Source organism: Serinus canaria, chromosome 3, assembly GCF_022539315.1.
Source record: "Serinus canaria isolate serCan28SL12 chromosome 3, serCan2020, whole genome shotgun sequence".
Classification (NCBI taxonomy): Eukaryota; Metazoa; Chordata; class Aves; order Passeriformes; family Fringillidae; genus Serinus; species Serinus canaria.
The window spans coordinates 72,913,125-73,041,094 of NC_066316.1; the positions used below are offsets into that span (position 1 = coordinate 72,913,125).

General features: G+C 39.7%; 5 protein-coding genes across 17 annotated transcripts; 4 read left to right on the forward strand and 1 right to left on the reverse strand.

Annotated features, from left to right (window-relative positions):
- The first annotated feature begins 5,123 nt into the window (after positions 1–5,123).
- Positions 5,124–23,633, forward strand: CCNC (cyclin C). Of its 3 annotated transcripts, none has more exons than XM_050972233.1 (12): positions 5,124–5,140; positions 6,637–6,743; positions 10,263–10,347; positions 10,593–10,662; positions 12,135–12,186; positions 14,778–14,833; positions 16,077–16,112; positions 17,522–17,613; positions 18,762–18,829; positions 19,110–19,189; positions 21,123–21,241; positions 21,898–23,633. In XM_050972233.1, the coding sequence occupies exons 4-12, from the start codon at positions 10,624–10,626 to the stop codon at positions 21,950–21,952; spliced, it is 597 nt and encodes a 198-aa protein (XP_050828190.1). In that variant the 5' UTR covers positions 5,124–5,140; positions 6,637–6,743; positions 10,263–10,347; positions 10,593–10,623; the 3' UTR covers positions 21,953–23,633. The 3 variants fall into 3 exon arrangements, with proteins under 3 accessions (XP_050828190.1, XP_030091517.1, XP_009091585.1); XM_009093337.4 differs by lacking the exon at positions 5,124–5,140 and adding an exon at positions 5,600–5,728; XM_030235657.2 differs by lacking the exon at positions 10,263–10,347 and having other exon boundaries at positions 5,125–5,140.
- Positions 23,634–25,179: 1,546 nt separating this feature from the next.
- Positions 25,180–27,918, reverse strand: TSTD3 (thiosulfate sulfurtransferase like domain containing 3). The gene is made up of 3 exons (XM_030236366.2): positions 27,336–27,918; positions 26,959–27,118; positions 25,180–25,597 (listed from the first exon to the last, which is right to left on the reverse strand). The coding sequence occupies exons 1-3, from the start codon at positions 27,712–27,714 to the stop codon at positions 25,534–25,536; spliced, it is 603 nt and encodes a 200-aa protein (XP_030092226.2). The 5' UTR covers positions 27,715–27,918; the 3' UTR covers positions 25,180–25,533.
- A 1,961-nt stretch (positions 27,919–29,879) lies between these two features.
- Positions 29,880–78,031, forward strand: USP45 (ubiquitin specific peptidase 45). Of its 7 annotated transcripts, none has more exons than XM_050972626.1 (18): positions 29,880–30,031; positions 38,125–38,234; positions 40,315–40,484; positions 42,004–42,107; positions 42,494–42,594; positions 51,113–51,258; positions 52,504–52,599; positions 54,701–54,831; positions 63,351–63,438; positions 66,772–66,853; positions 67,832–67,923; positions 69,913–69,969; positions 71,044–71,187; positions 72,471–73,137; positions 74,828–74,925; positions 75,304–75,390; positions 75,826–75,979; positions 76,919–78,031. In XM_050972626.1, exons 2-18 carry the CDS (start codon positions 38,135–38,137, stop codon positions 77,050–77,052), a joined length of 2,451 nt encoding a protein of 816 aa, XP_050828583.1. In that variant the 5' UTR covers positions 29,880–30,031; positions 38,125–38,134; the 3' UTR covers positions 77,053–78,031. The 7 variants fall into 7 exon arrangements, 4 of the variants coding, with proteins under 4 accessions (XP_050828583.1, XP_030092224.2, XP_050828585.1 ...); XM_030236364.2 differs by lacking the exon at positions 29,880–30,031 and adding an exon at positions 30,527–30,700; XR_007777165.1 differs by lacking the exons at positions 29,880–30,031; positions 72,471–73,137; positions 74,828–74,925; ... (1 more) ...; positions 75,826–75,979; positions 76,919–78,031 and adding an exon at positions 30,527–30,700 and having other exon boundaries at positions 69,141–69,969; positions 71,044–71,135.
- A 6,011-nt stretch (positions 78,032–84,042) lies between these two features.
- PNISR (PNN interacting serine and arginine rich protein) lies at positions 84,043–110,491 on the forward strand. Of its 2 annotated transcripts, XM_030236365.2 has the most exons (12): positions 84,043–84,190; positions 96,336–96,454; positions 97,670–97,855; positions 99,627–99,853; positions 101,554–101,740; positions 102,008–102,198; positions 102,810–102,947; positions 103,980–104,079; positions 104,787–104,840; positions 106,125–106,295; positions 107,822–108,923; positions 109,162–110,491. In XM_030236365.2, exons 2-12 carry the CDS (start codon positions 96,367–96,369, stop codon positions 109,190–109,192), a joined length of 2,475 nt encoding a protein of 824 aa, XP_030092225.1. In that variant the 5' UTR covers positions 84,043–84,190; positions 96,336–96,366; the 3' UTR covers positions 109,193–110,491. The 2 variants fall into 2 exon arrangements, with proteins under 2 accessions (XP_030092225.1, XP_050828586.1); XM_050972629.1 differs by lacking the exon at positions 96,336–96,454 and having other exon boundaries at positions 84,068–84,190.
- Positions 110,492–113,257: 2,766 nt separating this feature from the next.
- Positions 113,258–120,791, forward strand: COQ3 (coenzyme Q3, methyltransferase). Of its 4 annotated transcripts, none has more exons than XM_030236229.2 (7): positions 113,258–113,356; positions 114,275–114,398; positions 114,771–114,923; positions 115,079–115,178; positions 116,743–116,985; positions 118,169–118,328; positions 119,737–120,791. In XM_030236229.2, the coding sequence occupies exons 1-7, from the start codon at positions 113,281–113,283 to the stop codon at positions 119,943–119,945; spliced, it is 1,065 nt and encodes a 354-aa protein (XP_030092089.2). In that variant the 5' UTR covers positions 113,258–113,280; the 3' UTR covers positions 119,946–120,791. The 4 variants fall into 4 exon arrangements, with proteins under 4 accessions (XP_030092089.2, XP_030092090.1, XP_050828587.1 ...); XM_030236230.2 differs by having other exon boundaries at positions 113,260–113,356; positions 114,301–114,398; XM_050972630.1 differs by having other exon boundaries at positions 113,266–113,356; positions 114,305–114,398.
- Positions 120,792–127,970: the final 7,179 nt, after the last annotated feature.

The following is a 127,970-nucleotide window of genomic DNA, read 5'->3' on the forward strand; positions in this document are numbered from 1 at the left end:
CAAGTCCTTGATCAGTTCTGGGCCCTTCATTACAAGAAGGACATTGAGGTGTTGGGGTTTGTTCAGAGAAGGGCAACAGAGCTGGTGAAGGATCTAGAGGGTAAATCATGAGGAGAGGTTGATGCTCAGCCTGGAAAAAAAGGAGGTTTAGGAGAGACCTTCTCACTCTTTACAGCTGCCTGAAAGGTGGTAAAAGTAAGGTGGGGGTTGGTCTCTTCTCCCAGGCAACTATTGACATGATAAAGGGCAATGGCCTCAAGCTGCTCTAGGAGAGGTTGAGGTTGGACATCAAAAAGTATTTCTTAATTGAAAGGGTGGTTAAGCATTGGAACAGACTGCCCAGGGAAGTGGTGGAGCCATCATCTCTGGAACTGTTCAAAAAACCACTGGATGTGGCAGTTTGTGCTACGGTTTTGTTGACATGGTGGTGTTTGGTCAAAGGTTGGACTAAATGATCTCGGAGGTCTTTTCCAATCTTAATGATTCAATGAAAAGCTGTTTAGGGTGCAGAGAGGCACCCAGGGATGCGGGTAGGATAGAGAGGTCTCGTGTCCTGGCTGCAGAGCAGATGTGGTCAGACTCCTGACTTCTCAGGAAGCCTTTAATTATCCATAACTGCTTAATGCTTGCTTAACTGAATGTTTGGGAAGAGGTGAGAGAGGGGCAAACTCTCCTTGTGAGGTGCAGGCTACTTAAGAGACCCTCAGTCCACTATTCATGTCCCAGCACAGATTCCCAATGGAGTGACCCTGGCAAATTGGTCTTTCCCAGAGGCAAAGCCCTCCCTGATGGAACACATGTCCCATGTGAATGGGTGGCTGGCCTGCAGGTTGATCTGTGTGACTCCTAGGGTTTGAAGGACAGCCTGAGTAACCATCCCAGCCTGGGCAGGGTGAGCTGCTCAGGATCCAGACCCACAGGCTACTCCCTGCATGGAAAGCCTGAGCCATAGGAGTGAAGGATGCATTTCAAACTGACCAGAGGAGGAAAAAAAATCAAAACAACACAACATTGATATGATACTCCATCCTGCGTATATATAAACTCCTGCTGCATGTTTTACTGAGAGAAGGAGGAGTTAAATGCCAGTGTTTGTGACCCAGAAAGGAAAACCCTTTGAAATAACATGTGGAAATGCTGATTTTTAAAAATTATTTTAAGCAAAGGTCAGTAGGAGGCAGCTGAACCATCTATCCTCATCAAGAGGTTCTCACAACAGAGCTGATGGTTTTAATTACACTTCTGTCCCTTGTTATTTATCGTCATGCTGTAAACCAAACCCTCATTATTCTAAAGTCTTTCCCCCATCTAATGAAATTATCCTGAATCTCTTTGACATAAAATATTAAATGGTTGCTTCTGCAGGAGTCTGCTTTTTGTGTGGAAGTGGAAGTGTCTGTGATGGTGCTTCAAATAAAAAATTCTCCCATATACACCTCTTTCCCCTGACATTGTCATTCAAAATAACAGGATCCTTATGTTCAGATACATGCATTACTGAGCAGCTGAACTTTTATTTCATATGTATAAATATTATTTGTGGCTACTTGCTGCTGGTTTGACACATGAAGTCACATCCAGGGTCACCACTCCTCCAATCCACCTCGCATGTTGCAAAATATAGCCTAAAAGACCACCATTATTGGGGAAAATATCGGACAACTGTCACATTACCTAACTTAGTGAAATCATAACAAAGGCTTCCATTAGAAGTGACATAACATAAGCTGGAAGGGGTTTTCAATTCCACTTACACTTCTTTTCCCTTTTCCTTCCCTGAAATGTCTCACATTCTCAGCATGTTTGGTGGAAGCTTGATTAAAGTCAGTAAATCTGGTTTTGTACCACTCATTCATTTCCTGAGGGGATATTAAACAGCAGAGGGCAAACAAGAATGCTTATTGTCAGATCTGTGAAAAGATATGTACTATTTTCAGTTATTAGATGAATATGTAAACATGTGAGAAACCTGAGAGTATCAGCAAAGACTGTTTTTGTGTGCATCCAAGAGAAAGAGATAAAGAAAATATTGTATTTCCAGTTGTGGGGGAGGACCCACGAAAAAAAACTGACCATGTATTAGCCTATTTATCATGCTATTTATAAGATGTGGATTGGAAGAAACATATTTGGGGGGAAAAAAAATCTATCCAACTATCCTGTGTATATTTATATCTAGCAACGGACTACTAAGTATATTCAATATGTTTGTGATGGTTTTTATTAGGGGGGCAGAGGGGGAAGAGATGAGCAAGAGCTGACAGATAATTTCATCTCACAAATATGACAAAGTATAATTTTACCTGCAGGTTCTTGGCTGCGATTTTTTCATCCTATATCTGGATGTCCCTCAGAGCAGCAGCCAGGTCTGAGGCTGAGCAGGAGACAGACATCAGCACACACGGCAGCACTGAGCATCTGTTTCATGAAATCTTCGTTTGCTTGTTTTGACACACACGCACACAGAGGACATGGTAAATAAAGCAATCCTCCACACAGCTCCTGGAAAAGAAAGGTTCAAAAGCAATGTCAAGGGGAAAAAGCTCTGTCCTGTCTGCCCCTGCCATGCCCCTGCCCAAGAAAGCATCTCCCAGCTGGGCCTTCAGGGAGATGGAGTCATGGAGTCATAGTAGCATCCACACATGGCCATCAGCCCTCCTGCACTGTGGGTCCCCACCAGCTGCTGGCCTCCTGGCCTGGCAGTAGGCATCCCAGGCAGTGTCATGGCCCAGTCTAGAGGAACCTTTGCCTTTTTGCTCAAGGGGTGCTGCAGGGCTGAGAAGGACCCCCCAAAGCACTGGTAGGCCCCTGGGTGCCATTCTGCAGGGAGGATCTCCAGCATGGCAGTGTCCCACTGCAGGGCAACATGTACCCCAAGGAGTCTTTGTTTGTCTTTTTTTTTTGGTCTGAGGAGCAGGGAGAGTTTCCCTCTCCATAGCTCTGGTACTGGTGTGGTCTGCTGCAGTGCTGTGAAATGGGGTCATGCAATATGAGGTCTGTCCTTCTGGGAGAGAGACAGTCTGGGAGTGGAGCTGGCAAGAGTCTGCAGAGCCAAGTGCTCCCATTCCAGCAGTATTAGACAGCCACGGTGGTGCCAGTTACAGGGCCAGCAGAGCTGTTTCCCATGCTCAGTGTGGAGTGCAGCAATGGCATGTATCAGAGCTATGGTAAATATCCTGCCCAGTCTCTATTAATTATTTCCTGCCATTCTGCAGTGTAAAATCATAGAATTGTTGAAGTTGGAAAAGATCTTTGAGATCATCAAGTCAACCCAGCATTGCCAAGTCCACCACCAAACCATGTCTCCAAGTGCCACATCTCCCTATCTTTTAAGTACCTCTAGAGACCGTAAGTTCACCACTTCCCTGGGAAGCCTGTTCCAACACTTGACAACCCTTTTGGTAAAAAAAGTTTATCTAAAAATTCCCTGCTGCAACTTGAGGCTATTTCCTCTTGTCCTATCACTTGTTTGTTGGGAGAAGAAACAGCCACCACCTTGCTACAACCTCCTTTCAGGGAACTGTAGAGTGATAAGGTCTTCCCTGAGCCTCCTTTGCCCTGGCAAAACAACTCCAGCTCCCTCAGCTGTTCCTCATAAGACCTGTGCTCTAGACTCTTCACCAGCTTCGTTGCTCTTCTTAGGATAAGTTGCAGCACCTCAGTGTCCCAGAACGGGACACAGCACTTGAGGTGCACCCTCTCCAGTGCTGAGGGATCATCACTGCCCTGGTCCTACTGGCCACACTGTTTCTGATATAGGCCAGGATGCCATCAGCCTTCTTGTCCACTGGGGCACAGAGATGTCTCATATTCTTCCAGCTGTGGAGAAGCACAAACCACCAACATGAGGGAACAAAACACAGGTACTAAATCAGAGCAAGAGCAAGGCAGGGCTCAGGCAGAGAAAGATGGAGAAAAAAAAGGAGATGCTCACTTGATGTGATAACCACATGAGATCTGCTGCTTTTTGGTGGCTTAAGTACGTTCAGTGAGGCAATCACAAGCTTTTCTGTTATACAGCAGCCTATGATTCCTTGGTGCTGGGCTATTTGCTGGCAATTTGGTTCACCTCTTTGTGATGTCGACACAGCAAAGTAAATTCCTTTTCCCTTTTCCCATACCCTGCAAAGTCTGGATATTTTTTGGAAAAAGGTGTCAGGTCAGAGAGCCCTCACAGAGTCCCCACAAACCCAGCCTGTGGTTTCCATGGTGTCTCCTTGCACCGAGAAAGGAAGGGTAAAGGCTTCGCAAAATATTTTTTTCTCTACCTCCTTTCTCCACCTTCCTATGTATAAACAGGGTCGGAAACCTAGAGTCTCTCTGGCATGCCAGAACAGCGTCTCATTCTGCCAGCAAAGGCATTTAGAAACACCACTGGCTCCATCTGTCCTGGTTCCAGCTAGAACAGGCTTAATTTCTGCTGTAGCCATGAGGGTCAGGACCAGGACCTAGAGGTTATTCTATGCCACCTCATGCCATTTTCCAGGGACAAGGCAGGAAAAAGGCTGGCTTGCAGGCTGGGATAGCACTGCAGAGGGAGTGGTTTGGCATTGATGGGGGTTTCCACAGAGTGAGAGACAACTTTTGTTTTCTTGTAAACTCTGCCATTAGTGCTGTTGCTGTTACAGTTAATTTCTTATCTCATTGCTGTTTCCAGTAAATTGTTCTTCTCTCAGTCCATGATCTTTACCTTTTGTGCCTCCAGTTCTGCTCTCCAGCCACCCAAGGGGGAGGACAAGGGGACAGGGAAGTGTGCGAGTCATGTGAGGTCTGGAGTAGTTTCCGTGTGAACATGACACTTGAGAATATAATTTTTAAACCATGACACCATTTTACCCTATGCATCTTCCCTCTCTGCTTCATAGTTCCTAAACAGAACCTAAATTTCCCTTTAACTTGCCTGTTCCCAAGTTTTAAAGTGCATGATATCGATACATCTCAATATGTGTGTTGATACATCTCAGATCCCACAAAGAAGCTGAGAGCCACCACAGGAAAGAGCACGGAAAGAAAGCAGGCCCATGTACTTCCTGTTTGTAATTTAAATCTATAATTATTAAGTAAATATCTCTAGAGGCTCTCTCTGATGAGAAAAATTCCAGCAATTTGAGCAAGCTGAGCCGTGAAAACTTGGGAACAGGTAAGTTCAAGGGAAATTTAGGTGAGGTGGAGACAGCACAAGACAAGTAAGCTCTGGATCTTCCTGGCTGCTTACAGTAGGGACCTAATTGGGAGAAGCAGCCAGTTTTGCACTGACAGAAGGCAGGTTTGGACTGGAAATAGGGATGAAATTCTTTCCATGTGAGGGTGGTGAGGCACTGAACAGGTTGCGCAGAGCAGCTGTGGCTGCCCCATCCCGGGCGGTGTTCAAGGCCGTGTTGGACGGTGCGCTAAGCAACCTGGCCTAGTGGAAGGTGTCCCTGCACACGGCGGGGGCTGGACCGGGTGGTTCGGAAGGCGCCTCCCTGCGGGCCCATCCCGCTCCGTGTCCCTGTGCCAGCCAGCGGGGCTGCGGGGGCCGGCGGGGCGGGCGGAACCCGCGCGCGGGGGAACGCTTGGCAGTGCCGCGTGTTGCCGGCCGGCGGCGGCGGCTGCCGCCTCCTCCTTCCTGCTGCCGGCGCGGGGGCGGCGGCGCTGTGGCGGCGGGGCCGGGGCATCGCGGGCCCGGGCGCCTCCTCCCCGCTCCGCTCCTTCCCATGGCCGGGAACTTCTGGCAGAGCTCTCACTAGTGGGTGCCGCGGCCGCGGGGCGTGGGGCGCGGGTTCTGCGGGCCGCCGCCGCGCTCTGTCCATTCATTGCCGGGCCGGGCTGCGGGCACGGCGCTGAGGGGAGGCCCGGGAGCGCCGGGCGGGCGGCGGGGCCTGCTCGCAGCGGGACCCTGGCGGGAGCTGGGCTGGGGTGCGGGAGCAGCCCGGGCCGGCCCCGCTCAGCCGCCGCTCGGGAAGCGTTTGGGCGCTCCGGGACAGGAGTCGCGTCCCGGTGTGGGTGCCCGCGGCAGCCCGGGCTCCAGCGGCGGAGTGCGGGAGCTCGGGTCCCTGACACGCCTGTCCCCGGCGGTGGGGCAGCCGGGCCTCGGCTTGGGGTGGACGTCAGGAAGTGTGATTGATACTGGAACGGACTGCCCGGGAAGGCGGTGAAGTCACCGTCCCTGGAGGTGTTTCAGGAAGATTGGACGTGGCACTCTGTGTAGTTGACGGGGTGGTGTTCGGTCATGGGTTGGACTGGTCTCAGAGGTCTTTTCCGACCTGATTGATTCTGTGATTCTGCCCCGAAACACTTCATGCTGAGCGCGTGGTCAAGGGTTGAATGGTGCCCGTAATGAAATGGCTGCAACATAAACCTTGTTAGTGACTCTCAGGGTCTAAGATCTGTACAGCCAGCTCAGTTTGCTACTGGTAGAGGCTAATCTCAGCCCCTGGTAGTTCATGTTTTGTTGTTTGGTTTTTGGTTTTTTGTTGCTTTGGTTTCAGTTGTCTGACTTTAAAAAATCCTGAAGAACAGTTGCTTGAGAAGATTGTTTGTGGCTTTGTTAGAGGCCACAAGCTCTTTATCCCTGAGCCTTAATTCACAGTCTGTACAGGAGATACGGTATAATGTTGATAAAAGAGTTGCTGAAATTATTTTCCATTCCTCTAGCTTACAATGGATTTTGGATAAACAAGATCTATTGAAAGAACGCCAGAAAGACTTGAAATTTCTGACTGAAGAAGAATATTGGAAGCTACAGATATTTTTTACTAATGGTAAAGCTTTTTTTTTATTTCTGCCATAAAATCTGTGCGATGTGCCATGTCTAAATGGAGGTTTGAATTGCTTAGAGATTGTAATGTTTTCATTTTTGCGTTACATATACTTTCACAGCCTATTTTAACAAAGATGTGGAATATAAATAATTTGTTACTTGTACTAACACAATTCTAGGAGACCTTGCCGGCTAATTAGCTGCATATATGACATTTTAACCTGTGATAGGATGAAACAGTAAATTTTCTTATTTTCAAGAGGTTCTTATCAAAACATAAAAGGAGGAGAAGCAAGCAGAAACTTCTAAGCTAATGTATTAAAGGCTCAATGTCAAGCATTAGTACTCAGCCTGGGCTTTTGGGGAGCTCTTAGGGTGGGGTAAGTATTTTAGGTGATCTGTGCTGTCCTGTTAAACAGCAGTTTGGAATCTTGTTGTGTTCACTTAGATTCTCTGAAACCTGCAACACAGCCCCTGTTTTGTCTTCTGACTGATTTCCCAGTACCAGGTGGCTCTCAAATTGTCAACAAGTTTCTGAGAGCTGTTGGCAGGCAGCCTGTTCTCCCAAAGAATTTGGGACTTGTGTGTGAAGTTGTCTAAGATTTACTTGATCTTGCAAAGCATTTAGCTATCCATATGAATGGCCACACCTGAGTATATCAGATTACAAAGACACTTAACATTTTCTCTGTGCAATTGTTCAATAGTTTAAAAAATCTCCTTACGCAAAGCATATTGCTAAGTAGTAACTTGTTTGCAAGCAGCTGTTTATATATTTTTTTGCAGCAGTCCTTTAAAGTATAGAATGCTTATTTATTTCAGCTATCTGGCCAGACTTGTGACAGAGAAGTGAAGTGATTTTCCCAGAGCCACTGGAAGATCTTATGTCATTGCTGGAATGGTATCTGTGAAAGATACCATTGCTTCTCTCTTAGCTCAGTTATTTTTGTAACAATTGCATATGCTGTAAACATGATCACTATGGATACCTCTGTGTTATGGCTTATAGGGCATCAGGAAATCAAGCTAGCAATGATTTACCCATTTGATCCATTCCTGAAATTTCTTGAGCTTAAAACCAAGTGTCATAACTTCATAGTACAAAAAGAGACAAAAGGGGGGTTACGGATATTTCTAAAGCTGTATTTCTATGCTAATTTTCACTAGTATTAATTTGAACTGTGAAATATGCTTTTTAAATGTTTCACTTCATTGTTTTTCTTGGGTAAACAAAGCTTTACAAAGTAAACAAGTTAGTTTGTTAGTTATGGTTTGTGGTTCCCAGGGTTCTTTTCCTTGGCACTGCTCGCCTCCCCTGAAGGCAGGTGACTGACTGGGGGCAGCTGGAGAGCAGCTCTGCCAGTATCTCCCCTGTGCCTGTTCAAATACAGCCTACTCTGCAGGAGTGAGTGGTGCTGGGCTTTCTGCCCCTCTCTAGCAAAGAGGGCAGGACAGTGCAGGACAGAGGGCAGGGCTGCTCTGTGCTCAGGCAGAGCTTGCTGTGTTCAAACCCTCGATGTGCTGTATCCTTGCCTTCCTCTGAACAGACACCCTGCTTTGGGTCCCCCCTTGTCTCCCATCTGCACTACCTGAGAGCAGATGAGGCTTGGCCCCAGCATGTCACATTCAGTGTGTGTCAGCCCAGGAGATGGTTGTTCCCTGAAGCAATTAAAATCTGCATGGAGAGGGGCAATTTCCTGCTGCTTTCTCATTGGAAAACAAGTACAGTAGATCACTAACTGATTGTATGGCTCCCTGCAGCTATGAAGAGAAGGAAAAAGATCATCTTCTAAAGTAGTTTGAAAAAATAAACTGATGTTGATTTCTCTGTTTGGATCACCAATCCTTAACTGGTTTTGGTTGAGAAGTGTATTAGTTGTTTTCCCTTTTTGGTTTTGGGCAGAAGCAGTAATGTATGTTAGAGGCTACTAAAAATACTCAAATTTAAAACAATCTTTATTAAAAAAACCCAAACTACTGAAACTGCTTACTTTCTAAGCATACAAGAATAAATGATCTGATCTTATAGTTTCTTTTCAAATTTTAATATTTTCATATAGTAAAATAAATACAAGCATTGGACTTTTTCCCAGCATATACAAGCTTCCATTTCATTAAGTCTCTCTAGGCTCTTGTCCATTTTTTTCTTCTAAACCACACTTGATTTTTCTATGACAGCAGATGGCCTAACCATTCCTGAAAATCCCATGGGAGTATGAGACATATTTGGAGAATTCTGTTTAGCCTAATACTTGAATTTTTCTGATGCCCTAGTAGTGGGACAGCTTTTTAGCCCCCTGGTCAAATTAAAGGCAAAAATTCTTCCCAAGCTCCCAAGATATGCTGATCAAATGTTTAATATTTGTACAGGCATTGCATACTGGGTTTAACACCCTTTTTAGAAGTATTGCTTGTCCTACTGTCACTGTGAAACCTAGTCCCAGTTTGGTATTCTTCTCTAGAAAAAGAATGATATGACACAGGCAGGGATTTAGTGTTGCTTTGGGCCTTGCCAGTGGGTGACAGACGTGTACCCTGGCTGTTTGCAGAGGATATGTGATAACAGCATGGGCAAAAAACTCTCTACTTGAGTGTTTAAGTAGAGACTAAGAATTTAGTGGTGATTGACAACAGAAATGTTTGCTTTTCCTACCAATGATCACTGTCTTGGTCTTGCTGTACATATTTTAAGTATCTACTTAAGTGTATTTTAAAATACTGTTTTTGACATTTCTCATGAGGGAGGAAAAAAAGAAGAGGGAGTCTTCAAGAGCCGAGCAGTTCTCAGAATAATGGCAGTGCAGAAGCATGGGAAAAATAACAAGTAACAACCTTATGTTTCACTGTGCCATTCTTTACATCCAACTCCTGCTCTTAATCCCAGCTTAATGCATCTAATTTGCTTGGCACCTTTCCTTTGCCTGGGAGGCCAAACAAGAGCTACCTGCACAGATGACACCAGGGTTGTTTCTTGGCCAACTGGCAGAGGACCACTGTGATGGAGCAGCTGACTGCATCCTCTGGTCTCCCACCCCCTCTCCCTAGACTAAATATGTCATTTTTTTAACACCTGCTTCCTCAGCCAAATTTAATGACCGTGGTTGTGTTGGCAGTTGTACATGTTTGAAAAAATACCATGCATTTTGTGTGGCACTGAAGAGCTGAGGATTTATATTTCCTGTGTCTGAATTTGTTTTGCTCTAGAATGGAATACCTGAGCTTTACCCTTCTGAGATTTGCATTGTCATCTTCTTAAAGGTCATACTCACTTTGTACACAATGAAGTCAAAGTTCCTTTTCCTTTTTGAAGGTGTCCCCAAGCTTCAGGAGGCAGCGGTTCTTCACCTGCAGGTCTGTAGGTTTACAGCAGCGTGTTGTCTCTCTAGAGCAACAGAGGGAGAAGACTGTGGTGCTGCTCCTTAGAATCCCCAGCACTAGCTGTGTTTTGAGACCCTTTGCTACTTGGTGTCAAATTGTTTAAAAAAAACTCAACTCAAGCTTTTGTTCATTTTTTTTTAAGTTATCCAGGCTTTAGGTGAACATCTTAAATTAAGACAACAAGTTATTGCCACTGCTACAGTCTACTTCAAGAGATTCTATGCCAGGTAGGACTGTTTACTATGATGGTACAAGAATAAAACATTTGCTAGGCACATTTTGGTAGCCCTTTAAAAATGCAGTTCTGTATTAAAAACAGTGCCACTTTTGTTTTCTGAATGGTGTAAAGCTTTTATGCTTTAATAAAGTTAACTTAAGCTTTGCTTTTTCAAAAGGAAGTGTGGTGCTCTTAATAGATTAATCGTTCTACATGTATGAAACAACATATTATAATTTTGTTGTAACATTTCAGATATTCCCTAAAAAGTATAGATCCAGTATTAATGGCTCCTACGTGTGTGTTTTTGGCATCCAAAGTAGAGGTATGAAGTATTACAATTTTTTAATGTAACATTATGTGATGTATGAGAGAAAGAAAACTTTTAGGACTTTCAAATTTTTTGTCTTTCTTCATGCTTTGGGGGTTGAAACCTTCTCTTTTTTGCATAGATTTCTACAGCATTTAAGAAAAGGAGACAGAGAAGGCCTTCAAAATTTGTCTGAATTAGTAACCCTGAAGTGCCTCTGAAAATTGAAAAAAATATTTTAAATAGCTGTTTCACTGTCACACAGTGTTTAAATATTTACATACACTGTATCTTAAATTGTATATATCTTAAGCAGTGTCTCCTTTCTGGTGTGTTTCTCCTTATTTATGTTTACTCAAACTTTAAAACATAATTGGAATTTTTTTCCTAATTATCTTGTTCTGTTTCATATAGCAAGGGATCCTCAGAGTTTACCACACTTTCATTACTTGGATTAAAAGTATGTTGTAGCTCATGCTCTGTCCTTGAGAATTTATCATAAGGAACTGATGATTCATTAGGGGTTGTGGTGAGAGGGCTCCATGCCTCCACCATTGGTACTCCCCTTTGAATGTGGCCAAGAGTTAGCATCAGCTGGGTGCTGCTGTTTAGTCCTCTGTAATGCAGCAAGTTTACAGCTGTTTGAGAAATGTCTGTGTAATGGAAAAAAGTCAAATTGGCCACTTTATTGTATTCAGCACTAAGGAGTTTTACAGAAGGAGCTCAAGTACTTAATGGATGGTAGAAACATCCACTACTAAACTAGTGGTGACATGTGATACTGTTGTCTGTACAAGTACTGTGACACTCTTCAGTGTTTGGAAGGCATCAAGGAAGAAAGAGAGTGTTGGAGAGAGTGCTTTTCTACCAGCCTGTTAAATGAGCATTTAAGCAGGCACAGACGTAAAGTGTATATATGTAGATGTACCTTAAATTAGAAGTCTGTGTAGCCTTCCTTCCTGTGTAGCCTTCCTAAAGCTTCTGCAGCTTTAGCACTATTGATTCAGCTATGGACCTCTCTGGAAGAGCACTCTATACAGAGAATTTTCTGATTGCTGACTGTCTCAGCACAGGAGCTAAGACTTTACAAAAACATAACTAAAAAGGGTAGATAATGGCAGGTTTCTAAAGACAGTTTTCTCTCCAAATGGGATAAGGAAAAAAATAACCTCCTTGAAGCCCTCTTCTCAATTTTATAAAAAGAATGTTAGCCAGCTGAGCTTTTGGTGCTTTTGTACCTTTCATAAATCTTTACTGTTCCTCACAAACAACCAAGAAAGTAATCAATGAAATAACTCCTAGGTAGAGTTTAGCCCTGTTTACCTTAAGGGAAAAAAAAAAACAAAAAGGGGGTGGGGGAAAAACCAAACACTACAATACTGCAAAAGGAAGCCCAATTTAGTAAGAAGCCATTATTTTAATTTGATTATAGTGTGAGTGTATGGTGTTTCAGGTGGTTCACCTCATTTACCTTTCTTTTTCTTCAGGAATTTGGTGTTGTTTCAAATACAAGGTTGATTTCTGCTGCTACTTCTGTATGTAAGTATCAGTAATTATCATTACACTCTAATTAAGTATCTCTGTAGGGAGATCAGTTGTTTTCTTTGCTTTTTTTAAAAGATAGCTTTTTATCAAATCATGGAGGACTTAAAGAGCCAGTTAAAACCATTTAGAATAAATAGCTTGTGTTTCCAAATACAGAGACAGAAGGGTCCATTCTGTATTAGTTTTGGTTGATTATGGTTGGAACTTATGCCAAGCATAAGTGAAAACAAAGTCATAAAATAAAACTATTGAAATTTATAAACAACTTCGAGTAGTAAATTGAATTCTGAACCACCCAAAGATAGAATTGGAAATTTACAGCTTTGCCTGTTTAGTAAAAGGTATGGCTCTGTGAAAATACCCCGTTTTAAGAATTTTTGGTAGGCTGTATACCTTCAGATTTTTTAAAATTCTTTTTTCTCCATCATAAAATTAGTCTTTGCGCATGGTATTTATTTCTAAAAACATATTTTTTGAACAGTTGTTCATAATAAATCCAATAAAATTACACTGTAATTACTCAATTCTCTATCTTTCCCTCTTGTATTTGTATTTCCCAGTTCATGTAACTTACATGTCATCCATCAAATTCTTGAAGTGATGTCTTCCTTAGCTGAATGCTGTTATCTGACCCAGAAGGTCCAGCTGCTCTCAGTGGGCAATTCCTGGCTGTGCTCTTCCAAATGTAGGTCAGCCGTTGAGGGGACAGGTGACTGGCTGCATCTGCAGCCTCCAGATGCAGAGAGTGTATCAGTCCATGGGGCTGGCCGTGTGACAGTTCTGCCACCAGGAACTGAAACACATCTTTGGTGCCAGCATGACCAAGACCAGTACTGGGTTTAGCACTGAGAGTTGCTATTTTTACATCAGAAGCATCATTGTGTGGAAGTTTTGATGCGTGAGACGGTTAGATGGGTTTTGGTAAACACACAACAGCTGATTTTACTTGGACATCTAGTTATTGGCTGTGCTGCTTCTCAGAATTCCAGTCTCAGGACCCTATAGAAGATTTTCCTCACGGCTCTTCCTTCAGACCTAGAAGTCCTGTCAGCCCTGATAAGTGCTGTGCATTTCATGGAAGTGGGGACAGGCAACAGGCTTTCTCCAAGCATTTACTCTTTTATTCTACCTGCTCTTCCTTTACCAGAGTTGCTTCAGTAGCACACAGCAGTTTTTGGGAGGTCTTAATACCAAAGGCAAGAAAAGATGAGGCAAAACAAGTAAAAGTGAAAACAAGCTATCAAAAGGGGTAACTAATGTAATAGTGGCTGGTTTAAGAGGTTTGCTTGCTTTTAGCTCAGTAGCAACATGAAGTTAATAACACTTGCTTCCTTTGTAAGGAAGATGATCTTACCCTGGTTTTCAACAACCTCTTCAAAAGGTTTTTCTTGTGTTAACACATCTCACTAAAACAACAGCTTCCGTGTAGTGGTTGTGTCTGCAGCTTGCTTTGTGGGAAAAATGCTTTTTCTCCCTATCTTCTTTCTCAAATTGGTATTTTTTTTACCATGTACATCTTCAGTTTGCATACATCTTGAGAAACTCTATTATTAATTCTTCTCTTTCTTGAAGTGATTAAAATTTCTAACCAGTAGCCCAGTCTTGGTGTCCTACAGCAAATTTTCTAGCAAAGTTCACCCTAGGCCTAAATGGTGAATTCTTTGGTCCAGAGGTCTGATGCTGTCTTTTCTTTGAACTGAATGTCATACTGATTTTCTGGAAGTAGTATTGATATTATCATTTAATAATATACTGTCTGTCATTAATATAAGGAATATTGTCTACTTCCAGGATGTTAAATGTTACATGTTTTCCTTGGATGACAATGACTTAAAATAGCTTTTTAAATGTTTTATGTGTACAAAAGTCAAATCCAGATCTTCAAGTGTTCTTGTTTTTCTTCAGCATTCTAACTTTTGTTTTGCTTTGTTCAGCATTTCAAACATGAAATCACTCTGGTTTTGCATATTAGTGTGCTTCTTACCAGTGCACTAACTGTACTCATTCTCCTTGTAAAATACACAAAGATTAATTAAATATCTCAACTGGAGATAATACTTACAGTATGGACCTGCAAGAAGTCTAGATGAGCTCTCTTACCCTGCCCTTGGGCTTGCTTTTCTAAGACTTCATTAGTTCCTTTAAAATCTTCCATGTTGAAGGATCAAACCTATGTAAAAATTCCAACATGAAAATTCCATTTGGATTTAGTGTTTTTACTGAGATCCTGAGCATCAGCAGCTGGAGAGCTCTGTGAATGATAACTCATGGGAAGTTAGCTATCCCTGATCTAATTGGTGGATAACCAGAAGACTTAGTAGTGTCCAAAGCAGCAGTCAAATGTCTGGCTGAGTATCTGTGCAAATCTGGGTTTCAGGTGTATTTCTCTTTCCTTTTCAGGACCTTAATTCTTGTAACTTACCTCTTCTCTTTGAAATACAAGCCTTTTGTACTGAAAGCCACAAACTGAAAGTTGTGCTGCCACGTAGTTTTGAAGGGCTATATACAGATGAATGAATAAAAAGGGAAAGAAGTAAAAGTATTAGTTACGTTATTTTTAACATACTTTTTTCTGTTTACTGTAGTGAAAACTAGGTTTTCATATGCCTTTCCAAAGGAGTTTCCTTATAGGATGAACCATGTAAGTATGCTATTTGAAATACAACTTGATCAAATAAATAATTGTTATCAGGAAATTCTTTCTTTTAAATACTAAGAAAGAAATATTTTCCTACTCATATGTCAGGTATGTTCATGATTAGTTTTGTATAGAATATTGGGAAAGTTACTTTTAAAAATAATAAAAATCTTACATAAACTCCTTTCCTTTGATGTGGTAGGGTGACTGAAATGGTAGTTTTTTTATAGCATGATGAGAAAAGAGATTTAGATTTTTTGAATGTTCTTGGTTACAAATACAGTGCTCCAGGGAAAGTAAATGGCCTTTGCACCTGGAATGCTTCCAAGCTTGCACACATGAGCAGTTGGCTTACAGAAAGCAGGGTTTTTTTTGCCTGTAAAATTTAATGGCTCTTGAAAAATAGTTTTTAATTAGTACTTTAAAATTTACCAGTGATTTTGAAGGTATTCTCAGCCACAATACTGAGAAGATTTGTAGTTTTTCTTTAAACCAATTTTGACCTGTGCTGTAGAATTTTGAAAGCTAAACATCTAAATAGTTTTAGGTTGGCTGTAACAAATACTATTTTTGTTGGTTTGCTTTTTACCCAATCTAGAAAGCAAAATGATACATCAGAATGTAAAATCCCTAAGATCTTACCATGAAACTGCACTGCTATTTTATAGATAAAGGCAAATGGAAATACATTTTGGAGTACTGCTTTCGTATAGTCAAAGAAGTCCAGTATTTTCCTTCATGTCATCAATACATCACCTTCTGTATTGAGATTGAGAGCTGATTTAATTGCTACAATTGCACAGAAAATTTCATATGAAATTAAATCTGAAAATGTTTTGAAACGCTATTTGACAAGTTAGTGAGCTGATGAAGATGCTCTAATTTTACAAAAGAACTTCTCTATTGCTGTGAAGTTTTTATGCACTGGGAACAATTTGCTGCTACCAGGTGTCGAAAGAAATCAGGCAAATGCTGCCAATGAAGCAGTCTTTCATAGCAAACTTGATGCAAAATATTTAACTTGTTTGTTACTATGACTGGAGTGGAGTTATAGTAGTGATAAGGCAATACCAAATAATAGTTTCATTTTTGTTTGGTTTTGTAGTTTCAGATAAAATGCATTTAGGACTGTTGGGAATAGTTGTTGAGAATTCCTGTGCATTTGTGATGTTAAACTGTGTGTCAGTTAATTCTTTCTGCTAGCTGAAACATACTGCTTATTAACTGTGATTTTGCTTCTTTACAGATACTAGAATGTGAATTCTATCTCTTAGAATTAATGGTAGGTTGGGTTTTTTGGTGGAACTCCTTTTGTTTTTGTGGGAGAGGTAGCTGTATCTAAGTCCTGATGCAGAGACTGGGATGTCAGTGTCTTTTTTTCCCTAGATGAATGGCCAGTTAAGACCATGAAGAGTTGTATTCTTACTATGCCCTCTTCTTTTTGCCTAGAAGAATCTGAGGCTACACATACGTGTTCTAGCAGAAGGTGTGGGTACTATCCCATTCAGGCTAGTCTATAACAACCTAATAATGAACCTTCTAGGAAGTGAGATGTGGGTTAGAATCCTCTGAGAAACCGAATTCAGGCCTCCCATTTTCTGAGATGGTGCTGTAACTATTAGGCTGTTGGATGAAAGGAGCACAGTGGGACATTTTCTTCCAGACCTTTTCAAAGAAAAGAACCATACCTGATTTTTGTAAGAGTAGCTATCCCATTGCTGTATTTGATAGCTGAAAGGAGGCAACCCAGGCTTCTTACAGGGCTTGGACAAAGTAGTGCCTGATTTCTGCATATGGCTTGGACTTGGATGGGTTAAGCACTGAACTCTAGTACTACTGTACTAGAGTAGTTCTCCTCCAATGCAGAGAAAAGTAGTGAGAAACCAGGAAGCAGCTTAGTGACTTAGACAGCAGATAGGGGAATACGTTTTGGGAACTGAACACGGAGGAGATCAGATCAAAGCTTTTCTTTGTACCTACAAGTAATTTTAATACAGGTTTTCAATTCCTGTTTAGATTTAGTCCTTGATACCTCTGCTATACATGGCAGTAACTCTTGAGTTTTGTTTACAGGAGTTTTAGCATAAGCAGTTGCATTTACAAGAAGTTATGTTTTGGGGATTCACTTATTTTTCCAGTATGCTATGCAGTATTTAGTGTGTGCAGTAATGGTGTTTCACGTAAGTGTTCAGCACATGTAACTTAATGTGGCTTTTCCCTGTAGTATCCACACATTTGGCTGCTTTTAGCAAGGGGATTATTCCTTCTTGTTTACCTGGACCTGAAATCAGGGGATTTGAGAGCAGTGGAATTTTTCTTTTCTTTCTTTCCAAACCAGCATCAATTATTTTGGCATACTCTCCATGTATGGTATTTAGTAGCAGACTGTTTTCTGGCAGCGTTTTGTATTTCCAAGTGGGAATTACGGGTTTGTAAGCAAATGAGGTTTCAGTGTGCTGCAGATGTGACTCTCTGTGTCTCTTAGGGACAGGACATTGACAGACTGGCAACTGTGCTGTGTAATGGTATTCTAGAGAGAGCACTGCCCTCATTAGAGCAGGGCTAGGTGTTAAGATGCTATTAAAAAAAATATAAATCAGTAATTGACTTGTAAACCTAATGTTTTAACACGAACTGACAACATGCTCTGAATTGAAATCTAACTTCTGTCCCAATGACATTTTTTTCTAGGACTGCTGTTTGATAGTATATCATCCTTATAGACCTTTGCTCCAATATGTGCAAGATATGGGCCAAGAAGACATGCTGCTACCTCTCGCATGGTAATGAAGACAATGGAAATAGTTCCTCCTTTCATCAAGAAAGCAAATGTTTAACAGTTATGCTTCAAAAGTAGTTAAGCTTTTGCTGAACCAAGCAGGCTTAGCCATATTTGAATAGAAAGGGTGTCCTAGTTAACCTATGCAGGTATATGTCCCTGAATTAACTTTTTCTGTCTTTAGCCCTGTAATGATTTTACTTTGCAGTGGTCTAATTTTTATTTTGTTAGACTAGCTCTAATGGCACAGTTTCAGCTTTACTGAATGGTGACTATGAGTAGAGGAAGTTCCTTTCTGTCAACATTGTCATGGGAGGTTTGTAGCCGCATTTCTCTTCACAGGGAAAAGCAGGGCACAACTTCCCAGGGATATTTCTGGGATTCACATTCTCTCAACTTCAGAGAAAGAAAAAACAATTCTTATCTCAATTGCTGCTCCTCTTGTTGTTCACAAGTGGAATGCATTGTGGAAGATTGTTTACCTGAAGAGAATTGGTAATTGGATTCTGGTATGAGTGTTTTGATTCATTTACCAATTGAATCCATGTGTGTCAGGGCTGTCAGCTGACAGTCACGAGATTCTGGGCAGTTGAGTTGGGTGAGTGCTTGTGCAGGTTCAGTTAGATGTAATGTAATACAGCATTGAATAATATAGTATAATAAAGTAATTAATTAGCCTTCTGATATCCATGGAGTCAGATGCATCATTTCTCCCAGACATCAAGGGTTGCCCTGCTTTACAGTAGAGGTAGGAGCAAATATATAGGGTTTTTTCACTGTGTTAGCAGAACTCTTATTCTTCAACTGTTTCAAATTCAGAAAGACAGTAGAAGTACTACTTTTATGCTAGCCTTTACTTATTTGTGAAACAGATAATTATTTGATGGTATACATACACATCCACGGCAGAAAGACATGTATGTACTAAAAGAATGTTTCCAAATAAGCTTCTGTGACTATAAGGGGAAAAAAAGAAAGGCTTTAAGAGATTTTTACAAGGGAAAAGATCTCTTTCCTTGATATTTTGCCCTGCAGCCTCATTGCTTCGACCGTCTGGAAAACTGACAAAATATTTGTAAACCAACAGCAGTTTTTGAAGGAATATAGTCTAAAGGTGAATAGGAAGATACTTACAAGTTCTTTTTTGTACAGGAGGATAGTGAATGACACATACAGAACTGATCTTTGTCTGCTGTACCCTCCTTTCATGATAGCTCTAGGTAAGTAACAAGTAATGTCTCTTGGTCATGTTTATCTGGGTGTATTCTGTGCACTGTCCCATCAGAAGCATTCCTCAGAGTGCCCTCATAAGGTGCTTCAGGTTGTCTCATACAGCACTGACACTGTCACCTTGCAACTTAAAAAGCCTTAAAGAAAAGTCAGATAATCAATTCTGAGTTTTCTTTGTTGAACTGTATAGGATTTATAAAAAAAACGAATGTTTCTGACTGTATTGGGAGTGTATCTTTGTTCAATGTCCATGTCACCTGATCTTTGCAGCTTGCCTACATGTGGCCTGTGTCGTCCAGCAGAAGGATGCAAGGCAATGGTTTGCTGAGCTGTCTGTTGATATGGAAAAGGTACTCAGTTTTTTATTCCCACCACTTGTTATGGACTGACCAGAAATGGTAGTCATGGTTGTCTTACACATCTGCAATACTGATTTGAACTCAGTGCTTTTGTTAGATGCTGTTGCAGTTAGGCAGATCTCTTTGGAAAGGAGACAATGTCAGGTTATTTGGTTATCACTCTGCTCTGAAAGTCAGGACAAAACCACTTCATAATAGAAGAGCATTGTTGGTATTGCCATGTTCCAGACAGAAATATAAACCAAATATCTTTTACATTGTTTGCCAGAAAAAGAATCCCCAGTATTTTTCTGTCACAGAAGATTGTCTGTACAAGTTTGACTTTAAGTTCACGTGCGTGTGATTTTCTGATTCACTTTTCAGCATCATGTCAGCACACCATTCTCATTTTCTCCCTATACATGTTCAGAGTGTAGCATAGTGTAGAACATTTTTGACACTTTCAGGATCCCTAGCACCATGACTTCAGTCAGTGCTAAGCAGGGAGACACCAGGATCATTCAGTTGAGTTCCCTGCTAATGCAAATTCTAATGTCAGTAATCCCCTTCATTAATTTATTAGGTTTCAAGGTACAGTTGTTCTTGTAGTAACAATGTTCTTCATCCTCACTAGTTTCTTTTACTTTTTAGGTTGGCTTCTTTAACCTTTATTTAGCTCTAGCAACCAGGTCGAAGTAGTACTCATATTCCTTATTGCACTGTTTCGCTCAGCACATTTTGTTTTCAGTCTTTTTTAGAAACTGAGTGTCTGGAATTAACAAGCCTGTTATGATTGAGAAATACCATTTCTCTCTATGCCCTTGGTATTGCCCTTTATCCCACTGATGTTATGGCACTGTGTTTGTATTCCAGGATTTGTCTTGAAATGTAAACATAATGTGGATGCTATGCTGCATGGAGAGCTCTGTGAATTATGCTGTCATACATTTAAAGGCAGGGTGATAATAAACTGGCAGCCAAGGAGAAGCAACTTATATTTAATAGATAAAATTACCATAAGCTTGATACTGAGTATCTTTGAATGTTTACTTGTATTGGGTCTTGGGTCGGTGATAAAGCCTGAGCTTGATTTTTTTCACACAAACACCATGGACATGGTGAAGCATGAACTGTGACTTTCGTTTCAAGGACAAAATATATTGCTCTAGCATTTAATCAAAGATTGTGTATTAAAAAGAATAAAGAAAGTAAATTCTACTTTATTAATTTAGATAATGATGAAACATATTATGAATGAAATATTCTCCAGCTTTATATAGAATATTGCACCAGCTTTTATATAGAATATTGCATTAGAAATTTAAAGGAAATTAAGGTAGATAGAAAGTCCAAACTGGTATGGAATGCTTACACTTCCAGAAGCAGAATATGCAGTGTCAAGAATTCGTATTTTATGTATATAAGAATGTAAGAAGTATTTAAAAACTCCTTGGCTCTGTTCCTTGGAAGGAAAGAGTTCAGATGAATGTTTTGTGGTTTGGGGCTTTTGTTTTCCCACACTGTTCCCCTGATATGTATGGAACATTGATAATCATCAATTACTGTATTGATCATGGATGGTCATATAGATGCAGTCATGCATGCAAGTCTGTATTTTCCCAGGAGCTCAGTTATAGGCTGTGACAGTAGTTGCAAATAAATAAATAAATAAAATGGTATTTAGTTTGCAGGGGAAGAGAAGCAGTAAATACAGTCGAAAGGGAAAGTATTCTGTTCAGGCTTTGATTCACAATTAATCAAAAAACTAACTGAATGCTTTTCTGGGACCAGATTAAGTGTGAGACAGCTCTGTTTATAATATGAAAATTGTGTTGCTTAGTTTCAGCTTGGGGCCTGTTTAGTTAATTGCACACTTAAACAGGCTATGACAAAGATAAAATCACTATTGTGTCTGACCTTAGGCTCTCTTTTCTTTCTAATACAGATTTTAGAAATAATCAGGGTTATTCTGAAGCTGTATGAGCAGTGGAAGAACTTTGATGAGAGAAAAGAGATGGCTACTATTCTTAGTAAAATGCCTAAACCAAAACCACCTCCAAACAGGTATGGTACTTCCTTATTTCATCTTTCCTGTGGAAAATCTACACTATGATCTTAAGAATGTGTAAATGTTTAATTCAAGGTGTGGGGTATGTTTTTACAGTGCAGACATTTCTGATACAAAACCAGTCTGATTATTTAGGAGCTAGTGGGAAGCATAACATTATCTTACAGAGAGTGTTAATGTGATTAGAATGTGATCAATACAGCTCAGCAAATGTAAGGAACCCCAGTGTGAAGCTCCACGGCTGGGCCAGATTCAATGGAACTGGGCCTGCTTGATGTCGTATTTAATTACTGTGATTAAATATCGCTGCTGGGAATCTGCACATGCAAATTCCTGTGCACATGCTTATGTAATGTGAACTTCGCAGTGTTGACTTCAGAAGCAGATTCAGCAGGCAGCTTCATGGGTTTATATTGAATTTGTTATTCACATAAATACAGTGAAGTTATTTATGCATGCTGAGAATAACATTTGCATTTTTTTTATTAAACTGAGCAGAACATTTTGACCTATTTATGTATATGTTGAAGTATTTTCTTTCCAAAGATTTTTATTACTTTCAGAATACTGTATTTTTTAATTAAAAAAAAAAAGATAAAAATGTAATGTAATGCTTCTTATTGAAGATACATGTTTTTGTTTTCTTCAACAGTGAAGGAGAACAGGGTCCAAATGGTAGCCAGAACTCTAGTTATAGCCAATCTTAAGGCATTCCAAAGAATTACTTTATGGACCACTTTGACTCAAGACATCCTGGGATATTTCCTGTGTTCATGAAATGGACAGAAGGTTTTAGTAACATCTTTGACAAAGAACTCGAAGAATAAATAGCTTGTTTGTGTCAAGCATTTTGAAAGCTTTTTCTCTAAAACTACATCATTTTCTCTGACGCTGGAACAAATGTGCTAAGATTTTTCAGTGTAAGGAATCAAACTTTAAACCAAGCTGCAAAAGATTAATGTTTTTCACTCAAAACAGATAGTTCATTATTGGTTTTATTTGTGTTGAGGTGAACTATTTTTAGAGTGACAGTAACCCGAGGCCTAAATGTAACTGTATTAATGACTTGTGTTGTCTTCATTTTGTTTGTGACTGAAGGAAGATAGTGCACTCTATGTTGAATCTATCCATTACCTTCAGTTTTGTTGATTTAAAAAAAATAAATACAGATTCTGCAACAAGTAACACAGTCCTTCAAAAACAAATGCCTAGAAAAGCCTGTAAAGAATATTCTAACAGTTCTAATGAAAACTGCAGGAAAGAAAGTCAGTTGCTATTTTTGGGTTTAAAAAGCTATATTCCTCAGTAAATCTACTTGGTTGTTTTTGCCATGATACAGTAGCCCAGCTTGCCAGAGAAGTGCAATATGTATAGTGATTCTGCAGTTTTCTGAAACATTTCAAGTGTTAGAAATTAAGACAACCCAACATACTAGTAATTTTTTTTTCAAATAAACATACTGTATGGTACAATCGGAATATTTCACAATCAAGTACAAATCTGGATATTATTGCTTTTTATTTTTGGTGAATTTTTTTGTAGAAAAGATATACACTGTTAGTCTGCCTTCACTGTTAGTGTGAATTTGTGTGGTTCATTAGAGAGTTTATTTAAGAGGATCAAGTGTTTGGTGAGCTTCATACTGGCTAATTTTAATTGGGATGTTAGGAGCAACTCTAGAATAACTGAAATGGGATTCCTTGGTTACCTTTGTGCTGGAGAAAATGTAATTTCTTCAAACAGAAGGCCATATCCTGCGTTCCTTACTCAGGCAAATATCCCACTGAAGACAGGAATTGGCCTTAATTGATTACTTGATTTTTTTAGATAATTTTGTTTCTAAGTTCTGTACAACTTTATTTTGAATGATAATGCCAACTTGCCCAAGTATAAAAGTTGAATGGTAAACTTCAGTAACGTTGTTCTCTTTTTTTTTTTTTTCTTTTTTTTTCCTGAAACAACACATTTCACTGCTCTGGAATCCTGGAGGGAGATTAAAAATGTGTGCTCTGTGATGTGTCTTGGTTCAAAAAAACTGGCCCCTTAAAAAAACCCCACCTGTTTTTGCAAATACTGTCTTTGTAATTGGCTGGTCATTCAGTGACATATAACTGAAGTGTTTTTATATGTAGCCCATTAGGCTACTAGCATTTATTTCTGTTCAGGTTATTTCCATAAACCATTATGTACACCAGCCCCAGACACTTTGGTGAGGTGGAAAAAAAATACATTTTGGTCTTTGCTACTTGGTTGCCATTTGATCCATACCTTTTATAGACACTTGATTGATGAAGTGGAATTTGGCTATTTTGCTTTCATTTCTTGAAGTCTAAAATGTGTGATTTGTAATGTGGACTTGGGGAATAGAAATAAATCAAAGCAACTTGACCTTTGTTGTGTGGAGTAATTAAACAGGAGCTATTCTTTAGGTAAGCATCAGTCTTCTCACATATACCATGTAATCTGCCAGGAAAGTTCATGTTTTGGAATTGGGGAATTAATTAAGAATACTGACTAAAATGATTAAATATTTTCTTGCTGCTGAAGAGTCTTTGCAGACTTTACTTCACACCTAAAGCAAAATGGGACTGAAATCTCAGAGATAAAATGTCAGGCACTTCTTAATAGTACCTAGAAATTTCTTAAGGCATTTCTCTACTGGAAAGACGAGGCTAATTTTACCAGCTTTGATTCCAGTAAAAACAGCGAAAGGCAATAAAATGCAGTTAAAAGAGCTGGATTCAGTAAAGACAGTTTTAAAAAGATGTTATTTTGAACAACAGGAAATGGAACATAATGTGAATTCAATAGTCTTGCTACTAAGCAAGCAGAAGAAAAAAAATCACCTTTCTTGTCTTTCCCGTCAAAGGAGAGGTGCATAAAATTGTGGTATCTCACTGAAAGACAGGTAGCTGAAACTCTTCACAGATTATATGGCAAGAGGTGACTCTGAAGTGTCATAGCAAACACAAGCCATCTATGCCAAAAAGACTTAAAAAAATTCCAAAGGAAACAAACTTTATCAGACAAGTTATTTAACCCAAACCCCATCATTTGGAAGGTAAATTAGAAAGAATCATGTAATTTGGTAAGCTGCAAATAGTTTGAGCAAAAATCTTGCAAAAAACCTACCATGATTAATAAAAAAGGAAAATAAAAAAGAGGTGTAAAGTAATTTTCCCATTATAAAAAAACCAACTCAAAATCTCCTCAGTTTAGAAAAGACAATAGGTTAGAAAAATCAGAGGTCGTGTGAGGACTGATAGAGGACAATGCTCACTTCTGACAGAAGAAGTCAGAGCAGCTGATGAATACTTGGCAAGTTGAGAAGCAACAAAAGGAAAGATTTCTCACCGCTGCTGTGTCTGATGGGAGTTTCTGTTGAAAATTTACAAATACCCAAATATAGTAAGACATGCAAAGCCTGAAGCGCTCTGAGTTGTAAATGGGAGTAATCTGGAGATTGTACCACTACGTACTAATCCTGTTTAATGCTCTTCTACAGATGTTTATTACCAGTTGCTGCCAAACAGACAATAGCGGGCTAGATAGATCTTGGTGTAACACAGAATAACTTGTTTATTTTTTAATATAGTGGTTACGTAGTTTTAGATGTTCCCAAGAAACGTTAATTTAGGTACAAATGGAAGCACTGGCTGCTCATGACTAAGTACCGACTTCATTGATTAGAATACCTTGCTTTGTTCATTTGTATGCTGAAGTTTTGTGGCTTGATCAATACAGCAAAGCATGATGAATTATACATTTAACTAAATCATGAAATCCTCTATACCCTCTGACCTTAATGATCTTCAAAAGGCATTGAGGCCTGGCACAACAGAGCCAGCAGTAAGTTTCTGTTGTCCCCTTGATACTAGAATATCTGCAGTTTGACTATTCTAACAAATTCTAAACCAACTACCCGACACAGGTATTTGAGAAATAATAATTTTATTTGTCCTATCATCATTAGTTTAAGCAGTCATAAACTACATCATACAAAAAAGTAAACATAATCTGCACTTAGGGTCTCTTCACATGCATTCACCAAAACCATAACCCAAAATAAAGGTTGAAAGATGAGCAAATTTAATGTCCTCTGTTTGTGTCATAGTCTTCAGGTATAATATAAACGAAGCAGTTGATATGCATGGCTGTTTGAAGGTGAATGTCCATTGACACAAGAAGCCAGTAGTGAGCTTTATTATGGAAGTGGAATGCATGTGGTTTGCTAAAACCTCCAAGCCATCCTGAAGCCTTGATAGGGTAAGGGGTGGGGCTGTCATCTTCATTTCTTTTCTGGAGGTTCATGTTTTACCCAGTCATCAAAGCCACCAGCATACTGCTGAACTCTGAAAATATGCAGAAGATACCTTTCTCAAGAAGAGTCCTTAATATTGTCTCTTAAAGACGACACAGCAAAAAAGACTGAAACCAAAAGTAAAAAATAAACACACAAAACCCCACAAACAAACAAACAAAAAACTCCCACAAAAAACAGATTAAAATAAAGAGAAAACACAGAAATTCTCCACAACCATATACACTTGTACCTAGCTTCAATGAGCCAGACTGACATTCCTTTTACTCTAATACTGCCTGCTTTCATGCAGTGAGTTCTGTAACTCTTTTCTTCCAAATTACAATGTTGTTCAAACATCAAGCAAGAAATAGTAGCTGGATCAATGAAACAGTTGCCAGTTCTTTTTTAAAAGAGTGAGAAGAGACTTACAGCAGTGGGAGATATACACATCTATTTATTATGTCTTATACTTCAGTTGTCACCAAATAAACCCTGCACACTGATCTTTACTTCCTTGCAAACCTACATGCTCTCTCTGTAGATCTGACATCAACCTGTGCAAAACTAAACTCTAACAAAAATCCACTATGCAAAACAATATTTACTCCTTCAATTGGGTATTATGAAAAACAGGTATTGGAGGATATTTTTCACTCTGAAACAAGAACATGCTTCCATACTTTTGACTAGAAATAATGTGAATGTTCCAGTTCCTGAATTGCAGTTCAGTGAAAACATCGGCAAATAACTGATGTCTTAAATTTTATCTGCAGTCTTCAAGACAGCAAAGCACCTTCCTAAGATAGGTTTAACAATTCTGCAAACCAAATGTTGCATTTCACTCTATCATCATAGTCATTTTGTCAACTATTGCCTTCACTGCTTTACTCCTGGCAAATAATCCAAAGCTTTACAGGAAGTGAAGGCATCCTTTGTCACCAGTGAACTGTAAAGGCAGAACTGCAATTCAACAAAGGGTGTGGTTTCTCAAACTATTTAAGACTGTACTACTACCAAAGCAAGCAGTTCTCCACCTTTACAATCTTCCTGTATCTCAGGACTAATGCTTATGGAGCTCTTTAAGGAAGAAACATCTCAGCAAGGGAGCCCTAAGAGGCAGAAGGACCCTTCAGTGGCAGGGTCTTGCAGTAGTTTGTGTCACCAGTGGCACATGTGCAGAGCCACTGAAGGGCTGTTTCAGAGGACAGTACACCTCACTTTGCTGCAACACCCAATGGCATCCTTCCAGGTTCAGTGGAGACAAGAGGAGGTGTCTAACTCAAGTACCAATTGTTTTGTTCATATTCCACATATAAATTTTTACCCTTGCACACAAGGTGAGTAAGTGTTCTGCTTCATGGGGGGAAGGAGCATTAATCCCATCCTTACACACAAAGTAAAAAGTCATACCTACTGAAACCCAAGGACATGGCAAAACCAAGTGCTTGTTTACTTCTTGTTCCTGCCAAACAGGAGAAAACCACAGGGTCTGACTTGGATGGCATAGTTTGATTATACTGCTCCTTGAACTCCGTGGGGTCCATTTGTAGAGCTTCCATTAATTCACCCACTGGGAAATACAGAAAACAAGCTATTGTTTATTCTCCATCCAAAGACAGGTTTACATTGCAAGACTTCTAACTCCTCTGGAGGAAAAGTTCAGCCTCATTACATGCCAGCAGCTTTTCAGCAGCGTTCCTCTCTGCTCAGTCACCACCACTTGACCATTCCAGCCAGGAGGAACACGGAACACCCGACGCCTGCAAACAGCGGCGTTGACAACTTACGCGGTATATTGATGGACTCCGGGATTTTTCCAAACCTGTCGATCTCCCACCTCTCCCGCACGTCAATGTGAAGGACGTGTGCCTTCTTCAAGTCTTTGAGCTCCTGGTAGGAGAGATCCTGGTTCGGCGCCGCGGCGGCGCACAGGCTGCGGCAGGGGGGGCCTGGCGGGAGGCACGGCCAGTCAGCCCGGCCGCGGGACGCGCTCGGGGCGGGCAGCGCCGCCAAACGCAGCCGCACCGGGCTGTGCCCGGGCGCCGGCCAAGCCCCGCACGGACCCATTCCCGCCCTGCCCAGCTCACCGGGCGCTGCCGCCCGGCTCCAGCAGCCGCCCGCCGCCCGCAGGGCCAGCGCCGCCCGCCACCAGCCCCCGAGCCCCATCCCGGCACCCCGGCGATGGCGGCCGCCCAGCCGGGCCCGGCCCGGCCCAGCCCAGCCCCGCCGGCGGGGAGGAGACACCGCCTTCTCCTCAGGGGCGGGGGCCCGCAGCCTCGGTCGCCGTTGGCCCGCGCCGGGGAGCGACGCCGAGGTGGCCGCGCGTGGCACCTGCCAGGTCACACAGACACCGCCTCCGGCCTCGGTACATCCAGCATTTACCCTGCATTACCTGGGCAGGGTAAATTCTACCAGACAGCCCAAACTGTGGAGAAGCCTGAAAGTACCAAAGGCTGGGAGATGAAACAGAGATGAGGAATTTTGATGCCAAATCAAATTTAAAAAATCCCAGCCTCTGGGTGTAACGTCGAGGACAAAAAGTTATATTAGCAGTGGCCTGCACCACTTTCACCACTGTCACTGTCCCCTTACAGCCACAGGACATGTGGTCCAGGCACCATCTCATTTCTGGTGACCAATGAGCAGATGGGAATGGCATGAAGCTGCATCAGAGGAGGCTTAGGTCAGATATTAGGAAAACCTTCACCCAGGGGGCGGTCAGACACTGGAACAGCCTCCTCAAGGAAGTGGTCGTGGCCCCAGACCCACCAGACTTCAAGAAATGTTTGGACAATGCTGTGAGGCACATGGTGTGTAATCCTCCTATACTGTACACAGTCAGGAGTTGGACTCAAACACTGTATGACCCCTCCAACTCAGGATATTCTACGAGTCGATAATCCTTGGTTTCAGTTTCAAAATGTTTCAGTTTTGAACTGAAACCCGAATTTTAGTTTTGAAGCTGTCAGTCTTCTAGCCACAAGGACTAATGGCCAAGATGTATGTGAGTGGAGAAATGAGGGTCCTTCTGTTCCACATATTTTAAATCAGTATTCCATATTTACTGCATACATTTATAGATATGTTACATACCAGCATTTATAGTCTTTAAAAGCAGGCATGCCGGATCTTCTCATAAAAGATGCACTTTGAGGAGTAGGTTGTTGAATCTTTACTAATTAGAGTTTTCCTTCTCAAAACAAGAACAAAATATTTCTTGGTACTGTAAAGTGTGACAAATTGAACTTGGCATTTATAACTGGTTCACTAGCTGCCCTTCTGCCAGCCTCTCCATATGGCCTCCTTGATAGGCATTTGCAAATTGTCTGTCCAAAGCAGTATATCTATACACAAATTGAGGTTTAATGCATTTTCCATTTTCCACAAGGTAAGGATAGAATACACTACTTCTAGAAATTATCTTTTGAAGTATAATTTGCTGTATATTTTATCTGTAGTGAAATAATGACCACAGTTAATCTCCACTTATTGCATGTATCACCATAAAGACCATAAAGTGATCAATGTGAAGCACCAGAACACTTGTCATATGAAATGCATATTCACAGGAAGAAGCATTTTCATGGTTTTGATTTGACCCTGGATCATACTATGTACAAAAAGAGAGAACACACTAGCTTGTTTGCTGAAATAGGAAGCATTCACTAGCCATCTTGTGAAAAATTCAGACAATTTGAGGTCAGAACACATAAAGCTTAGCAAACTCCCGCAGCTTGGTGAAAGGTGGGAAGCAGCACATCCAATTCTCCTTTTGTCTTCATGGCTGCATTCAGTCAACCTCCCTTCAGCAGCTTCCTTTATTTCACCTCTTCTTCACTTGACTTTCCAGTTCTGTACAACCTCCCACACCCAAACCCAGCGGCACCCAACCCAGTTTCCAGTGGCTCCTCCTTCGAGTGCTGGACATCCTTTACTCTGCCTGTCCTCAGTGGGGATATGCACATTCGATGCTGTTCTCCTACAAGTCCCTCCCACGGTGGCTGCCTCGAAAACCCAAGCACGGCCTAGACCCTGCCATAACCTCTGGGTACGACTTTCCACAGCCCTGCGCGCTGCCAAACTTCCTCTTAGCGCGCTGCCCAACTTCCTCTTAGCGCGCTGCCCCCGAGCACAAACCCAGCGCAGCATCTCCAGCTCTTTGAGCAAAATTCAGAAGTGAAGGTCACCCCAGCCTTTGCCCTGAGTTTCCAGGATGCCCCGCAGCCAGACCTGTCGCTACGTGTTGCCTCTCGGGCCCCAGCGCGCTCCCGGGTGGCCCCGCTTCCCCCGCGCCCTTCCCACCCGGGACAGGCGTTGTGCCCTGGAACCAGCACCAGCCCCCGCTGCCACTCGTGTGGAGCCGCCCGAGCTGCGGCTGGGGCGGGGAGCGGCGCGGCGAGGCCGGGGGAGGAGCGGAGCGGAGCGGAGCTTCCTCTGCCGCTTCCTGCCGCCGCCGCGCCTGCCCGCCGCCGCCCGCCGCTCCGTGAGTGCGGGGCGCGGGGAGGGGGCGGGCGGCACAGCGCGGGGGGCGCCGGGGCCGCGCCGTGCAGCCGGGGGGGGTCGCGGAGCCTCCGCCGCGTCCTCCCGAGGGCCGGGCCGGGCCGATCGGCCCCGCCAAGGCGGCGGCCGGGCCCGCGGCCTGTGGAGCCGCGTCCCAGGGGGCCGGGCGGGCGCGGGCTGGGGGCGGTGGGAAGGGGCTCTGCCCCGCCGTGGCCTCGGGCATGGTGGGCCGCCCCTGCCCGCTGCCGGCGGCTCCCGCGGCAGCGTTGTCCGGCGTTTCTCCCGCCGGGCTGGTGGCCAAGTGCGGCTCGTGTTGGGTCGCCGGCGACGAGCTGCTGGTGGCGACCGCCCGCTGTCGGTGTGGAGCGGGTTAACCCTGCCGAGACGAGAACGGCAGCGCCGGGCCGCCTCCGTGAGCCGCAGCGCGTCTCTCGCTGTGTTGGACTGAGGGCGGTCGGTGGCAGCGCCTGTGGCCGCGTTGAACGTGCGGCCCGGTCACTTGGCGGAGGGCGCGGGGCTGCCGTGAGCGCTCGGCCCCGGCTGCGTGTGCCGGCCTGCAGCTGCCGCCGCCGCGGCCTCAAGCGTGGTGTTGGACGGGCACGGAGATGTCCGTGCCCGGGGATCGTATGACAGCCCGGTGCCGGTCTTCACGGTTAGCCTGAGACGTAGTATTCTATACCTATAGCTGCAACTTTCCACGTTTTAGTTATTATTGGGATTCTCTGTTTTGATTCCTGGGGGTTTTTTTCCTTTTCTTTCTTTCTTTTGCTGTCATTTGCCCTTTACTTTAGGACTTTGTCCTGCCCTTGCTGTACCTGTGTTGCTACTTGCACTATTAAACAGGATATGCACAACAGCATATTAAACGTAGGTGCAGTAGAATGAAGACATCAAGAACGTAGAAGCATATGGCAATAGCTGCAGGTGTAGCACTGTATTCTAATTGCATGTCGTCTTTAACTACAAGTATTTCCAGTTCCTTTAAATAATCCTCTCAAACAAGCATAAGGAACAGACTTGTATTTAAAGGATTCTTTCTGCTCTCGTTTTCTAGCTTTTAAAACAGAAACATAGTAATGGCATGAGCATGTGCAGGCTTGAAGCAGATTATGCCTTTGTGAAATTGTTCTTGTGTTTACTACATTTGTAAATATTTTGTCAGAGTTCTTCATGAAATATTGAAGAAGTGGTGTTCTGTAGCTTTATTTCTGTGAGATTCACAGAACTGCAGCTAGTGTCTCAGGGGTTCTGTTTTGAGCATCAGTTGTAGATCGAGGACAAGTTGTTCTGCTTCAGACATGCCATCAAAGCAAACTGGGGCAGTCTTTGTGGAGGAAAAAAATGGAATTAAATATTTTGTTCTTGACGGCAAGACTTGGACTTTCAAAGAGCTCAAACTAGTAGTAACTTACTGTTTTATCTGTTCTCACTGATCAACCAACTCCCACAACACCTTTCCAGAATAGATGGGAAGTTAGGGGCAGCCATTGTCTTCCTTTATATTCTCCAACTCAGCCCTTTAGGTGTAGGTACAGCAGGAGCCTTAGCTTAAAGTATTGAGTGGGTTTCAGCCTTCTGTCTCACACACAGGCTTCAACCACAGTTCCTTTTTAATTTTTTGAATTCACAGAGTGAGCATTTCTCCGAAGTTCATCCATTGCTCATATTGCCCTTTATTTTCTGGAGTGCTTTTTCCCTAGTTTTTGCGGACATGGTTATCCTGGTGAGCTACTGTGAGTTCACTGGTTACTTTCCAGCTGTTTCAGTTCTTATGCCCTCAGATTTTCTGTGGTGATGGTACAGTAATGTTGTTGTTTATATCATGGGAGTGCACAGTCTGTCATCTGGCTGCCTTTTTGCATACAAAGTTTTACCTTGCATCATTAGTTATAAGCTGTGGGTCTTTTTATGGTACTTAGGTGTGGTTTTTTTAATAAAGGATGAATTTTCTAGAAAGACCAATGTTGGAGCACACATGCATCTTTCCAGATGTTTTTCCCTTTTGGTATGTTATAAAAAACCCCCAAACATTTAATGTGGGATAAAGAACATAAACAAAAGTTGCAGTTTGCTTTATGGGGCTGCATGTTGCCAGGTATATCTGAATTTTTCCATAAAACTTTGCTGTCAGATACTAGCAAAAAAAAGGTCATCAAAATGCAACTCTTTTTACCCACTTAGAGCTTTAATATACTCTAGTCATAAACCCAGTTACACAGTCTTTTCAGTTTTGTTTCTGGACATATCTGGCTTCTGTTCATCCTTAGAGGTAATTTTTCTGTAGGAGGTGGTTTTAGAAGGAAATCCGAGGGAGATTGTGGCGGATACAGACATGAAAGTTGGTAGAATATGCTTAGCATGAGCAGCTGGCTGAAGTGGATTACTGAAAGTGAGAGAGGCTGTGAGATTTTTACTGTCACTTGGAAAGTTGTGTCTAGCAGTCCAAAGCCTCCATCTCACTCCTTGCTCCAAAAGTACATCAGTGTCTCACCCTTTTTAGGACTGTAATACTATGCCAGGATTGGCGTTTGAGCTCCAGTGACAGTGTAGGATGTGTGATGTGCCTTTGGGCTAGGAAATCTTGGAGATGACGCTTTCAGAATTTCACATGACATTTTCCAGGGGAAGAAGCTTCGCTGCCACTACCAGTCAGCAATTCTGGTCCTTTTACTGCTCTCGCAGGCAGCAGGGGCTTGTTTTCCAAAAGGTTTCGGTGGCTGTCAGAGTGCTGAGCCTCCTGGCCTGCTGATGGGTGACACTGCCCAGCTGCTGACCGTGATGGATGTGGTGCCTCTTTTGATTGGATGACACTTGGTCTAGTGGCAAGCAAGGCAAAATGCCGCAGGTAATGCTCGGAACTGACGTCCAGAATGTATCAAGTTGCAGCTTACATCAAAATATGTAGCAGTTCTGCAGAGGATCTGGCATTACTGATCCATACAGGGACCTTTCACAGATGTGTTTCAAAGTATCTTTGGACTTAATCTGCACATCTGTGCTGTTCCTTCACCCCTTTGGTGCAAGGCTGCTGTTTACAGCTGGGCAGTTCTGTTAAGTCATATGAAAATGCTAATTTTTCCCAGTATTCAGTGTGACCCAGGTTTTTCTTTGCATTAGCAACGTAAAATGATACAATTTTAACTTGAAAGTTTGACAACAAGTAGTGAGACAGCTGGAATTTAGGCTACCTCAGATGAATTAAGGGATTGAGGTAAATGTATTTGCCCCAGCTTCTTTGAATTGAGGTGCTCACTGATGAAATAATTAACAGTACTGATTTCACAGCTAGTGGGCAGTCTTACTGGGAGAGTATTGCCCACATCCAAAATAGTACCTGGAGATTTTCTGTAGACTCATTTGGCTACATTTCATAGGGTCAGTATACTTAGGCTGGTGGGTTTTGCATAATTTTTATCTTGCTTGCATTCTAGTCATGCAGGTGGAATCCTCCTAGTTAGTAAAGAATAAAAAAAATATTGTAATAGGTATTACACAGATAAGAACAAAAATGTGGCACACGTCTGAAAGAGCTCACACCCTAATTATAAAAGGAGGGGAAAAGTGGATCTAGGCAGATGGAAGCAGTGATATGATATTAATCAGTGCAGCAGGTTATTTCTCTAACATATTGGTAGTCTGGTCTGTGTTTCTTACAAGCATCATGGTAAAGGTACAACATGGGAAGACTCACTAAGGAGACGCATTTCAACATTTAGTAAGTGAACACTAGACATTCTAGGAGGAGGGACTCATCTTCCAAGTGAGAAGTGCAAAATGGTAAGATGGGAAAAGGTTTTGGGAAGTGTAGATAGTGAAGACAGTTTGCTTCTCCAGCTCTCTTGCATAGAAATGTTGTGAAGAGGAATAACCTGGTTGGTTGGGTTGGGTTGGGTTGGGTTGCTTTCCTAAGGAAAAGTGATTTTAGTTCATACTAGCCATGTAACTTTTATTGGTCTTAGCTCTACTGAATTACTGTAAAATGTAAATTTTTTGAAAAATAGCTGTTACTTATTTTAGAAAGAACATTCAACTCTTGTAAGTATCTAAATATATACTTTATGAAGAGGGTAAATTTCTAAATATAGGAATATTAATGCTGTTAAATATAGACTATATCAAGCATATCTTAAATTTAAAGTAGTCTAGGCACGCTGTAGATTTAACTTAACAAATTCAGCAAATTGATTTTTGGCACTCAGTCAAATCTGAAGCTTTTTAAAATTAGATAGGCAGATCATTCTGCTGCTTTTAAAGTGGTTTGTTCTTACTAGAATGGTGGAAATGAGCAGTTGAGTGAGGAGGTTTTTATCTTAATCAGCTTTTTGTAGCAGGACTGACATTAGGAGTCTTTTAAGAAGTAAGAAGTCAACTGAGAATAGCTAGTGATGGTGATGATTACGCTCTAAACTCTTGTATGCTGAGCTGAAAGAATCTGAACAAGTTTGGCAAAGATTAGTTCTTAGTTTTGTACAAAATGATTTTTTAAAGGAAAAGGTTTAGAGTTTTTTAATCTAACTTTTTATATTTTTGGGGTTTTTTTTCCAAGGAAACTGCATAATTTCTACTGAGGATTTTTACTGTGTGCCAAGTAGAGATGAGAGTAGAGCTAACATACCCTCTAAACTCAGTTTTTTCTATCACAAAAATCAGTGTCTTTTTATTTGTCAGATTCATTAGTCAAATATTGTGTGCACCATGACTTGATTTTATGTGTACAAAATTAAAAGCTTAAATATATTTGTTTTTCCATCACAAAAGAAAACTTAAAGGGAAGATTCATGGTGACCTCTTTCTGCATTGGAAAAGGAGGAGAGCCTTTCCCCTTTAGAATAGTTGGTGGCTGTAGACAGAAAATTCTCATTGGACATATTAAAAAAAATGAGAGTGGGTTGGAAGGAGGCAAATCATGGCAATACTACCATGGTTTTTGATCTTCAGTGTGTCAAGGTAATTTTGTCTGAATTGTTCTTTTTTCTTTTGCCTGCTTGCCGTGAATGGCTTGTGCCTGTGACCAACAATAAGCTGTAGAGCATCCCTTTTGGTTTTTTCTTAGCTATATTTTATGCTTTCTTGAGTCTCTTTGTTCAGGACTTTCATTCCAACAAAAACTCAAATCTTTTATTTCCCATAAACTGAAATATTTCTGAAGCATCCTAAGTTTCTTTGCTTAACTCAATTAAATATAATAATCAAATTCCTGTCATAAGCATTTTGATTTTGTAATTATGTTGATTGATGTTGATCATGTTTTAATTAAATGGGGTCTTTAATTTGTAAGGTTTTGAGACCCTGAGTTTACTGGGTAAGGGCAGGCAGTACTCCATATACACTTGCATTTTATATCATGTGGAGTAACTCGTTGCTCTTACCCTTCCATCACACTTCTGTGCTTTACAAAATCAGGCACAAGCCCTGGCTGTCTAAGTCCTTGATATGCTCTGGTTTTTCCAAGAGCTCACAGGTCAGTAACCATTGTCTGATGGATGTCCATCTGTGTGTATGTCCATGAAAAGTAATTAATCTAATGGTCCGTGTTGTCTTTTCCTCTGCCTGCTCTTAGTGAAGGGAGACTGAAAAGTGTCTGGGCTGTGCAGTGGGAGTGCAGCTTCTTATGCCAGTGTTCATTTCTAATGCCATGTTGATTAGGTTGGGCTTGAAGTGCCATGCTTTCAGTCATTGTGGGTATCACCTGACACTCTTTATTCCCCGTGTCCTGAGGGTCCCTAGGATATGGGTTCAGCAGTGGGCTGTGTTTGCCCTGATCCAGGTTGTATCTATCCACCTGTGCTGTGGGCCACGGGATTCCACACATAGGAAAGACTTGTTTGTATTTCAGCTGGTTGGGCCCACAATTATTTATTTGAGCTCTCTAAGTGTACTGATACAAAGATGACTTTCATTGGGGTCAAGTCTGTGCTTTGGACAGCCTTACGTAATCTGTCCAAAGACATCAAAATTGTTATGCTGAAATGAACTCATAGATTATTTATGTCAATGTTGAATCACCTAAACACAACTATGTTCCTTTAGGGAGGATGTTTTTGCTGTCTTTGCTATTGACTCTTTGCATAAATTAGTTTAAGGTCTTGTGTTTTCTCACAGCAGCTCTGTTGGCCCTACTGTTTGATGAATGTCTTGATGAATCTTGTGCTCAGTTAAGTGGCAGTGAGACAAGAGGTGATGGGTAGTTTCACATAAAACTTGGGTATATATGAGAAGCTGCCAAGGCAGAAAGATACAGCTGAAGTTGTTTGAGCCTCCTCATGTTCTAAGGATGCCAGATTGCATGGCTGTTGATGGACATGAGGTGTGCTAACATCTGTTGAAAATATATAGTCAGGAGCTTGAATATTTAGACCTTTCCTACTGTATGAACAGGAATTGTGAACCCATGAAATCAGCAAAGCTGAATTCAGTGGCACTGTTCACTTGCATGTCTAGGCTTTATAACTATAAGTATAGGAAAAATTGAAATCTGTAATTTAAGAACATCATGATATTTAATATAGTATAAGCTAATTTCTGTGAAAAAAAAAGTGCTGTATTTTGAAAGCTTGAGGAGACACGAAGCTGTTGATGCAAGGAAGCAATGAGTAAAGATTTCTTTTATACTATACAAAAATGTGACTTGTCCAAAGCAAATCTCTCCCTGGTAGGTTCATGCAGAAAACCTCTAGCACTAACAGTATGTAGGGATGTAGGGCAGATGCAGGGATGTCTATCCAAATGTGTAGGAACTTGGAACAGGAGCTTGATGGTACAGATTGCCTGCTGCCTGCTTTGCTTCAGGGAAGGCTGTTCAGGTATCAGTGGTGGTGGTGCTCTAATATCAATATTGATGACTGTTCTGCTCATTGGCTTAGTGGATAAGTAAGGAGAGGGAATATTGAATTCTATATACTGGCTGATTCCTGTGTCTCTCAGAGCTTCAGTAATACAAAGGTTTAAATGCATATACAGAAAAGATTAAAAAATCTTAAGTAGACAAACTTGCTAAACTCTGGCAAACTTAACTAATTGATCTGTAGTAGGAATATAGCTTTTGCTATTCCCACATGTAGGGCATTTTAGAGGTTTCCTATACCTAAATGCAGTAGCACAGTTGAAAATCTTTGGTCATGTTGGCTCAGGTGACATTACTAGCCTGTTTCTGGTACAAAACACGACGTCATTTTATTTCTGAGCAGAATGGCTCACGTGTTTGCAGTGTATGAGTATTTGACTATTTTACATTCATATGCTTTGTATGTGAAAACAAAAATCTGTTTTTATGAACCACACCATTAAAAGACAAACTGTAAACTAAGCCCCAGCTGCTATCTGTATGGTGCACAGCTACAGTCCTTCAGTGGATTCACATTTGAATTTTGATTAAATGACTGGTGTGCTGAATTCTCTAATGATTTTTTTTTTGAAGTTTACTGGCAAATATCTATGCTTTAATTCTGTTCCTCATAGGACTCCTTGATTAATGGCACAAATTCCTATGAGAGACTTCATCTTTATGGATGCTCCAGTGTTTAATAGTGGGATCAGTTTGCACTTCAGTCAGTCATCGCTTTGTAGGATAGAACACTTTAATCAGATTTAGAAGACTTTTATTTTCTTACACTGTTTGAAATTGCTTAAAAACCTTAAGGGAATGTGCCAAGGGTAAATAATGACTGAAACATTTCATGAGGGATATATGCTAAGAAAGAGAAACATTTATTTTGATGAAATTTTTCTGGTATGTTGTGGTTGTAATGACTTACTTTGCAATAACAAAAATAAAGAAAATCTCAGTGTCTCAGATATTTAACACCACTGCCTAGAAGTGAGTGTGTGTGTGTCCCCTTTTCTTACAGCTACAATTCATAGTGTCCTGTAGTCTAACTGGTGTTGTGACATTTCTAAGACTTCATTCCTCACACATTCATACTCCTTGTTACACAACAGCTGACATTAGACCAAGCTTAAAACTGTGTTTGTGATTTTCGACTGTGTGGTTGGGTCTTGTGCTTTGAGAGTTCAAACTTGCTGCATTCAGTGAAACATTTCAATAAAAATAACATTACTTCTGTTTGTCTTTCCTAGTAAGCAACAGATGCGGGTGAAAGATCCATCAAGAACCAACCCTGAGAAGCCAAAGAGAAGCAAAAGGCCTAACAGGCCACAGGATGAGGACTCTTCAGATGATATTTCAGGTAAGTATGTGGGGTGATGTTTGTCCTGAGGTTGAGGGATAGTAGCTTCCATGCTGACTGATGAAAACCACAAATCATTGGTACCATGAAATCCTTTTCTTGCTTGAATTTGTAACAGAAATATCCCCAGTCAAGTGTTTATGACATGATCGGTTGTTACACTACATGACTTCCCTGAAGGGCTGGAGAGTTGGTTGATCTTCAAAGACAACCTCTCCATGTGAGGTCAGGCACGTGTGGCAGGAGGCTGTGTGGCTGAACAGGGAGCTTCCAGCTGGGCTCAGAGGGAAGAAGGAATGGCAGAGAGGATGGAGGCAGGTTTGGGCTGCCTTTGCAGAGGTCTGAAGTGTGCAGGATTAGGGATTAGGTAAAGCAACTTCAGTTAGAATTGGGTCTGGTGAGGGGTGTAAAGAGTAAGATGATCCTTTATGGATACAGTGGCAGTAAAATGAAGACTAGGGTGAGTGCAAACCTGCTGTGTGAGGGGGCAGGGGTTCTAGGGACTCAGGATGTGGGAAAAGGCCGAGGAACTCAGTTCTTCCTTTGCTCCTGTCTTCACATGTAATCTCTGCACTTGACCTTCCCTGGCTCCTGACCTTAATGGCAGACTCTGGGGTATAAACATTGTCCAGAGTAGAAGATTGAGAACTGCTAAACGAACCGGATGCACACAAATCCGTGGGGTCAGATGGACGTGGGGTCAGATGGAATGCATCTGAAAGTACTGAGAAAACTGGTTGATGTCATTGTGAAGCTGTGCTCTGCTACCTCTTTATGACAACAAATTGAAGAGGTCAGCTGATAAGCAGGAGGATAGGTCTGCCATTCAGAGTGACTTTGGCTGGAGAAATGGGCTGGCAGAAACTTCTCAGTGTTCAGCAGTGGCAAGTGGAGAGTTTGGCACCTGGGTATAACCACATGCCATTACAGGGTGGGAATTAAGGCAGCTTTACAGAAAAGGTCCTGAGGATCCTAATGCACACACTGAATAAAACCAAGCTGTGCTGTTTGTGCCTACTGTAGGCAGGATTGTATTAATGAGAGGGCGGGGCAGGCAGGTGATTCTTTCCATCTTTTCAGCGCTTGTGGGACTTCATTGGGAGAACTGTGCCCAGTTGTGGGCTCTCTCTTACGAGAAAGGCTGACTTGTCAGGGAGGCCAGTGGTTCACCCCTTCCACATTTTTAAGGAGATTGAGAACATGATGGGGGAAGAGGGGCTGAAGGGAATGTCTTTTTTTAGCCAAAGGAGTAAAAGTATAATTTCTTTCATTCACTGCCTGATGGTAGTTACAGAGAAGGCAGAACCAGATTCTTGCAGGAAATCCACAATGAGAGGACTAAAGGCAACAGACCAAATTTAAGGCAGGGAAAATTAGACTAGGTATGAGGAATTCATTTTATTCACTCTCAGAGTGGTCAGACAGAAACCTGATTTTCTAGTGAGTTGGTAAAGCCTCAGTCCTTGATGATACTCAACATACATCTGAACAAAACCATGAGCAAACAGACCTCAATTAATATTTGGCAGTGCTTTAAGTGAGGGCTTGGACAAGATGGCCTTCAGAGGTTACTTCAGACTTAGCTTATTCTGTGATATAGTGAAATTTTTGCAAAAAAATATGACAGAGAAGAATGGTTGATATTCACATTCAGAATGAGCAGTTGTAGTAGGGATGCATGGGTGTTTGAAAATCTTTCTTTATGGGTTGAAAAGAGGTCAATGGCCTGTGTTGTTATATGCAAAAATAGATTTATCTATTATTTTATTGTCAAAACCCAGGGAAATTAGTTTTGTACAAAAGTAATCCTTGTACTTTTGTACAAACTAGTTTATCTGGTTTTAAGAGGTGGCATTTATTGAGTTGAAAAGAATTTCCATTACGGAAAGACTAAAAGAGATTCCGTGATAAAATTCAGTATGTGGGGAGCAGCTGGCTGATCTTTCCTACTTTAATTCTTTGCTGTTTTTTTTTCCTGGTGCTGAATTAATTGAAGATTATGGTCTTTCAGCGTACATGTGCTCTCTTCCATAGCTATTATTTTGGATGGATAAAAGCGAGTATGTGTTATTTTCTGCAGGGCTCACCTGCCAGCACGTGAGCCAGGCAGTGGACGTGCACCATGTGAAGAGAGCGGTGGCTCAGAGCGTGTGGTCAGTGTGTGCAGAATGCCTGAAGGAGAGGCGGGTGAGCGACGGTGAGCCCGTGGCACCTTCAGACATCTGGCTGTGTCTCAAATGTGGCTTTCAGGTAAGCATGTGTGCTCAGTTTGCAAAGGTGGAGTTTCTGAAGGAGATGTTGTGGATCCTTGTCTGTTTGGCATCTCATTACCTCCAGAGGAACAGGGTGACGCAAGTGCTGAGTTGTGAGAGTCCCTGCTTCAGCTTCCTGGGGAAGTGGGGTGTGACCTTATGTTCCTGTTCATTTTTGGCAGTGTTTAGGGTTAGCTTTATGTGTCACAGTGTGGTGTGGCATCTCCTGCCTTTTCTCTGTTCTTATCTGCATCCTCTTGCCACTTACAGAGAATTGGCTCTGGGAACTATGTGGCTGCAAAATGCATCTGTTCAGCTGGCTCCTCTGGCAGAAGTTCCCATAAATAGGAATGAATGAAAAACCAAACATGTCTATTGCTGAATGAACTTGTGCTGTGGACACTCAATTGCTAGATTTGACTGAAACCAGGGAGAAAGGACTGTGCTGGAGTGAGAATGCTGTTCCTGTGGCAGCTAGCCATTAGAATGGATCAGTTATAATGTCAGATTGTGGCCTTGGAGTTCAAAATGGCAGGTCCTGACCCCAGGGGCTTTCCCAGATTTGTGCCCTGGGAGTGAAGTAAAGAAAAAATTTGCTTGATACAGCAAAATTCAGTTTATGGGCAGTATCAAGCTTAGTTCAGCCAATAGTTGCCTGAACAAAGCATGTAATGATTTTCTTGAAATTTCAGAAGGTTTCACTATAGAAAACTACTTTCAGTAAGTTTTACTATAGAAGCCAGCTCCTACCAGTATAATATGAACAGATTTGATTTTGCAAAGAAACATGCTATTCACGGAGTTCAGAAGATAGTTAACTAGATCTATACGAGGAGCACTCATATATCTTGCTTGAAAAACTTCTGTTAAGGAGGCTTTTAAAAGGAGTTAATTCTGTGTACTTCTTCATGTTCATGCTGTTAACAGTTTCTAAAACTTATGCCTATTCAGAGACCAGTCCTGAATCTAAGTCCCATTCTGTTCATGCTTGAACCTTTGCAAATGCTTTTTCTTGAAATTGTGGTACATAAATAGTGTGTTCTGAGCAGCTTTGTAGGACAAAGTACTTTATGTACTTTTTTCATTTGCTGTCTGGAATGCATTTGGCATTCTTGAGCAGTGAGGGCTACCTAGGTTGTCGTCTTCCTTGATATTCTGTGGACCAAATATGCTACATAGTTGTTTCATTCACAATTACTAGAGCATTCTTTCTTTTGTGAATGTTATAGTTTTTTGTATGTTAATATTTATTCAATACTTATACAAAAGCTAGGAATTATTTCTATTTAGTTAGAGCAAACTTAATGATTCTCTGTATTTTTAAGTGATTTTTCCAAGTAGAAAAGATGAGAATGTTAAATCCTCTCAATCCTTACAAATGATAAATAAGTAGGACATAATAGCTTCTTGTCCACTTTTGAAAATAGGAGTTTTTGTAGTGTATTTACTAATAATATAGTCTTTTTCTTCTTCCCTTCCCCCCTTTCCCCTTACTGGGTGGATATGTCCATTTTTAGGGATGTAGTAAGAATTCGGAAGGCCAGCATTCTCTGAAACATTTCCAAACTGCACGCACAGAACCTCATTGCATCGTTATCAACCTCAGCACATGGATCATATGGTAAGAATCAGTATGCAGGTGTTTGTGTGTGCCTGTGCCTGAGGAGTTCACATAACTTAAAGCAGTGTATTCTCATGATAAAGAATGATTCTGACAGATAAAATTAATGCTTTCTTTAGAAGAAAGGTAGGCTTTCTGGAGGCAATATGTGTTTGTCCCTTGTATTCTCTGAAATTATTTAAATCTGTAAGAACCACAGAGAATTGGGACTGATCTATAGAAGAGCATGTATGAGATGAAGGAATTCAATTCTATTCCATTTTTTTAGTGTGAAAAATTGAAACTGAGAGCTTAAGTAATTTGTGTAAGGTTGTTTGGGAGGTTGCTAGAGCTGGAATGTGCATGCAGATAGCCCTGAATTCCAGTTTGTTTCTTCTTTTGTTTAGGTGTTACGAATGTGATGAAGAGCTGTCAACGCATTGCAACAAAAAGGTTCTGGCTCAGATAGTTGACTTCCTTCAAAAACATGGTGCCAGGGCTGAACCAAGTAAGTTTGTACAAATAGTTTTATCTGGAGATAATAATAAGCATTTCATATTTGGAGTCATGTTAAAAATACAGCTGAAAAATTGTGTACAATGTGACCATGATGTAATTTATAATTGCAGAGCTTCTTGGGGAAGTAATGCCTATCAAAACATAGTGTCACTTTTTTTTTTCTACAGTATGATTGCATTTTAAAAATATTTTGGACACTATAGGACAGTTTTTCTGAATTTTGTATTTTGCAAAGAAAGTTTATCATAGAGGGGTTGTTAACTTAAATATGATAAGTCCATATAAATTAATGAATTAATCACAAATTAGCACATAATATATCAAAGTGTACATTATACATTCACTATAAATGAATTTAATTTTCTTGTAATGGATGTATAACAGCTTAAAATTTTCTGATTTAAACTTGTTCTCCACAGTTTAGATTTAAGTGGATTCTCTTGTTCTCTGTTGTTGGATGTAATGTCCATTTTTACTGTTTGGTTTTAATTGATAGAATTGTCATTCCTATTAAAATAAGATAGTATTAAATTATTTTCTTATACTAGGAGCATTCTACACCTTCTCAATATATGTGCTAGTGGATAGAACTTCAAATGTTTGGCCCTCAGCTCTCTATTCTTGATAATGTTGATGTTATTCATCCCTTCTGTAATACACTTGGCAGCATTTCTAGCTTGTGACTTAGTGCACTGAATTCCACATTTGCTTCTCAAAACCCACTTTAAGTAAATTTTAAAACAATTGCTTGCATCATTTAACAGAGATAATCAACCAGTTAGAAGTGAGAAAGGAGAACGATTGCCTTACAGAATTACACTAAGTATTCTTCTAGCTGAATGTGCATAAATCCTACTGGTTTTAAGAGATGTTACATATTTTTTGAGGGAAAAAATGAAGGGCTGCTTAAAAATATGGTACTTTGATGTAGTCACAGCTTGTATATTGAATTATTCAGTTTTAATAAATTAATATATTGCTAGCTTTTGCATCTTTTTCTTGGAGCAGTGAATATACAGCATGTGGTTTCACTTCTATTCACAGCTTTAGTTTCAAATTTATGTGTAATAAATGTGTGTTGCAGCTTTCTTGCAGATGAAAATGCTGTGGTGGTTTTTTTTTCAGTTAATGTAATGAAAGCAATTTTATTCCATTATTGTAATGCTGGATAAGACTTTGAGTGATACAACTCTGTGCCTCCTGGTTTAGACTCTTAATTTGTGAAACTTAAAAGCATCTAAAGCTTTCAGATTAGGAAGTTGAGAAGTTTTCTGTGAAATGTCTTAAATTAAGCAACTAAAATTCCAAACTACCTCAGGAAAAGTAAGCATGTTTACAGCAGAGCAGAGCAGCATATGTTTCTGCTGTATATGCACTTGAGTTCTATTTTGGTGCTCTGTTTCGAAGACCCTTGCATTTCATGAAATCATGTTTGCTGATAGAACTGGAAACTTTGCTGTAACTGGAACCAAAATTGTATTTTTTAAAATCTGTTTAGGGCTTAGACATAGCCTTGCAGGGTGCCTGCCTTGGCAGCAAGAGGTCTGAGAGTGCCAGGATCGCTCCTGCAGGGCAGCCACGTCTCCTGCTCCATGCTGGGAAAGGGTTGAGGCTCCAGTGCAGGCTTGGATTAATGCATTAAGCGTGTGTGTGTACTGCCAGTGATGTTTTAAAGGTGAAAGTCTGTGACCCTCTCCACTCTGTCTGTGTTGAGCAGTTTGGATTGCATTCCTGAAAGCTCTGGGAATGTTGGCCCAAAGATGATTTGTTGGGTTTTCCTGAGTGGCAAGGAAAAGACAGAAAAGCTCTTGCCCAGGACTGTTGCTTTAGGCCAGGCTCCTTGCTGGAAGAAGCTGGGAAACAGCCGTGTATTTATAAAAGACTGGTGTGCATGACAGGGAACTCCTGACCAGAATTGGCACTCTTGGTTCATTTTGATAAATGACAGACTTGGTACTTTCTCTACAGAAATCTATCTAAGGTTTTTTTTCTTTAAATTAGACTACCTTTAGGCATTCTGAAAAAATAAAATGTGAAATTAAATGTAGCTCACGCTGTTGTCCAGAATACAAAAGGACATTATGTATTATTGTGAAAATTAACTCTACTTTCATTTTGGTTTAATTTTTTTAGTGTAACATTTTATTTCATGTTCCATTGATATTTTCAGTGTAGTTATCATTCTTTAAATTAATAGTTGGTGTAGATTTTTAAAATTATTTTTGTGTATTCACCCCTTAAAAACATAAACTAATTTTGAAAAAATGAAAAATAATTTGTAAAAAACAAGTAGTGTAAAACTGACAGTTAATTCATATTTTTTGCTTAAAAATCAATCTTGTGCTTTTTTCCCCATTGCTTTTCCACTTCTTTCTAAAGAAGCAGTCAAAGTGAGGACAGTTCTCATAGCAGAATGTGGCACTGTAACAAGAATTCATCCTATGTCTGGATTTCTTTCTGTTGTAACAACTGGTTGGCATGGTGCATCATTAAAATTCAAATAGCATTGTGTAGAAATTTCTGTAGAAATGCAGTATGAACATGAATTAAGTAGCAAATGAGGGCTGCTAGGATTTTTTTTTCCAGTTCTCAAAAGTGCAGGATTCATTTAAAGATAAAATGATCAGTTGAAACATGAGAGAGGGTTATATAGATTTCCTAATTAATGCATCTTGGAAAATAAACAAAAGCAAAATGCTTGTCATTTGGTACTAATGTGGTGGAATAGTGTGGCAGCAGGATCCCTGCTTTTCACTCGGCCTCTCATAAAGATTCAACTTCACTTCAGCTGTAAAAATGTGCAAATTACATTACTACTACATGACTGACTTTTGTAATTACATTAAGCGATTGAGATAAATCCCAGTGCTGGGTTCCCAAAAGAATGCTTGCAGCTGTGTGATTTTCACATCTGATCCTATGGTTTGTTGTACCCAGCAATGCCTGCTCTTTTCTTTTTTTTTTTTCCCCTTTTTTTTTAGAGGAGTCTGTTTGGTTAAGAGGTCATGTTGGGCACAAGCTGGAAGAAAAAAGCAAGATTGCTTTCTAGGGTGTACCACCCAGAAATTTGTTTTGTGGAGAAGGTTAGCAGGCCGTGATGATTGCCACAGAAAGGCAGGTGCAGTATTGTCCGTGTGGCACACTTGTGAGCTTCACATGGACATAATGCACATGTAGTACACAGGAACCATGCTGAGACATTGCAATCTGTGTGTCTGCTCATTTACTGGAGAAAACAAATTATTTTGCAGTCTTAAAAGTGAATCTTATGCGTATTTTCCTTTACAAAAGCCAAATTATATGTTGGTGGAAACATAAGATCACATACATTTTATAGAGCAGTTAATTAAATTGGTTTGTGTGGCAATAGAATGGGAAGGAAGAAGATATATTCTCGAATGTTGTAGTTGAATTTATTGTTGGGAGGAGCAAGCAGAGGAACAAGGTTTTTCTAGTAAGTTCGGCTGCCTGGATTTGCCAGTAAGTGAAAGTTAGAAATATGATTTTTGTTTTGATGGCTGTAACTAATTTACAAAAATAGATATAATTTTACAGTACATGGAAAAACAGTGTGATGAATAACTTTACAGATCCCCATTCTGCTGTGGATGTTAGCAATTGACAAAGGATCATATTGAAAAAATGGTGTTCTTTCTTAAGTGACTTTTTCATGTAGTTTGGAGTCATAGAAGACCATTCTGTCTACTTAAACTTAACTAGCAAAATAAAACGGATTATATTTATTCTCTTAATCTGAAAATGGGCTTTGGCAAAAAGACATTTTTGTTGTTGTTCAGAAATTTTCTATCAAATTTACTTACTTGCTAGTAAGCTCCTTGCAAAGGGATGAAAACTGAATCATTGACAAAAAAGATATTTTAGGCATTCTGTCATTTTTAACCACAGTTTCTCACCTTTCCTGTCTGCGTACTTATTTACTTGTGAGGTGTAACACAAGTCATCTGAGCGTAGAGAATCAAAAGCACTCCTTGAATAGGTTGCTCTTCCACACTGTGCAGGTGTCTTTTCTAATTTATAACATTGTGGCAAGACTCAGAGAAATAAAATTACAGTTTATAATCTTTGATGTGTAGGGTTGTAACACTAATAGCGAAATTTTGATTTTTAAAATGTAAAGCTAGTGACCATTTCAGAATAAAACCAGGCTGTTTTTCTAAGGTTGGATTCTAATTGTTATATGGTGTTAAAAAAAGAAAAATCTAAATTTTTTAGATAAAAAAGAGGTGCCAGACAATTTAGTACCATTTCATTTCATAATACAGCATGATGAGAACTTGGCAAAAGAAAGACAGTCTGTTAACCTTGCTTTTACTGCTAAGACCTTCAGCTGAAGTACCAGAGTTGTATTCAATAGAAAAGGCTTGACCTTGGAATGAAAGTGTGTATTCCTGGAACCTTTATTTTTAATTAAAAAAAAGTTGCATTGAAAAGATGAGCAATAGTGCTTACTCCCCTGGCTGAAAAAAAATCTTGATGTCATTTATCTTCTTGCTTTCATACCATCTGCACCCCCAGACAGAGCTCAGTTTCAGCAAAGGCGGTGCAGAAGTCCATGTGTGCTGCAAATGTTTGAAATGCTGGCAAAACAAATTGATAGGGAACCCACAATAATTTCCCTTTGCAAGCGGATGTGTCAGCACTGTGTGTTTTTGTACACCTGGTGCAGGAAGTGGCTCTGCTTTGTGGAATGAATCATTGTCCATGCTAATGTTTGGCTTAGGAGTCTCAGTCACTGCCCGTGAGGCTGGTGCTGAGCAGCTGTGGGACAAAGCAGTGTTCCCTGCCTGCGGAGAGCTTATGGGACGGGACCACAGGTGAGTGGAGCAGGCACAAGAAAAGCTGCTTTGCAGGCAAGAGCTGTAGCAGAGGAGCAGGTTCTGCTGCCCTTCTTCCCAGGGCTCTGGTGGAAGGGGGGGCTTTCTAGCATGGGGAAGAGCAGGGTGATCATGGGAAGCTTTGGCTAGTGTGAGGCAGTGTCTTTGTAGAGAAGCAGCTGTCTGAGGGTTGGAGGTGGATATCATGGTGAGACCAGAGGTGGGCACTGACCTGGTGCCTGTGGAGAGGTGGTCAGTAGGGTGTGATGATCTGGATGGAGAGCTGGGCAATGGGTTTTGGCAGAGTGCTCAAACAGAGTGTCTGTGCAGCCAGATTCACTTTGTCAAAGGAAGAGGTGGTTCCGGTGATCAAGGCACAGCTTAGGTGAGTTTTCCTTGTATGGCTGCATCAGAAAGGTCACCTCTGCAGCAAAACAGCAGGAAGAGTCTGACAGAGGGACATGGTCGGAATGTGAATCCCAAGCACAGTGGGATACTCTGGCCCTGCTGGGGATGGACAGGCCTGCATAGGGCTGATGTCCACGCTACCTGGGAAAGGCTGAGAGCTTAAGGGGTTACTGTGTCAGTTCTCTAAAAGACGAGTTAACTAACGACAGAAATCTGTCTGAATTTAATTACTTCTGTGCTTTTCACCCATCCTACTCTTATTAATGTTAACAAGGTCCTTTATAACAAATATTACTGTATGTGGACAAATGACTTGGACTACTTCTTTTATTCTGTTAGGCCAGGAGCTGAAGGTCCTTGTGGGCAGCTGCAGATGACAGCCATTTTGATGGAATCCTTCTGCTGGGATCCTTGTGTATATACTGTCTTAAAAGTAATTTTTCATACCCAAAAGCACGCCCATTAAATTACAGGATTGCAAGATTGAGCCAGCAAGGGTCCATGAAACAGTTGTTCAGTGCAAATTCACTTTAAAAAATTACATATTAGCTTTTTGATTAATAACATGCTTGTAGCCTTGGGTTAATCTCGCAGAAGGACCCTCCAGCCCCAGTCTGTAGAAGTATTAGCTATCACAGTCATTACCAGCATGTTCTATTAAGACTGACCAACTCTTCACATGTCAAGTAAACATTCAGCTTCAGGCCTGTCTGTCATTTATCACTGAGCTGGGGACATTGAGCAGAGCTAAATTAAAAACTGCTGTCCTTCCTCTGGCTCTGTATATGTACTTAAAAATATCTGTGGTATAAGCAAGGCAAAGCAGCCTTGTTGTAATGGCAAAGCAGCATGTTTCTGTCAGGACTTTTTCACAGGTACAAAAAACATAGTAAAATGTCTTGTGGATTGTGTTTTTAAAATTATTAAGACATAAAAAGGCAGTAATTAAAACCTTCTGAATGAAAGGAGATTCCTAACTTTGATACCAACATCCAGGCATTTTTCCAATTTTCTACTATTCCTTATCCCTCTACATATATCCTTTTCCCTATATATATCCTCCTAGTTATCCAGCCTCATGGCAATCGGATGTCTGGTTCTTATTTCTTGTGTTTTGTAATTGCGTGTTCATCCAGCTCTTATCACAAAGCTGGATGCTTCGGCTTTGTTTTCCCTCCCTTAAATAATTTGTATGTAAGGTTCAGCAAATGGAACCTTGCTACTTGTGTGAAGCTGCCATTTAACCATGAAGTGAAATGCTTTTATCAAGTTTGCCCTGCAGATATGGTCCGCTGTGGCAGTGCTGTCCATATTTGGTGGCTGTGCAAGGAGAGCCAGGTGGTGCTGCAAAGCATAGCACAGTGAAGCGTGGACAGATCTAGGTTTGACATTTGTCATCCTGTACTGCTAAAGGGAAGAGAAAAATCTGCTTTTCCATATGCTTATGCTTTAATTTTTGCCTGCAGTTTTGTCCAGATGGCCCTGTGAACATTGTTTACTTTAAGATGCTGTCCCAGATGTTTTTGAATGCCGATGGATAAATGCAACAACTGTGGTATACTAATACACAAATTATTTCCACAATTTTGGCTTTTTTTTCCCTTTTTTTTTTTTTTTTTTTTTTTCTCTTTTTAACCATCTCTTTTCCCCAGCGCTACTCTGGATGGCCCACTTCTCTGAGGGGAAAACATCTCCAGTTATAATATTAAACTTCTGAGAAAGAGCAGTGCCTTTGAATTGCAGATAACTTGGAGCTGCCATTCCCATGCTGTGGTTGTTCTGAAGCTCTGTGGATGGATGGGCTGCAGACACTGTAGCAATCCCCTTCTAAGCTAAAAGATGGTGCTTCATGAAGCCCATAAAACAGTGACTCTTTAAGGGTGTGAGCAGATTGCTTGTTGTTCATTATATTCAAAACCACTTTGTTTGCTTTTTCAAGGAGAATTCCATCTTTTACTTTGCGCTTGTACCGTCATAATTTTCCACCTGAGTGGAAAGGAGAGTAATTTAAAGCTGTGTAAGCACTGTTAACAAGAACATTTAAAAATGTTTTTAAACAGAAGAGCACCTCTAACTCTGTTCTGAAAAACTCTGATACAATTTGGAAGAATAGTTGTGCTTCAATGGCACTGTAGGGTGCAGGCAGACTGCGTCAGAAGCTTGTTGCCAGATACAATAGATATTTTAATGACTTCTTTTTTATTTAATTATATTTTTTTTCATTTTCTGAGCAAGAAGGTATTTAGGAGTGTACATAAAAGAACCTTTTGGCATGAGAATTTCATTAACGTAAATAGGTCTGTTAGTTATTTCTCAAGAACACTTTAATGAGACTTCAATGTGAAACTCATTAGAACAAATACATGAATTCATATGTCAAGACAGAGATTGTAGCATCACAGTTTTTGGCATCTATTAAGTCCATAACTCGTTTACATTGACGTGCGCTGTTAATCAATATTTAAGACACTGCAGATGTCAGTAATGTTCACATTTAGTCCTGCAACCACGACAGTATGAAAGTTGCTAGTAGAATTCAAGGCTAAATATTGTTATCTCAAGTCTTTCCATTACCTCTAGGCTACAAGTTAATGACTGTCTAACTTTGCTGCCCCTCATCTATTTAAATAATAAGGGAAACAAGGAATTATGTGAATGTTACAGCATAGTTTTATCAATTTTTTGTTACTTGAATTAAAACACTAGCATTGTATGTATGTGGATTGCATTAGTAATTCCTCAGGCTGTGACAAAGAGAGGTGAGTTGAGGAGCACATGTAGGAATAATGAGTCCACTTGGGCTGTTGACAAGGCAGTTGGAACGGAACACTGATAAAGACTTGAAGCATTCAGTGGTAACTTTGGGCTACCTCCTTTAAAATGCTCCAAAAAGCAGCCTTTGGGTGGTGTTTCTGATGTGTCTAATGAACATTTATCTCAGCTGCCTATTGTTAATAAATAACTCATTTTACTTTATTTGTTGCTTGTCTAATTGTGGAAGTTACCGTCTTATACAGGATGATTATTATGGAAGGTTTTGTTGGATATATGTAGTTGCTGAGGGCATTTTTTTACTCCCCAGGGCTTTATCTGTTCATGTCTAGTGTTTTGGGCTTTTGGTGTTTTTAAGAATGTGTACAGCAGCTCAGAGTATTATCAAGGTATCTGCCACATATGTTAAAATTAATAAATGTAATCGTGGAAGGACTTAATTGATTAAACTATGCAGTTATGTGGTCATATTAATCTATAATTTAATTATAGGTTCATCAAAAATCATACGTCTTCGTGAAGAAAGCAGTGAAACAAGTGAAATACTGAAAGGAAAAAGCTCTGGTAATGGTGCATCAGTTCCAGTTAAAGGAATAAATAATTTAGGAAATACCTGCTTTTTCAATGCTGTCATGCAGGTAAGATGGAAAGATCATACCACTTTCTCTTAACAGATTTCAGAAATACTAAGTCTGTATAATCTGTGGGCTTCTGAAAAGGTTTTGAGTATTACAAGTCTTCATTCTGCTTTCTGAAAGTCCTTTTCAATTTTTTTTTTACTCCTTGCTATCCAAGGAGTATTTCCTGTTATAATAGGAAATAATTCCTGGATCACTGGCATTTTGCACAGTAATGAAACAAGTGAAAATGCCAAGTGTTTTACACACTGCATATGTGTGTGGGTTGTACTGTAGCATATGGTTTTATTTGAAGTTCAGCATTATTAGTCATGACTAATGCAGGGTATCTACCATACTGGTGATGTGAATAGTGGCACTGTGTGCATAATGTAAATGTCTGCACTATTCATTGTGATGATTTTAAACCCCTACAATGGGTGCAGTTATAAAATTACTTTTATTGATTATGTTTTTTTTCTGACTACAATAAGAGGAATGAGCTATACAAATACACATATATTGATGTTTAGTGTACAACCAATCCAACATCCTCAAAAAAAGCAGCAGCCTTAGTGGGTTTTATATTGCACCATCCTGTTGCTTGTCAGCTGAGCAGAGACATGGAGATGTTTGCAGAGAAGAGTGAACAAGTGAAAGAAAACTGCTACAAAGGTGTTCTGTACTAGCACACCTCACCTTGTGTTTATGATGGTGATTGCAAAACATCAAACAGATTGGAAAACTGCAAAATGTTATCTGTCCATACTTAGGGCATCGTAGAAGCCTGAGTTTCTAAGTTTCTTCTAATCTGCTGTCAGAGTTGACCAAAAGTAAAGAAACAAAGCTGAGCTATGTTGAGTTGGTTTCTCTTCTAAATTAAGAAGGATAATACTTTTCATTTTGCCAAAGCCTTTGTGCTTCATGGGACATGATTAGAGGGACTGCAGAGTTTAAAAGAGGGAAATAGTTTCTGATAATAATGTCCTCATCCTAAAAAAAAAAAAAAAAAAAAAAATCTTGTTCAACATGAATTAAAGTTATTACTAGTAAACTATTTTGAAATGACAGAAAAAGAAATAAATACGATTATAGAAACAGTGATTTTTTTATTGCTCTTTCTAGTGGCCAGATTTAAACCTCAGTTACATGTTATAAAGTATATCTGGTTTGGTCTACCCCTGAATCTAGAATAGACAACTAAAGAAACTGTAATTGAATGATCAGCACGTTTCTCATGGTTTTTTGTTTTTTTCTTTCTTTAAGAACTTGGCACAGACTCATGTGCTAAATGAACTGATGTATGAGATAAAGGAGAAAGGAACAAAGTTAAAAATCTGTCATAGTTCAGATTCTCAATTGGTAAGTATGCACTGAGAAATACAAATTTGGGAAAATGTGGGAAGAAGCTGGAGGACAGGAAATCACATCTCCATTAAAGGCACACTGTTACTCTCCCATTTCTTTCACATTTTAATTGTTCAGTGGGTTTATGTTACCTGTGAACTGATTTCTTTTATAGAAATCATGACTCAGCCCTGGAGAAGGAGGAAGAATTAGTTGCTTTCACATTTTTTGATGTTGAAGTATCAAATAATGCTTTACCTTAAGAAAGAGCATCTGGCTTATTTTTACTTGCTTTTTTACTGGCTTGCTAATTACTCCATTTAATTTCTTCAGTATGGATGTATGATAGGAAATAGTCTATTTGGCTCTAGAAAGTGTCTGTGAAATATCTTATTCCAGTCCATCCCTGCCCTTCATTGATAAGGTCTGTAAAGTTTATTACATGCTTCACAGGCCAGGGGATAAAAATGAGAGAAGCAAAATTTCAGTGAGGAACAAATTTGTCCTCAAGCTCATTGCAGGCATATGGGAAAGTGTCTCCTGTGGCTGTTATCCAAAGAATATTCTGCTGTTCCAGTCATGTCTTAGAGACCTGGGGTTTCATTGCATGTTGTTGGCAATAAAGATAGCATCCCTTTCTCTCTGCTAGCTGAAGCAAACAGTTTACAGAGGATTTTTTCTTAGTGTTTTCCTTTCTTTCCTGCTGTTTGCTGTGAGCTTTCTGGTGGCAGTGAGGGTAGAGGAGTGGTATTCTGTTTTGGATACCTCTGAAATGATGATGATTTCCCTGTGTTGCTGTAGGTGATGTTCATAGCTTCTCCAGGCAACAACAGTATAAAATTCACTGCATTGCTGTCTTTATTTCCTCCAGTGGCAGTTCAGAGCAGCAGCATGTTTCACAAAGTTATCGTGAGCCACAACAGAGGTCTGGAGCTTGTTTTTGCCCAAAGGCTTAGCAAGCCAGTGGGGTGTTGGCTTATGCTTGATGTGTAACTTGCACAGCCATAAGGTTGAAAGATTTATTTTTAATTTCATGACAATGCTTACAATGTAAATAAGGTCTTTGGAGCAAAGACTGTGTTTTCTGGTCTTTGTATGCCAGTGCAGAATTTGGCATTGACTAAGAGGGCTGCAGTAGTCTAATTAATAGCAATGTAGAAACCTGCAGCTTCTTGCTTGGTAAGGGGTCTTTTCCCACCTTTTGATAGTGCATATAAAGCAAATACTTTATATTTGTGTATATCCATATCGCTTATGTTTTATGTGGATCTGCTTTCTGGACAAGGTGCCCTCTCCAAGTGTTTATCTCTCACTTGTAATCTGTTTTTCTAAGAGTCAGGCCAGCACTGGGGGCACATAGGGAGAGCTGGTGGTCTACACAAGTGGTGTGTAAGCAGTGCAGGATTTTAAAATTCTGCTTTAAAATTGGCTTGATTGGCTTGGTCCTTCCAGACCCAGAACCTGCTGGCTGGGCTGAATGGCATACCAAGAGGGGCTGTGCAGGATGCACCCTGTGCTGGCTCCCAGTGCCACGGGGCACGCGTGGGATCTGCCATCAGCTCTTGCTGTGAACCACTGCTGGTACCTTCACAGCACCTGATTTGTGAAGGAACAGGTTGTATTTCTGTGGCTGCCAGATGTGTGGAAATTTCAGTGTGTGGCTCACAGATCAGAGAAGCTGGATGCCCTGTTCCTCAGGCTGGGTATCAGAGAGCCACTGAACACAATCTTACACTGGCCCATGGAGGTGGTCACCTGTTGACTCTTTAGATGAATGTCAGTGCATGTGGAGGTCGGAGTAAAGCAGGTAATACAAAGGTTGCCTGTTTTTGTGAGAACCAGACCGGCTCGTTGACGTGCCTGTTTCTAAAGCTATTGGTTACCATCAAGAATTGTTTGGAATGGTTTGGTTTTGCAACTATTACTCCTTAAATAATAAGCCTGCTCTTAAATTATTTCAATCAAATGGGTGATATAAACATTAAAAAAAAAACCACCCTGAAACACTCTTAAGACTGAAAGTTATATTGCTCTTTATCATGTATCAAGTAACTTGAAAGAACTCTTGTGTCATGACTTGTGAAATCTGATGTATAATTTGCCTTTGTTTTTGAAGGATCCTTTGGTGGTAAACCTGTCCAGCCCGGGACCTTTGACTTCAGCAATGTTCTTGTTCCTTCACAGCATGAGAGAGGCTGGAAAAGGTCCTCTGTCTCCGAAAGTGCTGTTCAGCCAGCTTTGTCAAAAGTATGTATTGTGTCCTCAAGCTCATCTTTCACTTATTTTTTAAATTTTAGTTTCCAGTGATGTGTTTCTAAGTGTGCAATGTCTGTTGTCCCTTCTAAAGAAACTGTTAGATTTTAACCAGGCAGTCCAGAAAGCAGCTTCTTCATGTTTTAAAGTTGAAGGACTCCTTGCTGCACACCAGGGTTGTACCCGCTCTCTGTGTAATGTGTGGCCCAGTTCATAACCATGGGCATTCAGCAGGCTCCAAACTGAATGTGAGGGGGCAGAAGAGGGCATGGTAAAACTGAAGAAAATAGGACTACCTTCCAGGTTTTGTTGTTTGTTAGCATAAAGCTGTGCTAACACTGCAAAGTGTGTGTAGGTATTTTGTAAAAAATAATAAGATTTTTAAATGGGGAACTTCTGCTATGATGTCTAGCCTTGGCATCAATTCAAAATTAAAAAGGGTCTAACAAGTAAGGACTTGAAGCAGTACTGAAATGGCATATGGCTCCAGATTGCAAAGAGCTTACGAGCCCTAAAGAAGCTCCTGTTTCTTGGTGTGGAAAATGTTTACAGTGGTGTTTTGTAGGTACTTTCAGTGATGATGCAAACAATCTTGCTTTTAAAAACACCTGTAGAAGACCTACTTAAAAGTTGATACAAGTATTTAGATATTGACTTACTAGTAACAGAATCTGTAGAAGCAGAGTAGCTGGAGGATGGTGTATATGAGTCTCATATTTAAAAAGAAGAATGTTGCATGATAATTTATTTGCTACAGTATTGCTGCATGGAAGTTCAAGGATTCTGCAGCAGCAGAGTTAGGAGGAAAGTTGCAGCCTCCTACCATAGAGTTCCAGGACAGCGTTACTAAGCAGGAATGAATTTAAAATAAGGTAGAAAGAAACAAAAGCTTTTAAAATAGAGCAGGGACAATTTAATTCTGTAAAGAAACAAGTAATTGCCTTTGCTTTATCCTCAAAATTCAGCTTCAGAAATTTAATATCATATTTTTTCTATTGTACTTGTCTTCCTTTTGATTCTTTTGAGCTGTAAAAGGAAATGTGTCTAAAGTTACCTTACAGCATTTTTGAGTCAAACAGCAGTGTTCTTTTTTTAGCATTATCTACCTGGACGAAGAATATATAGGGAAGAAAACTGTATTGTTTTCTCAGTCCTCCTTGTGTTTCAAGGCTCTCTCAAAAAATGTGAGTGTAAGAATTAAATTTGGCTGAGAAATGGAAGAAAAATTATTAAATAACACTAGTATTTTTTTCCCAGTTAGTATTAAGGATTGAAGGGAAAAATGGTGTAAAACGTGTTTTGAAGCCCACCTTGGCAAATTGATTGTGAAATAATCACAGTGCAATGCTCTTCAGATGGCATGGTATTTTTAGAAGTGACAGGCATTTTGTGTCGGCTCTGCATGTCTGTAGTGATTGAGCAATGTCAGTATTAAATCTCAGCTATCTGGTTGTTTTGTTGTTGTTGTCTTTTGATCATTAAGATGTGCATACACTGTAACTAGCAGCTAAAATCAAAGCATTTTAATGTGGCCAGCAGACTTTTGCTGTTTACACAGGTATCTGCCAGCTCCTTCCATTGCTTGCCTTCATGCCTACTTCTTACTATCGTTATCTTTGCAGAACACCACTTAGATACAAATCCTTTAATAGTTCTACTATCAACAACAAAAGTGTAAGCCATATCCTGCTAGTGAGAAGTTAGATGTTCAAAGGCAGTAAGGGACTGTACAGGTATGATAGAAGGTTTTGGTCTTTGGATTGTTCTCTCATTGTTTGTGACACAAGCAAGAAAGGGAGGGTTTCAGAAAATTCAGCAAGTGTGCAGTGGTAAAAGTAGGAGAATAGGAAATTGTTATCTTTGCAAGCTGAATACATTTACTGTTTATTAGCTTTAACAGTATGAATGCAGTGTTCTGTCGTGCCATTTTTACAAAGCCTTTTTCTTTCTTTTGTTTTAAAGTTGGCTTTCTGTTTTTCATCAAAGTTGAAATGCAAGAGAGAGCAGGGCAAGACTGCAGGAGTTTCAGCTAGGAAGAAGTCTGTGTTACTGCAGCTTTCTCTGTAAAACTGCTTCTTGAATGCTGCCAAGAGGTTGTGTCGATGAAGTAATCCTAGAGGCAGGCACTACCCGTGGTCTTCATATTGCATTATCACAAACTCTTTTTATTCAACAAGCAAAGCTCAAACAATGTTTCCTAAAGAGATGTCAGGATGAATGTGTAAAAGGAAGAACTACACTGACACAGCTGCTGGGGAGAAGGACATGAGGAAGGACATTCCTATTCTGATAGTAATGTTTTGGGGTTTTATATATTAACATAAAGGTTTGCTGACTCCAGTTGCAACCTCTTTTTCTTTTTTTTTTTTTTTTTAAATTCATTCTTTCCCCATCACAGATCTTGCTGTCTCAGTGCAAGTGTACAGTATGTCACCGTACCTTTCTTCAGTAAAGAATTTATGAAGGAGATTGTACAGATAGTATAGGATAGAAAAGGGGGCAGACAGTGCAGCTCTGGCTTGTCTCTGAGTGGGATCCCAAAACCTGCAAGTGGATACATGTTCTCTTCTCAAAAGCAGTAAGAGAACTAGAACACAGCAATTTTCAGCTGCAAACTGCTTCTTCAAGAGTCTGAGGAGATAATGGTGTGAAGTTCATAACCTCGTGTATGAAAGGACATTTGTGGTGCTCTTTTTTTTTTATTAAATAATAAAAAGAAAAAAATGATACCAAGTGTTAATTTTATCAAGTGGTGGAGTAGCCAGGTTGAAGAAGGGGAGAAGAAGAAAGAAGTGGATGAGTCTTTCTATAGCAACTGTTTAGCGTCTGGTACTAATTCATCCACTGTTAATTTTGTTAGTGTTGCAGCTGTCAGATGTTTTGTGAGGACAGATTGTGAGCATAGCTACGGGGCCCTTCTGTTGGTTTTCCACTGTGCTGAATATCAGGACTACAGACTTCTGACTTATCTGGAGACTTAGTGACTAACACAACACTGATGTATTAAGAGGACATAAATTTTATTTCCTTTATTTGTTATGATACAGTAATTTTATTGGTGGAAGAAAGCTTAGTTTTGTGTAGCAAGTAAATGTTGAAGCATGTAAGTGATAAGTCCAGAAAGGAGTTGCAGATTTTAGCTACTTCAAACCTCCAGTAAATAATTATTAATAGTGGTATTTTACTGCTACATTACCATGCAGGAAAAAGTACTTCCCTAACAAAGATTTTATTGGTGTTCACAAAATCTACATAGGTCTTCATTCTCCAAAGACCATTATTCATCCTTCTTTCTCATGTGCAAAAAGTAGAACTGAAAGCAGAGGTGGGACTGGCAGAATGGAGGTCATGTATGGTTAGGACTGTTGATATTAACAGGAGAAACCTAAACAATTCCACATTTACCACTTTTGAGAGGAAATGCTAAGGAAAACAAGGTAATGTTATAAAAGATAGATAAAAGAAACAGGATTTTTCTCATTAAGGAGTCTTTTTGGTCCCTTTCTTTTTAAATAATCCTGCTGTATCTAAAAAGATATTGAAAAATAATCTTCTTAGAAAAGATTTTTTTGCTTGTTTATTTTTCCCATTTGACTTCTACCATGTAAGTATATTTGCAGCAGAACACACAGTTTGTTTCCTTGGCCAGTAGTTATGGATTATTTTGTGTCCTTGTCATGCCTCCACGTGCCTTGCTGGTGGTGCTGCGTCATGTTGAGGAGCTCTGACAGAGGAGATTACAGCTTCTCTGGGCAGTGGCAGTTGAGAGATTGCGTGTCTTTTTATTTCAGTAAACTTTGTCAGAGTTTTCATAATTTTAAGAACAAGTTTATGAGTGCAAAGTAGGAAAAATGCATGTAAAAATGTGTGTTGGCAGCAATCATCTGTACGTGTTCCTGAGCTTTATGTTCATTTCTGTTTAGAAGGAAGACCCATGCAGCATTTTGGAGAACACAAGTATTTTCAGTGTGTGGTATTGGTGAGCTGTGTAAGCAGAGTTTATAGACAAAAGAAAGAAGAAAACCTGTAATTTTATTAGGTACATTGGTATTCTCCATTTGGGTTAACCAGAATTTAGGGAGGGGTAACAAAAATAGGAAGCTTTTATATGAACAGGGACATTGGGAATATTGGGAGTTCAGGCAAGAGAGAACATGAAAAGAAGACATGACAGCAGGAGAAGACAATGAATGATAAATTAGTTGTGCTTCTTTAATTGCCCTCATAAGAGTTCAGGGAGCTGTCTGTGAAACTGAAAGGCAACAGATTTAGAGCCAGGAAAAAAAAAAAAAAGAGTTTTTAGCGTTTTATAGGGCTAACCTGTGGAACTTGCTGTCAGAGCAGAGTCCTTAGCAGGACTTAAAGGAAGAAAGAATAGATCTGGTGCATTGCAAGAAAGTAGAGGTATCTCATTTTCCCTTTTGGGAAGGTGAGACAAAAAAGATGAAATGAATCGGCCAGTACATCCAAAGGAGAGCAGAGTGCTGTCTATCCATGCCCTTGAGGTAGTACAGTTGTGCCTGGTGTTATCTGTTACTTACATGTGGAGGCAAGCCCATGTTTGGCTGGGCTCCTCCCAAACACCTCCTACCAAGCAGAACTGTGTAGTGTATGTACTGCATTACAGGATTCCTGTGCATGTTGCCTTACAGAAAAAAATCAAATAGTATCTAGTGTTTTCTTTTTCCAAGTGCTTATTGTTGTTTCTAAAATTTTCCAAGGTATTAGGCTGTCTTCTGCACAAAGATAGTAATTATTGAAAAGATGATTTTGGATAAGATTTTTATTAAAGACAGTAAAAGTATGGCAGCTCTGTGCAGTATGTTTGAATGACTTTAATTGCATCCCAGTTCTGCTTTTAAAGCATAGCTTATTTTCTCTCAAATGAATATAATATAGGAATCATAACTATTAGGTTTTTTCTTTAAAACACTATGTTACTATGTAGTTTTTGTTATTACAGCATTCTAGGAAGTAGATCATCATGAAAAGTATTTCTTTAACTGACAGTCAAGCAATTCTAACTGGTCTCCAGATGAGCAACGAGAAGCTAGTAGATGAGATGTCACAGTTGTCCTTCACCACTTCTGGCCATTAGCAGGAGTTCAACCTGTTCTGTCATAATCCTGCTGACACTGTACAACAGGTTGTATCGCATTGGCACTGGCTTCCATATGTCAGCACATCTGTGAGCGGTCAACTCAACCAACCATCTCCAAGTCCCCCACTTTTGCCAAGGATATTGCTTGAAGCACATTTTCAAGGAGACGAGAGCACACATCTTTTAGTTGTCAGATCTCTGTGTATCAGCATGGACTAATTCCTTTTTCTTCTCTCATACTGGTTCATAAGTGTAGGAAGTTTCCAGTAAATGCATTGTGAGGTGTAAAATTCCCTCCTTTCTTTTTATTGTTTTTTTGTGTTTCCTCTTGTGGTCCCTCCCCAAAACAAATGCACTAATTTCAAATATTTTTATACAAAACATGAGATATTTAGAATTATATGCAACATTACATAGCATGCTTTGTACATGAATGACAGATTAAATATATTTTAAGCAGTGTTAAAAATGACATAATTTGTCAGTCCAAGTAAATGACAGCCTTACAGGGAATCTTTACAAGTCCCTTTCCGCGCCAATTCACCTTTAAAGTGGTAGCTGTTACATTCCCATCATCCTTGTTTCCATTAAAATCAGGCATATAAAATTTAGTACAGGCCCTGAGAAGCCTAAATGATCTTGTACTTGTAAATGCACTGTGTTCTAATAAAATGAAAAAACCCAAACCAAACCAAAATGAAAAACTTCCATGGCTGAGGTAATTTCCTCCTCTCTAATTTAAGCTAATAAAACTGTTTGGAACATGCAGGTAAATTATTTTACTTTGAAATACAAATTAGTAAATTAATTTGCACCTGAAATGATTTTTGTATACTCATCAGTGGGAGGTTACAGTGCAGTAACAAAAAGTATGTATGAGGCTTTTTCCCGATTTGCATTAAAGATTTAGTTCTGTGAGGTGTCTCTGCAGTGAAAAAAAAGGCCTCCTGTTACAGTGATGAAATTTTTGCTTGCTCCTTTGTCAAGTAATAATTAATTTATCTTCCCTTTTATTATCGTGTGTCTTGAAGAGGTCCTGCTTTTCTTGCCAAAAAATAATAAAATCTCTATTAGCAGCAGGATCCAGAACATGTATGTGTATAGGGTTTTCTTGCTATACTGGAGCTATTAATGTGCCTGTACTGGAGGAGAGGGGCTGAACATACTCATTGAGTCTCACTGCCTTGGGAAAACAAGAAATTTCTCATAAATTATGATAACACTGTGGCTAACTAACTAGATTTCTCAGAATTAAACTGATTTTGGCATCTGAGTTTTTTCAGATTCCTTGACATTCAGTGAGAGGAAACTGTTTTGGCAAATTGAAAAGTGAAACTGTGCATGCATGCAAACATGCATGCAGCTACATATGTTTGGTTTTTTTTTAATGTATGTTGAGTGTTTTATTGGAACCAAAATAAAGGTTCAGTGCTTTTCAGAAAGTATTTGAGATTATATTTTTGAATATAATAAAGTTTAATAAAATCACATGTTTGATTTCTAATAGAAGAAATGATGGCATTTTAGGAATATTAAGCAATATATTTAATTTAAGAGATTATTTCAATTTTTTAAATTTGAAATTAATTTTTGAGTTGACTTGCTCATGAAAAAAAAATTCAATTTCAAAAGAATGCTTAAAAAAAGTTACCCACTCAACTGAATCTAGATTTATAGTAAGCCTCACAGTACAGTAGGATTTATTTGTAAATGTGAACGTGTTGTTTTGCATATGCAGGTCTAGATTTGTTCCACTTAATTTTAGGCATTGACCTTAGCTGAGTTGTCACCTTCAGTCCTTCTCCAGTTACAGCCCACAGTGCCTGTGGGGAGCAGTTCAAAGCTGAGACCCCTGTATAACTCTCCTGCCTGTGCCCATGTCTGCTGTGCCCTAACTTGGCGTCCCAATGCCTTGCCCAGCTTTGCATTTTACTGTTCTGGGCACATTGCACAGCTGGGGTGTTTGCTGTAATTCCTCCTGTCCGTGAGCACAAACTTCTAAGGCAAATCTGAGCAGCTTTACTGTATGAGTGTATGAGGAAGCCTCACTAACCCTTGAAACCCTGAGCAGCTGAAGAGCTCTGCTGGGCAAGTGAGATCATTGTGCGAGGGGAAATACCACTATGTATTTGCAGCTCTGTGTACTGGCTAGCCATAGCATGCAATCCCCAGCTCAGAGTGAAAATTGGTTCAATGTGTGTTTAACAAAATTGAGGAGCTGAGTGAGGGGTTGGTTTTTTTGGCTGATCTGCCAGTTTGATAAAATTCCTGTTTGAGCTGTGCTAATCCAGTTGTCCCCTGTGCTAGGTTTCGGAAGGGGTGCACGTGGTTACACCTGCACGTGCTCACCTCAGTCTGCAGCAAGAGTCACAGCTGCCATTTGGTGGCAATACTGGAAATTCAGGAACCTACCCACTGCAATCCTAAGTAACCTGCTCTAGGGGACCCTGCTTGGGCAGGGAGGTTGGGTTAGGTGACCTCCAGTGGTCTCTTCCAACCCCTTGTGGTGCTGTGGAATCTCATTTTAGATTAAGTAGTTCAAGACTGTAATTAAAGTTCTAAAGGGTAACCTGCCTGGAAAGACAGGTGTAGTTTGGCAGGTCAGTTGCACTTAATGAGAACAGAGATGTCTTAATAGTGAATACTGTTCATTCATTTGGGGTTGAAATATCCTGAAGATTCAAACTGTTAATTGGGAGCCTTCTGGCTGTGGTAAGGAGAAGGATCTGTCCTTAAGGATCATCTTAAGCTATCCATGTACTCATAAGTTTATTTTTTCTAATTTCTGGAAAATGTGATACTTAGAGTACATTAGGTGTTGTGAATAGTAAAAAAAGAATTCAACAGTTCTTGAATAGTAGTGATTGATAGCACTGAGTGGTGTCTCAGAACTGATGCAATATTACTCCTGTGCAGTTGCCTAGAAGATCACCAGTGTAAATGGGAGTGTAGTCAGAAACGGATGTTTTTCCTCTTCTGGCTTCTGAGGGTGATGTGAATGCTGCTGGTGATCTAAAAGGACTGTTTATGCACATTGGAGATTTCTCCTCAGTTGAGAAAAGGGTGAGATAACAAAGGAGGTTAAGCACTTGGAAAATCTTTTTTCTCTCTCTTCCATGTCATTGGGAATGTCTGGTGGTACAGATGTAGTCTGTCAGGGAAGGGCTGCTAGCATGGATGAGACTCTACTGGCAAATCTGTATTTTAGTCAAGCCATACTACATAGAGTCAAACTGCAACCCAGGTTAAAGTGCAGCTTTGTTGGAGAAATTGCCTGCTGGAGCTTCCTAAAACCCCCTGAGGTTCTGCAGGGGTTGTACTTATTTGTACCCCAGCAAAGTGTCTGATGTTGACATTGTCTTGTTAAGAATCTCCCAAGATAATTGAAAATTCTTTACTGTTTTTTTCATAGGGCTCCTCGATTTAAGGGGTTCCAGCAGCAGGACAGCCAGGAGCTTCTGCACTATCTGTTGGATGCAATCAGGATCGAGGAGACAAAAGTAATGTCTTTGTGTGTCTTTTAAAAAGTGAACTACAAGTCATTGCTTAAGTATTCTTCATGTTCCCAATATTTTAAAGATGTACTTTATGAAGCATGAGTGTCTGTTTTCATTATCTTGAGAATTTTTTTAAAAGATTTTTAATTATGTTTATATTGATTTGTTAAAATAGTTGATTGGAATCAAAGTTTCAGTTAGTAGGAGGAATATGATAAATAGAACATGATAACTTTAGGAATCCAAATTGTTTGCCTTTAAAAAAAGGGGAAGGAAAAAAAGGACATTTGAGACATCAAGAAAGTAAAAGTAGGACCTCTGTGTTAGCTGACAAAGTGAATTTTTAAAGCTTTGGATCAAAAATTAGCAGTTCTTAGCTATGGGCCTGCCCATAATTTTAACCAAAAATTTTCACTGGAAATTGTGGGGGGAGGGGGGAAAATCTTGCGAATTTTCTTGTGTCTCTTGAAAGTGTGAAGAACTCCTTGCTTTATCAATAAGGTGCTGCTTTTCATGGCTTAAAATCTACATCCAAGTATGTGAAGTATAGAAGCAGTTTGTTATGTTGAAAATGTCCCTGTGTTGTTTTTTGGTGGGGTTTTTTTTGGTTTTTTTTTTCCTTTTTCTTTTCCTTCATTATTTGTGCTTCATGCATTGTTCATACAAGAAAGGGAGTGTTTGGTTGCTATTTTGACCATATCAGATTTAATCTGACTTAGTCTTGGACCCTTCTTTGTGGTAAATAGCCTTTCTAGGTCTCCTCTAAAGGAAGACCTTAAATCTTGTACTGACCAGCGTACTTCCTCTTCCCTTGTATTTAGTAACCCAATGAGTGTTGTGATCCTGAGCTAAATTATCTCACAGATAAGATGTAAAGCTGTGTCTGAGCCTGGTTCCTGGCACTACAGTAGAGCTGAACAAATCCCCATCCTGCCAGAATACAAATATTTAGTGGTCTTGTCAGCATTCTTGATTATAAACAGAACTGAACTGCAAGAAGAAACAGTCAAACCTTGACACTCATGCTTAGAAAATGATGTTTTGAACATGGCACACAGCAGAAGCGGTTGACTTCAGTTGGAAAACAGTTATTACATTTTTGCAGCAGAGGGAAACTTTGTTATTTTATTTTTTGATTTCCATGTAATAAAAGGTGAAAACTATGTTTTCTTGGTAAAGGAGGAATCACAGAAAGCAGGATTATTACAACAACTAAGCTGCTTCTCCAGGAGGTGCTTGTGCTTTCCCCTCAAGTCAGTCTCCTGTCAGCTTCACCAGTGGATGTGCCATCATTGCAATAACCTGCATTAGCATTTACCTTTTGAATCATTTATTATTAGAGAGCAGTGACAGCTACAGTACCCACCTCAAAAGAGTGATGGAAGATGGTAAGAATTTACAGTGATTTTTGGGTAGTATTTCTGCCACTCCATCAACAGGCAGAGAGATGTGGGTGCCACCCTGCCCTGCAATTACATCCCACTGCTGCCCTAATGGTGCGTGACTACAAACACATCTTTATCACCTCGGGGTGCTCTGCCACTGACAGTACTAGTAAAAGCTCTCTCCCCCTCCCTCTCTCTGTTTTTTTTTTTTCATTACCCCATGTTGCAGGTCTGTAGATGGCAGACAACCAGCTGGGCAAAGGCAGCAGCCTGGCCATCCCTGCTTCCCTATCCCTGTCAGGATTAGTTCTTTTTAAACCTTTAGCTTTGCTGAGAAATACATATAATACATAACATGACACTAGTTATAGGAGCTAACCAAAAATCCTGTTATACTTTTGCCTCTTCTGTGTGGTTTTGTGTTTGTATCTGACACCAGTGCCCAACTTTTTCATATTCCTGAGGGAAAAAGTTAGGAAGTGTACACAAGTGGACTTTTCAGCTAAAAGCTTGGCCATATAACAATAAAGATGACATAGCGTCTGCCGTCTCCAGCAATGTGGGCTGGAGATGGTTTCACACCAGGGCCTGAAGTGGCTGAACCCTGCTGCTAATTGATTAATGTCTGCTGCCATTGTCCACAGCACCCTGCCCATTCAAAGACTATGTCTTTCTTTGACCTAAATAAATGGTTCAACGCACTAATCCCAACAAAAGGGTTGCTTATGGCCCTAAACCCATTTATGGTGCTCAACTTCATGAATTACGTATTGATTAATCCTTTTAGTATATTGTTGGCTTTAAGATGAACAAAGCTGAGCTCGGGGCAGCGGGAGTTAATTCACAAGCCAGGTCACATACTCATAAGGTCGGAGTATGACTTGGTCTGATGGGTGCCTGAACTGGAAACCAAACCTCTGACACTGTCTGTCATCCTCACACTATGGTGATATGTGGCTTGGAAGTGTGCTTTGCTGCCTGGAAACTAGAGCCATCTATTATCTTTTGCTGTTAGGACAGAGGGTTTGAGTTGCCTGCAGAAGGTTTGGTATTTGTCTCTTAGAATGGTACTTAGCTCTAAGTTTGACTTCAGTATTATAAATGTCATTTGCACACCAACAAGGGAGACTCATACACGTTACTAGAGTCTGTGGATCAGAGAGACAGGACATTTGCCAGGAAAAAGGAAAGCACAGGTCATGCATGCTAGCTAGAGTCAGGGGACCTGATTCATCCTCCTGCTTCCCTCTCTGCAGCATGTCAGAGGTTGGGCTTTTTTACCAGCCCATGCAGTTCTGCTGCCAGGAATACAAAGCCTCTTCACTTCCAGGCAGTTGAAAAATAACAGGGAGAAGCCCCCCCTGTCTGGAGGGGCAGCTACAACTCATTAATTTTCTTCTTTCTGATCCTTCTTTCAAAACTGTAGTTTTTAGGAATTTTGGTTTTTTTTAGCAAATGTTGGTAACATTTACATGAATTCATAAGAAGTTTTCATTCTCTTCTAAGGTTTTCTAACATACGTCTGAAGTGTCTGAAGTGGCAGTGTTAGAAAATAAACAGAAGTGATAAAAATACTGCCCAAATGCAGTCACTGCAGTTTGGCTAGTGAAAGGCTCTTAGCTGCCTTCCAAGTATTTTGTATCCTAGTCAATCAGTGTTAAGTCCATTTGCAGTGGGACAGATGGATCGCATTAGTTCACTGGAAGTCTCATAGCTTCTTGGTAACCTGTGAAGTGCCCTATGATGGTTCCCTTTTAAGAGAAGGAAATTTTTGGGTTATTATTATAGTTAAGCTCATGAAGTTTTGACATTGTTAGTGAATGACAACAATAGTTTTCCAATATTAAATTACGTTTATTTTATGGAAATAAGACAAGATAAAGTCTAATCATATATGATTAGTTTTTAGAATGTTTACACTTAAAATACTTGGTTTTATTTTTACTTTTAGCGTATACAAACTGGTATCTTAAAAGCATTCAATAACCCAACTACTAAGACAGCAGATGAAGAAACCAGAAGAAAAGTCAAAGGTATGCAACTCTTTATTGAAAACTTCTAAACCTGCACTAGTATTTAAATACCATTTTCTTCTGAACTGCCTGTTGGGAACAGGAGATCTGAAGTGCTGTAATGGCCAGGCTTTATTCTGTGTTACTCTAGTGCCGCCTAGTGCATACCTAAAGTGTAGAGAGCTTAGCGTGTGCCGACTTGCATCTGTGTATCCAGGAGAAAGGCTCCCCAGTGTTAATCCATCTCTTAATAATAAGTAGAATTTAATTTTGTTTTCTAAAGTAGCCTAAACTATATTTGTTACATAGTCATAATTATTTTATACTCAGAGGCCGCGTTCCATAAATAAAACTGATTTCTGTCAGTTGACTGGTACTGTGAGCACTCTAAATACAATTGCAAAGTGAAGATAGACAGCTGTTTCTAAAGAAGGCTTTTTTTTTTTTCAAAAGAAGTAGTTTTTGTGGTTTTTTTTTTCCATATGTTTCTTTATTCAGTAGTTCTAATTTGGGGGATTTTGTTTTAATTAAAGTCCTAATGATTAAGATCTTTTGTAAGTCATCCTTCCCAAATCTGCAAAAGTTGAGGCATAAAGATGAAAAGGATTTTGTTATATTTTAGAGCTTTATAGTTGCAAATACCATTTTGAAAGGGCGAGAATCTCTCTGCTTACCCCAGTGTCTATATCAAGGCAATGCAATATTATTTATTCAAAAGAAAACTGAGATATAAAAAGCTTTTATTAAGAGATACACTATTATTACTCTGTTACAGAAGATGGGGAAGGGAAGGATAAAAGGGAACCTTCTCACTAAAATATTTTTAAATGTTGACATAACACAGTATATGATGTATTAGTTATTGTATTGTGTTCAAAACATTTTGAATATGTTTAAAATTGTGCTTTCATAATATATCTTGGAAAGAATTTTGTTGTACTTATAGTGTGGCATTGGATGTGTTATTTTTCACATTTAAAAAAAGCAATGTTTTTTCAGCATATGGAAGAGAGGGTGTGAAGATGAACTTCATAGATAGAATCTTTGTTGGTGAATTGACTAGCACTGTCATGTGTGAGGAATGTGAAAATGTAGGTATTCTGGAATTTGGTTTGATGTGGAATAGATCACATACTGGTTTGATTACATTGTCTTGAAAGTATAAAATTGTGTTGCCAATTTTATACTTGTTTGTTTGTTTGTAAAAACAAGATTCTATTGAAAGTTTCTCATTTGAAATTATTTATTCCTTCTTTAAAGCATTATCCTCCCAGACGTAAGAAGAGGGATCCTTTGAATTCAAAAAGGATTCAAGTACTGGGCTTGATTTTACATCTGACTTAAGGCTGGAGGTTCCAAATTCTATAATCATATGTGTTACACGCCTGTGTTATTTGATATTTTTGAAACACCTATTTTAAAATGTAAATCCTCTTGCCTGCTCTTCTGGGATACACCTGAAAATTGGAAATTACTTACTTTGAATTAGAATGAGTGGGAAAATGCTAAAACTACTTATTTTTCTTTGAAGTATTTTTTATAATTAACATAATAATCCTAATGAACAGTATATTCCTTTCATAATTAATATTACTGACATTCCATCATAAATGCTTCCCATGATCCTTATAATTTCTTTTAAGTTTGACAGAGAAAAATCTTAATTGCATGACTTTTTAAATTGAATGTTACATTTGTGTTTGGTTTAAAACATTCTATTTCATATTATAGAGTTTAAGTAAATTAATCAATCTGAAAAATTAAGCACAGTCCTGCAGTGCCAGGTAAACTTCCCTGTGTGTGATGTGCAAATTACTCTTCGATGTGCTACTAGTACCAATGAAGAACTTTGACCATATGAAAAATAGAGGCTGTATGTATTTTGCATGTCTCATGTATTTTTGCTGGCTTCTTATATTCTGCCTGCACAGGACTTGAGAATATGCTAGCTTGTAGCCCTTTGAGGAAGAGTTTAGAGTTGATTTTCCTTTGCCTGCACTGGCAGGATATTTTTGATTCATGTTTGTTCATGCAAAGCGACACTTTAGAGGTACCCCTGTTTGAACATGGCTCTCCAGGCAGGCAGTCAGTCACCAGAGCTGCCTGCTTTTGATCTCATTTATTGCTTTACTGGAACCTAAACATTCCTGAGTCCCTCGCACAACAGGTAAAAATAAGCTTGCAGTCCATACCAAATGTCACAGGTGGAAGTTGGGGTCACAAATACAAGAAAAGGGACATGGTGACAGTAATTGATGGCATGGCTGTGACTTTAGTGTACAACATGATTTTTATTTCCTTTTTTAAGGTTTTGTTTTTCACAGTCTTTTCAGAGGTAAGATAAGTCAGTTTTGGAAGGAATTCGAGCACAGCAAGGGAGAGAGCCTAAGGAACTTAGTGATAAAGGCAGATGGAAAGTGCTGAAAGAGATTGTCTTTAGGTACGCTTTGCAAGATGTTTCCAGCTTATACATGGCAAAATGAAACCTCAGTACAAAAAAAGAGGTTGGTTTATTTCAAGTCCCTTTTCCCCTGTAATTGGATTTATTTTACTAATTAGTATATGGTGTCAAAAAATCTAACAAAGCTTTTGACTGTAACCAATAGGACTGAATTAATAATGTTAACTGAGAGCATGAAGTTAGAACCTGTTACTTAACTGTCATTAACCAGTCCTTGCTGCATAACAGCTCAAACACCTGTGCAGAAGTGTCCTGAATCAGGAAACTCTAAAAGGTAGCTTTCTACAAAAGGGTACCACAGAGGCCCACTTGAAAATCCATCTGGAGCTCAGAGAAAGTGAGCACCACACTGCTTCAAGTCAGTTCATGCCCAGATTGATGGCCTTGTCCTTTACCTCTACATGCTGAAGTTTTGTGTGAAGTTAGAAAGAAAATTAGAGCTAACTTCATAAATTTTTTAAAAAGTTAGTAGGAAGTTCTTCATTGTAGTTTCATACATCTTGTAAGTAATTAGCTTTTTGTATAGCTTTTGATAATAAATTGATTAAATAAAGGGATCTATGTACTAAACCCATATTCCGTTCTTTGCGTTTAAGTGCATTTTCTCTTTTTCTTCAAGATTTCAACAGTAAAAGAACCTTTCATTGATCTTTCGCTTCCTATAATAGAGGAGAGGGTAAGAAACAGAATATGTAATAAGTAACTATTGCTTCCAGTGGATTGTTTTTAATAGCCTTATGAAGATATTTATCTGTATACACTTAGTTTTGATTTAAGCCTAAAAATGTAACCTTGTCCATAAATACATGTACTATTATCCATCTATTCATTATATGATTTTCTTTATATATACATATATATATACACATATATAGGCATGCAATGTCATAAGTGCATATCTTTAAATTAGTCCAAATTTGCATCAAATACCCATAGTAACCCACAGAATATATATGTCAGAGATTACTGAGATTAGCTTAATTTAATAGTATGTACTTATTATGTACTTATATAAATAGAATGATTATTAGCTTTTTTTTTTTTTTTTTTGAGGTCCAGAGAGTCAGATTCTAACCTATTGGTTTGTATCTAGAGAACCTGAGTCCCTTGGGCTGATGTTTACCTACAGGATGAGACACTTTAAAAATGGATATTTGAATTTATTTATTCTGGTGTTCTCAGCACTTTATGGTTTACCTCCACTAGCTGCAGAGGAACACAGTTCCTTTGAAGGCATAAGCTATATTTCAGGATTTGGGCTTTTAATTTGAGAGTAGTGGGTGTGGGTTGGGAATGGTTCTTCCTCCATCCTGCACGTACTCATCTACATTTAACGGAGAGTAATTAATGTAATATTTATTTCTGTATAAAATGTATTTTTCTCCAAACACCAGTTTTTCTTCATTATCAGTTCTTCATCTTTGTTGGTGCACTGAGTGCAGATGCCTGTGGGAGTTAAGGCTTTAAGAGCATATGTATGGTATTACATACAGAAATTTTGTATCATTCCTATTCCTTGTGGCTTTCAGTTGAACCTTCAGAGACACTGAAAGTGAGTTTATGAGTAAAAAAAAGAATTAGGAAGCAGCCTTGTAACGCAATTCAGTAAGCCATTTAATTGGTTTTATGTAGGTTGCTGCTTTCGAAAAGAAAGGAAAAAAAAATCCACCAACATTCATCTTTTTTATAGGTTGCAAAGGAATACAAAATTGACATGTTGCCTTTCCTAATTTCCTGTCTAATTTCTTAGGTTGCAAAACCTGTGCCCTTGGGAAGAACAGGTAAAAGTAAAAGTGTACAGGAGGCAGATCTTGGTCAGTATAATTGTTCTTCTATCAGTACTCTGAATAATCAACCCAAAATTGTCAAGAAACACACTTTAACAAAAGATAAGGTAAGAACTTAACTACTCACACTAACCAGTCATCCTGAGTTAACTCAAGTTTCTAGGGTGACTGAGAACTTCTAGGGAATTTTGATACATGTCAGTGGGGTTTTTTAGTATACATACAGCTGACATAGTCTTGTTTTAAAATATTGAGGTCATCATAAGAAGCTTGAGAACTGATAGTCATTGGTAACCATTTAGCTTTCAGTTACAGGGTTTCATTTATAAGGAAAAAAAAAATCTGCAGGCTAGTTTCAATTCATATTGCTTTTGGGACTGTTGCAAGGGCCTGTGCTCTGTGGAGTACCATAAAAACCCTCCTGAATCAAGTCCTAAAACATTAAGCACATGTAAAGAAAAAATACAATGTATAAAATACAACATATAAAATACAAAATATAAAAGAATGATAGGAGAAGAGAATGAGACAGAAGTAGGAAAAGGACATGAGGTAGAAACAAAGGAAAGGATGGAAAGAAGTAGTGCAGAAACTGATTGTTATAGAAGAAAAGGCCTAAAACTCAAACTGTTGAGATGAATGGAAGGATTCCCATTGGTACCACTGGAATTTTGATCCAATTCAAATAAAGCAAAATAAAAAAAAAAGGGAAGAAAAGTTGCTAGTTTCTTTTGGAAAGTAGCCAAACAAAAGAAGGCAAGAAAAGAGTCCTGAACATTTGCAAATCACCTAAAATTATGACAGCTTTGTGGGTTTGGTTTTCTAAATCTTTAGGAGTAGTTTTCTGTGAAAGCAATCTTTTGCTTCTTCTTGCAATCTTGATTAAAAAAAAAAAAAGTCAAATTCAGGTAATATTGAAACCAGCAAACATCTTCCTAAGGATGCCTTAGTTAATTCTATGATAAACGCTTGTAAGGCGAGTTGAATTTTTCCTGGAGCTGCTCATCAACTAAGGCCTCTCATGGGAGATCATAGGAGTAGCTTAAACTTGAGGACCTTTTAGAAGCTTAAATTAGATTAAGAGAATGCCACTTCAAATGTGCCATCTACAGCTGTCACAAAGTGAAAGTAATTTGTTGTGGGAAGTATTGATCTCATAGTAAGTATAAGCTGACTTAGTTGACTGGGATGTAGGTTTCTAATACTAAGTTAGTTTAAAAACATCTTAAGGAAATCAGCTATCTTAAACATGAGAGATGGAAAATATAGAACAATATAACCCCCCAATAATTTGCTTTGCATTTGTCATGTTTTGAAATATTTGTTTGCTTACAAATCTGCTTCCTGTTTCTCCCCTCTATTACTGAATTAATAATGCCATAATTTACAGAATCAATTGAACCATGAGAGACGGCTTGCCAGAAAAGCTTCCTCAAAGGAAGAAGAAAGAAGTCCTGTTATAATGCAGGAAAAAGCCAAAAAGCTTGAGCTGGAAGGTAGCTCTGGCATCCAGTACTCCAAAGACCCCTGTGCAGAGGCAGCTGTCAACGGAAGCCAGACGGAGGGCAGTGAGAAGGAAGCCAGCCGCTCTGAAAGCAGCTTTGATGCAGACAGTGAAGCCTCAGAAAGCGAAAGTGCTTCTAAGCAAACAGCTTTGAGCCCACCCAGCAGCGTGTCTGGTGTGCACGTCAACCACTTAAACCCTAAAACGCCGCACAAGCCAAGTGACAGCAACGAAGAGATGATTTCCAGTTCCATATCCAAGCTTAGCTTCTGCGATCCTGTAAATGAGGATAAAAAGTCAAGTTGTGGAGATCCAGCTTTGGGTTTATCAAATAATTCCATGTTCTCAGTAGGCAAATCCTCTCTATCCCAAAACCCTCAAAATGCTTTCCAGACACTTTCCCAAAGCTATATAACTAGCTCAAAGGAATGTTCTGTTCAGTCCTGCCTTTACCAGTTCACCTCTGTAGAGCTCTTAATGGGGAACAACAAGCTTTTATGTGAGAGCTGCACGGAAAGGAAACAGAAGTATCAGAAGAAAACCAACTCCACAGGTAAAGCATTTGTACCTCTGGACAGTTTCCAGCATTGCCTCCCAAAGCCTGGGTGCTGGCTGCTCTTCCATTACTCCAGCATGGGCCTCCCTGCTGTAGTTAAATAGGAAATGTCTCCCCAAACAAAATTTATTTGTAATAATTTAAAACTTCATCAGGCAATGGCAACAGGACTAATTTTTATATTAGAACATAATGGTAGATGTAACACAGAATTCATTTTGCATCTTTATTCTATCCAAGATAAAGAATTTCAAGATGACTGTAAACTGAGTATGTGCATTGCTCGATACTAATCTTCGCTGCTGTTTCTGTTCCTTACAATCCTCAAAGCTTTGAAATATATGCTGTAATATTTGGCCTCAGTAGCTTACATACTCAGTGAAGTAATGTAATTATGTATGGAAAAGAGGCAAAAAAAGAGAGTTGAAATGAAGAGAGGAAAAAAATTCCAAAAATTTGTAAGAATGGAAATGAGAGAGAAGTACCTTCTTGTGACAATGTTTTTCTCAATGCTTTTATATCCCAAGCAGATCATTAGAGTTCACTGAATAAGAAAAACAACATAAATTTAATGAAAAATCAACATTTTAGAAGGACTGGAGGATTGGGGTTTTTTTTAAATATAGAAATTCAGAAGAATAAAAAAATTAAGCTCTTCTGATAATTTGTAAATGCAATAAAGGGAGTTCATATAATAATAAAAATTTGCCTGTTTGCTCTACATTTATAGATACATTTTACAGATAAAATTTAGGCATGAGTAAATTCAGACAAATTATTTGTATTTTATAGTCATACCTTTAATCATCATTGGACTATAAGTGCCATATAAATAACACTTTGGTTCCATGGGCACCATGGAAAAGCAAAATCAATTCACAATTACTCATTACTTGTTTTTTCCTTCTAAAGCAAAAGATGTAAGAGGCCACCCAATCAAACATTAAGTGCTCCATTATACCTCAAATGAACTATTTTATTTTGAACATATGTAAAACCAGTAAATTAGTTTTTTCAGCAAAACCAAATTCTAGTGGTATGTTCTCTTTTACGTGGAGCTTTTCTGTGGAGCTTTCACTGTGGTACTTTTGGTAAGCGCCCTGTGTCCGTGCCTTCTGCACCACAGGGAGTTTGGATGCCCCATATCCCAATCCTGAATGCTGAAGCCAGCAGGTGAGGAAGCTTCCTGAGGTAGACAGCCCTCCCCAGACCTTTCTCTTAAATAAGTATAAAGTATGCAGTCATGCAGAAAGAACTGAAGAATGGAAAACTAAACTCTTAGTGATTAGGACATTAACACAGATAAAGAGACTTGTGCCTTGCAGTTTTTATCCAGGGATCATCCATTTATTTTAGGCTTTAACAGGAAAGTTGGGTGATATAGTAACAAAAAATGTAGGTATCTCAGTGTGTAAGCTGACCTAGATAGTGGACAGGCTTCCAGCTTCTGATCTAATTTGCACAAGACTGGCTAAACTAATGCTCAGATTTCACAGATTATGTTTATTAATAACTAGAAAAATGAGAAAATATTTTTTGTTAATCCACAAAATTTCACTTGTGTTTTATTTAACAAGTATAGAACCATCACAGCATAGATCTGTTCTGTCAGACGTTTAGAAACTACTTTTAAAATTCCATATGACTGCCTTCACTTTACATATTATTTTGATATTCATAAATACAGAAAAGAAGATGGAAGGAGTCTACACAAATGCTCGGAAACAGCTGCTGATTTCTTCAGTCCCTGCTATTCTTATTCTCCACCTGAAAAGATTCCACCAGGTAAGAAGCTAAATCCCTCTTGTATATTCCTCTGCCCCCCTGGTGGACAAGCAGTTCTTCAAGTGTCACTGTGAATCCCAATACTGCCTTTTTAGATGGAGACCTGGTAGAAGCATTGTTTGAAACATGATGATGTTTGTTGTGATTATTCTAACACCTTCAGAGTACATTTAGCCATCCTGATGTATCCAGGTAAACCCCTCGTGTGTCAGTCATGTTACATGTAGCACTGTATGGGAAACATAACAAGATTTAAATCAGTTAAAATCTTTCTCTTGGATTTGGTTAATTTTAATGGTATAGTGCTACACCTTAGCTTTAAAAAGCTACCTCGTAAAAATATTTATTTTACAGTTTGATTTTTTTTTTCTTTTGAAGGCTGGTTTGAGTTTACGGAAAGTAAACAGGCATGTGGATTTCCCATTGATTCTAGACTTAGCACCATTTTGTGCTGCATCTTGCAAGGTACCATATAAAATCTTTATTTTTATTGTACTTCAGCAGTTGGTGTCCTGACCACAAGTTAAATTGGATTGATGATGATGATTTTTATTTAAATTGTAGAGTGAATTTTTCAGATAGTGTCCTGAGATCAAACTGTAACTGTGTGCAATCCTATTTATATCAAGAATATCATAGATGTTAGCTAATATTAGTTAAGCTGTGGTGCCCTGGTGGTGTTGGTGCACATAACAGCATTAAGGACAAGTAATTACTGCCTCTCTGGTAACTAAATTAGTAAGACTACTTAGTACTTGTAATAGAGGTAATTTGCTTTTGGAAATGCTGTGGATGGCTGTTTGCCTCTTTTGGAATCATACTGCTGATAGCTACTTAACATGCCAGTAGAATTTACTGTGAAATAATTCACCTTTGTTTTCTGTGCTTCTGGGAATGCAGAACGTTGTGGATGGTGCAAGAGTGCTGTATAGTCTTTATGGAATAGTGGAGCACAGTGGCTCAATGAGAGGGGGTCATTATGCGGCATATGTGAAAGTCAGGACATCCTCCAAGAAATTGCTGGAGCATATTTCTACCACTAAAACTGTTCTGGGTATGTACAAACAGAGCTTTCTTTCCTTTACTGTAAACCAAAAGTAACTGTCTATGGGGATTTATAGCAAATAAATTTTTAGCTGAGAATAATTGTGGTTTTTAGACAAGTTGTAGAAACCCCTTCCCAGGATGTGCTCTAGGCCAGGCTGGATGGAGCTCTGAGCAGCCTGGGCTAGGGAAGGTGTCCCTGCCCATGGCACAGCTGCTAGAACTAGATGATCTTTGAAGTTTCTTTCAACCCAAACCAACCTATATTCTATTAATTATTCTTTTTAGTTGTTGTTGCACACAATGCATATCCTACTTCTGCTATTAAAGCCATATAGAACTGAGTGAATAATGGAATTTTGATTCAGCTATTAAACAGATAAATGAGGGAAAACTTTCCTCTCTTGCCTACTCAAAATAATACATCCTGATGAATAGTTGTGCCTGGTAAAATTTAATTATTTGCTGATATTTGATATCGGAAAATGGTTTAGTACACCAGTCAAATAAATTACATTAAATTAAATTACATTTTCTGAATATTTGAGCATTTTATGTATCTTAGGTATTTTAGGAAGGGAATTTTTTAATACTTAAAAATCTGGAATACTCTGGTTTAATGTGAACCAGAACTGCTTGTGTTGTAGTATAACTTCCTGTTGAAACTCAGCAAGCTGTACTGGAAATGTCTTAGGCTTTGTAAAAAAAAGTGAAAAACGCCATGGTAGCATTCATTCCTAGGCATTCCTAGGAATGAATTGGTCTTCCACCAATTTCTCTTACAGTGCTCTTTGACATGTAAGTTTCAAACTGAATAGCAGACTGTATCTAAGTAATGACTTACTTTTCCTACATTAGAAGCTTCTCTTGCTTTTTGAAATAGCCACTGTATTTGCTTGATGATGTTGTGAAAGACAAGAATAATAATTTTTTTTCTTCTGCATTTCAGGTTTGAAAGAAGCCATGGGAGCATCAGGAGGACAGTGGGTGTACGTTAGTGATGCCCATGTTCAGATGGTTCCAGAATCAAGAGTACTAAATGCACAAGCATATCTACTTTTTTATGAAAGATTATTACTATAATTCTTAACAGTTTAATTTCAAAGAAGATAGTGTTATTTAGTTTATCTTATTTAAAGCTGCAGTGGTAAGAGTACCTGTAAATATTGTGCCTTTATCTTGTAGAGAATTTATCATATTTTGACTCTGAATTTCAGTTAAACTATTATAAATATCTGAATGATTCTCTTAAAGTATGCACTTTGCCAAACATGTAAAATTCCTGGGTTCAAGAAAATGCAGTACCATTAGAATGTAAGATGATGTCCTATCCTACTGAAGTCTAGGGAAAGTTTGTTTTTGATTATAATAAAGATAAGCTTTTGCCCATAGTTCTAGAACAGTTGAGAATAGAAATACTGATAGTGCTAAGTGCCTGGATTTGCTGGTGTACAGTAACAATACAAAGTGTTCAACTTCTTCTGATCCAGTCCAGACCCTTCCTGTCACTGGGTTGGATGTCAGCTGTTAAGATTTCTGCAAACAAGAGCCTGTCAAATAGTGTCGCTTCCATGTGTAGTAATTGGAAAGCAGAGTCCTTCCAGAATGGAGTGACAACAGCTGTCTCTGGGTAGTGCTTCAGTGCACTTTCCTGATAAGAGCTGGGAATAGATTGGGAAAACATGGCTTCTAAATAGTAAATCCTCAGATACCCAGTACCCTTTCAGTTGTCTCCAACTGGTATAGCAATGTACTCCTGTTTCAATATAAATATGTACTTGGTGTGCATAAGTATATCCTCTGAGATATATACACACACCATAAATCCATCAATAGATATTGTCATTTTACCTTCTAGGAAAGAGAATTGCAAATAATTTCTGTATTTAGTAATTTTTCATAACTTCACAGTTATGACAATGTACAGCATATAAGCTTGTGTATGTACAGAGTTTAAGCGTAATTCAGTAAATTCTGTTACTTTTGGTTCCAAACATGAACTTGTTTATCTGTTCCTGAATACTTTTCTCACAGGAGTAATAAACTATAAATTATTTTTGCACTGTGTGTGTGAGTTGGACAGTAAATGATGACTTTTGCCCTCTGATACATGTCTGGACTTCCTTTTGTCAGCAGTGGGGGACAGCAGGAGTCCTAGTGGCAGAACTGGTTTCTGTAGACTGTGTGACTGCCCTGTTTTGGGGTGTTACTTCCGTTGGTAATTTCTCATTTCCATCCCAGAGAGTAACAGATACATTCTAAGGTCAAGACCTGATGACTACTTGAAGTTATGTGGTAATTAAATTATTTAATAAGCAGTTACTTAAATACAAATTACTTTTGTAACAGTTCCATCCTGTATGACTTCCTCTTTGGTAGAGAAAAAAATGTTAATATATGTGTACTGTTTTCATTTATGGTAATGTTTTTTAAATGAAAAGACATGCTGTCCCTATTACTGTCTGTACCACATGTTGTCATACCTACCTGCCTGACTCTATTCTCTACTTCTGTTTCAGAGCTTCATCCCACTTGCATTCCCTCTTTTGCATAAGAAAATGGCACAACCTGCTAGAATTGTATTTGCTCAACTGCTGAGGTGTATCTTACAGCCACATGACTTGCACATTCTTGTATAGGCACTAGGGATTGTTAGGCCATAAAACTGATAGTCATAATCACAGCATTTTATTTTCCTCCTCTGTTTAGATCAAAATTAGGCTATGTGTTTTGGGCAAAACTATGTTTTTTTTCCTTGTACAAATTAAAATTGTCTCAGTCTATCTAAAAGTAGTAAAAATCAGAGAAACCAAGCAGCCAGCTTTAGCTATGTGTATTCCAGCTAACAACATCTTAACCTAAGTCTAGACTAAGAAAGAAAGATAATGTTTAGATGAGAGTTGGTTAAAATACCATAATTCTCTTCTAGCTCCTTATCTTCCCATACCATTCATCCACCTACACACACCTTTTTCCTCTTTGTATGTAAGCAATCAAAACTCAGAATTCGTTCCAGGCAACAAATGTAGCAAAAAAAAGTTGTAGCAAATGGCAACTAAGTATCACTTCTGTGACACAGTCTTGCTAGGAGGATGCCTGGAGTGGATCCTCCACCCTAAAGCACACAGAGTGAGTAGCTGACACCTGATCTTGCTCTCTTTGCTAACTTCAGGAAAACTACTGAATTTAAGTACCTGTATTACTCTACTTTTTAGCCTAGAACTACTTCTCTAGACTGCACAACTAGGAGAGAAACAGAATGAGGTTCTTAATCTGTTACTTCTTACTTTTAATGGTATTTTCAGGAAATTTCTAAGGTGCTCTTTGCTCCTTTTTAACTGAAGTTTACAAGATGTTTGCTGAAATTTTCTCAAATGGACATAACTACCTAGAATGTCATAAAAGATGACATTCTAGATAGTTATGTCCATTTGGGAAAAAGATTTGTCCATAAAAGAATGAATAAAAGATGTTGGCAGGATTATTTTCTCATTAACAGCCAGGGAACATTTACTTTTATTTACAGGTATTTTATGGAACATAGAAGGTGCCATGAAAAAGAGCCAATGCCTTTATTCAGGATAGCCATCACTGTTGCTCCTGGATGAGGTGTTCTGAGCTGAAATAAAAAGCTACGTTGGAAGGAACTCTGTAAGCCTTGAGTCAGGAACAGGTATGAAGATATGCTAGAAGGAAGCATTCTCTAAAAATGAAGGCAATAGACGAAGTTATGTCTTCAAAATTAAAAAACTGATGGCCAGGGCAAGATGTCACACACAATTTTAGATGCAAGTCACAGCGTCTTTTACACAGACCTAAGTTATTTTGTGTAAAGTTTGGCTCTAAAGAAACTACATAAGTGTGTATACTGAAGACTTCTTATAATTCCTTATCAAGAATTGGAAAAGAAGCTCAAAGCATTCTGGGAAAACAAGAGATATACATCTATACATCTCTCTACAAAAGATATACATCCTATATGTGCTAGAATGTTACATATGATTCTAGAGTCAAGAGCTGGCAGTTTCCTGCAACTACCAGATGTGTGAATGCTGTTGAAAAGCTGGATGTTTTCAGAATTTAAGAGAAGGGCTTGAAAGTTTAAGACTCTCCTTAAAATGTTTTATGTTACCAACCAAAAATCTCTTCAGGCCCACAGCATGTACTCTTTACAGAGCTTCACCATACTTTTGTGGTCCCCACCTTGAGAAAGTGCAGTAGCCTGGGTCTTCATGTGGCAGAGCTTCAAAATGCCTTTCTTCATCCAACCATTCTCTTCTCACAAGGGGCACCACTGCTTTCTTCATCAGCTCCCTTTGTTCTTTATGTTTTTGGGGTCTCTGTCAATGTCTTTGCTTTCATTGATCCTTAAGCATGATATAGTGGTTCCCAATCTCATGCCTTGATCTGTGAGCTTGCAAAGCTCTTGCAGGAAGGGCTACTGTAGCTGTAGTCTGGTCTGTCCCCACCACCACACTGCTCTGCCTACAGGCTGCAGTACTGACCCCTGAAAAAAGCTGTGACTACTGAGCAGCTCTCTGCTGACCAGTCACAAGACAGTGCCTGTAAAACAATTACAAAGGATTCAAATTAAATAGTTCCTCACTCATCAGTAAGTAAACCTCACCTGTGGGAAGTACCTGATGCCCCAGAACAGAGGCATCAACAAAGACAGCTGCATCAGCTAAGGAATCAGTACAGATTATAAGAAAGAGCTTTGTTATCTTTGGATTTGTATATCATTTACACCAAAAGTGGCAAAAAAGAATGGGGAGATTTAGTATACTAACCTGTCTACAGTATGTGTAGACACATCATATTTGCATTAGTCTGTTTTCCTAAGAGATGGCTACAAATAGAGGGGAAGGAAAAACAAACCCTGAACTTTGCCGCCCAAAATGTACACACTGTAATCGCCTTTGTTTAGAAAATGAAATCCATGCAGTCTGCCAAACCTTCCTCCCCTTTCCCATCTGCACCCTCTGTGTGCATCAATGAAGTGCTCTTGCCTATGGATTTCAAGTGGTAGCAGGTGAGAGTGGTTTATAAATTCATTAAAAGGCTGAAATGTCTTAACTTCACCATTTGCTTCTCTGTACGCTTCTTTTTTATACTAACACAAACTGAATCACAAAGGGACATGAAATTAATGCATCTACATTCTCAACCCATTATAAAAATCTTATTTGAACATATTAGTAACAAACTAAGAAAGGAGTAATTTCTTTAGTAGAAAATCTAAGATGTATTAAAAAGGAAACAAATTAGATGGGAACAAAGAAAGCATTTAAATACAACTCTTCTGTTAACAATAATTAACAAATTCAATTTTCATTAAAAAGCACACCTCAGCTTTAGCTATCTGTATTCCAGCTAACAACATCATAACCTAAGTCAACACTGAGTAAGAAAGATAATGTTTAGATGAGAATTGTTACAACAACCCTGATTAAACAAATATTTGGTACTCCTTAGTTTTCAATATCTGGACTCTATTTTGCTGTACCCTGGACACATATGCATTTGTACAAAGATTTGTATACCTATGTGAAAGAAATGCCACTATTTTTTGGTAGAACCATTTCAGTCTATTTTAGGAAAGATTATTGTTGCTTCTGTGTCTGTTTACCATGTCTTAAGCTGTCATTTTGCCAGCTGTTCTAGCTCCTGTTGGTGTATAAACAACTTGCAGAAATGGTGAAAAAGTGATTATTCAAAATGATTCATAATCTATTTCTTTGTGAGATTATAAAATATATTTTCAGATGGATGTCTATTTGTGCAAATCAAAACACTTTCTATGCACATTACATAAGAAATCCAACTTAATTTTTACATTATAATAAAACCATTGCAATGCATTGCAGCCACTTCAAAACTACTTGGTGTACATTCCACTTCTATAAAGTTATAAATACTTCCACCATCATTGATAGCAGAAGAAAATATGAACTTTTAAGTGTCAAGAATGTTTCTTACATCTATTGCAGCTTCCAGTGTTTTTCTAGCACAAATGTAAAGGTGCAGAACTGCTTTTAAAAGAAAACAAGAGCATTTATTTTGAGAGAGTTTATGACTTCTTAGCAATTATCTCATTGCTTTGCTAGTTTAGGGTTCCTTTGCTTTTGAGCTGTGTAATGTGGGAATCGTTTTAATGTGTTCTATAGTGAAACCACCCTGTCAACGGCCACCATTCCCTATTTAGCCATTCCACAAAGCTGAGTTCTCATTCTACTGTCATTTATACATGGAGATAATCTCTGGTATGTTCATGTGTGCTTGCACTTACAAAAAGACAATCCAATTATCAAAAATCTTGTTGCTAAGTTCAAAATACTTGGGAGCAATAAATCAAGCATGTTAAAATTTTCATCTAGTTTTCATTCATTTCCTTTTTTCATCTATTTGAACTAATAGTCTGACTCTACTCTGCAGGTATTTAAATAACAAATAGTATTTTAGAATTTGACTACAGTGCTGATACATGGTACATATCATTTGTACATTTCTAATTCCAAATATTACTAAGTAAACAGGGTCTTACACACAGACTGTATTTAAAAAACAAACACAAGTCTGATCAGTTTTCTAATCTACCCAAGGTGCTTTAACATGTTTCTGAGAGAATAGCTGCATTTGTCATCTATTAATTTTGTCTTTTCATCTATTATATATTGTTAGAAAAATGTGTAAATAAAACATCCAGCCATTTGGAAAGCTGTGTTATTTAAACATAAGCTGTATGTTGTAGATCTGAGTTAATGTATTTTTACTTGTCTCTTGTCTCACATCACCACTGTCTGTGGAAGAGCTCCCCAGAGATGAATCCATATCCTTGAACACTTAAAGTGCACCTCTTGTTTCCCCTGCCTTACCCTCTATGGCAAAGGACAGAGATACAGTTTGTTCCCTTTACAAGAACTGAGTTCTGTAATTCTGTCATAAAACCAGGACCAAGAGTGGGACTCCCTCATATGCCCGGTTTCAGTGGTAGCTGGAAGTTTGTCCATCCATAAGCACCACTCCGAGGTTCCGCTGCGAGTTGACAGACTTAAAACTTCCACAACACTTCTGTCCATGGAAAGCATTCTCAATCCTGCCATTCCATGTGACACAAAAAGGGGAAAATCTAGACTGCTTCAGCCAACACTAATATGTAGCCTAAGTGACACTGACAATCAGAACAAAAGTTTCTTGAATTCTTGAATTTTCTATAGATTTATAAGAATTAACTTTGTTACTCTGTGTGGGTATTAAGATAACTTTATGCAATGATCAGAGAGACTGTGGATGTTTTAGGCATTTAGCCATGACGCTGAGGGAAGGGAAGGCAGTGATCCCAGCGGTAAGTAATGTGCCAGCTAATGGAAACCTCTGCTCCATACAAAGGAATGGAATTACTCAGTAATCATCCCCAGTGTCCAAGAAGAGCTGTTTACTGCAGGTGAGTTTTTTTTCTTCATGCCTTAAAATAAAAAGAAAAAATCGAGGTAGAACTCACAGAAATTAATTTGGATATTCAGAATAAAGTACTTGGAGAATTGTCCTGCTTCACAACCACTCCTTATAGCCACACGCTGGCCTGACTTTGAACGCTCCCACCTTGTAGCTGTGCAGCACAAAGTTGTTATGTATTTCAGTGTAGGGCCACTGCCCAGAGCCTGTCCACTTAGGTACGTACACCACTTACGGGCGTAGCTACCAGATTTACAAACTTCTTCACGCAGCTTTATGAACTTCTTCATGTCGACCCGTACTGGAAACACGGATCACACTCCGACTACAAGTTACCGTGGAGCCACAGAGCTAATGAGCCTCCCATGGGCCTCCTCACACTACGGCAGGCGGGAAGGTGAATCCCGCTTGGTTCCCCCCGCTCCCGGGCTGGAGCGCGTCCCCGCCTCCCTGTCCCGCCGCGGCTGCCCCGGAGCGCGCCCGCGGTAACACCGCCGCGGCTGCCCGCAGTAAAGATGGCGGCGGCGGGCGTTGGCGCTCCGGCCGCGCCGAGGGGAACGGGAAGCGCCGCCCGGCCGCCCTCAGCAAAGATGGCGCAGGCAGGCGCCCGAGTATGCCAGGCGAGGGTCAGCACCGTGACGCCTTTCACTTCCGGGTGAGCGCCAGCGGGCGCCATATTGTCTTGTCCGTGAAGACGAGGAGTGATAGCGGGGGCAGCGCGGCCGCGGAGCGGCGGCACCGGCGGCAGTGAGAGGCGGGGGAGCGCGTAAGTAGCGGGACGGGCTGCGCTCGCCAGCGCTCCCGGGGGGCCGGCGGGTGTCGCTGACCTGCTCTTCCCCTTCGCTCCGAGTCGAACCGGGAGGGCGCCGCGGTAGCGGCGGCAGCTGCTCGCCGGGCATGAGGAACCGGCGGCACCGACAGCGGAAACCGGCGGCCAGGACGAGAAGGGACGAGCCGCTCGCCGCTCGCCCTCCCCCGCTGCCCGTCCGGGGTGGGGGCGGCGCGCCGCGCATGCGCGGCGAGGGCGCGGGGTGGGGGGGCGGCGGGGACCCCCGGGACCCCCCCGTTCCGCGCCGCCCCCCCCCGGCGGGGGTCCCCGGTGGGGACGGCCCCGGCCCCGGCAGTGCGCATGTCCCGGGGCCGCCCCGCGCCGCTGCCGCTGCCCCGGCGGCGCCGGGAGAGGCCGGTGCCGAGCGCGCGACGTCGCGGGGCCGGCGATCCCGGTATGCTGGGAGCGCGCAGCCGGCCCGGCCGTGCCGGGAAACGCCGGCGAAGCAGTGCCAGTGGTTCCGCGGGGCGCCGTGTCTGCTTGGTTTAGCCGGTAACCTAGTAAGGGAAGCAACATGTGCACTGGGATTTGGTAGTTGGCTGTGTCAGCAGCCTGGCTCCTGCAGATGAAATGTATTTATGGGGTATTTGTGCTGTTTCATGGGTTTCCTGGCCGCTCCTCTGAGTTCGTTCCACTGGAGGGCTCCAGAGAACTGAAATTGACACAGCGACGTTTGTAATGTACCTGGACCAGTAGCTTGGCAAACGTAGGGTGTTTTTAAATGGATTCTCAAACTGATCATGGGTTTGAGAGCCTTTTTGCTTTCAGCACTTATCCCTGCAGTTTCTCTTACTAGACAATCCCACAAAGTTGTTGAAGTGAATTTTAATGGGATGTTCTAGGCTTTACTGTTAAGGATGGAGACACAAAAGTGGTCTGAGGGCTGGAACCACTTTTCTGTGAAGACAGGAAAAGAGAGGTGGGATTGTTCAGCCTGGAATAGAGAAGGCTCCAGGGAGGCCTTATTACTGGCTTTCAGTACCTAAAGGGAATGAAAGGTACTTTCGTATATGAAAAAGATGGTAAAAGGCTTGTTACCAGGGCTCTGGGTGAGGGACAAGAGTATTAAACTGAAATATAGATTTAGACTGAACATCAGGAAGAATTTTTTTATTATAAGGATGGAAAAGCTGTGGAATGCGTTTCCTAGGGAAGTTGCACAATTGGAAATGTCCAAGATCAGGTTGGACAGAGCTTTCAGCAACATCATTTCATGAAGGATGTTGAACTAGATGGTCTTCAAAGGTGCCTTCCAACCCAAACCATTGGATAATTCTATGATGTATTACCCCAGCCAAAATTTCCTAAGCTTCTGTAACAAGTGATAGTGCAGAGTATTCAGCCACCTTGGTTGTTGTTAATTTCTTCTCTTGTAGTTAACATCTGTGAATGTTTTCAAGCAAACTGTCTATTGGAAGGTGTGGGATACGGGAAACAAGGGATCCCTAAGGCTTTGTATTGAAGCGGAGTCAGCCACCTTTCAGAGAGGGAGAATGGTGGTCTTCAAAGCATGAAGCATGTCTACCCACAGACAGTATTCTAACATAATTTTCCAAAGACAGGATTACAAGTACCAGTGCAGTCCAGCCAACACCTGTACTGATGGTAGGAGTAAGAAACCTCTTTCTGGAGTGCACCTGCCCTAAAGGTGGCTCTTATGTGGCTGACCGATGCTGCAGGTCCCCTGACTGTAGAACAGAGGGGAGCTGAAAGTCTCAGCTTTGTCTGGGCTAGGATTTGTCCAAGCTGCTAGGATTGACGGACAAGAACCTGGTTTTTAATTTGTTTGGTGCAGCAGCAAACCTTGTGTCATCTCTGCTGCTAGGCCACGACAAGACTTCCTTTGAAGGAAGTCTTTATATGACATACAAACTCCTGCTCTGATAAGAATACTTTCTATTCTTTAGGCTCAGAGGTGTTGTAGGGCTTAAGAGTCCATAAATGTAGCACAGTTCCACAATTTTTTAGTGGTTAACTCCCCTTATAAGCTGTAGTGGTAGAGTTGAGTTATAACCATTTTTGATTTTTAGTTAACTGCAGAATTATGTAAAGATGCAATGGGAATAGGAGTTTTCTGTCTCACTTCTTTTCATGACTGAGGTATGTGGCGATTCTAAGTCTGCTTTTAGTGACAAATAATATTTTGGGTAGGTGTTATTAAAGTTCTTACTTTCATCATTAGCTGATCCCTTATTAAGTGATAGCTGTATCATTGAGGTTAATATCTGCTCATGACTAGTGAGGAGTAGTTGTTTATTTAGTTATTGACACTATTTGTTTTTGTGCAGAGCATGTTCATTGCAGAGGAAGTTGCAGATGGGCAGTTCACTTCAGAAAAAAAAATAATGTTGTGCTACAGGGCTAATTGTAAATCCTGCGTCAGGACTTTCAATGGAATGTTACATGAAAAAAATAATCAGATTGGACTTTCCCTCCTCCCTTCCCGCCCCCCAAGCACAGCACAGTTTTGGTTTAAGTTGCCTACGTTATGATAATGTTTCTGTGGTAGTAAATGTTCTAGCAGTGATTTTGTTTTGGTACTGTATGATAATCAAATCATGTGTTTGTCTTTGTCTTAGAAATACAAAAAATAAGTAAATGGTACCTGGATGTCAATATCTGGTCCCTTTGCTCTTTTAAAAAAGAGTTGTGTTCAGCTCAGTGGATATGTGGATGTAAGTTTGAATTGACAGACCTTGGAAGCTGTACTGCTGGAGTGACTCCCTGAAGAAGATTTCACAGTACTTTTTTTTTTTTTTCTTTTTAGTTTTTTTTTAAATTCGACCTTTGTTCATGCTGCTTCATCTCGTAAGCATTGTAAATATTAGTCAGACATACTGATGTGTGAACCAGGTTCTGGAAAACTTCATGGATACTGAGCAAGCTGCTTTCATCAGTTCTTTTTCTGGTTCTGTATTTTGGATCTTGGTTACACATTTGAAAAGCCTCTATTCTTCCATCTGAGAAAGAAGAGTTCTGATGTTAAAAAATCCAGTGGAGCAAATTATAGTGATACGCAACTATAAGTGAGCTGGAAGATTTTACATGTTTTTTGACTTGTCATCATGCTAACAGATCCCAGCAGGCACAAAAGTAGAGCTTCTGGCTCTCAAGAGGAGAAAAGGTGCATAGTATCTGGGCATAAAATACTGGGAACAATTTAGGGTGGTACCCTATGTGGTGTATAAAAGTCTTTGGCCAAGTGAAAATGTAATGAGTGAAACTGAGTAGTAGGCAAGACAGTTACTGTAACTTTTCTGATTTAGTGCAGACTTAAATAATGCCATAAATTTTTGATTTTCTAATGAACAGCTGAGTATCATATAGTAGTAAATATTAATTCTCCCAAGTGAAATAGAAGCTGGTATGTTTTTGTCTGAGTGATGGTATGCATTTGTTCTGACTCTGAGTGAATGTGTGTGCAGCCACTCTGCAGTAACTTGCAGGGTTCGTTCCTATCTGGGTGCATAGGATACAGCGCTTTTCCAGACTCCCACATCCTTTTAACTGCAGAAGTGTTCTGACTTACCTGGCTCTCCTATGCTAAGACCCTCACCTAATGATAATTCTTGTGACACCCTTTCTGCATTAAATTTTTCTTCTTGGTAGGAGGGCTCCTTTAGATATGCAAAGCTATTTTTCATTTGCAATTTCTTTTAGTTGCACTTCTTATGTACAAATTCTTACAGAAAAGTAGCTTTTATTCCAGTGACACAGTCATGGAAGAAGCACTCAGTTTACATTCCCTTCCAGTTGGGAGTGCTTTGAAATAGACATCTTTGGAGTTTGTACAGTGTGTGTCCATTAGTGACTTTGGGTTCCAGCATGGCTGGATATTGAGAATACTATGGCTGAGCTGCTCTTTCTAATTCCTTGGGAGAGCTATGTGAACTGTTGGTGTTGTATCGCCAGAGTATTTATCCACTAGTCCTTCCAACCTCATTGGTGATGTCTTTGCTACCATGGCCCTGTTGAAGCAATAGCATAGTGGAGAAGTTTCAACTCTTCAATAAGGTATTGGCCTTATTCCTGTCTTTCTACTAACTGCTTTGATCCTGGTGTGGTGAATGCAGGATTAGACTTGTCCCACTTGCAACTGAACAGTTCCACAGAATTCATCTGGAAACTCATCATGAGCTTTCAGTCACTGTGCTAAAACTTCACTGAGTCAATATTAACTACCTTGAATGAAAGGTAAAAGCCTTACATTAGAATACGGCACCCACATGAAGATCAAGAAATCAGGCTATTGATTTCAATAGCTCTGCTTCTGAAACATCTTAATTTTCCTTTAGGTTCACCTTCAGAGCCTAAATCTATATGAGATAAAGAAACTGCCCACAGAGTATGTGATGCTTTTGAGATCCTTCTCAAGATGTGTTATGGATGACTTCTGTAACCCAGGTTCTGCAAAGAGCAACAGAGACGAATGTGCCTTTGTGTGTTTCAAAACCAGTAACTGCCGTTTGTTACAAACCAGGACTCCTACCTCTTGGGGGCTTTCCTTTCAACTGTGTAGACCTAAATATAGTCAAAAAGTCATGGCTGCACTGGCAGGTTATCTTAGAGGATGTGGAACATCTTTCTAGCTTTTTTTGGTTTGTTTTGGTTTTTTTTTGTTTTTTTGTGTTTGTTTTTGGCGTTTTTTGGTTGGTTGGTTTTATTTTTTGCCAAGATACCATGGAGTGCAAAAGAGTGTGTTGTCTTTAAACCCTAAGGTAGAAAGACTAGCTGTGTAGGGATTCTCCAAGTATGCATAATGGCCTGTTCTTTCAGCTTCCTTGTTTAATTAGATGATGGATATTTCTTTGCTAAATGCCATACCTGTTTGGAATGCCTGCAAGACAAATCTTTAGTCACCAGAAAAACTCCTGCAGCTGTGTGTTAAGAGTTCAATTTGCAAGTAAAACTTGTCAGGCCATCTTGTGTCATATATTGACCTGCTCTTCAGGAATGATGAGTAGTATGATCAGAAAAGTGATGCAGCAGCCTCCCCTCAGCATTAGAAGGCTCTTGATTACTGGCTGTGGGCTCTGTAGGTTCCAGAATCATCCATAGTCTGCCTGTCTATGGGGTTGAATAAACCACCACCACCAGGGTGTGCCCTGAAGGTCAGGTCCAGTGATACTGATGTCTGATGTAGGAATTCCTAACCTTGATCTCTTCAGTTCATGATACAGCAGAAAGTGTGTGCTGTGCCACTCTCCTTCTAGTGACACCTTGACTCCTGGGCTGTCTCCTGATTTGTTGGAGTTAAAATAGTCTAGCTTCTAACAAATCCTTGATTTCATATTCCAAAGATGACTTTTTTCCTCATTTGTAAGAAGATTTTTCACTTTCATGGATTTCCTTGCAAGCCATTCAGAATCTCTGTATCTGCTGCAGAAGCTGTTGACCTGTAAGGTGTTCTGCATGGTTTGGATGGTGTGTAACATTGAAATTAGGAAGAAGCAGATTGTCAGAGTAATGGGAGTTACTTAGAAGGAGCAAGAAAGCGTGTACAAGATGCCCTTATCAGTACAGCTTGATGTGGTTAGTTGTCTTCCTGATGCTTTTCTGGAGCTGAGCTAACTTCCTAGGTCTCTGTGCTTCTTGTCTTGGACTAGCTGCATGAATTGGAGCAATTCAGTTTATCCATTAGCTGCATTAAATTTTGTTTGGGGACAGATCTTGCTTATGTTTCCAGGGGAAGATTCTTGATATTTTTCAGTTCTGCTACAGCCAATGTCATAAGACATTTAAGGAAGATAGGCTCTCCAGGGTGACAAGCAGGCTTTGTCTTTTGACATTTCCAAGACTGAGCCTCGCTCCATAAGACTCCTCCAGTGTTGTGAGGTCAGAGCACAGTTAGCTCTGCACAAGTGCTGTTGAACTGGTAGTGGATTTTAGGAGTTTACATTATGAAACTGCCTAGGTAGGGTTGTCCAAGGTCCAAGGAACCTGAGTGAGCCTGTTGCTGCTCAAGTTCTGTTGGTGGCCTTGTCTAAAAGATGGCCCCATCTTAGACATCAAGGGCCTTCACTAAGCACTGTGCCATTGGTGGGTTCTCAGGAAACTGTGCTCTCCTTGACAGGCTATATTCCTGTTGGTGTGGAAATACGTAATTTGCTTTAAGATAGCTGTGTTTTGTGGGAAGTGCTTGGGGGAGTCTCCCAGAGTTAAAGGTGAGCTTGTGAATTATCACTCAAGACTCTGTTTACTGGTAAGTACCTTCTAAATGTGTGCTTTCAGTGTGTGGTGTGTCTGGACACATCATACAACTATGTTGGAAAATACCTTATTATGCTAACAAATAGGTTGAAGGAGATGCCTTTTTTCCCTAAAAGAACAGGTTAACACTGAGGTGTAATTTTTAGTTGAGATGCATGTTACAATCAAGGATGGGAGTGGAAAGGTGCCTTTAAAAATATGTTCTTTGTCTTTACACAAAGATAAGTTAGTTTAAATACAGTGGTAGAGAGTTTGACACCACATTTAAATGTTTCTGAGTGCTGTTGGCTCTCAGAGGTTGATGGTGGTTGAGGTAAGTCCTGTCTATATTGCTGTCTCAGCTTTTATCATCAGCAGTGGAGCCCTCACCAGCAGTCCTGTCAAGGGTAGCACATTTTCATACCAGTAATTTGCTTTAATAAGACTTCAGCAGATTCTAGTCCAGCATTTGAATAGAAATTTAAAAAGAAAAAACCCAACATGTGAAAGAACATATTTCAGAACATGTTTGCTTTTAACTCCTGCAGCATTTTCAGGTATCTTGTGAACTTTCCATAATCTGTTAAATACGTGGAAGTGAAATTAAATGTGAGTTGATGGGGTGCTTTGTTCATGTGATTGTGCTTCTGTATAAAACAAAAAGAATCCTGAATTGGCTTCTGTTTCTTCATTGGTAAACAGATTTTTAATAGATTCAGGTTCCTGTTCTGTGATTTGACATCAGGGAACAGCTCTTGAAGCACCAATAAAAGTTCTTTTGTTTATTTGTGTGTGTATGCTGGAGAGAGAAGGAAAGGAAAAAAAGCTATGTCCAATTGAATTGGAGGGTAGAACAGCTAAATGAAAGAACCTTAACCCATCATTGTAAAGGAGGGATAATGTCTGCATTTTCCTTTGTAAGTAGGGGCCTACAAAATGGATCCATTCTTAAAACCTGCTTTTCAAACCTGTTGTATGTACTAGTGATGTCAGAACCAGTATGTCTTAATGACTGTTCAGTTGAAGTACCCCTCTGTTACTGTCTTGCTAACCTTTCAACTGAGTTAATTTTAGTCAGTATTCATCTCCCTCCCTTCCAGCTTCAGTAGAAAATAAAGTTGGTTTCACTGTCATTTGGATGCTCTGCTGTGTATTTGGCCTTAGGTCACTGGTGGGAAATAGAGCTGTCCATTGTATTAGGTGAAGCCTTTCTTTCAGGTGATGCTGATTTGGGAACTTGTAAGAAATAAAAACTTTTGTGTGGCAGCATCCTAAGTTAATTTTGTCAGTGCAGATTTTAGTTAGTAGGAGAGGATTTTGAGTCTCTTTTCTCTATTAATTAATTTCTACTTGTGTCGCAGCTTTTCTTGTCATATACATTAGTACAAGAGGTTCCAGTTGTTTCAAGCCTTTAACTTACTAGTTTAGTGGGTAAGAGGCATTGTTTGTTTCCTCCATCCCTGCCTCGGTATAGGAGGTGAATCCCTTGCAGTCATTTTAAAATTACTGCTAACAGGCTACATTTTCTCCGCTGTGTTTTGTGATTTCTTTGTGAAGTAGTTTGTGCCCTTTTCTGTTTATGGACTCAGGTTTAAAAGTGTTGTGTTGGTAACTCTCATCTGGTTTGTTCATTACTGTATGACTTGATCTGTTTTTATTTTTGACACCTTTAAAATATCACTAGGAAGGAAACTGTCTGTCCTAGTGATCCTGAGATTCTGTTGAAAAGTCCTTTCCTACTCAGTAAAGTTTCACAAGCAGAATACAAAGTTACATTGCCTTTATGTAAAAAAGAGTAGCATTAAATAGCACAAGTTCTCGTTTTAGTTACCTTTTAGAACATGACAGCTGCAGATGAAGAACTAAAACCAAGTTGGGGTTTGCCTCTGAAACTTAAAAGCAGGTGGAATTATTAGACACTGCAGTGTTTAGCAAAATAATTTTTGAAGGCTGAACCATTTTTAAATGCCAATAGCCTCCCTGTAGTAGATAAAAAAATTATATCAAGTACCTTTTTCATGTTTACCTTGTACCAGTTGGTGAAAATTTGGAGAGAATGGAGAACTAAAAAGCAGGAGAGTCTGTTTCCCAGAAAATGATGATGTCCTGCTGTTCCAGGCGACCATAAAGAGAGAGGAACTACAGCTAACCTCTTCTGTTCAATGGCTCTGAGCCACACGTTTATTCTTCAATATTAAAAAATTTGAATACATGACCTTCTCTTTTAGCCTGTATATATTAAGATTACTTCTATAAACATTTTAAGGTGCGAATTTTATTCCTTCTATATCTAATTTGTGTTTCTGTAAAGCAAGCATTGCTCAATAAGGAAGATGTGTTGAAATAAATAAAAAATCATTTTGGACAGTTTTCACATCATATTTGGAAAAGGGCTTCTGCATGTACAGTTGCATAAAAAAAGTGATGTCATTGCTTAAGTGTTTGTGTAGTACATATTTCTGATTAGTAATGAATGTTTTTACACTGAATTTGGTAATAAAGCTGTGTACTTGAAAGCCAGCATATTTTGTAGTTAGCAACCTATGAAAATCAACATTTCTTCAGGAAAACCATAGAAGTACAAATGCAATGCAGAATTAAAAGCTTTCAAATACAATTCACAAACTAAAATTAGCTGTTTCAAATAGCAGTGATTTTAAATTAGCTTGTTCTGAGTGGCATAAATTGAATTAATCAAATGTTGAAGTTCTTCAGGGTTTTAAAAACACTGTTGTTGCTGTCTTGTCATAATGTTGTGCATCAAAATAGAACCCAGCTCCATGCCTTGACCTATTGCTTTGCACTTCCACACCCGATTTCTCTCCCCAGAATAGAAGTAATAAGATAAAATAATCTCTCTAGGGCAAGTAGAAGACTGGGCCATATTATATTGCAGTGCAGTGGATCAGCAGCTATCTATGCTAACAACTAAAATCCAACAGTGCTTTTTATTCTGGCCCTGCAGCCATCTGGCACTGAGGGAAAGCCTGTGACCTTCCAAACTAGACTGGACACCTGTTAACTGCTTGGGGGGTCCCAGGTCCATGCAACACCTGAGACATGCTTGGAAGCAGCCAGAGAGTGCAAGGTGGCTGGGGTCAGTGCTGTTCTCTAGTGAGGATAGGGTGGGGTCCTTCAGCACTCCTTCCTGTAGGAGTGTGGACTTGGCCTCGGTGTCCTAGGGCATAATAACTTGCTGATGGGGCAGCCAGGAGGTGAATGAATGCTGCTGCTGTCTGAGGTCACTGCCTGTCTGCTTTATCCCTTGGTCACCATTTCAGATGTCACTTGGTACAGGGCTGCAAGGTAATATATCTTTCCCACAAGATTTATTTGAATGCCCTGTAAAATAATAAGGCAGTTATTGTCCTGAGGGCAGGTTTTACTGAGATGTGGAGGCATTTGTTGTCTTAGACCTTATTAATGTTCTAAACAAGTGCTTCAGTTTGTCCCTAGTGAGGATCAAGGCCTGTAAAGAAAAAAAAAGGCAGAATACTAAGTGTCCTTTTCAATTGAGGAATAGGTATGTAATTGTTACATTTTTATTAGAGAAAGTGGTATTTGACTGTGTAATTTTTTTTTTCATTCAATTATATTTAAAGCAGTCTTATTAGTGAAAAAAACAACCTTTTGCTAAATTTTAGTGAAATTCCACAAACTTGTTGCAACATACTATGTATTGAGGTAAAAAAATGCTACCAGAATTAGTGAAATCCATGTTGATTATTGCTAGTGGGATTTAACAGCTGGAGGCTGTGCACTGCCGTGGTAGTCTGAAACCCCAGTTCTTAAAACTTTTAATATGTAAACAAATTTGTTTTGACATTTGAAAGTATCTTTATTCAGGATAGAAATATGAACTGAGGGAAGGAAAAAGCATTTACTTACCTTTTTCTTTCGGGTGAAAATAGTATTTGCAGTTACTTCCACATATGTAGTGTATGATATATGTGTCCATGAACACCTGGAGAGCTAGTTTAAGGGATCAGCTGAAATGTTGCATTAAGTGCATTAGTAGTCACTCATACACTGAGCTGGTATTAAAAAGTTAATTTCCTAGGTACAGATAAAAATGTGAAAAGAAAGAGACAAGAGAAAGGGCTATTCTTAAGTGTCTTCACTTATTAAAGGTTTGAATAGCATAAAAGTATTCATGAAATGCGAAAGAGCCTCCATACTTATTTTGTCAAGAAAAGATAGTGAAATTAATTAAGTATTAGATAGGTTTTGCCCAGTACTCCCTCTGTTGCCAAAGTTGATCTGGTCTTGTTTAAAGCCCCCCCCCAAAATGCAACTGAATGTTTCAAGGCCACAGATGGAATTTTTGTACAGTGTTAACAGTAAGTGGTTTCAAAACAAAGGCGATCTGCATTTTTTCAGATAAAGGATTTCATTTGACAGAAGTATGCAAAATAGTTTGTGTTCATCTCTGCATGGCCCAGTGCCCCTGATGACGAGTGCAGCTCTTTGTGTGGTGGTGCACTTTTGTAGAGGGATGCTCTCTGCATATGCAGTGCCTTGTGTGAGCTGGCAAGCACAGGATGCCTTTGCAAGCAGATTCCACTCCAGTAGCTTTGTCCATGTGCCGAGAGTGGGCTCTGTCTGTGGGGTGTGTGTGTCCTGCTCCCTCAGAGCCACTGGGGCTGCTCCTGGCTGGCCGCCCAAGTGGCACTGGCTGCTTTGAACTGGTTTGCTCTGAAGCAGAGATGGTCTATTCATCTATTCTGTATTGCACTTGGCTGTGTGCCACGACTGGGTCCTGTATGCTGCTCCTGTGACCTCAGGGAGTGAATTTTTCTCTTTCTTTTAAGTTTGAAACAACCTACATGCTTAATGTTTTAACAGTGTGAACTCAAGGATTGTATGTTAAATTCCATGAGGGTATATTCATTGAGTGGAAAGCCTGTTGAGAAGTTCTTAACAGATTGGGTAGGGCAGACGGGGTCATACTCAGTGCATTCCTACCATGCTGGTTTTTGGGAACAGCTTCTGGAGTGAAGTGTTCCCAGAACTGTGCCTAGTCTTTGTCTTTGGAGAAACTCTTTGGAGCAATGCAGGCGGCTGCTCTCAGGTCTTCCATCTGTAGCAGGTTAGGTGTGTACTGGAGGTACAAATGACTGGAAGGAGCTGGTGTGCCATTGTGGGCAGACATGCCTGGACTGCTGTGCCTCACCAAATTCACACAGAGCTGGCCTTGGAGCTTCACTGCAAGCGGGCTGTGGAGCTCTGCTGCTGCCATCTGGGGCTAGGGCTGATGCTGCCTGCTCAGTGAGGATATGTACAGCACAGCAAAAATTGTTTCTTATGATTTTAAGGGGCAATGTGGTAATTGTGTGTCATATTTATTTTTCTTTCTCAGATTTGAAGGTATATATTTAGAAGTTAAAAAGAGTCTGTACAATGCATAACATGCATGCGGGCACTGTCTTGTACCTGTGCAGTTCTCCTGTGCGATCATTAACAATGTGTTTTACCATTTGGTGACTTTTGTCTTGCTTAACAGACTTGCATGACACTTGTTTGAAGAAATACACATCTTTTCCCTAAGAAGTAGGCAAAGATACCAATCGTGCCTTTTATATTTTGACTTGCTTTAAATTGCATTTATTGCCAGTTGAGATCTTGTCGTACAAACTTGTCATATCTCTCCTTGAGCATCATTTGGTAGTTAATTTCTTTGTGAAAATACAGAGAAAGCATACTAGACTCCTGAAATCTTACAGTAATATTTCAGATATTACTCCAAAAGGATGAACCATTTCCTCCAGCTTAAAATATAAGCCAGCATTGCTTCAGCTTGCTTTGCAAGGCTTAACTATATCTGCAGTTATGTAAGTTTCAGTTATGTGATATTTCATGGGCATCTATTTAAACATACAACTATTATTTTTAGTTGAAATATAGACTATATAAAGACTTAAAAGATGTGGGATCAAGGTGGACAACCTTGGCAGCAATGGCCTTTGAACCAACAGCAGTGGATGCAGTCATTTCAGCACCAGCAAGATCCAAGTAAGTATATAGAAAGCTTTGTGGATTAATTATTTTAATGTGTTGTCGTTTAAATTTTTGAATCTTCATAACAGAGTATGACTCATGGTTGCCTTTGTAGCTGCTCTCAAGATAATACATTTATGATGCTTTTCTGAACTAGAAAACAGAAAACATACAAAAGGTTCCAAATGTTTTCATGTATTTAATATATAATATGCAAATACAAGCAAGAAACCTGAGTTATCCTATTCAATTTACCAACATTTTACCAGTCATACAGATCAACATTTAGACCTCTGTTACTAGATATGTATCCCTGTCAGTTTTTTAGCCAAGCTAAATCCTTTGTTTGAGAGAATATGCTTTTTTATTCAGTACCTCTGTGGCAGAAGTATTGATGCAGATTATATATACAGAAAGAAAAAACCTCACTGGAAGACCAATATGGTTCTTGATTTAGGTTACAGCAGTGATAATCATGATCTCGTGTTTGAATTTTTTTCCCCCCACCAAAACCATTAAGTGCTTAAAAGAGTAGAACATAATATACCTTAAATTGAGAAGGAGGTGGCAACAATTCAAAATATCAAGAGAAATAGAGAAATGGATGAAAGTGCAGGTGTGTATTTAATACGAAGGCAAAGTGATCAGGCACACAGGTTTTACTGTCACTTTAATCTCTGTAAGTTCACTGGAGGATTTTCCTAATTTGATAATAAACAGAAGACATACTAGTGTTCTTACCTGGGAGTGCAATTTATTTATTTACTGAAAGGAATGGCCGTAAAGAAAAAGAATGGGAGAGAGAACTGTAACATAATATCCAGCAAGGGTTATATGAAGAGGGTATGTTGAAGAATAATTTTCCAATGATATATCTTTTTTACTCTCAAATCTTCATTAATTTATAATGTAAGGATATGTATATTAATTTCTCATGTCAAAATTAGCTCACATTATTACCACCCATTCAATGCTAATGTGAATCTAAAATAATCTGCCTTGTGACATTTTGAACATATGCAGAGAAACTGTACTTCAGCAAGTCTGTACACTGACATTTGCTTTGTTTCTTTTACTGTACACTGTGAATAAGTTTAAATGGTGCTCACAGTGCTTGCTGAAGGTAAATGTTGCCCATTTATCTTGAGCAATAAGACCTGTAATTGAGAAACAGTGTTAAACTTCAGACGTGTGAGTTCTAATCTTTTTAACTTCCTCTGTTTATTTTAGGCCAGATTGACTGGGCTGCATTAGCTCAAGCATGGATTGCTCAGCGAGAAGCCTCAGGGCAACAGAATGTGGTGGAACAACAAGGAATGATGCCAAACGGACAGGATATTTCAGGAATAGAGTCTGGTCCAAACAACCATAATAATTTTCAGGGGGATCCCAATTTCAACAGAATGTGGCAGCCAGGTTTGTTTCCCTTCCTGTTCATTCTCTTTTTTCATGTTTCTTCATTCTATTCTTGTCAGACTTTTTTTGTTGCGAACATGCCCTGTCCCACAGGCTTCAAAATGCAAAACTACCAGTTGACTTATTAATCACAGCTCCTACTTAGAGAGCTACTGTTGCCTCTCCTGTACTGTAATACCTGCTTCTGGCATGATCTTGAAGTGTAGAATGAGTTCACAGTATAACTGATGCTGGCTTTAGATGTCATAAAATCTTTAAAAAGGAAGATCAGCAAAAGTCTGTGTGAAAAATATGGTTTTACTGTGTTTCATATTCTTAGGATTTACCCTTTTTAACTTAGGTATCTGATTGTCAGCATTTTTCAGTCATTGTAAGTTAAAGTTGTTAGTATTGATAATTTTCTGTATTTTTTGCTTCCTTCAAACTTTATTTTTTCCCAAAAATTAATTTTCTTTTTAAAACTTCACAAGACACCACTGGTAATAAGAATGGGATAGAAATGGGTTATTTTCTGCTAAGAATTTTTATGAAATTGTTTTCTGAAAGCTGGATTTCGACACTATAATGCAATTTGAAGTGTATGAGCAACATAGTAAGCCTATGTGCATGTCCTAAGTTGTTTTGGGGAAAACTGCACTTCATACTTGATTCTGTTAATGGCTGAAAGAATAATACTCCCAGTTTTCACTGTCACTATCCAAATGTATTGAAATGCAACATTTAATATTAGTAGGCTTAATATGTTACTGGTAGCTCTTATATGTGTGTAATGAAAGGGAGGTAGCCGTTGGGTTTCACCTACCTACACTAGGCTACAAGTTATTGTAGGCACATGTAAGCATTTTTAACTTTTCTATGTGGCAGAGTGTATTCTAGCTGTATTTCTGTACAGTAAGTAGAAATTTTCACAGAAATAGAAAAGCTATAATAACACTTTTTAGTTGCTACAGTAATAGATCCAAATATGGTGCAGATGGGAAGGACAGTAAAAATTAGAAAAATGTACTAAATGACTGTATGGAAGGTAGGAATTTACCTGAGACGCTAGATACTAATTCTGTTACTGGTGAGAGTTATAAGGCAGCTCTGTCACGGTCTATAAGTATCTGTATAGTGCACATAATTTTTGTCTTTTTAAGGAGTCAGTCAAAAATTATGGCCACTTGAGCTTTTAGTTCATTCCTTAGACCCTTTTCACTCTGTTAGCCAATTGTAACATATGCTTGAGGGCTTATGACTGTAGCTTATTCTGGGACCTGTGCTAGATATTGGGCAATCCAAGAAATCATCTATTATCAGGGCTCAAGACTTTGGAGCACAGGTTTCAGTGGTTGTGCTGCTTACAACACCATTTTCTTTCCATAGTGGGTATTTCAAGTCTCTTATGCATAATAGTAAAATAGCCCCTTGCTTTCAAAATTGATGTAGAGAAGTAGGAGCAGTTTTTTAACAGTTTAAGCAATTTGTAAGTCTTGTGGTGAACTCACTATTACTAGAAATTTATAAAAACAAATTTACAGGATGTCTGTGCCTGTCCAATTCTGTCCCCCACTGCATGTTTCCATTCAGCTACAGCTATTTGTATTTCCTTCGTTTAGTTGAAGAAATTATTGAGACAGTATAATACAGTCTGCAGATTAATGACTCTTCCTTGCTTTAATATCTGTGATGCTTTGAGGAGCCTTGTGATAAATGCAAGAACACTGAGTGATTGGTGACTGATATAAATTATACTAACATGGTATCGAATTGTATTTTAAATCCTAAACAGAATGGGGAATGCCTCACCAACCCCCTCACCCACCTCCAGATCAGCAGTGGATGACTCCAACCCCCCCAGGTCAAATGGAAATTGTTCCTCCATCGGAAGACAGCAACAGTCAGGACAGTGGGGAATTTACTCCTGACAACAGGCATATGTTTAACCAGAACAATCACAACTTTGGGGGACCTCCTGATAACTTTGCAATGGGGCCAGTGAACCAGTTTGACTATCAGGTGAAACATATTTGTTGCTTTAATACTGTAGGCGTGCAGAGTCCCTTCCATGGATGTGTTCCTCTAATATCATCTAGCGGTGACTTTCATTCTTCAGTTCTACAAACATCTACAGAATCTGTTATCTGCTAAGATACATTTTAACCAAACACTTGACGAAAGAAACTTTAAAGTTCTCAGTTCTGTTCAGAGGCCAAAGGGTTTTATTTTTCTACAGTATTAATGAGAAATGGCTGTTGTCTGCAGTATTAAAATTAATCACTGTGTTCCAGTATATAAATTAACATTATGTAGCTTTGTGTTTTAAAAAAACAAAAAAGAGGAGAAGGAAAAAAAATAAATTCAGAAAGATATGCTTAAATATGCTAGATAATGTACCACAGGAAACAGTCCTGTATTTGCAGGGAGATAGACTGGATGATCCATTGATCTTTTCCATATCTATCTACTGTGATTCTTTAAATAAACAATGGTATTTCTAAAAAAAACCCATATCCACTTTTTTTCTTCATTCTGGCATATAAGTTGTATAATAAACATGTAGGTGGTTTTGTTGCTAATAATAGCAGGGTGCATTGGACAGACCTTTAAACAAAAAGAAGTTTTGTATCTTCCCTCTATTTTCAGTATTTTTCTTCAGAACTCCTGATATAAATGACAAACTAGCTGTCTAAAAACCTACCTCCTGTTCATAAACAAATACATGGGAAGATGGGCAGAAAAATTTTGTTATCTTCTAGGCAATTTTTTTATCTTCTAGGTTATTTTTCCTCTTACACTTGTCTTGTTCAACAGTATTGTTAAATAAGGAACTAATAATTTTCCAATACATGAGTTTATTGTAATTTTTGTTTATTGTCATGGGACAAACTCTTAAAATTAGCTTCTTTAAATACTAGGGAAAACTTGTTTTGTATTGAATGAAAGAGAGATGCTTAACCTGAAATTGCAGTGGAGAGTGCCTTAGTGCTAGTCACTTAAATACTCAGTGGAATATTTGATACTGTACCCTTTTTCCTGAACACTCTCTTCTTAAATAGTATCATTTGGCATTTCTGGGCAGTAAATATTAAAATAAAAAACTCCTCATATATGCCACAAGACTTGTGATTTTTGGGTTGTTAAAATATTAAATGCAATTTCAGTACAGATCCTGGGTTCTGGGCAACAGAACCCAGGATCTGTACTGAAATTGCATTTAATATTTTAATCAGCCATATTAATAAGATCTGTGAAGGATTACTGAAAAGTCCACTGTGCAAAATTCTTATGTAATATAAGGCTGAACTTTAAATTTTTGTGCTTATGCTGTAGTTAAAAGACTGCTAACATAGCTAGACTTTTAGGCTTTTAAATCCTAGTTTTGTACACTCTTTATTTAACTGCATGCTCTGATGCTAAGCTGGCACTGAACTGATGGAGATAGATGGTGATTATAGAGCTTAATGTTTAGCACAATGTGAAAGGAGATTGGTTGAAGCCCTTTCAGGTTTGTTAAGTATCCCTGCTTAAGTCTAAGTTTAGTCATTAAATATTTAAAAGAAACTTGTTTCTTGGGGACCACAGTAAAAGAGATTGAGAGATCTCAGTAGCGTAGAAATCATGGATTCCTACTTGCATGGATTTTTGTAGACCGACTTGCTCACATGCTGCATTTAGTGTTACCATGTGAAGAAAAATAAACTGCATTACTCTTTCAGCATGGGGCTGCTTTTGGTCCACCCCAAGGTGGATTTCACCCACCTTATTGGCAGCCAGGACCACCAGGGCCACCAGGTCCTCCAGCACCTCCTGCACCTACTCAGAATCGGAGGGAAAGACCCTCATTCAGAGATCGACAGCGTTCACCTATTGCGATGCCTGTGAAGCAGGAGCCTCCCCAGATTGGTACATGTTAACCACTCCTTAATGAAAAAATATAAAAGCTGTGTTTGGTAAAGAATTGCAAAATTTGAAGACCTTTTTCTTTTTAATAGCAAGTAAAAAAGCAGAGAAAGACAAAGCAATTATAAATGTTTTTTCCCCACAATAAGCTGTGGGACTTGTTTTGATGGGGAGGGGGGGGTTTACTTCTTTGCTTTGGGGGATATTTTTATTCCTCTTTGTGGGGGAAGGTTTTTTCATCTTGAAAAACTGTAACCCTTGCTTATGTAGATGCTGTGAAGCGTAGAACTCTGCCTGCCTGGATTCGTGAGGGCCTGGAAAAGATGGAAAGAGAAAAACAGAAAAAATTGGAAAAAGAAAGAATGGAGCAGCAACGTTCACAGATGTCTAAAAAAGAGAAAAAGGAAAGTGAGGAGGCTGAAGAAGGGGATGGCCCACGGTTACCTCAGAGAAGTAAATTTGTAAGTATAAGGGCTTGTTTTTTGCTCAGGTTTGTATTTCTGAAAGGTATCAACTTTTTAGTGTGTTCAAAGGAGAGACTCTGTGTTCCTGGTTACCTCATTGGTTTTGTTGTTTAAAGTAAGGTTAAGCTGCTGCTCTGTTGATAATTACTTGATGTTTTGAAGTCTTTAATGGCTAAGAGGTAGAAGTATATAATTTGATCTGTAATAACAAAGAAACAAGGATGAAATTGGACATTTTTTTTTTCCCCTTTTGGAACATAGAGAGCCTTTGAAAGTCGGAATTCCAAATCAGCAGCTGAAAATATTCAGATACCTTTATTTGCTAAACTGAGCCAATTTAGGAAACCTTGCATTGCCTTCATTTTAGGAGTTATCTTTTTTGTAGTCCAGAGTATACGTCTGGCAGGGAACTGGCAACTAAGTATTTTCTTAGCTTGTGTGGGTACACGTACCTGCATATTTTTTAGGAAGGGAGAAAATAAATGGTTTTATGATAATCTGTAATACAGAGTTCAGTACAAAGGAAATAAAGCTGACTAACAAAAATAGAAATTAAGGAGCTTGATATTTAAGTTTTTCCTGAAGTGTGTATGATGCTGTACTTGTAGGACAGTGATGAGGAAGATGAAGATGCTGAAAACACAGAAGCTGTAAGTGTTGGGAAAATCAGCAGGAGTCCATCCCCAGCTCCTCAAGAGGAGCAAAGTGAACCAGAAATGACAGAAGAAGAAAAGGAGTATCAAATGGTATTAATAATGTAGTTCTCACTAAGAATTTCTGTTTAATTGCTCATACTTTTCAGGCAAATCAAAGTAAATAACTTTTTCTATGCCTGATGCTGTCAACAGAGGTACAGTATGAATTGTACAGTAAAGCAGGGTTATATTTGCATCTGTTCATAATGCTGTCTTTCTCATAGAAACAAGGATATCAGTTATGTAACTCGTTTAGCACAATAGTGAAAGAATGTAATGACTATAATCTTTGCATTGATCTCTACTAATTCAGTGGTTTTGTTTCACTTACGAAGTTTCTGAAAACTTTTAGTGACTAAGTGCACCCATTTAAAATCTGTGCTTCAGCCTCAGTTCCTGTGAAAGGGTATTTAAGAAATGTTCTTGTTCTTGAAATATTTAAGAATATTCTTGCAAGGAAGTGCTACAACCCTAAATCCTAGATCACCAACAGTTTCACTGTGTCTGCACAACCTTCATACTTGTGAATTCTTGTTAATTAAGGCCCTAAATTCTACTAAGTTTGATGAATATATTTTTGTAGAGCATGTGGCCAGACATAAACGACTTGGAGAACTAGCTACCACCTCAATTTTTTTTTCAATTTTTGTAGAAAATATGTAATAATAAAATGCTGCATAAATAACCTCTGATGATCTTTACAGGCAGCATACCAGTCAGAAAAGTGCTCTTTGTTTTTTGAAAGAATAATTGGAATCAGTCTAAGTACATTTCTGATTTACATATTCATTGTTATAATCATTTTAGACATCAAGATCAGAGCCCTGGATAGCTGTGTGCAATGCATGCAGACACAGTTCACAGTCAAATAGAAACTTTAGAGTTGTGAAATCAGGTCACATTTAAACAGTTTCAATCTTTTTTTGGCTTTTTAGTCATGTCTTTTGAGAGAAGTTATTAAATAAAATGTGCAGAAGACGACTTTCATAGTCACCAAAAGAAGTGAAGCTGTATGGATATAATTTGAATGCAGAATTTATTCAAGTGGTTTTGGCTTTTAATTGTATATGCAATTTTCTTCAGATGATGCTGACAAAAATGCTGCTGACAGAGATTCTCTTAGATGTCACAAATGAAGAAATCTATTATGTGGCCAAAGATGTTCACCGTAAAGCAACTAAAGGTATGCCGGGTTTGGGAGGTTTTTTCTTTTTAGTTTCTTCTGCGAAAATTCTGTATTTGCATGTCTTTAGAACATTTAACCTCCATAGTTCTCCCTCAAGAACAATTCCAGTATAATACATCCAACTTGGTAGAGTTCAAATCCAGTAATCATGTACTGTTGTCCTGTGCACAGTGTATTGTGAGTTACTTGAGTTACTCCATTTTTTTCATACAATTCATTTCAGTTAAAATGGTACCTGTGTGTCAATGGCTCTTGAGTTGTAGCTGTTTCTTACTACTATCATCTTTATCTCAAAGCTGTTCAGAAGTGAAAAGAGATGAACTTTGAGTCCTCAATTAGTAATTAATTTGCTTTCGCTATTAACATGTATTGTACTTACAGAACAGATTATTTTAACATAACAGAGTTAATCTAAGTATGTAACTACTGAAGTTGAAAATTATGTGCAGATGCTGTAACTTGGAAAGTGATTTATGAGTATATATTTGGTTTTTTTCTGTTCACTGTTAATTTGCAGTTAAATTCTAATCTTCATGGTCAGAAAATCTAGAAGTGGTTTTAAATGGATGATGCGTTTTTAATGTTTCTTCTCTCCCTCCAAAGAACAGCAATAGTAGTAGATTTAACAATACCATAGACTCATGACTATGAAATCGTGGCTATTTGTGTTAACATGTTGTTCCTGTTGTTGATGTGATACAAAGCTCCTGCAAAACAGCTGGCACAGTCCAGTGCACTGGCTTCCCTCACTGGACTCGGTAAGTGTGTTCCTTATTTTTGAGAGGGCTTAGAGGGGGAGTTTCACTTTTGCCTTGCGTTTCTAGAAATTGCATTTTAAAACTAGATTTTAATTGCCTGGGAGTATGGGTCACTTTCTGATAACTTTATCATTATCAGCACCTTTGTTTGTTCCACAGGTGGTCCTACTGATATATAAGTGGGATAGTTGCTGGAGTAGAGGACTAGGCAGTGTGATTTATTGTATGAGAATCTTGCCCTAATTTTGAAAATACATAAAAATTTTAGATAAATTTACTTGTCAAAGTATGATAGTTTCAGAAGCACACTGCAGCCTTCAAAGAAAGGAATACTATTTCATACTTTTCTTCTGTTTTGATCCATATGAACCAGAGGGGAAAGCTGATAGAAGAGTAATGTGAAAGTCTATAAATAAAAATATTATAATCTTTGTAATTGTTATTTTATTGAGAAGCTACATAAACACAAAGGCTCCCATATCATATACTGCCAGAAACAACACAGGAAAGAGAGATTGAAATTCCAGCTTGAGACACAACTGCAAGAGATTTCTCCCAACATGACTTTTATCATCTAAAATGTACTACAGCAGTGCCAGTGATCAGTTATGTGTTCATTACATGGAATATTGATGAATTAGATTGAATGTTATCATTACAAGTATTCATGTTTCAAAACTAACTCAGTAAAGATCCTAAGGACCTCAGACTGAAAGAAATCCATGTCAGATGTTTAAACTGACTTTATCCTTATCAGTCCAGTAGTTAAGTATCTCTGGGGGAGAAGAAAGTCTGTTTCTATTCCATCTCCATACCTGAAAAAGTGCAGTGTTTTCTAAATCATATGGAAAAAATTGATATGGCATTCAGAATTTCTGTAGCCTTGGACTACGGAGGCAGCTGAAGTCATTCAGAGATGTCTTCTGGGAAAGATCCCAGGCATATTCTGTCCCGTTGCTGATACAGAGGCAGGCACTGTTACAGTCTCCACAGGGAGCTTTTTTGCCTTTCCATACAATGGAAAAAAGTACCATGGTCACAGTGGTTGCTTGCTGAAAATAAACAAGCTGTTCCAGAAGGAGTAGAAGCAGACAGTGACCATCAATGCAGATACGGGGGCCTTGAACACGCTGGCAAACAGCACTGGCACTTACCAGAATAAAGTGACTTCTTCAGAGACAAGGAAGTGAAGGAAGGGCAATGTTACTCTCCTCTTTGCCTCACAGAAGTATTAAGAACAAAGCTTAATCTTTCCTCGTGATAGACTGGACTTTATGCACGCAGGTGGACTGGGTGGTTATGGATCAGGAGACAGTGAAGATGAGAGGAGTGACAGAGGCTCTGAATCATCTGATACTGATGATGAGGAATTACGACACAGAATAAGGCAAAAACAGGAAGCGTTTTGGAGAAAAGAGAGAGAACAGCAACTACTACTAGAAAAACAGCTAGAAGGTAAACCATACAATGTCTTCTTACTGTGCCACTGTATATGGAGTTACTACTTAGTGTATGTAAATTCATGGCAAAGAAACATGTTTTAAGCGAAAAAAATTATGAAACTAAATTTATAAAGAATGGTTTTTAAATTCAAATTAAAAAAAACCCAAACCCCTGTGATTTACTTCTGCTTCTCTGTACAAGGTAAGGTTTGTCCTTTCGTACAAGTAATGTAGGCCAAAATGGTAGCACAGTTCACGTCCCAGTGCCGAACAGCTGTCTGAAGATGGATGCAGTGTTAAGAAGTCATGAACCAAGTTCACAGGCTGGAGGAGAAAGTGTTATTATGATAGAACTTCACATTGATGGTTTCCTCCTTGAACTTTTTATTTAAAAGCCTGAAAATAAGACATATGGAGCCCTTAATGAAAGGCTGGACTAGCTAAACTTTTGGTTTTCTTAATAGTCCCATCTCTGAGTGTTGGGAGATGTATGCATAAAAGCACAGCCATATGGAGAGTGTCTGAGTGGTAGCCTGTGACCTCTGTCTTCCTAGTGCAGGAAGCCAGATGTCAGTGTGGAGACATCTCCATGGGGCTACTTGCAGGAATACAAAACAAGGGTGTAAAGCAGCTGATTCTATACATCCATAATACTGAAGAGTGCTAGTGCAGAGTCTCATTTGTTGCAGTGTTTTGGAAAGGCAAAAGATTTCTAATGGACAATACAGCATCTTCTAATATACACTGGCTTCGGCCTGTATTGCCTAATAACTTGGGGATCAGCTGGAATTGTTTTCTGGGTTAAATTTGACCATTAGCTGCCATTTGGACAACTCTGGGTTTCTGGATGCAGTTTTATTCCCTAAATTAATTCAGGAAATGATGGCCCACATCAAAAGCCCATTTTTAGGCAGAAGATATATGTCAGTTATTTTTTCTGGATTCAATTTAAAATTGAGAGATTAGGTTGGCAGTGATGCAAAGAATCCTAGATTGAATAAAAATAATTTTTATTTTGGGAACCTCTGAGAAATGCTCTGAGGGTCTCACTATGTGAGAAATATAGCTTCTTCAGACCAGACAGTAATCCTCAGCCCAGATGAATGGGTCTCAAAGAAAGGCAGGAAGCATCAGTATTTCCTGCTGTATTGATGAGGAATCTTGTAGGAAGCAGAAAGGGAGAATCAGGTGTACAGAAAGGTTGCAAAAGGAAAAAGTCTTTTTTGTAGATTAGTTTGGGAGTTCTGGTGTTCCAGGATATTTGTTTGAGAACTTCATCTTAAACCATTAAAACATGGAATAACATCAGTACTTCTAAAATGACTGGGCTCTACTTCTTCTAAACCAAGAGGACAACTTCTCTGGAATTATAAGAAAAGAAAGTGGTTTGTTAAGTAGTTGGCATGGTGGCAATGTTTTACTTATAAGTATTATGAGCGGTGCTTGGAAACTTGGTTTTGTCAATGTAATGGTATGGAAATTACTGACATATTGCTTGGAATTAATTTCATTTTGTTTTCTGCGTCCTTCTTTTTTCAGAAGAAAAGCTACAAAACGAAAAAGTTTCAAAAGAGATGAATGAATTTATCAACAAAGAACAGAATAGTAACTTAGCATCACAGGAGGCAAAAGAAATTGAAGCAGATATGGTTCATGAAAAGAAGAGATCTCCAAATGCAATTGCACCTGATGTAGAACTCAAGAAAGAGGGTAAAGAGAGGACAGGAAGGAGTGGGTCAAGAAGCTCTAGCAGTGGTAGCAGCAGCAGCAATAGCAGGAGCAGCAGCAGTAGCAGCACAGTATCCAGTTCATCGTATAGCACTAGCTCAGGTAGTAGTCGCAGCACTTCACGTTCTTCCTCTCCCAAAAGGAAGAAGAGACACAGTCGCAGTAGGACGCCATCACATAAAGTTAGGCGCAGTAGAAGCAGGAGTTACTCCCACAGAAACAGGAGAGAGAGGAGTAGGAGCAGGGAGAAAGTAAGGGAAAGGAGAAGATCTAGTAGAAATCACAGTGCTGAAAGGGGGGAGAGGCGGAGAAATCGGAGTCCTTCGAGAGAGAGAAGCTGGGATAGACGTAGAAGCGGCAGCCGCTCAAGAGACCGGCGAGCCAACCGTGCAAGCCGCAGCAGGAGCAGGGACAGGCGTAAAGCCGAAGACCAGCGTAGAAGCCCTACTGGAAATAGGCACAAACATAAAAGTGAGGGTAAAGATCAAGAAAGGAAGAAGGAGCAGGGTGGAGGTGTAGATAAAGACAAAAAAAAGAACAGAGAAAGGGAGAGAGATCAGGAAAAAAGAAAAGATAAGCCCAAAAAAGAGGAAAAAGAAAGTAAGGCTGGCAATCATGATGACAGTAGATTAAAGAGAAAAAGAGACAGCGAAAGAACTTTCTCTCGCAGTGATTCAATATGTGTGAAAATAATAAGACAGGATTCCAGACAAGAAAGCAAAAAAATTACTACCAAAGATAGCAAAAAACGATCAGGCTCTGAATCTAGTGCAAGGAGTAGTTCTGAATCACCAGGAAGCAGTAAAGAAAAGAAGGCTAAGAAATCGAAGCATATTCGGTCATGCTCCATGGAGAAATCTCAAAGGTCTGGTAAGAAGGCAAGCCGCAAACACAAGTCTAAGTCACGATCAAGGTAGTATACTTTTTAAGTATTTTGTCTGACTTTTAAAAAGTTTTTTTATATTCGTCTTCATGTGTACGGCATATGAACCTTTTTAATAAAGTATGGTATTTATTAAACTTTGTCTTAGGCAAAAGTAACTTTGGAAAATCTTTTTAAACTATTAATTACTAAGCCTAAAGTGTGTGTGGGTTTGGGGGTCTTTTATTTTTTCCAATTAACTTTTTCCCCCTTTTCCTTTATTTTTCAGATCAACAACTCCTCTTCGTCGTAAACGCTGAGGAATTTATGGCACCAGTGCTATGACGTTTAAAAATTCCATGAGTTATAAAAGGCTTGTCTCATTATAGAGGCACATTGTGGCTATGTAGGTGAAACCAGAATCCTTTTTTTTATTTGTAAATAGGTGTATTTTTTCCAAATGCTGCTCAGAATAATAGGATTTCTTTGTATTACATTTTTTCAAGAACGGTAGTGCTTATTAAGACTATAAAACAGGCCATTCTCTTTCAGCTGTAATGTTCTTAAAATTACTATTGAATGTACTGTGATGTCAATAAAGCTCTTTAGTTCATTTTTTTGTTTAAAATTCTTGCACCTGAATTTTGTGGTAAATGGTAGAAAGTACTTTAAAAAAAAAGAAAAAGGCAGCTTTTTTGGTATAACAGATTTTTAAAGTACTTGAAAAAGATTTAACGTGAAACACTTGTAATCCATGGACATGATAAGATTACTTTATTGGGGGTATGGAAGAACAGAGAAAAGACATATTATTTTTCTTTAGATATGTGTAATAGATTTTTTTAATAACCCTTTTTTTTTTTGGTCTAGCTGGTACTATATGCTGTTTGTGTAAAATATGGGTCACTGTAATACAAGCTATACTTAAACCGACTGAACCCCATTAGGAATATGTGCGATTAACTGATCTCATGTGGCAGTGTTAAGCTCTGGAACTATATTCCTCACCCAGTTTTCAGAGAGATCTTTGGATGTTCAGGGATATTACACACATCTCAGAATTTCAGATGTTTTTATGGAGCATGTTTATAAACACTCAGTACACAATGGAAAACTGACAATAGGTTAACTTTACATTTTGGCACATGCATGATATGAGTAGTGAATATTAAAGCTGGTTCTTAGTGTCACAAGAATTATGACTTGTGTAAAGCTGATACACTGATGTATTAGCAATGCCACTAAATTTTTGATTTTAATATTATCATAAAGTGAAAGAGGTCGCTGATTACCGACTTAAGAAAATTGACTACTGCTATTAGAAACAAGAGTGTGATAGAAGTTAAAAACCAGAAGTAATAGAAGTTTAAAAACAAACCAACAATACCCAACTCTAGGCCAGTGACTGTTACAGAAGAACATAAATCTGGGGAGAAATCTGTGCCTAAAAGGTCTCATATGACACCAGTTGTGAAAAAGGTAAAAGGCTTAACATCAAAGTAAGTTCTCTTGGATTGTCTCTATCTTCTAAGAAAAAGTGGTACTAGTACAGGCAACTTGGAAAGCATGTCTTCATGAACAGATAAATCCATTTAAATAAATCAAAATTCAGCTATGCAGCTTTTTTCCACTGTAATTTTTTTCATAAATAAGATGCAGAAATAAACTGCTTCAGGGCAAAGAAATACATTTTAACTATGTGTTTAATAAGCAAGCTAATTGCTAGTGAATACATGCATGTTTATCAAAACACTGTTACAGATAAATAATCAGTTATAAATTATAACACTCCCCTCAATTATATCTTTCACATAGAGTAGCCAGTCATATTTTTTAGCAAAATAAGGCAATAATAATAATTTGCAACACACAACTTTTACTTGCATTGGTAGGAATATAAATAATGATGTATTGATCCAATCTCACTACACTCTTTGCTCTGGGTAAGAGTGAGGAATATTTGGAAAGTAGGTAGCATAACAGTTCAGATGTCCTATAAGGATGTCTTATGAGAGACAGAAAGAAACTAGAAATAAGCTTAAGAAAAGCTGTTGAGGAATACAGTTTCCAGGATGCATTGAATTTGATTTTCAGATCAGATTTTATATTCTCTGTCTAATAATAAAAAAGATTGTGTATGAAAAGCTTTATATACTCTGCCAACAAATGGAATTCTGTCACTTCCTGTAAATATGAAAATTATTTTTTTGACACAAATGCACTTCTATGGGTAGTGACTGTATGCCAATAAAAAGAGCATACGATCTCTGTATTTAACTGTTTCAGAAATCTTACTATAACGGCCTACTCATCACTCAGTAATTACATACACCTCGGTACTCTTGTCAGCATCGTGTACATTAAATTTCTTTGGGCTTTGGAAACTCCCCTTAGCAATGTCTTTCACCAGAAAAGGCTAAAATAACAACCGCTCTTTTAATTCCATACATCTGAAGTTATCCTAAAATGTGCAAATACATTCCCATTTTTGTATGTATCATTTTAAAATGAATGCTGCAAAAACATTTCAGTGCACTACAGGAAAGCAATACATAGGATTTTGAATGTCATGCAGCAACATGACATTTGGAGGCATTTCCCGTGAAAACTTTTTTAACAAATGAGGGATGGTGTGGAATCAAATGAATAATGATTTCCATGCAAATTGTTCTGAAGGTGAATACAACCAAGCCAATGTCCGTATGTGCCCCAAGGAGCCTGCTACACCGTGTAAGAACAAGAATTAGCTGTGGCCATGGACAGGCCAAAAAAGAGTAGTTGAGTAAATATTCTGACTTTAAAGATGGAGCAACTACATGTGTTTTGAAATATGGCACAACAACAAAAACTCTGTTCTGTATTTGAGGCTCTGTCTCATGGAATAGCTACTTCAAGTTTCAAACAAGCTTGTCCTGTTAAGTAGAATACATGGCCAGTGTGTGTGTATTTACTTGCTTGTAAGCGATTCTAAAATCAAAAATATAAAAGCAATGGCAACGTAAGGTTTGGCTCTCTTGCTCAGATTTTGCGTTTACTTTGCTAAATGAATGACAAGTAATAAAGCTGAATAATATATGGATGCATGCTTTGAAGGAAGGCTTAGTTTTGTCTCTTAAGGAGACTATCCATAAAGGATTTGTTGGAGCTCTGTTTCTTTCAGTAGCTCTGAGGTGTTATTAATGGCTCCAGTGCACTGTGAGCTTTGTTGGATAGAAATCAGGTGAGCAGAAAAGTGATGCAGGTACATACTAGGCAGGTTTGCCATATGTTTAATTGCTGTCAAGACAAGCTTTTTTGAGCCCCTTCAGCAGTCCTTATTTAACTTTAAAAAGAAAATAATCCAGACTTTAACTACTACATGAATTATTCTATATTTACAGGACACCTGTAAACAGGCAGATTTCAAGCAGTTGTATTACAAGAGGGTTGTATTACCAAGCAAGGTCAGTTGATAAAGCAGGCTGGCACTAGAGGGAAGTCAAGCCAGGACTGATTATACTACTCCAAATTTCCTGCAGCCCGGAGGCTGCTCCTCCCTTGGCGTTGTGCAGGCCGTGCCTCCTGCCTGCGGATGCCAGCATCTGCACAGCCAGGCAGGGAACCCGGCTGTGATCATTGCCTGGCAGGCACGGGAGCGCTGCCAGATCTGCCCTCAAGGCTTACCTTTGCCTTGCTCTGCGCTGCTGCCTTCCAGACGGCTCTGGTTTTCACTGGGTGTTCCTGTTGGACCTGCAGCTCAATAAAGTGTCAGAAAACTAATCTTTAAAAAAAAATGTCTTAATTATTTTCCATTTGTGTGTATCAGCCCTGAACTGCCAGGACCACTCACCTTAATTAGGGGCCCTGGGCAGCAGTGCCTGCGAGGGAGCAGGGAAAGCAGAAACCTTTCTCCTTTGTGGGCCTCAGCCCGGACTTAATCAGCAAACTGTGACACGGCCGCCTCTCAGAGACGCAGCGGCATGCCAGCCTGGATGGTTCCCATGAGGGGGCTGCCCCAGGCCCAGCCAAGCTGGAGCCCAGAGGTTCTGTTCGAGGCCGGAGTGCCGGCTGCTGGGATCGCTTCCCTCTGAGCCTGCCCCGAAGAGAGGACTCTTGTACTTAGTGCGGTGCCCTGCAAGCCCGGTGTGTTTCTTGTAATGAAGGGGGCTGAAAGCTGTGGGCTCGTCGCTGTGTCATCCGAACGAGCCTCTGCTTGCGGGTCTTTCCGTGTTCCAAGACAAGGCAATGACGGGGCACACATTTAAGCTAATGGTCCCGATGAAGTCTTGGCGACAAGTGCCACGGTAGAGGCTGGCATTCGCACCGGCCCCAGCACCGGCGGAACCTTCCCGGCTCCCGCCCGGCGAGGCAGCCGGCACTGCCGGCCGCGGACCGGGGCGGGGCGAGAGCGGCGGCGGCAGCGGCGGCCATGTGGGCGGCCCGAGCGCTCACCCGCGCCCTGCGGCGCCGGCGGGCGGCGGCCGCGCTGCCGGGGGCTGCGGGCGGTGAGCGGGCGCTGGGCGAGCGCGGCAGAAAGGGAGGGAGGGAGGGCGAGCCCCGGCGCGGCCGGCGGCAGGGGCGGTGTAACGGGGCTTCGCTTCGCCGGCTCCCTCACAGCCGGGCCCCGCAAACCTCCGACCGGCGGCGGCCCCGGGCGTGTGTCTGTGTGTCTGGCAGCTGCCGGCCCTGTCGCACGGCACTCCCAGCCCGGCGCCGGCCGGTCGGAAAGGTGTTCCCCTGCCGCCTCCTTTGCAGTCCGGAGGTGTCTGGATCGCTCCATCGCTCACTGCGGCCTAAAATCGTCTTCAGGGGTGGTTTACTCTGGGTACAGTGAGGCATTGCTGTGATTCGGGAGCACTTCGAGAGCAGGCAGCAGCTGGGTGTGAGCGAGTGTTCGCCGTGCTTGGGAGAGCCCTGCGTGGGCTAAGCAGGAGCGGAGAACAATTGCAGAATATTGTCCCTGGCCCGTTTGTGCACCGTCCTTGGGGTTTTTTGCTTAGGTTTCCTTACCGGTTGGTACAATGCAGAATGAGTGTACAGCTGTGTATGTCTCTTTCCAACACATAATAAACCTAGTACTGCTGAGTGTGTGTGTGTGTGCACAGCTTATGGTCAGGGTAAACATTTTGGGGAAATTCACACTAACTGAAACATTTCAGTTGCATAAAAAACTCTTTTCTATTCAGTCTCTGAATGTGAAAATTATATACAAATTATTGTCCAACATTTGAGGAGTACGGGCGTGGTGAACTAGCATACATTCTTTTATTTAATCCCTGACTCGGTAAGTACAATAGTGAGCAAATGTGCAAAGATTTGCATGGTTAGTATTCTGCTAGAGCAGCACTCTTACAACTAGGTGTTTTGTCTCTGACTTCCTGTAAAGCTGATGCTTTCCATTTGGTTGTCTTTTATTTATGCAGATGACCATGCTGATCTGTCTTTTCAGACAGGTCTGAGAGATATCCTTCAGGACTCCAACAGGAAAAGACAGCTGAAATCTGGTAGTACCTTGCCTGTCTCTCTGACTGAAATGAAAAGCAACATGTAAGTATTGTTGCTAAAATTACCCTGTGTGATGAGGGCTATCCTTTTTTGTAGCAATTTAATTTGACTTTGTGACTTCGTGACAGTGTCACGTGGAGCTGTTTTTATATCTCACACATCTGAATGTTTGATGTGGCCTGTTCTTGTTTTACTAATTGCCAACTTAAAAATTACAGGCCTGCAGCCATCTGTTTGGGAAGATATGTTACCCATACAGTGTATAATATCTGTATGCCACTAAAAAAGTGGAACTTGAATCTCTAAAGAAACATGAATTTTACCTTTTTGCATTTTCCAATGCTGTATTTGTTTTTCCCGTATTTCAGCTGACATGGAATCATAGTATTGGTTTAATGAGCTTTCATTATTTAGATTCACTGGGAAGAGACCTTTCAGCACTTCACACTCATCAGTGGATTCAAAGGAAATTAAAAAATTCCAGCTCCTTGCACATAAGTGGTGGGATGAAGAAGGAGAATATGCGGCCCTTCATTCTATGAATGATATTAGAGTGCCATTTATTAGGTATGGTTTTGAAGACAGATTTTTTTTAATATGTACTATTTCTGTATGACCTCAGAAAATACTGTAAAAAGGCTAATTACCAGTACTTAAGATAACTACAGCATCTATTGGAGCACCTTGTGTGTTCAACCTTAATCCCATCTCTTTTCTTTCAGAGATACTCTGTTGAGCATGAGTAGTAATTATCATCTGGGAAATCCACTCTCTGGAATCAAGATTCTTGACGTGGGCTGTGGAGGAGGACTGCTGAGTGAGGTAAGAAACAGTGAGCTCTGTTTTCTTCTTAAAAGGCTTGCAAGGTATTTGAAATGTTGTACTAATTACTGCTTAATTTCTAATCCCCCAAGGAGGACTTTTTCTCTTCTATGATATGTTAGTTACTGAGTAGAGTGCAGTGCACTCATACAAAAAACCCCATAGAGTATTTGGTTTACACAGAATGAGGGAGTTGGTAATGAGAAATTCTAAAACTCTGAGATTCTAAATCAGGAAAATAAGATTTCAAGCACTGTAAAGTAAAGGAGAGGGGAAGAATGATGAAACAATCCTTAAATATTTCTAATATTTCTTTTTTTTTTTTTTTTTTTTTTTTTTTACTTTATAAGTCTAGGTAGGAATACTTGGAATCACGAACATCCTCATTACCAAAGAAACAATTTTTGTTATAAACTTGTTCTTACACATTCATTTATTTGAACTGCTTATCTTCAGTGTTTTACATGGGGGTGGGGAGTCTCACCTTTGATTTGATCCCATGGGAAATGCATGGAATAACATCAAGCTCCCAAATCATACCCTCTCCTGTGTCAGTAGAGATTGCTGTGGTAAAGGGGCTGATGTTACAGTGGCTTCCAGAGAAGTCTGCATAAACTTAGGACTAAGAAGTTACTGTTTGTGGTAGTAGAGCACTGTCCACACAGGCTCTGAACAGTGCTGTGTCCCATCAGTAGGCAAGGGATGAATTTAGGGTTACAGATCTGGGTGCCTTACCCTGGGAACTTCAGCATCTGAAGTGAGGTGTTACAGAGGGACCTGAATCTCTCCCATGTTTTCTTTCTTTGTTTTTTCTCCTCTTTTGAGCAAAATCTTGTAGCCTTGTGAGAGGGGTCTCTCCAACAATGCTGGCAAAACTGCTGTGCTGCATCACCTTCTCAGGCTGAACAACTGGTGAATTTCAGGTTGGAATATCATACTTGTGGTCATGTTCTACAGCCTGTTTCAGTTTCAGAAGAGGTGATGACTAAGGTGCTAACCTTGGAGTAAGAAGACCCTGGAGAAACCTGAGTGACAGCCAAGGCTGATGCTATCCTAGTAAACATCAGTGTTTAGTTCTCAGCAGTGAGAAAGTCCCAGAGATAATCACATATTAAGTAACCATTAAAAAGATATGAGGATTTACCATTACAGGTGGATGTTGAAGAAAGTAATGACAGTAATTAAATAGGGCATTGTTTTCTCCCCTTTAATTACTGTGTTGATTTTCCCCCTTTGTTTTTCCTGTATCAGAGAGTGGTAGTGGAAGAAATCTTTATTTGGTGTAACAAAATGAACTGAGAACAAATTATTTAAAAAGACAATTTAGATGTGTGTATAGTCCACTATATAATTTTCTAAGAAAATTAACACCACCTTTCCCAAATATAAGGGTGTTTTTGCTTTAATAAACATTTAAAATAAAATTGCCAGATCAGAGCTCATAATTTACTGTTGTTTGTCTTGTGTTGATACATTCTGCATCTTGTATGCACATTGCAAAGTTTCAGAAACCTTTAAGTAAATTGTTTTCATGCAGAGAATAAATTACACTCTTTTTTATTAGCCTTTAGGTAGACTGGGAGCTTCAGTTACTGGAATTGATCCTGTGGAGGACAACATTAGAACAGCAGATCGGCACAAGTCATTTGATCCAGTCCTGGCCAAGAGAATACAGTACAAGTCCAGTTCACTGGAGGAGATTGTGGAAGAGTCTATGGAAACCTTTGATGTAATTGTAGCTTCTGAAGTAGTGGAGCATGTGGCTGACCTTGAAATGTTTATCAAGTGTTGCTCTCAGGTGTTAAAGGTAAGAGAGTTTTTGCTTTCATTATTGGGAATATTAATTCTCTTTTATTATTGTGGCTTTTTGAAAAGAGTGTGAAAACACATCTGCACACATTTCTCCACTAAGTCAGAAGCATGTTCTAGAAGTGCCTTCCGTTCTTCTCCATGATGCAAATACATCTTCCCAAATTCAGTAACCACAGTTAGGGGAAAGTTATTTCTCCAACTCAGCCTCAGAAAAGTGTTAAGGCATTACCTGGCATTGCAGGTTTGCATTGCATCAGGACCTTAAGAAATCTGGGTGCATCTGATTTCACACAGGTGAGAGAAAATGTGGCTGTGCTGCTGTTGATGGACAGTTGTGTCTCAGACTGCATGGGAACTCTGTAATGATGTTTCTGACACAAGATTTTATTCCAGCACTAGCATCACATCAGATTTGATCCTGGATTGCTTTTAAAGGTTCCTAGTTAAGCTTTGGAGATAATCAGATGGTTATTCATCTTGATACTAGTTCATTTGCAAAAGAAGGATGGTAAGCTCAGCACACAAGTGGGAGCTTTTCTTTGATCTCTTTATTTTTCTGGTCATCAGAAGAAATATTAATTATTTCAATTGAATGCACTACTAACTTTTAGGGACAAAGAAATTATCCCTTATTTCTAACAAACAGTACTTTAAGGACTTAGAATTTGTTTCTGTCTTTGTTTCTTTGCCCATGTAATTATTAAAACAAGCATGGCATGGCATTCAGCAGTCTCAAAACTTAAGGAAGTATTTCACATTTTACTTTGGTTTCAATTAAAAAGTGCTTTGTGGTTTTATTTTGGTTTTTTGCTTCATTGGATTTTTTTTTTTAACAAAAGGTATTGTATATGCTCTAATACCTTTTATTTATCCATTTCCTGGGAAGAAAATATTATAAATGACTTTTCTAGGTGTTCTTTGGGCTAGGGAATAGTTTTTAGGCCACCCAAGACCTGATTATGTTGATTCTTTGAAGATTCCTGAGACATACTGTTAGAAAATTATATTCTTTCTTGTATTAAAATGTTATAAATATCTATCCTGGGATGAAATTACTTCTTAGTCTTGCATTGTGTAGACTTTGACATAGACAAATTATTTGTCTTAATGTGATTAAATTTACAATTTTAAAAAACCCAAAAAATTCTTCTAATTGAACATTTTAATATTTTAATTAGCCTGAAGGTTCTTTATTCATTACGACAATCAATAAAACACAATTGTCCTATGTCCTGGGAATTGTGGTTGCAGAAAAAATAATGGGGATTGTACCAGAAGGAACACATGAATGGGAGAAATTTGTTCCCCCTGAAGAGCTGGAGCGCCTCCTGGAATCAAGTAAGTTTCAGGCCAGATGGTGGGAATGGAGAGAGATATCCACATGGTCCCTGTAGAAATGGCAAAAGGATAAGTTAGGTGGGGTGAGTGCTAGCAACAATTTTTCCTGCTTGAGTTAACAGTCATATATTAAGAGTATGGTTCCTGGTTTAAAGACACTGCTGCTTACTAGATTTGCTTAAAATAAATAATATTGAATCCTAAGAATGCAGTGATTACTTGAACAAAATCACTGTTGCAGCTGCCCTCTGTTTAATAGCCTAAATAAAAAATTCCAGTGTTTTCCATTGTGTTCTGGTGACAGAGTGTATGCTCTGAAGTGGTTCATAAGCTCTAGGTCAGGTTTGAGGAATTAACTGTGTTGGCACTCTGGGGCTGCACTGCTGCCACTGCATTGTTTGTTGCCTTTCCTTTGGGAGGAGGCATTTTTATTTTTGGTTTGCTGCTCCGTGTTCTCTATTCATTATGTTACTAAAAGATTTCTTCCAAAATGTTAAGATGAAACCTACCACAAATTCATTAGTCAGTTCTTGAGAAACTCTGTGATACTGATTTTAATTATATCTAATTAAATTACCCTGGTCTGATTGCTTTTAAAATAGACAAAGCAATGAGCTGGGAAGACTTCTGCCCATTGCCCTCCTTCACCACAGATGTTTTAAAACCCTCTCACCAAAAATTTCACTTTGCTCTAGTTCACTGCAAAGAAGCTGGAGTATGAGTAGAGCTATTCTCGTGGCAAGGTCTTTTCCTGGCACTTTGCAGTGATGCCATAAGAAATATGACTAATACTGGTTCACATACTGGTGGTTTTTTTCAGTTTTTCCTTTGAAGGGAGAAGCAGGTGCAGTGGAGTGATTTGTTTTGATAGGGTGTTTGTTTTCTGCCTTCCATCCTGCATCCTGCTGGGACACAGCAGGTCCATGCAGTGAACTGAATGCTGCTCAGCCAGAATGATAAATCACTCTCTTTGCACCGAGTTCTTGATGGCGTTCATGTGTCTTTTTCTTACATTTTTCCATTCCTAAAGGGAATCTGAAGAATCCTTGCAAAGATATGCTCAGATTTTGATTTTGGAGTGTGTGATGTCAACCTGAAGCATGTCTCCACCTTTAGAAAACATTACCAGTCAGCCAGATGGGGAGGTGTGAGGCTGGGGATTTAGCAGAGCCCTGTAGCTGCTGGTGGCGCATGGCCTGGCACAGAGCTGTTACAGCCACTGCCAGGACCTGCTGCCAGCAGCGATGCCAGTGGCACTGCATGTGGGGGTGTCTGCCAAAGGCCAGCTTCCTCCCCAGCCCAGAGGAAGAAGCATGTTTCGGACTTGCTGTTCTAAAGAGCTTGCTGTTGCAGTGACTTACAATATTTAAGAACATCCGTTGCTTTATACGGCTTCTTTCTTTCCCAGATGGCTTTTCAGTCAGGAGTGTGAAGGGGATGTTGTACAATCCGCTCTCGGGCTCCTGGAGCTGGGTGCAGAGCACGAGCCTGAACTACGCGCTGCACGCAGTCAAGGCTGCAGCTCCGGCACAGTCGCACGCCACAGACACCCTGCCAGAGACAGACGCTCAACAGCGCTCGGCCACAGCTGGCACTGTCCCAGACAGCACTGTCTGACTCTGTGGTGATGGACTGTCACCAGAACAGAAAGTGAGCTTTTACTCAGATGGACACAATAAAACCTTTGCCAACAATGAGCTTCCTGTTTGCATCAATAATACACGTGCTATTTTTGGCCAGATACTTAGGGCGGTCTCAAAAAAATCAAGTGCCCACTATCTCAGGAATGTTTTAAGACTGAAATGAGCAAAGCTTTTAAAGAATAAGTATTTTCATGAGAAAGTAGTTTCAAATTGTTGGACAGGGAAATGCAAATTATTCTGTTGGTAGCTTGGAGGGAGCTTTATTATGTGGTAGTGTTTTCAGTCCTGCTGGGAATCAGTTCTCCATAGAATTATGGTGTAGTTGTAGAGTGAGTTAAAAACCACGATGCTGTACAATAAATAAAATGCCTTAAGTATTTTAGATACTTAACTCTGTAAAAATATATGAAACACTTAGGATCTACGAAGACTTTTTTCTGTAATACACCTTCCTCCCTGAACAGGGGAAACAAAATAGCAAACCTTTACTGTTGAGTCCTGCTGTTTCTGCTCTTTCTGGAACTGTGAAAGGGAAGAAGAGTCTCTGAGACCAGAGTCCCTCAGCTGTGAAAGCCCCTTCACCATAAATATACTTGTATCTGTGCCTATTTTTCAACTTTCCCTCTGCCCAAATAAAGAGAGGCTGCAGGTAAAATTTTACTAAGCAACCAGAGCTCCATGCTAGAAGAATGACAGATTAGCAGTCTGTCCTATAACTGAGGTGCCATACCTATTCTTAATGTTCTAGAGCCCGGGTAAGGAAAAGCCATTTACAATTAAACAGAACTTTCTAAATAAAGTGTCATGTGTGTGTCTATGACTGCATCTCCTTCCTTCTTTCTCCTTTTTCTTTCACCTTGTACACAGCTGGAAAGGTGTCTTGTTTTTGTTTGCAGGGATGAAAATTAAACGTTTTTTTCCCCTCTCTTATTTTTCTCCCTATTTTAGTTGCTTGTGCATTTCTCCTACTCTAGAGGTGTGGTGGGCTAAATTAGTTTTTTACACATTAGCATTCTTCCTGCTTTGCTGTATCTGCATGTTGCCTTCAGATCCAGGTTTCCTGATGGATTTGATGATGCCCAGAAGAATATAGTTAATTTATAATGGAAATAATAGTTATTCATAGCTAATAAAGATTAAGAAGTAGTATCTGGTGTGATTGCTTCCATAACAATAAGTTCTGCTTCATAATATTTCTGTGGGCTATATGTTGGCTTTGAGAAGAAGACTGATCATCATGTTAAGAGTTCAGTGATGGAGAACCCACTACAACAGTAAAGAAATTGTTCCAAAGGTTCACCAGTTCAAGCGGTTTAACCTTGGAACCTCACCAGTGATGTCCTGACATCCTCATTTTTACACTTAAGTACACTTTTGAGTTGTCACCCCTTAATTTTCTCTTAGGTAAGTGGTCTAAGAGTATCTCTACAGCTCTTAGCACTACATGTGTGTTTCTGAGTTCACATGAAGTTTTGTGGTAAACATTGTTTCTGGAGCATGGCGGTGGAACTGGCTGCAACAATTCATTAAAGGTTTCACTAATGCTGTCCAGAGGAGGAATACATCGTTCCCTGTCTGCCTTTCTCCTGCAAAGGAGTCTCTGCTCTGTTGGTCATGCATGCAGTGTGGTGCACAGCATTCAGGAGAGGAATGATGCTGGAAGGAGGAGTCAAAAGAGATAACCAGTAGTCTTTGCTCTTAACTGGGTTCAGGTGTGTTAAACCATGTGCTCCAGTGAGTTCCCGTGACCAAATTACCAACATCAGTCTAGGTTACCACAGCTGTATGACTCTTGTTTCAAATTTTGCCAACAGTTCTGTAAAGCACTGAGACCTGGACAGGTTCCTGAGGTAGCCAACAAGAAACATCCTCCACGAGGCAGTCCCTCCTCCATTGATTTGTTTTGAGACTTATCAAGTGAAATAAAAATAATATTATAAAACTGGCATAGAAAGAGCTGATTTTTTTTTTTTATTTAGGAGCCCTAAGTCTGTCTGCTTGTATGGCTAGCTGTTATCCTGGCTTTCTCATCCTTTCTGTTTTTCCTCATTTCATAGATTCACAGAATATTCTGAGTTGAAAGCGACACACACAGATTAAGTCCAACTCTAAAGTGAATTACTTGTTACTTTCTTGTAGGTTTTCATTAAACTGTGAACCACCTAGGGAAAAGGTATTTTGGTTTGCTTTTTTCACTGTTATTTCTATTGCACATAGGACAAAAAACCTCTGATGCTGCCTGGGTTCCCTGTCCAAGCTCACAAGAGGAATCCTGTACCTAATGAACAATGCCTGGCATTTAAACCACAAGCACATGGACCTGGTTATCCATGGATACCTCTGATTTTGACAAAAACCTTATCACAAGCATCTAATCTTCTGCTCCTACATGTGTATTGAAGCCCAGTCAGTCCAGGAGAGTTTGGAGAGCAGTGTGGACAAATGAGTTGGGACTGCTTGAACTCCTTGTATCTTTAGTATGTTTCCAGATGTCCTGATATGCTCCATCCCCAGTCCTTACCCCTCAGTTTTCTTCTCCTGGGGATTATCCTAACTACTCTGGCTTTATTTCATCCCCCTGTTTAAAACAACCTTGTTTAAATGCAGGAACGATAGAATGAAGTAGAAATAATTTTAATGAGATAACAAACAGTACAAAAATATCCTACACTTGTGAACAGGTTTTGGTGTTTTACATCCCTACCTTTTTCATAAATGTCCAACTGGCACAGTGTAATCTAATTCAGTATTGTGCTGTGAATATGTACTATGCACTTGTGCTCCAAAAACAACTTCTTAAAATCTGTGCCTAGAAAACCAATGATGTTTTCATACTTCTGTTAGCCCAGCTGCTGCAGAAATTTCATAGATGCTATTGAAATGGACAGAATTTAAATCAAATAAATTTGCAAATCTTTTGTCTTTCATTTCACAACTTGTTCATGTTTATGGAGCCATACCTTCAATGCTTACAGGAACAGTGGTGGAAGGAGGTGAAAAAAGCAATGTTATTGCCCCAGGCATGCACCCAGGACTAGGGGTGAGGCAAGAGGTGATTCTTGCCTTGGGACAGGGAAAAAGTGTTTATTTCTGGTTGTATACCCTTGACTCTCCTATTACCAGCCATTTATTCCCGTAAAAAAACAAATCAGAGTAAGAAGCTGATCCTGAAAAAAAAGGAAAAAATCCATCAGAGCAAACAATGGTGTTCTGGGTGGTCTTGGCTATTCAGCTGTGGTTTGTCTTGTTGTGTTGTTTCATCTCTCCCACATTGCTCCACATGGTCCCAGTCCCAGCTCTTTACTCAGACTGATTCTTGTCTGAGGTGTAATTTTTTTTTCTTTCTTTCCTATTTTTATTATGTTTTCCTGGGATGCTGCTGGTGGTTGGGCTGTTCAGGGAGCTGAATTTTCCCACTGTAGAGGACTAGTGCCATTTGGGAGGTCAGCACTGGGACTGAGTGGACAGGGAGAAGATGGGACAGAACAGCCCCTTAAGGGGCAGTAGGCTTTTAGGTTGGCTTAGCCTGTCTTGTGGAACATCACATTCAGATAATAATTGACACATTAATTGTGCTCAAGCCCAGCTGGAGTAGTATGAGAGCCTCAGAGGAAATCTGCATTTAATCCCCTTTTAAAATAAAAAATACAACTTGAAGTTTCCATGGTTCCCATTATGCCATCTTATTGCCTATTGTTCCCTTGTGGTCCAGTGACATTTCATGGCCATTTTTGCAGGACTTGACAATTTCTTTCCTCCACATTTCTACTAATACCCTGTGTCAGGTTCCTTGGGGATGGAAAAAAAGAGAGATAAAGAAGTGAGAGAGGAATTGTGCAGTGGCTGTGAGCTGAGATAAGAATAATGAATATCTTGTTGGAAGTTTTTCTGAAAATGGCTTCTGAAGTTTTCACTCTGTTGAAATCTCAGCTTTAATTAAAAGAAAGGCAACAAACAAATAAACTTATTCTCCATACACTTTTAATAAATCCTTGAAAGGAATAATCCCATGCAGTCTAGAAGTTCAGAAGTCAGAAGACTCAGTGTCTGTAATTAGCCTGATGAACCAGACTGGAGGAGAAAAACTGAGACAGAACATGAATTACTACATGGGTGCTGATACTGCATTTGCAGGGGTTTGAGAGGTGCCCAGGAGTGGTGCCTGGAATGGGAGAGAGCATTGAAAAACCGGAAATAGAAGGAGTACGAGCAATGTCTGGAAGATAAGCATGATTCTGATGGAGAGGAGAAATGTGAAGCAGAGGTGTAGAGAGGGCAGTTTGTTTCTAGTGTGCCTTTGAGGAGGAACTACTGATGGAACTACTGATGATGGAGAGTGGCTCTGTGTCAGGCTGAAGCATAAAATCTCAGGAGTCAGGAGTTCACAGCCTCCCACTTGCTTTTGCACATTAACCTCCAGCGCCTCATTCCAAATGCCTACACCCTCCCTTGCTGAGCTCCTAGAAGGAAAGGTGGTGATTTACGAACCATGAGTTGCAGACAGATTTCTCATTCATTATGTCCTCCAGGTTATAGGACAAAATTCTAATCACTTAAGTTTGTGTGGATGGTAAACCTTATTTTTATTGACACGTGTTCCACTGAAGCAATATAACCTTATTTTTATTGACACGTGTTCCACTGAAGCAATATAAAATGTTATGTTATATTCTAGCTGGGATTTCACCTGGACTGTAAAATCACCTGACCTGTCTTGACTCCAACAAGCATTAATTGCACAGCCACCTCTCAGTGCGTTAGGAATTCAGGATATATACTTTGATCTCCATTTTAATTGTGCTTGTACTCCCTCATGGAGTCACTCCAGCAATATGATCAATATTCCCTTGTTCTGAAAAGATATAATAGTTTTTTCTTCCTAAAAGGATTGTGAAGACCATTAGTGTTCCATTAATAAATCAGAAATCTCTGTTGCATTCTCATGAGGTATGTTAAATCCCCCATCCAAAAAAAACCCAAACCAACCAAGCAACCAACCAACCAAAAAACCCCCCACCAAAACAATAAACCCAAACAAAAAAAAACCCAAAAAAACCTCCAGAAACAATCCCAAAATAACTTGGAGATTGAATTGCTAACATTGTCTTGTATGGTAGTTGTATTATAAAATCTTACAATAGCAGAAAATAGAGAAAATTATATGGTGTTTATTTTCCTGAGTTAGAATATGCACACACAACCTGCAGACACAAAATAAATAAACAAAACATACAATAAAGGATACCTCAGAAGGATGTATCCAACTCAAATGTAAATTATTTGATTTATCTCAAATGCCCTATGATGGAGCATGGCCCCAGCACTGACACACAGGGCTTTGCCTTCCAGCTGTTGAAGAAGTGGCAGCTCAGCACCTTGCCTTCCTTGATCTACCTCCAAGCTATGCTTTACAAAACTGACAGGACCTGGCTATCCCTGGGGGACCCCTCTGGGGTGCTCCCTGCCTTGGTCCCCAGCTGTAACTGGGGAGGTCCTGACCTGGATGGGCACATCCACAGCCACCCAGTGCTCACTGCTGCTGCAGGAACACCGAGCACTGTGTCTCTCCCACACTCAGAGATGTTAAAAACCAGTAAACCCCTATGCTGTTCTTTCTAAACAAAGCACTACCGCAGTGCCTTTTGATGTCAAAGAGAGGTATGTGTTCATTATCCTCCTCTCAGCCCTCCCAGTCCCAACAGCAAGCCATCTAAGCTCTCAAGAGCAGAAAGCTTTGGAATACTGAGGTGGCTCTCTGACCATGGACTTGTACAAAGGTCTCTCTGTTCTGCAGCCAGGAGAAATGACCCCTTGAATTTAGAATCACCAGAACAGCATTTCTCAGTACACCATAGTGAGAAAAGTCCTGCCAAAGCTGCCAACCAAAGGTGTCTGCTAAGAAGAAATATGTGTGTATAGGATGGGGTTTGGGTCACACGGCTATGGCTGAAGATGAAGTGCTCTGGAGAAACCTTACTTTTGCCTTCTTCAGAAGAAGCGTGAGGCCCCAGATAAGACACTGAAGTTTCTGAAGGTGTTGTCAGATGAGATGATGTCCCTTGAAAGGATAACTAAGGGAGGAAGCTACCCAGGCTGAAAAACTTAATGGCAGGTAATGAAAGAAACGTTACCTGGCCTGTCTAGGCAGGACAACATTGCCATGTGGATCGTGCAGCACCACCTTCTTATTGAATCTTACCTGTGGATAGGAAAAAGCTTCAGTCCACAGGATTACTTAACAAGCATTTTTTTCCAGAACCAAATTTATAATAAACCAAAATCCTCCTACGTTCTACAGTGCTCAATAGTTCACCTTCTTGGAGGATGCAGACTGCAGGGCATTGACTCTGCCACTGTCTCTCCCATCTGTCTTTATTTCCAGAGCTCTTTGGAGATGAAAGCAGAGCCTTGGCCTCAGGAATATGGCCTCTGGAAAGGTCGAAAGGTCTCTTCTCCTACCTGTTCCCATCCCTTCTCATTCCCCTCCCACTGATTTCAGCTGACCCTTTATTTGCAGACAAATGGAATGCTGGAAAGATCTCCTCTTCCCATTTTCTGGCCTGATTGCTCTGGATTGGCAGGGTTTGTTTTCCCTAACAGTACACTGCTCCATTTTGCAGTGTCTGCAGCAGCCAGTGCTTTTACCTCTATTACCACCTTAGGCTACTTACAAGCAAATCTAAGGCAGATGAATTGAAGCAACTCATTTTCCCTGAAAATATGAAGACCATATAGATCTCTTGAAAAAAGTAAATATGGTAAGGAAAGGAAATCTGTGTAAGGAAATCTGCAAAAATTTCTTACATCTCTATTATTAGTTAAATATGAACTGAGATGCCAACCAGGTAATGGCAGTATGTACTGCAAATCTTACTACTTCTGAGGATGCTGTAAATCAAAGAGCACCTATAAACGGGCAAAGACTGGGAAGCACTGCACCAGGCTAAGGCAAGCAATCTGTAGCAGGTTCCCAACATTATTCTTCTATTGAGAAAGTTTTATATGGAAGACCTGACTATAAATCATGTAACTGCCCCCACAACATTGGGAGGGTTGCCAGTTGTCCAAAAAGCTTATAAAACAGAGCAATAAAATTAAAAACAACTAAAGAATTGTGAGACTAGGTCTGTCAGCTGAGTAGCAGTCAGCTATACTCAGCTACCAGCCTGATTACTTATCTGCAGAAAGCAGGAGGTTTCATGCAAATCTTTTTTTTTTTTTTAACCCATGAAAGCAAGGAACTTGAGTTACATCATTCAGGGCAGTCTCAGGATATGTGTTATCTCAGAAAGTGGCTTTGTTTACCAGCAAGTGCAAAGTAAACTGTGGAGAACTGCTGGAATTGCACTTAATGTGGACTTACATACAGACACTTCCATATAGCACTGAAGTAGTTTAGATTCTTGATGTTCTGCATTTTCTATGCATATGTCATTAAAGTACCATTAATTCCTTTTCTAAATCCAAACTGAAACACAGCATTACTGTTTTGCATCTGTACCTTGGCTATTCTTATCTGAATAATTAAAAAGACATGTTTATAAAACTCAAGCTGTCCTGAGAGATCATTAATATTACAACAAAACCAATCCTGGCAGCAGTCAGGGATTGTTTCAGAAGGATCCTGGAAGCCTGCTGGTGATAAAAAACCTTTTTTTCACCCTCTCATAAACTCAGACCTCACCGCAAACCCCATTAAATTATGTCATTGGAAGTGAAGGGCTCAGTAGCTCTGGGCTACTTCAAAAAGAAGGAAAGCACTTTCATACCACTGGATGATGACCCCGGCAGCACTCAGAGTCCAGCCTGAGCTGAGGACAGCCAGTCCCTGTGCAAGGGCACAGCAAGGTGCTTTCACTTCAGGCAGAACAACCTGTAAAACCAACTTACTGTAATTCATGGAGCTGCTCAAAGCTCTGTGCTGCCCAACCTTTGAGCACTTGGAAAAGAGAGAGGCATTGAGTAGGAGCCATGGATGACACCAGTGTAGGAAGTAAGT

Coding starts and splice junctions, on each gene's coding strand:
- CCNC (XM_009093337.4), top strand. CDS start 5,697: ATGGCCGGGAACTTCTGGCAGAGCTCTCACTA. Junction 18,830..19,109: donor TCCTTTCATGATAGCTCTAG/GTAAGTAACAAG, acceptor TGATCTTTGCAG/CTTGCCTACATGTGGCCTGT. Junction 21,242..21,897: donor CCAAAACCACCTCCAAACAG/GTATGGTACTTC, acceptor TTTCTTCAACAG/TGAAGGAGAACAGGGTCCAA.
- TSTD3 (XM_030236366.2), bottom strand. CDS start 27,714: ATGGGGCTCGGGGGCTGGTGGCGGGCGGCGCTGGCCCTGCGGGCGGCG. Junction 27,119..27,335: donor GGAGTCCATCAATATACCGC/GTAAGTTGTCAA, acceptor TGTATTTCCCAG/TGGGTGAATTAATGGAAGCT. Junction 25,598..26,958: donor ATGTCCTTGGGTTTCAGTAG/GTATGACTTTTT, acceptor GCATATTTTCAG/AGTTCAGCAGTATGCTGGTG.
- USP45 (XM_030236364.2), top strand. CDS start 30,654: ATGTCCGTGCCCGGGGATCGTATGACAGCCCGGTGCCGGTCTTCACG. Junction 63,439..66,771: donor TCAGGATCGAGGAGACAAAA/GTAATGTCTTTG, acceptor TTTTACTTTTAG/CGTATACAAACTGGTATCTT. Junction 67,924..69,912: donor TGTGTGAGGAATGTGAAAAT/GTAGGTATTCTG, acceptor TTTTTCTTCAAG/ATTTCAACAGTAAAAGAACC.
- PNISR (XM_030236365.2), top strand. CDS start 96,367: ATGTGGGATCAAGGTGGACAACCTTGGCAGCAATGGCCTTTGAACCAA. Junction 106,296..107,821: donor ACTAGAAAAACAGCTAGAAG/GTAAACCATACA, acceptor TTCTTTTTTCAG/AAGAAAAGCTACAAAACGAA. Junction 108,924..109,161: donor AAGTCTAAGTCACGATCAAG/GTAGTATACTTT, acceptor TTTATTTTTCAG/ATCAACAACTCCTCTTCGTC.
- COQ3 (XM_030236229.2), top strand. CDS start 113,281: ATGTGGGCGGCCCGAGCGCTCACCCGCGCCCTGCGGCGCCGGCGGGCG. Junction 113,357..114,274: donor GCTGCCGGGGGCTGCGGGCG/GTGAGCGGGCGC, acceptor TTATTTATGCAG/ATGACCATGCTGATCTGTCT. Junction 115,179..116,742: donor GAGGAGGACTGCTGAGTGAG/GTAAGAAACAGT, acceptor CTTTTTTATTAG/CCTTTAGGTAGACTGGGAGC.